General features: G+C 42.4%; 10 protein-coding genes, 2 long non-coding RNA genes and 1 pseudogene across 16 annotated transcripts; 5 read left to right on the plus strand and 8 right to left on the minus strand.

Annotated features, from left to right (window-relative positions):
- Positions 1 to 4,914: 4,914 nt before the first annotated feature.
- LOC127757967 (exopolygalacturonase-like) lies at positions 4,915 to 6,645 on the minus strand. The gene is made up of 3 exons (XM_052283563.1): positions 6,396 to 6,645; positions 5,985 to 6,272; positions 4,915 to 5,893 (listed from the first exon to the last, which is right to left on the minus strand). Exons 1-3 carry the CDS (start codon positions 6,579 to 6,581, stop codon positions 5,144 to 5,146), a joined length of 1,224 nt encoding a protein of 407 aa, XP_052139523.1. The 5' UTR covers positions 6,582 to 6,645; the 3' UTR covers positions 4,915 to 5,143.
- Positions 6,646 to 17,253: 10,608 nt separating this feature from the next.
- Positions 17,254 to 18,488, minus strand: LOC127760618 (protein RGF1 INDUCIBLE TRANSCRIPTION FACTOR 1-like). Its single transcript, XM_052284908.1, has 3 exons — positions 18,300 to 18,488; positions 17,798 to 18,043; positions 17,254 to 17,529 (listed from the first exon to the last, which is right to left on the minus strand). Exons 1-3 carry the CDS (start codon positions 18,486 to 18,488, stop codon positions 17,254 to 17,256), a joined length of 711 nt encoding a protein of 236 aa, XP_052140868.1.
- Positions 18,489 to 22,098: 3,610 nt separating this feature from the next.
- On the plus strand, positions 22,099 to 24,300 carry LOC127775246 (heat shock 70 kDa protein BIP5-like). The gene is made up of 2 exons (XM_052301561.1): positions 22,099 to 23,377; positions 23,460 to 24,300. The coding sequence occupies exons 1-2, from the start codon at positions 22,099 to 22,101 to the stop codon at positions 24,146 to 24,148; spliced, it is 1,968 nt and encodes a 655-aa protein (XP_052157521.1). The 3' UTR covers positions 24,149 to 24,300.
- A 2,794-nt stretch (positions 24,301 to 27,094) lies between these two features.
- LOC127760855 (protein RGF1 INDUCIBLE TRANSCRIPTION FACTOR 1-like) lies at positions 27,095 to 28,772 on the minus strand. Its single transcript, XM_052285177.1, has 3 exons — positions 28,581 to 28,772; positions 27,635 to 27,874; positions 27,095 to 27,316 (listed from the first exon to the last, which is right to left on the minus strand). Exons 1-3 carry the CDS (start codon positions 28,770 to 28,772, stop codon positions 27,095 to 27,097), a joined length of 654 nt encoding a protein of 217 aa, XP_052141137.1.
- An 8,323-nt stretch (positions 28,773 to 37,095) lies between these two features.
- On the minus strand, positions 37,096 to 38,297 carry LOC127760208 (uncharacterized). Its single transcript, XM_052284428.1, has 2 exons — positions 37,867 to 38,297; positions 37,096 to 37,766 (listed from the first exon to the last, which is right to left on the minus strand). Exons 1-2 carry the CDS (start codon positions 38,038 to 38,040, stop codon positions 37,413 to 37,415), a joined length of 528 nt encoding a protein of 175 aa, XP_052140388.1. The 5' UTR covers positions 38,041 to 38,297; the 3' UTR covers positions 37,096 to 37,412.
- Positions 38,298 to 47,993: 9,696 nt separating this feature from the next.
- On the plus strand, positions 47,994 to 52,144 carry LOC127761031 (zinc finger BED domain-containing protein RICESLEEPER 4). 2 transcript variants are annotated; one of them, XM_052285244.1, is made up of 2 exons: positions 47,994 to 48,128; positions 49,721 to 52,144. In XM_052285244.1, exon 2 carries the CDS (start codon positions 49,754 to 49,756, stop codon positions 51,806 to 51,808), a length of 2,055 nt encoding a protein of 684 aa, XP_052141204.1. In that variant the 5' UTR covers positions 47,994 to 48,128; positions 49,721 to 49,753; the 3' UTR covers positions 51,809 to 52,144. The 2 variants fall into 2 exon arrangements, with proteins under 2 accessions (XP_052141204.1, XP_052141199.1); XM_052285239.1 differs by lacking the exon at positions 47,994 to 48,128 and adding an exon at positions 48,383 to 49,161.
- A 193-nt stretch (positions 52,145 to 52,337) lies between these two features.
- Positions 52,338 to 59,504, minus strand: LOC127752495 (uncharacterized). Its single transcript, XM_052277897.1, has 14 exons — positions 59,297 to 59,504; positions 58,304 to 58,451; positions 57,951 to 58,208; positions 56,840 to 57,014; positions 56,623 to 56,684; positions 56,384 to 56,547; positions 56,126 to 56,223; positions 55,314 to 55,372; positions 55,100 to 55,234; positions 54,770 to 55,023; positions 54,539 to 54,698; positions 54,051 to 54,132; positions 53,912 to 53,962; positions 52,338 to 52,851 (listed from the first exon to the last, which is right to left on the minus strand). The coding sequence occupies exons 1-14, from the start codon at positions 59,380 to 59,382 to the stop codon at positions 52,634 to 52,636; spliced, it is 1,950 nt and encodes a 649-aa protein (XP_052133857.1). The 5' UTR covers positions 59,383 to 59,504; the 3' UTR covers positions 52,338 to 52,633.
- Positions 59,505 to 63,043: 3,539 nt separating this feature from the next.
- Positions 63,044 to 77,866, minus strand: LOC127779513 (uncharacterized). Of its 2 annotated transcripts, XM_052306319.1 has the most exons (5): positions 77,665 to 77,866; positions 77,510 to 77,587; positions 77,231 to 77,334; positions 64,028 to 67,116; positions 63,044 to 63,567 (listed from the first exon to the last, which is right to left on the minus strand). In XM_052306319.1, the coding sequence occupies exons 3-5, from the start codon at positions 77,240 to 77,242 to the stop codon at positions 63,564 to 63,566; spliced, it is 3,105 nt and encodes a 1,034-aa protein (XP_052162279.1). In that variant the 5' UTR covers positions 77,243 to 77,334; positions 77,510 to 77,587; positions 77,665 to 77,866; the 3' UTR covers positions 63,044 to 63,563. The 2 variants fall into 2 exon arrangements, with proteins under 2 accessions (XP_052162279.1, XP_052162286.1); XM_052306326.1 differs by lacking the exon at positions 77,510 to 77,587.
- LOC127779531 (uncharacterized) lies at positions 67,946 to 73,670 on the plus strand. 2 transcript variants are annotated; one of them, XR_008018670.1, is made up of 6 exons: positions 67,946 to 68,310; positions 68,878 to 68,949; positions 69,059 to 69,331; positions 69,439 to 69,487; positions 69,759 to 69,827; positions 69,966 to 73,670. It is a non-coding gene; the product is annotated as an uncharacterized LOC127779531 (long non-coding RNA). The 2 variants fall into 2 exon arrangements; XR_008018669.1 differs by lacking the exon at positions 68,878 to 68,949 and having other exon boundaries at positions 67,948 to 68,310.
- Positions 77,867 to 79,973: 2,107 nt separating the features above from the next.
- LOC127775382 (probable 3-hydroxyisobutyrate dehydrogenase-like 1, mitochondrial) lies at positions 79,974 to 87,926 on the plus strand (annotated as a pseudogene).
- Positions 84,491 to 85,862, minus strand: LOC127760845 (F-box/kelch-repeat protein At5g43190-like). Its single transcript, XM_052285166.1, has one exon. It carries the CDS (start codon positions 85,746 to 85,748, stop codon positions 84,738 to 84,740), a length of 1,011 nt encoding a protein of 336 aa, XP_052141126.1. The 5' UTR covers positions 85,749 to 85,862; the 3' UTR covers positions 84,491 to 84,737.
- A 5,299-nt stretch (positions 87,927 to 93,225) lies between the features above and the next one.
- LOC127763397 (uncharacterized) lies at positions 93,226 to 95,222 on the plus strand. The gene is made up of 3 exons (XR_008015692.1): positions 93,226 to 93,679; positions 93,771 to 93,967; positions 94,800 to 95,222. It is a non-coding gene; the product is annotated as an uncharacterized LOC127763397 (long non-coding RNA).
- A 9,111-nt stretch (positions 95,223 to 104,333) lies between these two features.
- Positions 104,334 to 109,054, minus strand: LOC127759886 (protein FAR1-RELATED SEQUENCE 5-like). Of its 2 annotated transcripts, none has more exons than XM_052284104.1 (3): positions 108,646 to 109,054; positions 105,462 to 107,573; positions 104,334 to 104,988 (listed from the first exon to the last, which is right to left on the minus strand). In XM_052284104.1, exon 2 carries the CDS (start codon positions 107,562 to 107,564, stop codon positions 105,786 to 105,788), a length of 1,779 nt encoding a protein of 592 aa, XP_052140064.1. In that variant the 5' UTR covers positions 107,565 to 107,573; positions 108,646 to 109,054; the 3' UTR covers positions 104,334 to 104,988; positions 105,462 to 105,785. The 2 variants fall into 2 exon arrangements, with proteins under 2 accessions (XP_052140064.1, XP_052140063.1); XM_052284103.1 differs by having other exon boundaries at positions 108,624 to 109,054.
- Between the last annotated feature and the right edge of the window lie 29,777 nt (positions 109,055 to 138,831).

Genomic DNA, 138,831 nt, shown 5'->3' on the forward strand with positions numbered 1-138,831 from the left:
ATGCTTCTTGCTAATCTGGTATAGGAAGTGCATAGGCAAGTGAACTGATAATCACTTGAAGGTGTGTCAATCCATAGCGTGAGCGAGCTTGATAAGACCAGATAGTGATGTTCCCTTCGATTTGCTGTAAACATTGAGAAAACATATATTGACTAAATTTATAAGATGAAACCAAGTTTATATATCAGCTAGCTCATGCAAGACGAAGGCCTTAGTCTGAAGGGACTGGATTTGAATCATGTCTTCCATCCAATGGTCTGGTGCTGGACTGAAACAATTCAAGTTCTAGCTGAATAAACAACAGTGCACATATATAGTAATGAAAAACGGATTCAATACAAAAAAAAAAAGAGTTAACCATCAAAGATGGATAAGGTAGTTTTTACAAAATCTCTGTATATCTGAATATATAATAAAATAATGATGGTAAGCTTGGCAAATTGCAATTTCATACCTACATGATACATATATCGATGGAACCCAAAGTACTGAATTTCCTGATTGATTGCTCTGCAACAGGAGATGGAAGTCATGGAACCCCCAAATGAATTGCTCGATCGACTGATCCAGAACAGGACAATATATATGCCTTTCAGCGTGATGCTTCTTCCACCTGCCGTAAATTTGGGGATCGTAATCAGAATTTACACACAGAATCCAACAAATAAAATGTCAAGTAAATTTTCACAGGTGCATTACATTCCGAAGCAAACCAACAACAGAAAAGGCAAGAGAAAATTCTGATAAAACGAAGGAGCACACGTAAAGTAGATACACAAATAAGAAATGGTATGCGAGGAAAGGAGGGTGAGAGGAATAAAAATGGCACCTGCCAGGTCGCCAATGAAACGGAAGAGGATTGATGATGATGCAGGTATATGCCCATGGAAGATGTAATACAAACAGAAACAGATATAGGAGAGGATATAAAGCAATCCATTTTAATGACACACGTTATCAACTCATCAAATGAGGAGGCGAGAAGACCAGGAAGCAACGGGATAGGAAGCTGGGAGACGGCGGGAGAGGAAGTGGCGCTATACATTGGTGGGCGTCGACGGTTTCCTGGGAAGCGGGGCCGACCCAATGTAGAGGAAGCGGAGTGGTGGGGGAGGAAAAGACGCTGCGTGGGGGGTGCAAGGCTGGGAGCGGCGCGAGAGGAGCGCAAGCGGCCCCATGTTCCACGCGTGCTTTTGTGGGGAGGGTAGCAAACAGTCAATGGTCTTGGTGGGGAAGAGACGGGAGGTCAACCGATGGGCTTTTGGGCTTTCACGTGTGGGCTATGCTAAGCAGGATCCATGTTGTTAGGATTGGACTGTGCTGACCAAGATCCAGACCATTGGTACTTGATCCAACGGTTACTGTTTATTTGGATGAACCGCAGAACAGCAAAATAGGTAATAACTACATTAAGTGGGATCACTTGTATAGTATTATAGGATAATTGGCTATTAAGTAATTAATGCAGCACCAATATAACTGCTCGATCGTCAGTTTATCCTGCTGGCTCTCTATGGCCAAAAAAAAAGAATCAACTAATTAATTAGCCTCCATATATCTCTTATACCGATTGCAGGGTGCAAACCCTAGCAGCACATTGGGCCACGTGGCCAAACCTAGAAGCAAAGTTTATATGTCTTAGACACGCGCCACGTGGCCGCGTGCTATTGCAAGGTTCGGTTCGCACTCGCATCTATTGGATTATGAATCAACGGTAGAGATGGTCAAAGGACGTAACTGTAAAATTTGATCTTTCAAGGGTGTTTAGCGCAAAAGCTGGCATCCATTCTAGAGAAATTCTCCCCTCTTCTCGCCGGAAGAAAATTATATAGGACTGAAGTCCTACACTCATCTGAAGGACTTCGTCCCCTTACGTGACACGTGTCCATTCCGACGATTCGCGAACCGCCTCCGACGTTGGCCACCGTCGCACCTCACCGATTCCCATCTCTAAAAACCCTAGCCCACAGAGCCTCCCTCTTCACTGCACCTGTGAACGCGCCTGCGCCGGGGAAGGAGCATGGATGCTGCGAGCGCGGTTATGCGGCGCGGCGCGCATTTGCAGCAGGCACGACGAGGGCATGGGTCGGGTGGTTGACCCCTTGGCTCGATGAGCGGCCCAAGGGCTACCTCTTCAAGCGGTCGTCGCCGCTAGCAGGGGAGTTCCGTAAGTGGGTGGATTGGGAGCTTCCATGCTACCTCACCGTCATCATTCTCGGCATCAGGCTCAACACGAAGCCCAACCTCACCCTGCAGACCTGGCCGCACCAGAAAGGGTGCAAACAGGCAACAGCAACAGGAGCTGCTGGTGTCCGTGGAGGCCCAGGGCGAGCGATCTGCACACCTCAGGTCACCTCAAAACCTACACTGCGTTTGTTTTGCTTCCAATTAGATGGTCGAGACTTGAGATGTGCGGGCTAAACACTGTGTTGTTGTTTTTGTTTGATGGATTTTAATTTTATCCGATGATGGCGAATGCCCTGAATATTCTGAAATGCTTTTCAATTGTATCATTTCCCCCTCTTTAGATGTGCCGCACTGCAATTTTTTTTGTGAGCACAATTAGAATTTAACTTGTCTCTCCCATTCCCAAATAACTTGCTTGCACTTGCAGATTTCGTATTCGGGTTAGGTAGAGCATAAATCAATTGTCGTGATGAATCCTGAAGCCAATCTCTGAACAAAAATAGCTATCCCTCTTGCCGAATATGATGGCATTGTTAGGATCTCTAAAAATAACTTAGAAACATGCCACAATGGATAATTATGTACTGTAGCACCGGTGGCTATTATATATAAACTTACCTCTTCTTTATGGTGCTTAAATTTCTCTCCAGTTCATTACTTCATTTCATGCCAAGTTGCCAATTATCCTATCAATTTATTTTACCCATCCGTTCAAGAAACTATCACTTAACATGAGACATGCATTGTATTGTCATTAGTTTTAAAGGACATACTTTTACCATCACCTGGCAAACCATAGAGCATATTAAGGTCAGATAGCATGATATCCAGGGTTCTTAGCTGCTACCATAGATCATGACCATAGTGCTTTGTTTTTTGTTTTCCATTTTCTCGGTGTCTTGCTAATCATATAGCTAAGATTTTTTTTCCCAAATACCAGTTCCGAGAAACCTAACAGCTCTTTATATTCGTCCACACTCTACAACAATTAAACACACATGCAGAGAAATATAAAGGCTCCTTTGAGTAGGAATATTTATGTTTTCAATTCCATTTGCCTAAAACTAACGATCAGGTTAGGGAAGACAAGAAAATAGATTATTTTGTCAATTTTGAATATTTTAGCTGATCAGGTTTTGTTATCACGATGAATAATGTCCGTGAATATAATGTCTTGTCTTCCCTGCAAGGCTTCTGAATATAATTTTCTATTGGTAAACTTCCTTGATATATGTTCTGATGGTTTGTCATGACAACCTGTACGATGAACGATTCCTGTTCTTCCAGCAACTCCTTCTTGCATTCAAGAACGCGAATTTGGTTCTGAAAAAGAAGTATATGTACTTTATCTCTGTATGACTACGCTTGCATGCCACTGACACACTCACTGTGGGCTGGCCGCTCATCGATGACCAGAAGCCGGTCTTGGAGTGCGGCAAGTTCACACTCAGATTCTTCCAGCCTCAAGGTAATTAAAATTGATCGTCCTCTTCTCCGATCCACGCACAATTTTAGTTGTTCATTACCTTAATTAAATCAGTGTCCCTTAGGGTTGTTTGATTGAGTAAAATTAATTTTGCATGGTACATAACAACTGCAACTTGAGAAACATATCCCTTATAATATGCTAGCATGAACCATGCTGGTCTAGATGAAAACATGTTTATTTAGCAACTCGGAAAAAAAAGAGAGAATCTCATCGGTACATAAAATCAGCACTACAATTCTGCACAACTGCCTGCAGAAAATATTCCTTACTACTAGTAAGGCAGTAACAAAGATTTCTCTTGCCTTCATTTCTCTCTTTCTTATTACCAGGAATGGAAGGCCAAATCACTTTTGATGTTCATGAAAATTGTAAGGTTATAACTTAGATACCTTTTTATACTCAGGGTATCATGAAATTTAGATGGTGATGTTCTTTGTTTAGGACCGCCTGTGACTTTGGAGATTAAAAAAGCATATTTCAATTTGTTATCCCCTTTTCCACTTTGCAGCCATTTCGTTGGTCTATTTTTTTTATCCCTTTTGATGCTACTATATGGTGTGCTTGATAATAGTTGATAAACAAAGGGATTCTTTTCAGGCTGCAAAAGGCTAAAGGCATATGCTTGATGATTTGTTCATCAATTTTTTCTTTCAGTTTTGTTATAGCTATTAATTGATACCATTTTTTATTGCAACACATTATTAGCATATGGTATTATCACTTACTGATGTGTAATATTAACTTTGACATTTCTTACTTAGTGCAGAAAATTCATCGAAAATAATCATGCCATTACTTGGCATCGGTCCCCATCATCTGTGTCCTCATCTTACATGGGGTGAGCTCGAATAGTTTATCATGGACATATAAGAGTGATACTAAAAGCTATGTATTCGATGACTATGTATGGATAATAAGGATATCACACTTCTCCCTAGTTGGCTTGGTGATATAATCGCTCCTTTCAGTCCTATCACACGGTGGCTTGCTGAGTTATTACCTACTCTGGCTTGTTAAGGCTCACGAGCTAGCTCGCTATCTCTAATGAGTTTTAAAGCCAGCTCGGCTCGTATAAAAATGTAACAAGTCGAGTCGAGCCGAGCTTGTCACGAGCTAAACGAGCTAACGAGCCATGAGCTTTTTGTCCACCCCTAATAGTAATCAATACTTTTATGGTAATGATCATGTATAGTAACATGTATTTTGTTTCTAATTTGCCTCGCTGCACTGGCAACATTGCACCTAGAGTTGATAATGATTTTTAATTTTTTGCCATTCACTCCTGTTCATATAAATGTAACAGGTAATACCTCTATTTGGCCCAATTGGGCTGGCGCATGTACACTTTCGCGCGGCTTTGCCGCGTTGCATTTATAGTACATACTATATATAAGCGAATTATACATATATCAGACGACAATAGATAGAGAGATGATATAACGCCGATCGACGATGGATGGATCGAGATCAGAGGCAATCGAGGGCCTGGAGCGAGCCCTTGGAGATGCCCTTGGCGTTGGTGCAGACGGCCATGGTCTTGTTGTCCTTGCCGTTGTACTTCAGGTTGACGTCGAGCAGCTCCATGCCGCTGCAGGGCAGCTGGTCGGAGCAGAGCAGGCTGACGGCCTCCGGCGTGTTGGAGGTGCCGGTGATGTTGCGGAACGTCACGTTCTTGATGGTCACCGTCTTGCTCCCCTTCTTCTCGGGGCAGTCCTTCTCGGGGCAGTACTTCTGGTCCACGATCACCGGGTTGGCCACCCCGTCCATCTGAATGTTCTCGAACGTCAGCCTGGACACCGTGATCGGGGACAGCACGTCCTCGTACGACTTGATCCGGACGCCGTTGGAGGTGTTGCGGAGCACGCAGTCGCGGACCGTCACGTCCGTCACGTCCTTCTCGTCCTTGAACCTGCCCAGGCACCCCACGCTGATCCCCTGCCCGGGCCCGCAGGTGATCCCCTGGATGCTGATCCACGAGCTCCCCGGCCCCACGGAGATGCAGTCGTCCCCCGTCGCGATGGTCAAGTCCGACACGCTGATCTCCGACGAGTCGCCGATGTGGACACCGTCCGTGTTCGGGCTGTTCGCCACCGCGGTGATGGTCACGTTCTTGATCGTCACACCCTTGGACATGTACACGTTGATGTGGAAGAACTTGGCGTTCACCAGCTTGAGCCCCGACACGGTCCCATTCTTCACGTAGTCCAGCACCAACGTCTATGTACATATGCATGCATGCATATTACTAATGACTCTTACGTTGTCGATCGATCGATCTGTTTTATTATATATACTCTTAATTACGTACGTTGGGCAAGATCTTGCATTCGTCTTTCCAGACGGCGGCGCCCTGGCCGTCGAGGGTGCCGGAGCCGTTGACGAGGACGTTGTCGATGTGGAGGATCTCGATCCAGTTGCCCTTGTTGTACTTGGGGATGTCATTGGAGCCAAACATGGTGCCATCGATCTGGACGGTGACGTAGCCCTTGCACGGCCCGCTGAAGTTGAGGGACCCGGTCATGAATTCTCCCTTGGGGATCACCACCTTCTGTGACCCAGCCAACCCGCACGCCGCGTCCCACGCATCCTGGACCGCCTGCACACATCATATCGATCGACCACCGAAGCCAACCCGTATGAATCTCGACGAAAACCACCTGATCTGTACATACATGGAGGTGCTGGGAAAAGAGACCGTTTCTTGTGCATGTGACCTCACCTTGGTGCTATCTGTCTTGCCGTCAGCGACGGCGCCGAGCTCGGTGATGTCGAAGACTGTGTTGGCCGCAGCCACTAGGCTAGGAGCACTAGCGACCTTGGCCTCAGACTTTTTGGCATAGGCGGCGCCGTAGACGACGCTAAGGATGAACATGAACCTGATGGCGTTGTCCATCGTCACAGCCATTTTCTGTCGCTACTGCTCGGGAAACACTCGATCGGATTCCTTCTCTCCTCGGCGACGCAGAGAAGCTCGGGAAGATAAGCTGACACCGAGAGGAGGCCCATTTCCTATGTTTAAGGCATGGTGGTCTTGGCCTCTGCTATTTTTAGGCAATCCTTGAACTGGCGCCCTTGTATCCTCTAGTTTTGACAGGTTGGTTTTTGTTGTTCATATCTCTCGGACCACAGCTAGCTCAGTTTGCGCCAAAGCTAGTTGGCGCGTGCGTGTTGGCGGCGCGCGATTTTTCGCGAGGAGGTAGTTTAATTGACCCCCTCAAGGAGGCCACCAACCATGGGCTGGGCCTTCCTGGCCCATTTTCATCAGGCGGCCTCCTCTCTTGCTTACATATGTAGACTTGTGAATTTTGGGATGGTTTGATCGTGTGAAATTAGTGTTCTCAGCCCACTTGTCCGCAAGTCTGATTCTCGACAACGTCCGATTGATTGATCATCCATTTCGCTGTCGATTCTCCTCCATTTATGCTTATTCTCTGCAAGATGTTAGTAGTCCTAGTGCTAGTGGAATATATCTTATTCTAACATGAATATGCATTGCAAGGATAACTAGTTCTCTTTTATTTCAGTAATATTGACGGGTGAAACTGATCGATAACGACCGTCAACAATTACACGGATTGGAGGGACCATATGCCAATCAAAGCCATCTAGAATTGAGCCCAATCAAAATACATCATGTTGGGGGCCCACCAAGCAGCCACCCAGCTGAAGGAGTGGCCGGCAGGTGGGCCAGAAGTTCGGCCGAACCAACTCTGGCACCCCTCGCGGCTAGCTTCCACATGGAAACCGTTATCTCCCTCCTGAAGGCATTAGCGTAGGTCCCAAGGAAAGAAACTGCCATCTAATGAGGGTTGGAGGACATGTAGAGGCTTGAGAGGAGTCGGAGGGGAATATTCCCTTAAGAATCTCAACTCACTCAAGTCATCTCACACTATAAATAGCTCCTCCACTCCTATCTTCCATATTATACCAACAAGTGGAGCACAACTCTCTGTTAAGCTTTTTATCATTCTGGCATCGACGCATTTATTCGTTTACTTTTTCGTATCACTAATTCAGGTTATACACTCAGGCATTACTCTAGTAGAGTAGGAAGAGAGTGAGGGGAAGCTCCGAAATGAGTGCCCCAAATGTCGGAGTTTTGTCCGGGAGTTCCGGAGAAGTGCCGGAGATGTCAGCATTCTTCCAATGGAGTTCCGAAGGAGTGCCAAAGATATCGGCACTCTCTCCAATCTTGTATCTTGACAGATGCTTCTTTTATAAGTAAGTATTCGTAATCTCCTTTGGTATTTTCTTTTCTTATTTAAGTAAGATATATTCTCATCGTTGTGGGTTCAACACTCTACTTAGGTAGAGTACCTTAGTCTTTAGATGGTACCGAGATTAAGGTAGTAATCAATAGCATAGACGTGGTGTATAGGCTGGAGGTTACCTTTGTTTGTTGTGTACTCCACGGGTCGCAGAGGTAGACGGCAAGTGGTGACAACCTGTTCATCCTTCGTAATTCTCCATGTTCAGATACATCATAGAGCTGTAGGCTAGAGTCTCCTTGGTAGACCAGGGGTAAGCTAGCGCCCGAAGCATTTGATAGAGTTTTACCTTAACTTAATTAAGATAATTAACCCATAGGAATACTCTATATCCGTAGCCTACCATTTAGTTGTTGTCCTTGTAAGAATCATGTTCTTAGATTATACACACATATTTCCTGTGGATACGATACCTTGGAATTGTCTTGGGTGAACGCTACAATGGTATCTATGTGCTTGTAGATTATTCTGTGATCGTAATAAATACCAACAAGCTTTCTGGCACAGTTGCCGGGGAACGGTTGTTGTATCATCTTTGAACTTGGTTCATCCTCGTATCTTTTCTTTTGTGCTTTCTTCCTTCCTTTCTCTTCTCTTCTACCATGGAGCAACATATTTATTCAAAATCATTCCGCTCCAAAGGGCGAATTCTTTGAGCCACTACCTTTTCAAAACCCATATGGCTTTGAACTCCGTCCTTGCCTTGTAGCCATGGTTCGGCAGTACTCCTTCTTGCACTGTTAGGAAGACACATGGTGAATGGGGATAACTCAAAAGTAGGCGTTGTCTTGCTTTCTTCTTGTTAACCCGTGATGTATTCCTATAGATGGAAATTCTTGGCTTTTAGCAGAGTGAGAAGAAGTCTGCCTCGTATCTTCTTTTTTCCGACTTGAGGCTCATTCGCATGGTAGAAGGTCGGGATTGTATCCTAGACAACACCTCCCTTCGTCTATTGTGAAATCCTCTAGGAAGTCAAGTATACCCATGAGGAGCTTCAACCGTTGAAACTAAGCCTATACCTTCTACATCCCAAAATTCAACCTTTGAGCCCTCACCCGAGCCTCAGGAACCAAAGAAAGAAGAAATTATGCCTTTGGAAATCCCTTTCTAGTTCGAGGATGATCTCTTCGAAGATTATGGAAGCACCTCGAACTATTCCTCTCAAAAGAGACCACCTGTCCTGTGTAGTGCCTCTGAGCCGTTCGAGAAAATTTTTTTCTCAAAAAGACGGTGAGAAATTTTTTTTCTCAAATAATCAATAGTTATCTTTACCCGACGGAAGATTGAGAATTCAGTTGCCATCATTACTGCAGAAAGGAGCCGTGTTACTACACATTGACCGTTGTGTTACTGCGCTGTTCCTGCGAGATGAGAACTGAAAAGAAGTGGACGTGGAGGGGAGGCAATAGGTGGGTTTGACCGACCGGAGGGCACTTGGGGCACTCCTTTCAGAGTTTCCCCTCACTCTCTTCCTATATTCTTACTCTACTAAAGAGTAGCATAAATATGAAAGTGAGTTATACTCCACTTGAGTTGTGTGTGCTTGAAAGTGAGGAGGGAACACCCTTTTATAGGCAGCTATGACGGTTCTTATGGCAGCAACCACCCACAACTATTACTAGGAGTGTATCCTGGTCCTCCACGTGGCGGCAGATGGCGAGAGGAGTTGATGTTGATTCAGCCGAACTCCTAGATGGGTTGTCTTCAGCCGGGCAGGCTTAGATGGACTCCTAGGGTCAGTGGGAACCTCCCTAGCAAAGTTGGGCATGGGAGGCCATAATAGTTGTTCGGCGGAAACATTTTTGGCTCATTTTATCCTCCCCTTTGGCTTGGTCACTATCCAATTGGCCCTTATGATAGTGCACGGTGGTTAGCCTTAAATATATAGGTTTTGCTGTGGTTCCTGGGCTTTCTAATCTGTGTACTCGTGTTTGATTGGTCAAAGGTGTGTTTCTTCGCGTGACAGGTGGTTTTTGTCCATAATTCACCTGAAACAAATATTCACCAAGACTTGTAGAAATGGTTAGTAATTTCCACTACCTCTAAATTTGGTATTTTATTTTGTATTCTTTCATTTGAGTTTATGCTGGTTATGTTGTCAAATTATCATACAATAGTGGGTCCTATATGCCAATTAGCTAACCATGTCTCTTACTTTATGAGGGACAGCATTGGCCCCCACCACTGTGCCCCAACCCCACCATAGTAGGTGTGAGATGAAACAATATGGATGGCTTGATTGTATATCTTGGTTAGGCATTGTGATTCCTTACGATTATGCATTATTTTTCCCATAGGCGGTTAACCCTATGCAAACAAGCATTTATTAGTGCTCTATCACAGACACAAATTAATAATGACAACATGTATAATGGCAAGTATGGCTAGCAATGATCTGTTGGAATAAATGGGCTAGGCCCAATTTAATTCAATTAAAATCTCAAAAGCCCACAAGTAAAGGTTAGAGATAATAATACTGCCTTGAAAAATTAGGTGGAAAAACCTCAACTTAAATAGGGTGATATTGGATATTCCCTGTTGACTAGTTGAGGTGATGGTTGGACGGCCACACGCATGCACGCGCGCCGAGTCGGCCTCGGCCGTGGGCGTAGCAAGGCGAGGCGGCCGACCGAGCCGAGCCTGCCTGCTGCTCTTCCGTTTTGTAACAGACAAGAATAAAGTCACCATTAACAAATGAATTTCACTGTGTTGTAACCCCCACAACAAATGAGAGATTCATTGTGTTGTAACATCCACAACAAATGAGAGATTTATTTGTTGTAACATTCACAATAAATGAAAGATTCATTATGTGGTAACCTTCACAACAAATGAGATTTATTTTGTGGTAACCTTCACAACAAATGAGATTTATTTGTGTGGTAATGGAGATCTCTCTCTCTCTCTATATATAACGCAAGGCAGAGGCTCTCAAAGAGTGTGTCTTCCTGCTGCTATTGTTCCTTGGCGATACTCTCCTTCTGTTCCTGCGCTGTCTCTCTGTTTCCCCGGTTCTGTTCATCCCGCGCGCACGGGTGATCGGAACGAGCAGGTGCCTCCGAAACTCCATCCGCTTGAGAACCTGCATGGGTAGGCGGGCGATCAAGTTTTTGGGTAGCGCTTCAAGCGCGACTGCTCTGCATCATCTTCACCAACATGTCGACAACCGGCGACAACAACAACACTGGAGACAAGGAGAAGGAGCCTCCCGTCAACACCAACGGAGGCAATACCGCCTCAAACTCCAGCGGAGGGCCATTCTCAGGGTATAACGTTTCACTCTTACCGTTCGTTCTTCGTTTCCTACAACCGTCGGTCGCAATATTATTGCGTTCTCTTGTCTATGTTGATGCTTATTCTATATTAAGCATGCTCATATTGTACACATCTAGCAATGTCACTAGATCTACTCAAATTACAAATATCATGTTTATTGTCTTAATATTTTGGATTAAAATATCCGAATTATGACCAAATTTCCAACAATCCAAAAACTTGATAGGTCTTTTTCGGTAGTTAGCTTTGCTGCATCACTAAAACCACAAGCTTTTGATGGTTAAAATTATAAAAGATGGAAAGCACGTACACTTTTGTGGTTGACGGCGATGCATTGTTTCTTTGTCTCACGGGGCAAACCGAGTGAACCGCCTCTCTCTCTTGAAGAGGAGGCTAAGTTCGAGGCTTCGGATTGCCTGTTCCGTGGAGCATTGATCAGTGTACTTGCTGACAATATAGTGGATGTGTACATGCACATGCCTTCGGGGAAGGACATGTGGGATGCACTTGAGGCCAAGTTTGGAGTTTTCGACGCCGGCAGCGAGCTTTATGTCATGGAGCAATTATATGACTACAAGATGGTCGATGACCATTCTGTAGTGGAACAGGCTCATGAGATTCAGATGTTGGCAAAGGAACTTGAGAACAACAATTGTGAGTTGCCGGACAAGTTTGTGGCGATTGGCATTATTGCCAAATTGCCACCTTCTTGGTCGGACTTTGCTACTTCTCTAAAACACAAGAGGCAAGAGTTCGGTGTTACTGATCTCATTGGTTCTTTGGGTGTTGAGGAGAAGGCGAGGGCAAATGACAACCGGGGCAAAAAGATCGAGGGAGGTTCTTGCGCCAATTTGGTGCAGAAGAAGAACCCTCACGCATCCCACAACAACAACAAGAAAGTCAAACCTGACATCAAACCCAAGGCTACAACCAATTTTAAGAAGAAAGGCAAGGGAAAGGCAAAAGGAGATTGCTTTGTGTATGGCAAGTATGGGCATTGGGCCAAGGATTGTCCTGAGCGCAAGGACAAGAAGTCTGCAAACATGGTTATTGGTGAGGGCAGAGGAACATCGAGGTATGGTAAATTTTTACCTACAGTTCTCTCTGTTTGTCACTCACCTGATTGGTGGGTTGATACTGGTGCTAATATTCATGTGTGTGCTGACATTTCCCTGTTTTCTTCCTATCAGGTCGGGAGATGTTCCTCCTTGTTGATGGGAAACGGATCGCTTGCAGCTGTTCATGGTGTTGGTACGATCGATTTGAAGTTTACTTCGGGAAATATCATGCAGCTGAAGAACATGCATCATATCCTTTCAATAAAGAAGAATCTAGTTAGCGGCTCTCTACTGTGTAGAGATGGTTTTAGACTTGTGTTTGAATCCAATAAATGTGTCGTATCTAATATGGAACGTTTATTGGAAAAGGTTATGACAGCGGAGGCTTGTTCCGCTTTTCCTTGGATGATATGTGTAATAAAGTTGTGAACCATGCAAGCGATAATGATGATGAGTCCAATTTGTGGCATTCACGACTTTGTCATGTGAATTTTGGTTGTATGACACGCTTAGCCAACATGAGTTTAATTCCAAAATTCACTTTAGTCAAAGGCTCTAAGTGCCATACTTGTGTTCAATCGAAACAACCTCGCAAGCCTCACAAGGCATCTGAGGCGAGGAATTTGGCACCACTAGAAATTGTTCATTCCTGTGCGAAATGAACGGCGTGTTGACTAAAGGGGGAAAGAAATATTTCATGACACTGATAGATGATTGCAATAGATTCTGCTATGTGTACCTATTGAAAACAAAGGATGAAGCATTACATTACTTTAAGATCTATAAGGCTGAGGTAGAAAACCAACTGGAAAGGAAAATCAAACGGTTGAGGTCTGATAGGGGTGGAGAGTATTTTTCCAATGAGTTTACTTCTTTCTGCGAAGAGTATGGAATTATTCATGAGAGGACGCCTCCCTATTCACCCCAGTCAAACGGGGTAGCCGAAAGAAAGAATCGCACTCTAACTGAGATGGTGAATGCCATGTTAGACACTGCAGGACTTTCCAAGGAATGGTGGGGTGAGGCAATATTGACTGCGTGTCATGTCTTGAATAGAATTCCTACTAAATATAAGGAAGTAACACAATTCGAGAAATGGGAAAGGAAGAAATTAAATCTCTCTCACCTGCGCACATGGGGCTGTTTGGCCAAGGTAAATGTACCTATAGCCAAAAAGCGTAAACTTGGACCAAAGACCATAGATTGTGTGTTCCTTGGTTATGCTATCCACAGTGTGGGATATAGGTTCTTAATAGTAAATTCTAGAGTACCCGACATGCGTGTTGGTACAATTACTGAGTCCAGAGATGCCACATTTTTTGAGAATGAATTTCCTATGAAAAATGCACCTAGCACTTCTAGTCAAGAACCTATTTTATCCCCTGAGCACTTTGCGCCGATAGAATACATTGATCAAACACTTGAGGAAAATCCTGAGGAGGATAACATTGTAGCAACTTGAAAGAGTAAGAGACAAAGGACTACAATGTCTTTTGGAGATGACTACATTGTATATCTTGTGGATGATACTCCAAGAACCATTGAAGAGGCATATTCATCTCTTGACGCTGACTACTAGAAGAAAGCGGTACGCAGTGAGATGGACTCAATTATGCCTAATGGTACTTGGGAAGTCGTCGAGCGTCCATATGGGTGCAAGCCTGTAGGATGCAAATGGGTTTTCAAGAAAAAGCTTACACCTGATGGTACAATTGAAAAGTACAAGGCAAGGCTTGTGGCCAAGGGTTATACCCAAAAAGAAGGCGAGGACTTTTTCGACACTTATTCACCGGTTGCTCGCTTGACCACGATTCGAGTACTACTCGCTCTGGCAGCCTCTCATGGTCTACTCGTCCATTAGATGGATGTTAAGACAGCTTTCCTCAATGGAGAGTTGGAGGAGGAGATCTATATGGATCAACCAGATGGGTATGTACTAGAAGGTCAAGAGGGAATGGTGTGTAAATGTTGAAGTCCTTGTATGGTCTCAAACAAGCGCCTAAGCAATGGCATGAGAAGTTTGACAATACACTTGCGTCTGCTGGCTTTGTTGTGAACGAAGCTGACAAATGTGTGTACTATCGCTATGGTGGGGGAGAGCGAGTGATCTTGTGTTTATATGTCGATGACATATTAATCTTTGGGACCAGCCTCAATATGATTGGGGAGGTCATGGACTTCCTGTCCAAAAGCTTTGAAATGAAGGATTTGGGAGTGGCTGATGTTATTCTTAACATTAAACTACTGAGAGGAGATGAGGGTGGGATTACACTTGTGCAATCTCACTATGTGGACAAGGTCCTGAGTCGCTTTGGTTACAGTGACTGCAAGGCAGCTCCTACTCCTTATGATCCTAGTGTGCTATTAAGGAAAAACCGAAGAATAGCAAGGGATCAATTGAGATACTCCCAGATTATTGGTTTATTGATGTACTTAGCTAATGCAATGAGGCCTAACATCTCATTTGCTGTGAGCAAGTTGAGCCGATTTGTTTCAAATCTGGGAGATGATCATTGGCATTCTCTTGAAAGAGTAATGCGCTATCTAAAAGGGACAATGAGCTTTGGAATTCACTACACTGGGTACCCAAAAGTACTGGAGGGCTATAGTGATTCAAACTGGATATCTGATGCTGATGAGATAAAGGCCACAAGTGGGTATGTGTTCACACTTGGAGGGGGCTCTGTTTCCTGGAAGTCTTGCAAGCAGACCATCTTAACGAGGTCAACAATGGAAGCAGAACTCACAGCTTTAGATACTGCCACAGTTAAGGCCGAATGGCTTCGTGAGCTCCTGATGGACTTGCCGGTAGTTGAAAAACCAGTACCAGCAATCCTGATGAACTGTCATAATCAAACAGCGATTATTAAAGTGAACAGTTCGAAGGACAACATGAAGTCATCCAGGCATGTTAAAAGAAGACTGAAGTCTGTCAGAAAGCAGAAAAACTCCGGAGTGATAGCATTGGACAATGTCCAGACGGCTAAAAATCTGGCAGATCAATTTACCAAGGGGCTAGCACATAATGTGATAGACTGTGCATCGAGGGAGATGGGCTTGAGACCCACTTAGAGTTGCACAATGGTGGAAACCTGTCCATTGTGATCGGAGATCCCGTGAATTTGGATGGCGAAACAAACTATTGGGTAACTGAGAGAAGAGACCCTAAAATGAGCTTATCTTCATGATGCACTTCTCTTCTAATCTGTATGGTAGGATGGTATACACCTTAATGTGATCCGAGTGGCTTTTCATAAAGCAGAGATGTTGGCCTACAGAACATCTTAGAAGGAACACATCTATATGAGTCCGACTGCTAGTGACAGTCTATGAGATCTGGGTGATCTCTAGATACTCATGAAAAGGCCAGGAGTATAACTTATACGCTCCAAACAGAGGGGATCCAAACGACAGGCCAGTACCAGTTAAGGGTTTGAGTGAAACCTGAATCACACAAGACTGAAAATTCAAGGCATAGTCCATTGTGCAGTTGTGATCTGGTGTAGCTCTTTTCCTAGGTGGAAGTTCAACTTAACAGTCTCCATCGAAACACTGGTATAACTAACAGGTTCAGTTTTGAGAACATTTCATGTGAGCCATGAAATTTGGTGGGGATTGTTGGAATAAATGGGCTAGGCCCAATTTAATTCAATTAAAATCTCAAGAGCCCACAATTAATGTTAGAGAGAATAATACTGCCTTGAAAAATTAGGTGGAAGAACCTCAACTTAAATAGGGTGATATTGGATATTCCCTATTGACCGGTTGAGGTGATGGTTGGACGGCCACACGCATGCACGCGCGCCGAGTCGGCCTCGGCCGTGGGCGTAGCAAGGCGAGGCGGCCGACCGAGCTAAGCCTGCCTGCTGCTCTTCCGTTTTGTAACAGACAAGAATAAAGTCACCATTAACAAATGAAATTCACTGTGTTGTAACCCCCACAACAAATGAGAGATTCATTGTGTTGTAACATCCATAACAAATGAGAGATTTATTTGTTGTAACATTCACAACAAATGAAAGATTCATTATGTGGTAAGCTTCACAACAAATGAGATTTATTTTGTGGTAACCTTCACAACAAATGAGATTTATTTGTGTGGTAATGGATATCTCTCTCTCTCTATATATATATAACGCAAGGCAGAGGCTCTCAAAGAGTGTGTCTTCCTGCTGCTATTGTTCCTTGGCGATACTCTCCTTCTGTTCCTGCGCTGTCTCTCTATTTCCCCGGTTATGTTCATCCCGCGCGCACGGGTGATCGGAACGAGCAGGTGCCTCCGAAACTCCATCCGCTTGAGAACCTGCACGGGTAGGCGGGCGATCAAGTTTTTGGGTAGCGCTTCAAGCGCGACTGCTCTGCATCATCTTCACCAACATGTCGACAACCGGCGACAACAACAACACTGGAGACAAGGAGAAGGAGCCTCCCGTCAACACCAACGGAGGCAATACCGCCTCAAACTCCAGCGGAGGGCCATTCTCAGGGTGTAACGTTTCACTCTTACCGTTCGTTCTTCGTTTCCTACAACCGTCGGTCGCAATATTATTGCGTTCTCTTGTCTATGTTGATGCTTATTCTATATTAAGCATGCTCATATTGTACACATCTAGCAATGTCACTAGCTCTACTCAAATTACAAATATCATGTTTATTGTCTTAATATTTTGGATTAAAATATGCCGAATTATGACCAAATTTCCAACGAGATCCATATTTTTGGTTGATGCTATGAAAGAAGCAACCAAGAAGCTTGAGGCACAAATTATTATTGTATTACTACCAAATCATTTTTAATCATACCAAAATTATAATTTATGGAATATTGCCATAACTCAACAATAGCAAAAATTGTGATAGAACTAATATGAGCTCCATAGATCTGTAATAGAACTAACAAAAGATCTATGGAGGACATAATAACACAAAGGGTCCATTTATTTTTTTATTCAGTAACATCGAAAGAAGTTTTCATTCAGAAAAATGGTGCACGACGAGGAATTCCCTTCCGTCGGTGACGAACAACCCTTGTTGATGATAGTATTTCCTTATTGTTGCTAGCATCACTACATATTTCATCCTCATTTCCAATATTTGCAATAGTACCGTTGTTGCCACAAATCTCTATGCCCTTTCCAGTACCATTGGTGTTTGCAGTACCATTGCTGCCATCAATCTCTATGTCTTTATCATTGTGGGCAATACCATCGTTAGCTACAACTGTCTCCACATCATTTTTTATGCCTATGAGCTGTGGAAAATTTTAGCGTCATAACATGTGGAATAACACATAAGGTAAAAGGTTCTAATTTAAAATGTGAAAGTAAATAATAATTGAACAAAGCACAACCTACAACAAGCATTCAATCTAAGTGTGAAATCACATTTTTTTTTATTGCTTTCTTAAAAGTGGACAATGTTTGCACTCACAAATTTCATTATCCAAGTATTGGACTACATATTAAATTGCATAACAATATTAGTTTGAATAGTACTTGTTGAAGAGGTTTATAACTTACATTGCAACCAAGTGAGCAGAAGCGGAATGCATCAAGAAGAACACGGCTACAAGTCTCACAATTATAAGAGGACAATGAGGATGGCGATGATTTTATTGCCAAAACACCACAACCACGTAGCTGAGGTCGCTCATTCAAAAACACCACCCTTGCACTGTTGATTACATAGGTTTGTACATTGCTGATATCAAGGATATCCTCTAACTCAGATACTTTTACCACGTCGTGGTATGATGATCGCCTAATCTGAAAGATTAAATAGTAAATCTACTCAGATCTGCTTAACCAATGGTGAAATTCATCTTTGATGGAACATGATATGTGTGACATACTCACAATATTCATAACTATGCTAGAAAGTTAATGTGTGTATGATAGTTGTAAGATATAATTTATCGAATTTCTTTTGATGTATAAAAAAGATTGTAAAAATATTTATCATTTGTGAATGATGATACCTAATTACTTTTGTGCCCAATGATACCAAATAACTATTTCATACCTGGATTACACGATGAGAAGAATGATGACATGAACGACAGTAATAGCAAAAGGCAGCTTCTGGTGCTTGGCAATCGATGCAAAACAGATTGCATTCATTGCGAGGGGAGTTGTGATGGCTAGTGCAGGTGTTAAAAAACTGTGTGGAAAGCAAGAGCTCTAACCATGGAGGCACAAATTCTCCCTTCATGGTGAACACAAGAGGATTCTTAGGCCTATCTGGTTAGTAAGTGAAAGGATGGTGTGCATTTATAGCAATAAATCAATGAGCAATACTTGTTTTATTAAGAAAATCCACTGGCGCCAAAAGATGCTTTGCATAATCTGTGGGCCAGAAAAGTCTGGGACCACATATTTTTTTGTACTTGAAAAAGCTAGAGCAAGCACATAGTTGGCATTGTCCATTCGAACAAAAGAAACTGCAAATTTTTGGTTTATAGTGCTTGGGCGATGATAGGTCATGCTTGGCATGCCTTATGCCATCAATACCATGTGTTGCGTGAGTTGCATGCAACATCATTGATCTACAACACTACCTTTTATGGATGTTGTGTTCTTATTTTAAGTGTAGTAAGTATCACGAAAACAAGCAAACTTTTGTAACAACAATTTGCAAAAGTACTTGTTGTAACATTCGAACGACACTATATGTGACATTTAGAAAAAATCCAATGCAACACAAAAACTTTAAATATGCAATATGGTCAAATTCGAATTGAAACATTGACTTCTCATGTATGAAATATTAAATTTTAATGGTTGGTACACATATTTTCTTTCACTTGAATATAACCAACTGAGATCTTGTTATCAAGATTTAGTTGCAACGAAAACAATGGTATAATCAGATCATAATTGGGATAAATTGTTCATGAAAAAAAATATATTTTGAAGTGAGAAAAATGATGGCATGAGAAGCTAGCTAACTACAACAACGTTATGCTTCCCTGCATATGACCAGTAATTTATGTTCACCATACCACTCACAACGCTTGCTGGGATCACTTATCGTCCAATTTTTTCAGTGGCATCGGGTGCCTTGAGGGAAGTACTTTCATAATTACTAGCACATTATATTGCGCATCCACGTGACTTTAACATCTCTTTTTAAATGTGTTTACGTGTTGTTGATAGTAATTAGCTGAAATTTGTGATCACAATGTAAATGATGAATTACGGTTAATGAAAGTCAAAAAAGTCATTGGTAGAGTGAAATTAACATGTGAGAATACACACATATTTTTTTTATTACAATTACGTAAATGAAAAACGCAGACACACATATCACTATTTTTTTTCAAAACTCACACATCATTACTCATACTCGTACCCCTCCTAACACACGCTCATCGTCGCTGCTACCTTCCCATCGTACTCACCACTGCATAGCTCCCTTCACGCCCCCTTATATTCTGTTGGCGTTCTGGCCATATAGCCCGTCCATATACATCTACATGTGAAATGTATGTTAATAAGTTTATCTTGACTATCCAGTTAAAACGGAAAATTAATATATGTTATATCATTTTGCAATTTGTGTTAATATACATTTGTTTTTTTTTTTGAATGACGTAAATTTAGAGTTAGACCGTTGGCTTTTTGACCTTTTTAACGTGCGTGGTGGCGCTAAGGTGTAGTGTTTTGGACTCCAGTCCATCATCCTCTAGTGGATGATTCTAATACGAATTAATTTATATGTCAAGCGAAATTTAGAAGATGTGTCTAACGCTTAGGATAAAAAAAATGTTTAAGTTACTTAAATTATAAAGTTTGCAGAATTAGATTTTTTTTAATTTCAAGTGTAGTTCAGTACAATTTTGGGTAATTCAAAGGTATGATATTTAAATTTGGAAGGTGTGTGGCATCATATACTTTTTTTGCGCCAAACCAAAACAGAGATTCACTGTGCTGAATTGGCCACTGGAGTAATACTTTCCCCAATATATTTTATTTACTGGGAGGATAGGTTAAGAAGTATTTATTGTTGGAGATGAAGATGCTATCTCTTGTTTCTCTCGCCCTCTTTTTCAGCCATCTCATAGAAGTCTCTCGAAGAATCTTGACATTTCATCATTTTTTTACTGAGACTTTTCTACGATCCAACAGTAGGTATTGTAACGATTGTTACATCCGATGGCTCATACTTTTACAATGACGTGGATCAATGCCATGGCACTTTGGGTTTTAACTTTCACTTATAGAGATTTTTCACCGTTCCACCCACAACCCTTGCTTGGGGTCAGGGAGCATCCGATTTTTACTGTGACATCAAGCCCCCGGAGGGAAGTATGTTATCCGTTCTATTATTAAAGTTTCACTTTGGACTACCCAAAATCTTTTCTCAAGTACGTAAATGACCTCAAGTACATTGCCACCTGTATGCCGGTAATATTATGACTTACAAGTAGGCTATTCTTTGCCATATGAGAGGGTAAATGCATCTAGAAAAGAGACTTAGGGTAGTCCAAGTGCAACAAAGATAATTTTTCTCTAACATGAAAAGATGGGCTAAAGGTTGATCCAAACTCCAAAGTAAAACCTTGATAATGAAAGTTTGATAAAAGAAAAAAATGGTGGACCAAAGTGCAATTCACTCCTAAAAAGTTAAAAAGATTAGCATGGTACATCAATCCATTTAGAGTAAATTTTACTTTGGGCTACATTTTATTACCAGTGTTTCACTTTCGACTACCCTTTAACTAATGTTTTCACTTTGGACCACCCACTATATTCTCAAGCATATGAACAATCTCGAATACTTCGGCTCCTACTCGCCAATGAACTCTCACAAGTATATGTAAGACCATTTCTTTGGCATATGATAAGTTGGATGTAGATGTATAAAAGAGTTAGGGTGATCAAAGTGAGTTTTCAAAAAAAAAACGAGGGTGATTAAAGTGCCACAAAGATAAAAATATTTGATCCAAAGTAAAAACATTTTTTAAATGGTGATCGAAAGCGAAACATCACTAATAAAAGTAAATTTACTCATGTAAAAACATGCATATTGAAATATTCAAATTGGACTGTGAATAGTGTACATGTGGAAGGGTTATACCTGACAACGGTATTTGTAACATATGGGGATTATTGATACTAAAGTATACGTGAGATTGTAGTAAAAAGAAGTGGAAAATGATTTTTGCACATGTAATGGCCCCCTACTTACAGGTAATAGCTCTACATTTATTCGCCGAAGCTGATGTTGCTATTATATATCTATATCTCACGAGTACAATAGAGAGCACAACCTAATATAGTCTTTGTCAGCCTAGCGGATGTAAAGCTCTCACCTGTGATCGATGGTTAGTAGTAGTTGACTTTCTCAAATATGAGCTCAGGGAGATTAAAGACAGCTATAGATCCTTGGCGGCATGTTGTTACGAAACAATTGATTTATCTTTTAATTTATGTTCAATTTTTCATAGCTTTTTGGATGCCAGTTAAGAAACCCATTAACATCCCTTAAGGAGAAAAAGAATTTCTACGTTTATCGTACGAGAAAGTTCTTCGTACCTAAATGGAAACAGAACCTGAACTTTTTGGTAGGCCAGCACTGTAGCACGTCACCGCCACTCGCGAGTCCCATCCTGACCGTCAGATCAGACCACCTACGGCTCAGATACACAGTGCCACGCGTCTCACACGTATTGACCCAAACACCGACACTTGCCCCCCAGTACGTTGACTCCTCCGCGGCGGCCACGTCGCGCACAACGACGGCTGAGTATATATAGACTGGGCGCGTCGACGAGGTCTCTCCGTCAACGACGAAAAAGAATCCGATTCCAATGGCGCGTATGGCGACGGCGGCGGCGACGGCGGCGACATTGCTGCTCGCCGTCTCCGGGTTGGCGTCGGGTCTGGTCGTCCCGGCCGACGAGCGGTGTCACTCAACGGACAACGCCGTGCTCGGCATCGACATCGGCGCGACCTACTCCTGCGTCGCCGTGTACTGCAAGGGCCGCGTCGAGATCATCCCCAACGACCAGGGCAACCGCTTGACCCCATCCTGGGTCGCCGAAGGCGGCGGGCGGCTCGTCGTCGGCGAGGCCGCGAAGGAGCAGGCGGCGGGTAGCCCTGGGCGCGCCGTAGTCCATGACTTCATGAGGCTCCTCGGAAAGAAGTTCGGCGACGACGACGTGCAGCGGGAGATGACGCGGCTGCCGTACGCCGTCGTGGACATGGAGGGGAAGCCGCATGTCCGGGTTGAGGCGGCCGACGGCGACGTGCGGGTGCTCAGCCCCGAGGAGATCGCCGCCGCCGTGCTCGCGAAGATGAAGGAGACGGCGGAGGCGCACCTCGGGAGAACGGTCTCGTCTGCTGTGGTCGCCGTCCCGGTCTACTTCAACGACGCGCAGCGCCGGGCTATCAGCGACGCCGGCGGCATCGCCGGGCTCGACGTAATGCGCATTGTCAGTGAGCCGATCGCCGCCGCCGTGGCGTACGGTCTGGACAACGCGAAGAGCGATGGCAAGCGCGTCGTGGTGTTCGACCTCGGCGGCGAGACGTTGGACGTCACCGCGCTCGTCGCCGACAACGGCTTCTTCGACGTCCTCGCCACCAACGGCGACGGGCACCTCGGCGGCGAGGGCTTCGACCAGCGCGTCGTGAACCACTTCGTCGACCTCATCAAGCGGAAGCACGGCCGGGACATCAGCGGCGACGGCCGCGCGATGCACAGGCTGCGACGGGAGTGCGAGCGCGCCAAGCACGCGCTGAGCGCCCAGCACCAGGTGCGCGTCGAGATCGAGGCGCTGCTCGACGGCGGCGTCGACCTCTCGGAGACGCTCACGAGGGCGCAGTTCGAGGAGCTCAACGACGACCTGTTCGCGAGGACGATGGCGCCGTTGAGGAAGACCATGGCGGACGCCGGGCTGGAGAAGGGCGACATCGACGAGATCATCCCCGTCGGCGGCAGCACCAGGATCCCCAAGGTGCAGCAGCTCATCAGGGACTACTTCGACGGGAAGAAGGAGATCGTCAAGGTGAACAACCCCGACGAGACCGTCGCCTACGGCGCCGCCGTGATAGGAAGACACGTCGCCGGAGACGACGACGACAAACCAACTATGTTGGGTAATTTACTAATTTCTCTTTGTTTCGTTCAACGATGCAATGCAAGAACTGAATCTTTTTCTTTGATCCACAGGTCCATTAGATCTCCCCTCATTCTTGTCAGACACAATCAGCATCGAGACGGCCGGCGGCGCAGTGACGCCGATGATCCCGAGGCGGAGCCGCTTGCCAGCGGAGAGGACGCACGTCTTCACCACGTACCTGGGCAGGCAGACGGCCGTGGCCATCAACGTGTTCCAGGGCGAGGGCAGCACGGCGAAGGACAACACGCTCCTCGGCCGGCTCGAGCTCACCGGAATCCCGCCGGCGAGCGTATGGAACTGGGGGTGGCGGTGGCGGCCGATCCAGGTGACCGTCAAGGTGGACGAGCTCGGCGACATCCACGTGGAGGCGGCGGACGAGGGCTCCGGCAAGTCGGAGAGGCTCTCCATCGTCTCCGGTGAAGGCCACGAGCACGGCCGCCTGAGCAAGGAGGAGATCGACCGGATGATCCGCGAGGTGGCGGAGGATCTCGTCGAGGAGGAGAGGATCGTGAAGGAGAGAGTCGACGCCCTGAACATGCTGGAGACTTACATAGTCAAGAACACGGCGGTGACCGGTGGCGAGACGGATTGCGAGGCGAAGGCGAGGGCGGCGAGCGAGTGGCTCGACGGCAATCCGGCCGCCGAGAAAGAGGACTACGAGGAGAAGCTCAAGGAGTTGGAGGACGCGTGTGGCCCATTCATGGCGGCCGTGCACGAGACATCTGGACTTGGCCATGATGAACTTTAGGATTATTATGTCACTAGCCTAATTTTCTTAGGACATTGCATTTTGATGCAGCTAATTAGTCTTGTAGTTATTCGTATAAGATATATAATCTTGCTAGTCTCAATCGATCAGGCTGATACTATGAGTTCTTATGATTTACTCAGAAGTCAGAAACTAAGATGAGGTATGACCAGAAAGACGCACTCGATTCTGTTTCTTTTGTAGATGATCAATCGAATCTGGTACAGATATACTCCCTCTGTTTTAAAATATTTGACACCGTTGAGTTTTTAAATATGTTTAACCGTTTGTCTTATTCAAAAAAATTTAAGTAATTATTAATTATTTTCCTATCATTTGATTCATTGTTAAATATACTTATATGTATACATATAGTTTTACATATTTCACAAAAGTTTTTGAATAATACGAACGGTCAAATATGTGCTAAAAAGTCAACAATATCAACTATTTAGAAGCGGAGAGAGTACCTTTTTAATTGAAATATCAGCCATTCTGTTATCCTGTATATCTACAAAGTTCATTCGCACAAATATATTTAATGTTATTTATCATCTAGTTTCCTATAAAAATGTGACTTTTATTTTATATCATTGTAGAGAATACTTTGGTGAATCTACTGAAATTTGGTTCACCCTAAAATGTGGTAATATGAATTTTCTATGGATCTTGCAAATTTGCACAATTTTTAGTTGAACAAAAATTACTTTAACTAAGTTATATTTCTCAGATTTCAAATCAAAGGGCCCACAGATCATTGGATGCACCTTTGCAGCAAAGCCCCTGCGGTTATGGAAATACAACTCGTAATTAATCCCCTACTTGTTCGAAGCAATATCCTAGGCCCACATGTCATGCATAGAGAAAGTTACAACTTCATACCTCATGCAATGAGAAAATTACAACTTCGTACCTCGGGTTCTATCTATTCCTCTAACAAGGTCCTCCGGAACTGGTTGTGGTGGTTGGCGAGGTTGGTGACGGTGCAGCCGGCAAACGGAGGTTCGGCCGGGGTTGGGGGTTCAAAAGTTAATTGTAGAGGACTTCTTTGCGCACCCAACAGTGGCAGCAGCGCAGCGGGAGGTGGCCGGAACGGTGGCTCCAAGCGGTTGAGCTCGCTGGCCTACATATGCGTGTGGCATTAGAGAGTGTTCCCATGTAAAATAGTGCATTGTAGTCTCATAGGGACTTCCACGGTGCTATCACCGAACTGCAGGCTGGGGACGACGAGATACAAACGGTGAGGAAATGTGGCAAAGACAGCCCGGCGGTGGTGACGACCCCGGGCGAGTGGCAATGACAGCCTCCGGCCCACAAACTAGCAAGTGAACACATGCAGGTGTTTAGTGGGGTACTAGGGAAGCTTGAAGTGCAAGGAATTGAGCTATAACTCATCGGTTGTAGAGGAATCGACAGGGATAGCTTGGGATTAGAGCCGAGGAAGACGGAGCACCTCATCTTTACGCTTCTGTTTATGCTTATCAGCCAAAATTTGAATTTTCAACCTTAAATTTGAAGACGATTTTGAGATTTTTTTTCATCGAAGTTTATTTCTCAGCCTTTGCTTCTAGATCGTTAAGAACACGTATATAAAAATTTTATTCATAAATTAGTTTTTGTTTGGAAATATGCCGTTTCGCTTATTCATCGAACCGGAAGGCCGTTCTCCTCGCTCGCAGCATAACCGAGGGGTATTTTTTGAGGGCTTCTCCTTTACCTTTCACCACTAGCTCCACCCTGGCACCATACTGGAAGCTAGCTGAGCCTGTGGAGTGTGAACTCACTCCAAACTAAGTACTCTCCCACAAGCCTACATGCACACGGCTCTATCTATTTTGTTCGCATCATCCTCCTCTTCATTTTCCCTGAAGTCTCGTCCACTCCCTGCTACCATGTTGCCAAAAACACCACCCATTTGCGACAACGCCAGTGAGCCGAGCCGACGCCATCAATGCCGTGCGTTCCACCTCTACTAGAATCCACTTTGCCAGTTCATGGTAAAGCCCGGGCATCAGACCCATTGCTGCCCTGGCATGAAACAATGGCATGTCTCCTCATTTTAGCAAGACCTGATCTAGAACGGTGGTTCACTCCCTCTATTTATTCCAATTTACTCTGCACTTCGATTGGCACTAATGAACGTTCGCTGCTATAGTTGTATTGACTCTGGCCTCCACCATCAAATTTAACAAAATTATTTTTGAAAACAACTAATAGAAATACTAGAAAGATACCACGGAATACCACCACAGTAACCTTCAACTTCAACTTAAAAGTACCAAGGTTTTGATAACAAAAGCCACATCTCTATCTCTACTATTATAAAAATTGAAGATGTTTTTGCAGGTATTTGAGTCAGTTTTTAAGTACGTTCGCTTTTGAAAATACAGATCCGTGTTTGAGTCGGATTTTAAATCCATTTGTTTTTAGAAATACAAAAGAAGTCATTTAAGAAATTTCTATCAAAAAACTAGCATGCTTAACTTGAGATTAAAGTTGTACTCCTAATTGTAACTCATGATTTTCTAAAAAAAATCCAAGTGAATTCCCAGAGTGAATTTCATCCAAGCTAAACCGTATAACAACAATAAGATTAAAATAGCATTCATCTGTTGCAACACACGAATATTTTTTCTAGTGAATATAAATTTAGAAATATATGTCAAAATCTGTTCTTTTCTTAGTGCTCACATACTAACAAATGCTTCAAGAACCATTGAAACACAGCCTGTCATCATACCCTACATGAACTGAAATCCTTTTACTCATGCCACAATGTTTATTCCCACAACAAAAGCAACAACTGTTGAAAGCATTAAAATTCACACAAAAAAGCACAACAGATATGGAATACGACAAAAAAAAATGGAAGACACACAATGACAACCACCCTTGCTACATGTCCATTTATTGATTTCTTCGGCAACGTCAACTGAGGCCTTTTCTTCAGAAAAATGGTGCACGGCGAGGAATTCCCTTCCGACGGTGACGAATAACTCTTGTTGATGAAGGTATTTCATTGTGGTAGTTATTAGCATCACTAGATATCTCATTGGCACTTCCAGCATTTGTGCTGCCATTGTTGGTGCCAATCTCAACGTCCTTTGCATTGGAGGCAATACCATTTTGAGCCACATTCTTCTCATTGTCTCTTTTTATGGCTGTGAACTATGGGAAATGATTCATATGGGAAATGATTCATATCAATACATTTGGAGCGGAATACAAGGCCAAATAATATATGCATAACATATGCACTAAACGAAAACTAACCACATACTAAAACAATATTCCAACTATATGAAATCATATTTTTGTATTGTTTAATTGGAAATTTATGATGTGCGAAAAACTTTAATCCTACAAATACTTGACAGCTTGTAAAATTATGCACGAGCAGTTTAATCTTGCAAATACTTGACAACTTGTAACATAATACTCAGATTTAGATTTTTAAAGCACCTATGTAAGAGTTTCATAACTTACATTGCATCCAAGAGAGCAGAACCGGAAATCATCAAGAAGAGTACGGCTGCAAATCTCACATTTATAAGTTTGTGATGATGATAACTTTGCATTTGAAACACCACAACTCCGTAGTTGAGGACGCTCAGTCAAATACACAACCCTTGAGCTGTTGATCACATAAGTTTGTACATCACTTATGTCAAGGATATCCTCCAACTCAGAAACTTTCACCACATCATGGTATGACGACCGTCTGATCTGAAATATTGATTGAATAATTAGTGCATATATCATTTAGTAGTAGCACCATCCATCTTTGATGAGATATTATTTGCATACCTCCATAATTACAATTCCTATAACACTCACACAAAACAATTATGTGTAGACCAACTACATTCTATGGTGAAGTTCTATTCGAAGTATGAGGTATTCTCCCATCCTTGAAAAGGTATATACCTCCCTACTGCCTATTGTTTTAGTGATAAAAAAATAAATTGATTAAACTGATTAGAAAATAAATTTATGATTGGTAATGATGAAGCTTTTCTGTTTCTTGGGAAGTACATAGAGGTATATATACAATGTATTGTTAGTTATGAGGTATTTACCTCCACCCTGGAGGCATATACCTCCCGACTAACACACGTACTTATACCTAAAAATAAAACAAAAATTCAATAATATTTTCAAAGATGAGTTTTCAACCTTATTCCAATCTTTAGCATTAGTTTTGGTAACTCCATTTATGAAAACGTATATTTCAAATATGAGGAGGTATATACCTCTCCAAGGATGGGAAAACACCTCTTGAAGTACATAAAAGCATTGTGCAAAAACAAAAGGTGGATTTCTTTGTTGTAACATTTTCAGGTAAGCTATTTGTGTATCATTTGTAAAACGATGATATCTAAATACTTTTTGTACTCCATATTACGAAATAATAACTTGATATACTTCATACCTGGATTACATGATGAGAGGAATGATGACTTAAACGACAATAATAGCAAAAGGATGCTTGTGGTGTCTGGCAATCGATGCAAAAGAAATTGCATTCATTGCGAGCAGAGATGAGATGGCTACTGCAAGTAGTAAAAAACTGCGTCGAGAGCAGTAGTTCTACCCATGAAGGCACCGACTTTCCTCCTTTCATCGCAAATTATAATAGGAAGCTTTGATCTTAGGCTAAGTTCTAGTGTCATTAGCAAGTGAAAAGACGGGGTGTATTTATAGCAAAAAAATCAGTGAGCAGTGCGTTTTTGTTTCACATAAAACCACTGGCATAGAAAGGTGGTTTGCATAATTTGCGGTGTTGAGAGCTGACACGTAAGTATGAAAAGGTTGGGACCACATATCATCACATTCAAAAGGCTGGAGCAAGCACAAATTTGGCATTCTTCATTCGAATCGGAAACTGTAAATTCTTGGTGGATGGTGCAGAGCTCTTGACAGGTCACTCATAGCACACCGTGTGTGCCTCACAGCAATACCATGTCTCATGTGAGTTGCATGTTGTATCTTTGCAAACTAATGTTTGTGGAAATTACCTAGTTTTTGAAATGTAGCGTGTGGCATGAAACCAAGAAGCTTTAGTAACAACAAATTTGAATTACCTATTCAAATGTATGGCTCTCAGCCCTTGATGCGTCGTGGCATGCCATAACTGATGCATAGTTTCTATAAGTAGTATGTTGTTCTTCATGTTTATGCAATGGTTATGGTGTAGGTGCACACCTTTTTTAGTTGTGTAGAAGTTTTGATATACTACCTTCTGCTCTTTCTAACTTGTCATTTTGTATATTGATACATTCTCCAATAAGCGTGTTTCATAACTACTTATTATAGCTATATGTTTATAAAAGCTATTAAAAATATAATTATATGAAATTTATTTTTATGACAAATCTACCAATATCATTTGCTTATGTCAAATAATAATGTGTTTGCAATTATTAATCATTTGTGGTTTTGAGGTTTGACTACATGGACTCAATGACGACATCTATTTAAGAACGGAGGTAGTAACTTTTACTGTAGATATTCTCATGCTGTCATACCCAGAAGTTCACTAACCAGAATTCCCAAACAGAATGTGTATTAAATCCCTGTCCATGGCCAGCTAGCATACACAAACGACAAAGTTGACATATATATCCACGCCTTACAAAACATAATAAAAGTCTTACAAACACAACGGAAAGGTAATGCTAGCTAAACTTAAGATAACTTATGCTAGTAGTGTGGCAACTCCACTCCATAAGCATCCCTAACGACATCGACCAAGCCTACTCCTCCGAGTTACCTCCATCTGAGTAGTAATCCATCTCTGAGGTGGGGGGAAAATAGAGCATGACTGAGTACTACCCACGGTACTCAACAAGTCATTTCAAGAGGAGGTATGATGACAGGATTTCCAAGGAGGCTAGGGGTTCTTTTGCATAAAACAATTATAGAGCAAGTAGTTGAAAGTAGTAAAATTGTTGAAGTAAATTAAGAAATATTAAAAATCATTGTCCAACGCTAAACCACATTGCGACAAGCCCAACCAAACACCTGAACTATGCTGGTTTCATTAAGTCAAATTATTATAAATGATGGGATTAATCACGGTGAAGCTAGTTGATCGCCCATAACCGCGAGCACGTCATAAACCCTGAGTTCCACTCGAGACTCACGGCTATGATTGGCCCGATCTTTCGGTGAGTTGATGATAACGACGATTTGGGAGAAACATTGACGATCCGACTACAACCGTACAAGAATATGCCGGTGCAGATCAACCTTATTCCTGCAAGAAAATCGAAGAAACAAGCAAGAAAAAGATAAAAGCAATATGAATTGCAAATAGGATTTGAATACAAATGATAAGTTGGGGTTCCGAAGACAAATAGACGGGCGGTTGTTGACGGTCGTTATCAATCAGTTTTGCCCGTCAATACTACCTAAATAAAGGAGAACTAGTTATGCTTGCAATGCGTATTTGTGTTTAATTAATAAATATTCCACTAGCACTAGGATTACTAACCTCATTGCAGAGAATGAACATAAAATGGAGGAGAATCGACATCAAAATAGGCGATCAATCAATTGGACGATGTCGAGAATCAGACTTATCAATGAATGGGCCAAGAACGCAGAAATAACACGACCAGTTGGGCCAAAATTCACAAGTCTGCATATTGGAACAAAAGAGGAGGTCACCTGCCAAAATTGGGCCAGGCCATGGTTCGGCCGAACCCACCGCGGCTCTGTTCGATGCAGGGTTTTGATGGACGGCTGGATTGATCCCCAATGATGGTTGGAGGGTATTACCGACCTTTCCAACCGTCATAACCATCATTACCAGCCTATATAAACCCCTCACTCTCTCCATTTCAAGACACACCTCAAGCAAGAAGCTTCATTCATCTCTCAAGTTTAGTATAGTCTATAGAGTATAGTGGAATAGAAATAGAATAGAATAGAATCTTTTTCCCCGGTTGTACAAATGAAATCCCATTGCCTAACGCGGGATATCATTTATACAACTATCATGAGCTAACCATTCCCCTGCAGACCATAGAAGAATCTCGAGCAGGTGGAACATACAAGGAAACACGCAATACGGCAAGAAATGAACGCGAAGGTTCAAAATCCTCAACACCCGTACTGATGTATGAGGCCGGTTGGGAGCCAACTGGGGATGCGCCCGGATGGACCCAAGCTCCACGCCATAGCATTGGAGGCTCGGGCTGGGAAAGTGCTGGTGAGAGCCGATGGCGAGCGCCTTATGACATACAATGGGAAGGCTTTGAACACTCAGTCCCCCAGATCAAGCAGTATGCCTCCATCTCCCGGTGAATGGCGCTCAAGTTCCTCTCGTTGGGACTTGGGTGAAATCACCAAGAGAATGGATACTCTTGAAATGCTAATGGGAGAGATCCAATACAACCTCAAGGAACACTTAGCACAGACGCAAGAATGGCAATAAAATGTTGATGCTCAGTTCACCAACATCATTAACCTGATGCAGCAACAACACGATAACCTTCAAGCGTATTCCCCCCACCAATGTAATTGTATCACATTGCATATTTCCCTTTCCAATTGCATGTTTGTTTTTCCACTTGCATCTTATAAACTAAAAAAAATAAAAATTTGCAAAATAGAAAATACCTAAAGGATAGGTTAGATTTTATTATGCTAGGTAAGACAACCTAGTTCTCTTTATTGAAATGATGAATAGTTGCTCTGTTTTATATCTCTCATATATGGGTTCATGGTTAAGTACTCTCTCAAAAATTGAATAAGAGTAGCCAACAATTGTCTGGGAACCTGAGGTAACTGAGCTGCACTTTGCTAATCTGTGTCTAAGTTGTTGCAAGATATGAGATAGTAAATAAGGGTTGCTATAATCCTAGTCTGAGTTTGACTTAAATTCTGGATGTTTTATTTTTCAAAATGATAAACTCATGAAGTTCCTCAATTGATGTAAATTCCCACCACAGCCAAAAATATTCATATCGATTAAGCCATATACATTTTGGTTACTTGCAATTCCATTGAAATTTGTAAAATTCTTGTGATTTGTGTAGATACTTTTCATGCTCTATGATCAAGATCATACACCCACATATAGGCATACGCTAAACTTCTACAATGGAAGCTAGCATATATCCATTCCATTCCCATACCACCATCAAAATAAATTCTCCATGCTTTTATGTGCTTTCTTCTCCTAAAAAGAAAATCCTTCTGAAAAAAAAAGAAAAGAAAAGAGGGATGGAAGGCATGGTTATGAAATAATAAGGTTATGCTCTCTCAATTATGAGCATGATGATGGAAAAAAAATAGATAAAATAGTGTAGCCATGCCCTCTCCTTATTTATAAAAGAAGGATTTTGGAGAAGAAAGTGCGCACAAAGGAGAAGCATTTTCTTTATTTTGCACATTTCATTTCCACCATATATCACACACACTTTGCATGATTTTGATCTTGAGTATGTTTAGCCATCTATTTTAGTCTAAGTTTTTGACTTAGTAATAAATATGAATCCAAGTATGCCATGTTTGATCCTTACCAAACTCCACATATCAACCTTAGAGTAGGAATAAAAAAGACAAATTGGTGAGGAATTCATATTGATACACTTGGAGAGATCGAGTGAATCATTTGAGGAACTTGGATTTCTTTTGCAAAATCATTTGAAAACTTCCAGAATAAAAGTTAAATAAAGATTGGGTGATTAGCGCTCTAATTGCTGTTATGTCTCTCAACCGCTCAAGACAAGGAAAGGCAGTGTCTCGTCAGAATCATGGGTAAGGGTAAGCCAGCGTGCCAAAAATTATTTAATTCAAGAGAGAGTACACATACCTTGCACCTGTACATTTGAGATATACAACATAGTAGCAACTCCTGATCAACAACCAAGTCTTTGTTTCCTTTCGTCCTTTACTCGAGACGAGCAAAGGTTCAAGCTTGGGGGGTTTTGTTGATGGTCGTTATCAATCAGTTTCGCCCTTCAATACTACCTACATAAAGGAGAACTAGTTATGCTTGCAATGCGTATTTGTGTTTAATTAATAAATATTCCACTAGCACTAGGATTACTAACTGACCTCTTGCGGAGAATGAACATAAAATGGAGGAGAATCGACATCAAAACAGGTGATCAATCAATCGGACGATGTCGAGAAATAGACTTATCAATGAATGGGACAAGAAAGGAGAAATAACACGATCAACTGGGCCAAAATTCACAAGTCTGCATATGGGAACAAAAGAGGAGGCCACCTACGAAAATTGGGCCAAGCCGGCCCAGCCCATAGTTCGGCCGAACCCACCGCGGCTTTGTTCGATGCAGGGTTTTGATGGACGGCTAGGATTGATCCCCAATGACGGTTGGAGGGTATTATCGACCTTTCCAACCGTCATAACTGTCATTACCAGTTTATATAAACCCGTCACTCTCTCCATTTCAAGACACACCTCAAGCAAGAAGCTTCATTCATCTCTCAAGTTTAGTATAGTCTCTAGAATATAGTGGAATAGAAATAGAATGGAATCTTCAGTCCTCGGAGTCTTCGGAAGAATTCGGGTATGGCTCTAGTAGATTTTCCTTCTGTTGTAAGACTTGTACTTTATTTAGAATATTCTTCTTTATACTACTTTGGTATTGCACTACTTTCCGAGTATATGAATACCAACTTTATTATATTTTCGAGTCATATTCATTATGATGCTAGCTTATCTGGGAGATGCAATGGTGTGGGTATAATGATCGTATTTACGATGACTCTATGTCATGACGATGATATTAGAGTAGTATTTGGTAATTTAAGCGTGGTGTTTAGATTGTTGGATATCATTATTTGGGGTTATATGCTGTGGAATTGAGGTGGGCCGCTGATGGTGACAGCTCAGTACGGGTATTCCTCCGCACGTGTATATAGTCCTAAGTTAATTTCCTGGGGAGGGTACTCCTCCGTATTTATCCCCGGTTGGATGGTCATGACGGATTGTCGTAAGGAAGTCGGCAATCAGGGATGGCTTCTCGAAGCATCAGGAGAGCATCGGAAAGAGGGTATTAGCTAAGTAATTATATAACTAGGATGTATGTATAATATGTATACTAGAAGTATAGGAGTAGGATCTTTCTATATTCTTTCCACTTAGCTTAGATAATCATGAATGAGAGTATAAATGCTTCTGCTTAGTGTCACTCTGCCCTTGAAATTATGTTAACCCCTGCTTAGACTTTGGTTATTACAAGTAATATATAAATTATTAGTACGGTTCTCTCTATTATAATCTTTCCACGGGATTAAACAAAAACGATACCCTTGGAATACTGGGTGAAATGCTACAATGGTATATCCGTGTGCTTGCGGATGAACTCTGTAATTATAATATACCAGAAGTATTTCTGCACCATTGCCGGGAATTATATTTCTACTAATGTCGTTAAGAAATACCAACAGCGGTCTAGCCGACAATCGCGCTGTAAACAAGTAGTAATGGCTAAACTTTAATCTAAAGAGAACCCAAGAAACCCTGAAGGAGTACAGCTATTTAAGGAGGTGGGGGGACGACCAAGAGGATCCCCTAGGACGTGCTCCACCAGGTTGGGGCGCACCCCACATGGGCCCCACATAGGCCGGGGTCCCAGATGAAATTTCAAGGCCATAGGCCCATCATAGGTGATACAGCACCTTGTTTCTGTGATTGTGGACCATTGAGATGGAATATGGAGATGAGGCTAGATCTGTTGGAAAGGGGTCTCCAAGAGCTTTCCATCAACTAATCACGGGCCAAAAGCAGAGCTCGTATGTATATTTGGCGGCCATTTGAAGTCAGCAATGTAGCAGGTGGCCAAATTGGTTTCCAGCACATGGAGGACTTGATCTCGATGTCTTCTTGTTGATATATGATGTGAGCAGCGGTTGTAGCCATAGTAGTCATGGTCATATCAGCACACTTATTTGAATAGTTTTACTCTGGTCAGAGGTGTTTAACTGTACCCGCATGACACAGCCCCACGATGCGTTTCCGTGCACCGGCGTGCCACCACAACTTACCGGTAAGGAACTATGACGGGGTCCTTCTCATGACTGTCCCCTAACCATTCACACCACACAGAGGTTCCGCCCCCACCCTTAAGCCAAGGTGGACAATCCCCTGTGCACCGAGGTGAATCCGGTAGCTGATCAACCCTTAAGCTAGGGCTCAACCAACTCCATCATGTCCACCCTCGCCTCGGTGCCTAGGAAAGGGTCGAGCTATATTGCAAGCCCAGTCGTTAGCCATGCTGGCTTGTGGTACGCATGGTAAGTCTTCCAGGGATTTCCCGCAAACCGGTCTTTAATTGCCATGGGTGCGTCTATCAAAACCATGCACCCACAACTCACCTTTAGGTATATTTTAGTTGAATTAATATCATGGTGATCCATGTCCAAAGTTATCATCATTAATCCAAGATATAAGATATATGCGAGATTCACATAGTGAACTAGTTCATCTAAGCATGCCTAAGCATTTCCTAAACCCACATAGGAAATGTAAGCAGGACCATTTTTTGTCATTTTAGTTAGTTCACGAGATTCACATAGCATTTTTTGTTAGACCAAGTGTAAGCAGGACCATTATAACCAAGATCAATAAGACCAAGATTCTTAATATGATGGCGAAATTGAGATATTCTAAAAGTATTAGCAGGAGTAGTACTAAGCTTCTCATTATCATACATAATATCATTAAGATCACCTATACAACAAGGTCGGTCTATGGCTACTTTGAACAATAAAATTTGTAGCCTCTCTCCAGATAGTAGTACTAGCTTGGTGAGTAGGATCTCCATAGATACAAAGGAGATTAAACATCATATTAGTTGGGTTATGTACACCAAAAGCAAGCATATAATTAGGACTAGACATAGCTATGGTAAGATCCATCTCATTCGTCCACATTAACCAAAGGCCACCAGAATTGCGATCAGCTGGGACAACAAAACTATGATCAACAGCAAAAGCATTAGTGAGATCATCAGAAGAAATGACAGAGATCTTTGTTTCTAATACAAATATCACCCGTGCCTGTGTGGAATGAATCAGATTTTGGAGGTGCTGCATCTTTTTACTTCCGAGGTGTCCTCCCATCCCACGGCGGTTCCAGCTCAGCATCATGGCTTGGGTAGCGCCTTTGGGCACAGCGCCAAAGCCCTATCAGCATCAGTTCCAGACCTCTGTCGACCATCTCTTGGAATGGCAATGCCAACAACCATTTGGAAAGAGTTTCTCCCCCCAGACATAGAACCCAGAGCAGTAGACACAGCCCCATGAACATTTCCCCCCACAACAGACATTGGAGAGGAAGGGCAAAGCGCACCAATAGAGCCTGAATGCTCCATACCTGCAGCCTGCTGTCTTGCTGGGCGCCACCTAGCCACTGCTCGCCCATGATGGCCAGGCGATCTAGCCATCCTTGAAGCAGGCGAGTACCCTGCATTCTCCAGACTACTCACAGAGCACCTCCAAGACAAAGAAGTAGCACTCCCTGAACTGGCTTGCTGGGAATGACCTTGTGGAGGGGGGGGGGGGGGGGGGGGTGGAGGGTAAATTAGAAGAAGACCCCCTAACAATAGTACCCTGATGTGCAAAGATTGCCAATTTCCTGCTATCCCATCTGCTGGCTCGTGGGAGTGACATTGTGTATTAGCTGTTCTTGGCGTGCAGGACGAGCAGCTGAATCCAATGAAGCTGTTGATTGGGAGGGAAAGCATATCCTTTTATCAAGGCGAGAAGCTCCCTATGCTGAAGAAAACGCGTCTAAATCTCCATGTGCTGAAGAATAGAGTATCCTTGAGATAGCTTTAGCCTACATAGCTCGTGCTCTCTATCTCCCGAAACTACTTCGAGTATATATGCTTTCACTTTTTTTCCGAGGAAATTTTGAGTTATGATTTAGATCATTTGTATATGAACTCATAGCTTTGCAGTTGACCAATATTTATTTAGTTGAAACAAGTGTATATTTTCTCCAGCCAGCTAATTTGGCATATGCAACATATATAGTCATCGCGTAACACAATTTCTAAGATGTTTTCCCCATATAAAAAGTGAAAAGAAAATAACAAACAACAGGCAAATCCGTAAAATGTTCTTTGAACAAGAAAGTGCAACTAAGTTAACCAAAGCTCCTTTTCTGTTCATCTTGTATTTGTTTTCATGTACCCAAAATTGTCTACCAAAAAGTTAAAGAGGGGCCTAAACGAAGATATATATATATATCCATGTGCAACTGTGCAAATGAAACAGATCATGCGGCGCAGATGATCTCCGCCTTGATCGTCTCCAGGACCCGTGGCGCCACCGCCGCCGTGGTGACCGTGACCGCCGTCTCCTCGCCGTCGCGCGCCACGGTGGCCGCGAGGACGGCCACGCCGTGGCGCTGGAACACCTCGAGCACGCGCGTCAGCGCCCCCGGCCGGGCGCGGGCCGCCCGCAGCCAGACGGCGAAGCACGACGTCTTCCCGGACGCGACCACCTCGGCTGCTCCGTCGCGCGCGGCCCGCCCGGCCGCCACCGCGCTGTACGCCTCGAGCTCCGCCGTCTTCGCCCGCAGCTCCCCCACGCACGCGATGGCCTCCTCCACGATCCGCGTCGTCGACGCCTGCACACCACACATCGGTTAATTTCCCCCCGGCGAGGAGGTCACGCGGCGTGATCAGCCCGATCGGAAGAACCTTAGCCAACGAGCAGGGCGAACTCACCCGCGGGGGGAGGTTGGGGAGCAGCGCGCCCAGCTCGGCGTAGAGCCTGGACACGGTCTGCCGGCGCGCGCGCTCGCTCCCGGCCTTCGGCGGCCGGCCGGACGCCGCCTCCACGGCCGTCCCCGGCGAGCGCTCGCAGACGACAGAGAGCGCCAGGTTGTCCTCCTCGGCCATGGGGACGCGCCCAGCCTAGGAACAGAGCACCGAACGCCAAGTCTAATCCCGCTGGGTGTGCCGTGATTTTGTCCTCGCGAGAGGGGACAAAGCTCTGCTCTTTGTGCTGTGGTTGGAGTACGGACGGCGCGATGGTGTCAGCCTTTCTGTTGTGGACTTGTGGGCAGTTGTTCGTGGCAGAGCACCGTAAACTGATAAACAAATTGGAAGAAAAAAAAACTAAAATCGAGGAAAAGGATTATAAGAAAATCAGGAAAAAAAAAGAAGATCTGAAAAATGTGCATGCCCAACTTGAGACCGCTCAAGGCCTGGACGACAGTTGCTGGTGTCCATTGCGCACAAGTTGCAGTGCAGTCTTGAAATTGAAAAGTGTAATGAACGTGCTCGCATCGCTTCAGCCTTAGCCCCCCCCCCCCCCCCCCCACCACCTCGCCGCGGCCTGAGCGGCCCGCCAAAAAGCCGGCTGGTTGCAAAGATGGTGATGGCGGGGATTCTTCTCTTCTTAAACGGTGTTATTGTTGGGGCACCCATAAGCTCAAGGTAGAGGCGGTCCAGATATGAGCCACCATGGCTGGATTCAGCGAGGGGATGTCAGGGGTGTTGTGTCAGCTAACGTCAGGCAACAGAAGTTGTAGAGGCGGCGGCTGGACGGTAGACAGTGACAGAGAGACCGTGGTCAGGCTGTAGTCGGCTGAGTTGCTGAGGACGGATCCCTCCAGATCCACTCGGTGGGTGACAGGCGGTGGCGGGGACGACAACGGCCACGGTGACGGCGCGGTCGGGCACACTCGTGCCTGGATGGCGGTAGGGGCGGCGACAGAGACAACGATCAAGGCATTGACCGAGGCGGCCGAGTCTTGAGAGGCAGCGGTGGATGGCGTTGGGGCAGTGCGACTACCAACAACGGCGTGTGGCAAGGGAGCGACACGGTGGTGTTAATGTCAAAATTTGGTAAGCCCCAAAATCATCATCGGCCTAGAGTCAGTATCGGCTTTAGTCTTGGAATTGGCCGATGGGAATTATCAAGTTGCCAATAGTTAGATTCTTACTATATTCGGTTAAGAGAATTAATCAATTAAAGAAAGTTTATCTAGAGGAAATTAATCAATTAAAGGAAGTTTATTTAGAATAGACCGAGTTCAAGAAGAATGCGACATGACAGATTATACCATTAGGCCTAGCAGCATGTGAGTTCTAAACGACTAAACTGTTAGGAAACTTTCCATATGAGCAATATGGAAACATTCCATGTATACGCTAATTGGGCCCACACCGAAACCTTCCATATATGAAGTATGGCTATATAAGAGGGAGGTGGGCTGCTCATTGTTACACTTGTGCTTGAGGATGATAGAATGATAAATGAGAAGAGAGTCTCACCCCTACATCTTGTGTCTCCAATTCTTGTAGACATTACGAGACCCTCTTGGACTACTTCGTGTAGCAGGAGGGTTGCGTAATACGTTATCAGCACGACGTTCTACCGGAGACCAAGGAAGAAGGGTGAGAACTCGCATGTCCGTTTTGCATCTCGTTGATCTAATCGCGAAAATGGATCCTTTCTCTTCATCCTTGTTCCGTTTTTGCAACTCCCGACGACTACCACCACTGCCGACTTGGAGTCACCGGCGATAGCCGATTGGGGTTTTTCGCTATGGCAGAGGAGGACTCGCTGTTGAATGCATGAAGAGAAGACGGAACAAACACTGCACATGGCCGCACTCGCGCCACAACACCATCCCGCGCTATGGCAGGCTGCGAGCACACACGACGCCGCCGAACGACAGCCGCACCAAGCGGCGTCGGCCGTGCCCACGGTAACCAGCGTCATCAAGCAAGGACGAAGAAGAAGAAAGAAAAAGAAAAGGGGAAGCGCAACCTGTCGAAACATGAATTCGGCAATAATAAAAGAGGGTAGCGCACGAGACCTAAAAGTAGATGGATGCAGAGACAAAGGATTTAGACAGGTTCAGGCCCTCTCAATGAGAGGTAATACCCTACTCCTGTTTGGGGATTTGAATCCGCCGGATATAGTATAGATCTGACGATCAGGTTGTCTCATGCCCCTAGAGGGCCTCCTGCCCACCTTATATAGGATGGGGGGTAGGATTACAAGATAGAAACCTTAACCAATACGGTATCGGTTTCCTAAATCTACTTTACAATATTATCAAACTAGGACTTTAGGCCGTTCCGTAATATAAAGGAAACGTAATACCCAAGTCATGATCTGTTATATACGCCGTGTGGGTATGGGGTACCCATAATCTCCACAGCGCAACCGCTGCACGGCCGTACACCCGCCGGCCGTCGGCTTCTTCCGCCGCGCTCCACCCCGCCCTCGTGTGACTGCACCTCGCCGCCGCACGGCCTCGTCGTTGCCGGCCCGCGTTGGGTGCCGCCGCTCGGCCAAGCATCACCGCCGTATGGGCGCGCGCCGTGCAACGCCGCCGCACGGCCTCGCCGGACTACACTCATGCCATTCTTTAGAAAAAAAAAACAGGGAAACTGGGGGAGGCAACGCTGGCCACCGCAGCTGCACCTGCGTCCACCGGCCGGCCACGCCGCGCTTTGCTCGTAGCACCGGGCGCCGGCAGCCGTGCATGTACCAAAGAAGAAAATGAAGAAAAGAAAAAAAAGGAAACGGGGAGGTGAAAGCGCCGATGGCGGCTGCCATCTACCTTCGCCGCGCCGCCCAGACCGCTCCCGCGCCGCCCCGCACGGCGTCACGCCGTGAGCCGCCTGGCCGTCCGCCGCGCCCATGAAGGGCAGCACGCCGCGCGCGCCCTTCATCTCGGTTGGCTGCCACGCCGCCGATGTCTGCCGCCGCACGGCCACACGCCGCCGAGGCCACTGAGTGGCCGGCTAGTACTCCGCTCCACACGCCGTCGAGTCAGCCGCCCGGCCGTGCGCCCTCAACGTCGCACCTGCGCCGCCCGGCCGCACGCCTCCGTAGCCGCCGCTCTACCTGCACTGCCCGGCCGCACGCTGCCGTGGCCGGCGCGCCTGCCGCCTCACGGCCGCGGCCGCTTGGCCGCCTCGCCGCCGTGCCGGCGCCGCCCGCGCCCTCCCCGGTCGCGCCTGCCGCCTCACGGCCACGCCGCTTGGCCGCCTCGCCGCCGGCCGCCGGTCCGCCGTGCCGGCGCCGCCCGGCAACCGCATATGGCAGGCGGTGCCATCGGCGGAGGAAGGGGGAAAGGAAGGAAAGAGGAGGAGAAAAGGAAAGGCTCCCATCGGTTGCCATTTTACCCAAAATGGCTTATTTGGCTTATTGGAAAATTAAAATTAATTTATAAGTAAAACTTTTGTAGATTTGTTCGTAGCGACTTAAAAGCCAACATTAACAAAAATTACGTTAAAAGCATTCCAAAATCAACTTCAAAATCAAGTTCAAAAATTCAAATTTTGGCTTATTCTTTGGCTGTTTAGGTCAAACGATGGGGCTGTGATTTTGCAAAAATGCCCTTGCTGTTTTTGGAAATTAAGTGCTTGTTCCTCTGCATTGGAATTTTTGCATTTTAAACCGTGAATTTCCCAGAAAACACACAAATAACCCTCTGTATTTGGGATATTTGTTTGAATGGCATTCGGAATTTGCAAATATCACCAAAATCATATTATCGCATAAAAGAGCCACGGGACATTGAATTTCGACCCCGACTTTGCATTTCAGGTACCTTTATTGCCGATGTTTATGATTATGAAATTTAATTATCGCATTTACGATTATTGATTATTTGTGATGCTTTTATTACTTTTAATTAATATCGTTGCGGTAAAATGTATAGAATTGCATAGTATATATTGGAATTATTTGCGGAAATTTTGTGTACCATTATATTGCAACACTTTTGCATTTTACCGGCATTTAATTTGCGCATATTTTTGAGTAACGAAAGATGACTGGCATCGCAAATTAGAAATTTGCTAAATCTAGAATATTTCTGACATATTATTTATTCAATGTCGAAATTACGATAGAGCAAGAAGCTCTACGGTACCATTAATTCAATCGCGCTATGTGCATTGACTCGATGAGTTTGATCTAGCATTTCAATCTCTCGTCAGTGCCTCCAAGCTACCATCATGAATGAGTATGAATGAGCGCGTTAGAAGATTATGGACCCTATCTCTCGTAGAGCAAGTGCTATGAACAAGAGTGGGGTATTTTTCGACAATAGTTCACTGAGTAAATGACCCAGAGAATATGGTAATACGGTGTACCGAATTTGCACCGAATACTGTAGAAACTCTTGATGTTTTACCCGAACGCGACGAAAGTCGCACGCAAACATCACTAGTAGACATACAAAGAAGTATGCCTAACTAGTCGATAATAGAATTGCGTAATGTTCAGGATAGTGTTTAGTAGAAAAGCATTATCTTCTAAAACCAACTAGCACAGTTGATAACGAATTCAACATCAGCAGCTAGCCTGGTACACTTACCTCAACTGAAGAAGAGGAAAAGGGGAAGTAGAACAATGGTCAAGGTGAACAATCTAGAACTATGAACATAAAGAAAAGGATTATCCTAATAGCACACTCGTCATGAATTGAGGGGGAGAACTCCTAGCCTATTTGCATGGCTATGGACGTAGAATCTCCAATGCTAGATCGGATCGGTCCTAAAATTTGTCAGAATAGTAAATTATTGACATAGCTGTTGAGCAAGAAGCTCGCTATGAAGTTAGTTGAATCCGATGTACTGGAATACTTCGTTGAATCAATATAATTCGTCATTACTTGTTGCAATTTTGAAATAGAATATTGGATTGAATAAATGGTCTTTGCCCAAGTAGAGCACACATTTTTCTCTCAATAAAGAATTATTTCTAGTAGCATATTTAAGGCATTTACTATTTTGTTGCTCCTTTCTAGCACATAGTTATAATGCTTTAAATTTTGTGTAGCGCCCAAACATAAAAGAAAAAATGAATTGTGGTCCGCATAACCACAAATAACACTTTAAGAGAAAGAGGTATTTCCAGACCCATAGAACTGGAAATATTATGATCGTTGCAAGCAGCAGCAACTGAATTTGTCGGCCTAGAAAGTGCCACGGTCATATTACCTATGGAACAAATGATGCACTTTATAGAAGTATCTATTGTCCGTCAACCCCACTGAACTCTCTAAAAGTGTGACGATTTGGGCTACACCTTTTAGTAACAGATTTTCAGCCATTTTGGTCTTAGAATTATAAATTACAACTCGTATGATCATAGCACATATATGCATAATTTTCCTAAATCATGAAGATTTGTGTGCTGTGCACCGACAGGAGATCAGTGCATAAACCGCATATAGTTCTAGCATCCCTAAACTGGATTGCGAAGAATATCTGTGGCTCCCATTTGGTACTATATGGATAAATGCGCTTCCAATGCAGCAAACATCCAGTGTCTCTTAGACACCGTGTCTTTGCCAAGACTGATCCAGCAAGATCACACGAACTCCAATAGAACTCACCAAATCATCTTTAGAAGTCCGCGAGGACAATGCTAGCATAAATTTGATGATTGGTAAATTGGCAGCACGAAGTACCAAATACCGGCATAAGCAGACTAAGCATAAGCTATGAATTGGAATATATGCTATATCATTGTTGTAATACCCGCAGTAGAAAAGGACATGTAGTCCTGAAAGCAGCGGACTCTAGAAGCGAATTCAGACCATCGGCATGAACATCTATCCTGCAACTAGTGCTATTGCATCTGTTTGGTTTATGTGCATATCCCACTATCATAATGCGTTGCAAAAGGTTCTCTCCAAAAGTCGGAAACCTTTTACAGAGATAGTTATGAAGCCTAAATTCCTTGACAAATAAGAATTATTTCCAGTCATTTAGGGGGAGAGAATGAACCCCTAGATAGGAAATGTCAGGAAATGTGATAGTCCGGGACTAATGCATGTTACACCGCACTAGTGAATGCAGTTTGCATAAAGAATTAAAACTGTCAAATCACTTTGTAAATACTTTTGTGATTTCGAAGAGTTTGACTAAGTTGCATGAATGAAATGCACCGGAGGAGGGTGATACTGAAGAAAGTAAAGGTACCTCTCGTCTTGTCCAGAGGCCTCGAACAAAAAGAATTGGACAAGAAACTTCGGCTCCTCACACCCCTAAAGTAACCGGAGACGTCTGGTGAAAATAGGGCAAGAGGGACTATCATACTCAAAGTCACAAAAAGTACCCCACCGAATAGAAGGGGAGCCAGTTGAGATCTGGCAAGTGGTACGGAACCTCAGAACAGGCGTATCGCACCTTCCTATCAAGGAAGAAACCTAGCTGTTGGAGTGCACACTAACGCTGGTACACGCCCATATCGAGAAGCATTAAGCAAGAAGAAGAAGAAGCATGAAAAATGCATCTCCTCGTATATCCATGGATACTCGTATAAAGTCTCATGCAACCAATAGAAATTGGCAATGAGACCTATCATGGGCAATGTCTCTTTTAGACAACAAAACTCATTGGCAGTCAACCAGGAGTTGAATGGAATTAATGAACTAGAAATTGAAAAGAAGAACTCAACCTGAATATTGATAAGCATTGAAGATAGAATCAATGAATGCATTTTAGGAGCTTGGATCGGACACTTGCATAATAGTACATGAAGAAGTACTAGGTCCCGAACCAACATAAAAGGAATAGAATAAACCAGAAAAGAACTGAAGAGAACAAACTCGTTCGTTTTGAATTTGAGTTTGATTTGAAATATTTGGCCGAATCTAAATCGTGCCTACGCTTGCAGCTAAAGGCATGCGACAGATGGAAGTCTAGTACATCAGTCCAACCGCACTCAGAAATGTTCATGGTGTATGGCTTTGGAATAGTTAATTATCGCCAAATGGGACGGAACTCCCAAACACAAGTGTGTCATAGCAGCACATGAATATTTGGCTAATTGAACTAAACCGAACTAAGCATCGTTGAACTATTCAGAACCTTGGCATGGTTTTGAGAGATGGTTACCCGCGACAGCAATCGCAATTTGAAAACTGTCTCGACCCCCACCATTTATGAAATTAAAGTAGCATATGTCGCACATATGCAAATGAGTTACGTGAGAAGCAAACTCACTAAGCACATGAACCCCAAGCTCTTCTATGTGTATGAATTACATAGGAGCAACTAACTAAGTCATGTGGAAGTCTTGCAGATTCATCCACTAACTCATTATTTACATCTTCTCTTGAATAGGTGTGCCCGAGAAATCGGAATAATGAGACTTAGATAAATGCAAAATTCAGGGGGAGAATTTCACTGACACATTCCAGAATCTTGATATAGAAAATCAAGTATCCAAAATCAATCTAGAAAGATTGAACGAAGAATTGGGTGAATTGTACTCCTTTTCCCTTGGATAAGTTTTCCCAACAGTTTCTTATCAAGGTTTTTAACGAGGCAATTCGTGCGACATTGCAAGCGTATGCTATGTACTCTTTCTCCAATTTTTCCCACTGGGTTTTTCTTTAGTTTTGATGAGGCATAGACATCACGCGGTGAGTGCCCAAGGAGGAGTGTTAGGAAACTTTCCATATGAGCAATATGGAAACATTCCATGTATACACTAATTGGGCCCACACCGAAACCTTCCATATATGAAGTATGGCTATATAAGAGGGAGGTGGGCTGCTCATTGTTACACTTGTGCTTGAGGATGATAGAATGATGAATGAGAAGAGAGTCTCACCCCTACATCTTGTGTCTCCAATTATTGTAGACATTACGGGACCCTCTTGGACTACTTCGTGTAGCAGGAGGGTTGCGTAATATAAACTTGGACCAACGGTGGTGACCTTGGCATCCAGGTCACCGCACCGTCACTGTTTTGGAGTTCAATTTACTTAATCACTTAAGTCTTAGTCTAAATATTATCATTCCTGTTTAATATGAAAATTATTCATTTAACCTATACTGACTTTGTTGTAAAGCCATTGAAGCAAAGTTCTTTTATTTCTTCTTCTTCATGTTATTCCCCGTCGTCTTCTTTTCTTCTCCTTTTGATTCTGCGGCAAGGGAAGCAGAGACGCCGGCTTATCTTTGCTTGAGTTCACCGGTGTTCTCTATTGATGTAGCTTAGGCTAGCAACACTAGCCGGAGATAGCCACACGGATCCCTTCCAGTACCAAATCTATCAAATCAATTAGGTGATTGTTTGTAGGGTATTAGAATGGAGACTTCCAGTGTCCCCTCTGCCCCTCCTCTTCATTTTATAGTGATGTTGGTGGGCATGGAGGTTATCTCTAATTTGATTTGAATTCTATTTTGTACCGATAACACAAAACAAATTTTAATCTCTAAATTTCTTTCTTGGTAGGGAATGAAACCAATGGTTTTATCTCCTCCCAATTCGTATTGGTAGTGGACCGATAAATAAACTAACATTCTCCCATTGATTTTGAAACTAACTGACAAGTCTAATGAACAAAATAGCTCCCTAAGGCAATGTGTTTGGATAAAAGTCGAGTGGAGATAGAGATAAAGATATAAGTTTAATCTCTAATCTTTTCCAGATGGGTGAATAGCTAATAGTATAATACTAAACTTAAGCTTCTGTTGCAGTGTCATGTTTTATATTATTTATATAGGTCTTCAAAGTTTATAGTGCAGCTTAATATAATCCAAGACTCCTAAAATGCCACATCGTAATGCCATATCATTCTCGCATACATTGCTAGTAGAATCGAAATGTCCATTGTAACCATATGTTAAAAAGGGAAAAAAAAGATAACATGAAACGGAAGTACTATAGTAAAAACACACAATATGATAATCCTTTATGTTCCTTTTCCTTTCTTGTTTCTTTCTTTTTATTTCTATGGTATAGGTGAGGATAGAATGGATATTTTAATTTAGACTATACATGCGTAGATGTCATGGAATGGCAACGTGGTATTTTTTTATGGGTCCGAGGACATTATTAAACTATATGGTAAATATGATGGCTTGTTTAGACAATATAAATCGTCATAGACTAAATTAATCATGAAGCAAAAGTTCAGAAATCGTATAGGCTAATTCACCCTTCCCGGAGCAAAGCTATTAAGATCGGACCGGACCGGTCCAGGTAAAAGACCGGCATGCAATTGATCCGGCTATGAACCGGTTAGACCGTCCGGTTTTAGGGAAAAACCGCTTTGAACCGAAAATGAGCGAAAATATGAACCGGTTAGACCGTCCGATTTTGGGGAAAAAAACTGCTTTGAACAAAAAAAATGAGCGAAAATATGAACTGGTTAGACCTCTTGGTTTTGGAGAAAAAACCGCTTTGAACCAGAAATGAGCGAGAATATGAATATGGTTAGATGGGATTTGAACCAGGACCACATGAGAGGAAGTAAACTCCTCAACCACTAGGCTACCATATTCATTGTGTTTTGATAGAATGATTAATGCATTTAACAGTTATTGAACCGGATTAGGCCAACTATTTAACAGTTGAACCAGTGAACTAGGGGCGGAGACAGGAGTAGGGCAGCTAGGGCTGCAGCCCTACTCCTGATACTAAATATTCATTGAAATTCTATTTTAAAACTTCAAAAATTAGAAGATAAAGGTAAAATTGTATATATTCAACTAATTAAGCCCTAGGTTTCAAAAAATTCTGGCTCCGCTACTGAGTGAATCGTACCGTTCTCAATAACTATGTCCCGGAGTACTAATCAAACGCGGGTACTGGATTACTCCAGTTATTACTTTCCTTACATACCGTTCGTAATACGTACGCCTTACCAAGAAAAACACGGAAACAAAAAAAACCAGTAGTATTTCGCCTCGTTCTCGCAATGGAAACACATCAAACTCCAGATAGACACGGGGTGTGTGGCCCACCTGCAGCGGCACACGTCCTCGGAGGAGCAGGCCGTGTCGAGAGCCCATTAAAGCCCGCCCGCAGCCGCCGAACCAAACACCAATCCGATCGAAGGTGTCTCTCTCGTCTCTCCTCGGCACCAACAACTGCACAGATCGATCTCGCTCGCTCGCTCGCTCGCTAGGGTTTTGTCTCGATCGGGGCCTGTCTCTTCCTTGTTGGGCCGAGCCCGCGACACCACCTCGACTCCCCCCGACCTCCGCCCAAGGTGAGGTGATCCGCCTCGCCTCGCCACCTCTCTCTCTCTCTCTCTCTCTCTGTCCCTTCCTCCTGCGTGCGCTGCGCTCTCTTCTGCCCTTCGCATGGTCGACGAATTCCAGTGGTTTTACTATTCGAGGGGTTTGGTTTTGTGTTGTTGTTGGGGGGAGGTTTGGGTTTCTGTGTTGGTAGATCGTGTGTGTTGAGGCGTGATGTGGGGGGAGGCGGAGGGGCAGCCAGGGGAGGGGGGGGGGGGGGGGGCCTTCGTTTCTTTCCTAAATTCGTGGGTGCGGCTAGCTGCTTGCGTGTGGTGCTGTTTTTTGTGGATTTCATAGGTTTATTTATCATGTTCATGCTTCTCTCCCGTAGAACCTGTAGAATATTATTATGATTCTTGGTGAGTAAACCATCCGCGCTTGTCACGGCAATATTGTCTTCTGCTAGCTGCGGTTGCCTTGGTTGGATGCTTTCGTATATTTCTTTGGCGGAAATTGCTGAATCTTTTAGTTATGTTGTTTAAATTTGCTGTATCCCACGGCTGATAGACTAGACTTGTGTTTAATTTGCTACTGGTGATCGTCAGATATGTGTTTTGTTTTCTGCAAGATGAGATGGGTTTGTTCCATAGCTCTCCCTTTTTTCTATATCAAAATTACAGGATTCATTGAGTGTCTTTTTCTTTTTCTTTTTTTTTTTGAAATATCTTGACTAACTTCATATATTTGCTTTCCTTGAGCATTGTTCAGTTAATTCCTTCCAAAAGATAATTGAGAGGGATTTTGAGAGGATTTATTTCACACCCCCTCAATCCCCTCCAATCCCTTTGTCTTGGGGATTAAACGAACAATCCCTTATTGATATTGGTTACACGTATCCAATAAACAAGTTGAAGTTGTGACAAGCTCTGATTTTATTGTCTACCACGCGTCAGGGAATTTGCATATATTCTAGAAAACTTCAAAACCTGTGCTTACACTTGATCAGTTCAGGGATAGTTCGTAGCGTATCGCTTAGATTCTGCCGGCGCCGATGCATATGTAACGGTACGTCCATAGTATTGGAAAAGATTTACATGTGCCAGCCATTATTTGTCGGTTGAATTTTCTGCTCTTGTAGTTTTGTGTGCTTTATCTGTTGCAAGTTGCAACAGATCCCTGAGATTTTCCATTTGCAATCTATCGGTGAATTTAACTTTTTGCTGACTATAGCCAAATGCTTGTTCCATGTGATCCCAATGAAGAAGAAGATGCTTGTTCATTGCGAGGCATTATGATTTGTATATGATCTTTTTGACAACCACTTATGACTTTGCAAATTAAACATACAAGTCCAAATTAGTGGTCTAAATCACATTTTAAAAATGAACTGTATGATGATGATCTTGTTTATAACCTGGCACATCACTTAAATTTTGTCTTGATCTTGTTTATAACCTGGCACATCACTTAAATTTTGTCACCCTTTCTGTTATGCTTTTTGTGAAACGCTGACACTCTGACAGATTGTGGCATCATTCCCAAACGTTTTTTTTTTTTTTACAAACTGATTATTGCTATGATCTGACTGACATGGTTTTGTTTGTGCGAACTTCTTAAATGACAGGATTTTAGGTTGTAGCAGTAAAAGCCTCCCCACATGGATGAGATGATACCCAAGCCTTTGATCAGCAATGACAATGAGATGATGCACGGCCATGGCTATACCACTATGGTCCACGGTAACGACGAGATACTCAATGGTAACGAGCTTGCCGTTCATGCCGAGGCGATACCATCAGCCAGCACAAGAGGCCAGAAGAGAAAGTCAGCAATTTGGGAACACTTCACTCTTGTAGATGTCTCTGACGGGTGCAAACGAGCAAGCTGCATACATTGCAACCAGTCCTTAGCATACAGTTCAGGCTCAAAGAATTCAGGTACTAGCCATCTCACCAGGCACATCGCAGAATGGTGCCGTGTGTTAAAAGATCGGCAAAAGAGCAGGCGCTACACTACATATAATAGCAGCAACGAAAATGCTTCATTTGACCAAGAGCGTAGTTGCTTACGACTGGCGAAGATGATCATTCTGAATGACTATCCACTTCACATCGTTCAGCAGCCAGCCTTCCTATCTTTTGTTGATAGTGTACAGCCCAATTTCAAGATGGTTGACATTGGTACAATTGAAACTGAGGTGTATGCTATTTATCTCAAGGAAAAGGATCACCTGCAGCAAGCACTTGCAAATATTCCTGGAAGGATCAGCCTCACTGTAAGGTCATTGGCCACAAACCAAAGTATTAGGTACATCTCACTTGCTGCACAATTCATTGACTCAGAATGGAGGCTGCATAGAAGAGTGCTCAAAGTCATGATGGCACCTTGGCCTCAGTCAGAGAATGCAGTTGGTAGAGCCATCATCAAGTGCCTCTCTGATTGGAACATGCAGGACAAGCTGTTCACCATCACCTTGGAGCACGATTGCTCATCGCACGATATTTATAGCGCAAATCTGAGAAACCATCTCTCAGGTGACAACATTCTCATGCTGAAGGGCCAGACCTTTGCTGTGAGTTGCTATGCCAACATTCTAAATGCAGTTGCACATGGTGTCCTTGCTTCAGTTCACAACGTCATCTACCTCATCCGTGAGAGTATAAAGTTCATAAAAGCCGATGATGCCCATGAGAACAAGTTTGCAGAGATTGCCGTGGAACTGAAGATCACTAGTAACAATAGCCTGTGCTTGGATGTTACATCCGAGTGGAACACCACTTATCTGATGCTGTTGGCTGCCCTGGACTACAGACAGGTGTTCACTCTACTGGAGTCTTACTATGACAACTACGGTACAGCGCCTTCGACGGAGGACTGGAAGAAAGTTGAGGCCGCGTGTGGCTTCTTGAAGCTACTATATGCGTTCACGCTTAACATCATGTCAGCAGAAGGAAACCATCAAACTGCAAACATGTTCTTCCATGACGCATGGGTCCTTCAGCTAGAGCTTCAAAATGGCATGGCTCATGGAGATGACGTTATCCGTGGCATTGTGATCGGCATCCACGAGAAGTTTGACAAGTACTGGGAGGACTGCAACGTCGTCTTGGCCATTGCCGTTGCCATGGATCCACGCTTCAAGATGAAGATGGTCGAGTTCGCCTACTCCAAAATCTACGGCCCAACAGATGCAGCCAAGTATGTCAAGGTGGTAGACGATGCTATCCTTGACCTCTACAAGGAGTACGCTGCACAGCCTGAGCTACTCCCATTGTCACCGATCTATGTCGATCAAGTGCCAGCTGACGGCCTGCCTTTTATCGAGACCGGCGGCGCTCCGGCGACGGCTTCACCGTCGACGGCGGCGGCTGGCGCCGGGCTCGTGGACTTTGACATGTACCTGTCGGAGGTGACCACCATGGGCCAACCGTTCAAGCACGAGCTGGAGCTCTATCTGGAAGAGGCGCTCACCCAGCGCACCCCGGATTTCGACGTCCTGAAATGGTGGCAGGAGAACACGCGCAAGTACCCGACGTTGTCGAGGATGGCACGGGACGTGTTGGCCATCCCGATGTCCACGGTCGGCGTCGGCAGCTCGGTTTTCTTACCTGAGAATGGAAGCAGGAGCCTCGACGACTACCGGAGCTCACTGCGCCCTGAACTCGTGGAGGCTCTTCTCTGCGCCAAGGACTGGCTCCAGTATTCGCCATGAAATCCGTAATGTAATTAGTACTCCCAGTTCCATGAGTTCTACTGAGTATTCGCGTTGAGCATATGGAATTAAACGTGTTGATACTAACTGAGAGCTCCTGGGCTCCTGGTTTTTTGTGCCAATTTTGATTAGGTAGAGTTGCTCGGTGGAAATTTCATTTTTGTCGAAGGCCGCGGGATGATGTTAGTCCGTCGCGGCTGCAATCACTTGTGTCCGCTCTGCTGTCAGTGTTACATAACTTCGCATTTGGTTCCTTGATTAGTGAGTGGTGTTGCCTATATAGCTCCGTACGAAGTCGTTTAGGACAATTAAAACAATGTTTAAGTTAAACCTTAAAAATATAAATCATGAATAACTCTTAAGTTGTTAAGTTTAAAACTGTAAAAAATTATATTCAGACAATGTTTAAGTCAAACATTAGGAATATAAATCATTAATAACTCTCAAGTTGTTAAGTTGTTAAGTTTAAAAATATAAAAATTATATGAATAGATTTGTTTTGAAAAATACTTTCATAAAAGTATACATATATCATTTTTCAATAAATATTTTTATAGAAACAAGAAGTCACAAAGTTGTGTTTTGGAGATCGGGTCACTATCCAAAACGACTTTCTCGGAAGGAGTATTCCGGAATTTATTTTGTTCTTTTAGGCCTCATTTAAAGCCCACAACCCCGAGATTTTAAACTGAAACGACCCCAGCCTTTTAAAGGATGTTCATTTTGGTAGCTTTACCTGATACATGCTCAAGGCTCTTTTCCCTACTTATCTATTCCATCCTGTCATGCTTCTGTACGCGCAATAGGAGAATTATGGGATACACCTCAACATGTAATTTCAAACACCATGGAACCATGTGATTTAACAACCGCTGAAATCTCTTCCTCCACACGACCGAAATTCCTCCCGCTCCAAAGTTCAGTGCAGCTGCACGTGTCTTTTCTTATGAATGTACTCCCGAGAACCTTTTTCAGGTCTAATATTCTCGCGGTTATCTTCCTGCTCATGGAGTCAAGGTTGAAGAACGCCAGGTATATTTCTCCTATATCATGGACCACAGACATTAGCCCTCAGAAAAAAAATCTGTGACATATATTGCCACAGCCCGCCTCTTAGAAGCTGCAGCTAATGTGCATGACAAATAGGACAAACAAATGTCTCACTGCAAACGATTATGTCTAGATTAACATTTGAAGTCTAGTGACATTCAGAAAAGTGGCAGCAATTTATAAAATCTCTACAACTGCTAAATGCTAAGTGAATCGAATAGATCTTAAATCATAATTGTGGACTTAGTGGAGTAGTTTGTGTTTGAAAGTCAAGCCCTCAATTGGCAGATTCATGCTTAGTTTTGAATTATTTTTATGCTTTTGAGCCGCTAGAACATATATGTATCTGCATTTATGAGAAGTGGATAGGAATGTGGTAACAGTGTAACACTAATGATACAATAGAAAAAATTATTGAAATTGCATCTTGCTTGACTACTCTATTCAAAGAGTTTATTACAGCTCAGAAAGCAAGTCATGGCTAGTTATCTAAGGGAATATTTGTACTGTCTAATCAAGATAACTTGAGCAACTGACTGCTAACCAAATAAATAACTGGGGTGACTTATTCATCTGTTTGTTGCTGTTTAGCTTGTGTGGATCAATGCCATGTTTTTCATTAGTGAAACTCTTGTTATATAAAACCTTTCTTTGATGAAAAGAGAGCAACATGATCTCACATTAACAGCATGGATGAAATGTTATGCACAATACTGCGTCAATACACTGTCACAGCTGCTGCCGGCAAAAATACAGGTTCTACTGCAATAATTCCTTACTACATCACTGGGAACTTCTGTTTAGATACTAGTAGTAAACTTTTCTCACAAAGTACAGAAGCAAAAAACCATTCAAATATTAAAAAAGGGTTTTGGGGTCACTTAATGGATTATAAAAAACAATTTCACAGATTTTCCAAACAGACCTTGTTAAAGGAAGTATAAGAATTTCAGGAACAGTCAAGTTTATCATTACTATTCAGTTTTTTATTCCTTGCAATGTTAAAACAAAATTCAGTACGGGATCGTATGTAGGAGATGAAAGATCAGCTACCTTTACTCCCAGTTGCTATCCATGCACGTGCTACTGCTCCTGTAGTTACAACTGCATACAGAATTGTGTTGCTTATATCTAATAATGTTGAAACTAAGTCACCATAATAATTATCTAAATAAAATGTTGTAGTGTGTACCTCCTTTATTGTTGGATTCCACCGTGGCACATAATCTTGAATAACTGCTAATGAGGTTTCCTTTCTCATTCAGCTCCCACATCTAAAGTAATTGTTCATGAGTAATGAAGGCATTAATTCAATCTCCAACTAGCAAAAGTAACCATTTTGCTAGAACTTGCTACAGTACAACTCAGTAGAAGAAATTTTGCCACATAGGTTGTTCAAAGAGATTAAGCAAACATGGGCTTAGCTATTTTATCAAAAATAGAAGGGAACATTACAAATTTGGCCTGGCAGCAAGAAAATGTATTTTGTTTGATAGGACACTCTGATTCTGTAGCATGAGCTTCTTAGAATCCAAGAGGAAATTAAGCAATTAAATAGAGGACAGTATAAATACAGATATTTTATAATCAAAATACACAGTAGGAATTTTCAAATTCAAATCCAAATTCAGGTTGCAGTAACTCTAATATTCTGTATGAGGAATGTTTTTCGTCATTTACCTGCATAGCATGCCACCTGCACCTTGAAAACATGGGAAACTTGCTATCTGAGGATGTCCTCCGTTGACTGCCAGATGCATCCAGACAAGCATCGTCACTGTCCATAATTGCCAGGTGAAACTTTGTTTGGTATTCTTCACTATGTACGATTATATCATCCCTGAAATGGAGAAAATATAATCACAAAAACTATTTAAGTTACTCCAAATTTATAAATTGGGTGGTGCTTACGATGTCAGGAGAGGAATTGTTTTGCCCAGGCAAAATGAGATATTTTTGTCATCCTGCATCCCATAGTTCCTGCATATATGATCTGATTTACCATGTTGTGAAAACATATACCATCCATTTGCTTTGTCATCACTGCAGGCAGTGAGACCAAGAGATACACCATCAATCTTTGGTAGGTGTACAAGATCTTCGGATATGAAACGACTGGAATGCTTGTCTTCTTTGGAAGTCCTTTCACTGTACACATGATGGAACTGGAAATTTGTACAAGCTTAGTGTTGTATTTACGCCTACAAAATGCTCTATCAGTAGGAATAAAATACAGGGTACCTCCATATTATTTATGCTGTAGTGATTTATTTTCAGTAATGTAGGATTTGTTATTATGCTTAACGTGTCATTGTCGAGATGCCTCAAATCTCCTCCATACATTAGAGGCGATTTAGCCATTGACCAAAGTGCTATCTGCGAGGCCATGTGAGCAAAAAGAGTTTAGTGGATAGAGAATATTGAATATCAGATATAGATTTCCACAAGTGCAAACCTGTGTTCTCTGTTCATCAGATGTAAGTTCACATTGCCTATGTGGACCCTGATTGACACCTATATTAGAGCAAAAATGTTTATTCCTGTTATAATTATATATGCTTCAAGGAACCTAAGATTCTTTCCTTTACAAAGAAGTTACTTAGTAATACATATAAATATGCAGCACTTTCCTAACATTTGAAGAAAAATCTTGATATGGCTCAATTACATGTGAATGGTTCTATAAACCAAGATGATATTGGTTAATATATTTCAATATTATATATAATCGTTCATGTCCTATAATGAGCAAAACCCTTGTTTTATGTTGCCGAGACATGCGTCTAACGAGAAATTGTGGTATGTAGTGGAGGGTTTTGAATTGGAGTGGTTGAGTTAATCTTTGCTCAAGCAAGTATTTTAATCTTCGGTGTGCGGTGATCTGTCTTTAATCGAGATATGTCATCCAGTTGCAGTATTATGAAATTAGGGATACGATTTATGTTTGAGTTTAAATTAATTATATTCTACTGAACAAATCTAATGGCATAAATCCTCTCAAAAAAAAAAAAAGAAGTAATGGCATCAATTTATTTGGTACGGACAAAAGTAACAATATAGCCCATGCATAAATATAAATTAGATGATACTCAGCGTTCTGCAAGATATTGATGTACACACCTAGGTTCCAGGTTCCATAGTATTAAAATGCAGATTCAATAGGGATTTATGATTCTAATTTTTTCATATAAGTGATTTCTCTATGCTGAACAGTTAGAGGGGCATGTCAAGACAAGCACTTGCTAAAGAAAAACTGTAAATCATTACCTGCATTTGTAAGCCAGCCAAATGGGAGCATGTCTAAATCTGGCCAAGATCTTCCTCGTAATCCTATGGCCCCAATTTTATTTACAGCAGCAAAGGAACTGTGTACAATATGTAATGGGGTAAGAAGAAATGATTTATTTACTAGAAAAATAATCAAGTGGTTTTTAGATAATGAGAAAAAAAGCAAGTTAAAGGCTAATTAATGGATTGAAGTCTTGCAGTCAGAAACTGCAGACAGAGCATATTGGCTCAATTTACCTAGACACATCAAAATGTGAACTAACATCCTTCCAGTTGTCCCAATCATCCCCTGTTATCCTGTACATGTTAACATGTTGACTGATGTTTTTGGCTAATGCTGGAGTCACTTCAGTTCCTGGTGAGATGGACAGGATGATGGGGCGGTCAAGCTCTGCCAGGAGCTGCAATTTAGAAATTAGCTTATTCGAATAGTGCAATAATTTGAAAGGACATCAACAGGATATGGGGCTACTAACCTCTGAAATAGTTATGATTTCTTTTGGGCTGTAATCCGTACCGAAGATACAATCAACCTTCACTGTGAACAGAACAGAATGGTACAAATGAAACCATCAGAATAAATTTCTGTTTCGGTATGACATGAAAATGATCATCTACTGCCTAATATATGAGCTTTCTACACAGTCCTCACAATTGTAATAACTAAACTGAAGAATTATGCTATAAGAATACCAAAATCAACACCCCAATCAGTGTACTGTTCATAAAGAGATCTCAGGAAGGCCTTTCCAGCTCCAATATCAGTATTTACACTCATAAATCCATGTGGCATCCATGCACATGTTCTATGTGTAAGACCTATATCACGAGCTGTCCATTGCCGGCCATCCTCTACGTAGGGTTTTCCCTGAAAAGGGCCAACAGAACACACTTTGAACAACAAACAGCAGTTCAATGACTTATGTTTCTGGTCCTTTTCTTGCTGTAGTATTTCAATCCCCTTTCTTGAAATTAATTTGAAGAATTTTAGAGAAGTTCCTTTTTTTCACAGCGAAGAGAAGTTCCATTTTGCAGGGAAAATAAACAGCTAAATATTTGAATCATCAAATAATAGAATAGCATTATTTGCACCCATAATGCATAATGGAGCAAATTAGTATTTTTTTCTAATGATAATATGTTTGTCTGGAAGACTACGACAGGACATTGAAATCCAAAATGGTTATCCCATAACTACCAGAACACACATGTTTAAGCTATTTTACAGTATGATCTTAAAAACGCATTGGAGGATAAAGATTGGCTGCTGAATAGACATTGTACAATATAATGTTAACATGGATCAATAATAGGATATCTTTGTTTACGCCCATAACGCATAATGGAAAAAAATAATAATTTCCTCCAATGATAAAATATGTCTTAATGGAATGAAGCACAGTTCTCCTGCACTCTCAAGAAAAAAAAAAGAGGATAAAATGTTTGTCTGGATGGCTACAACAGGACATTGAAATTTGCCAATCCAAAATGGTTATATCAGTAACTACGAGAACCCATATGTTTATGCTATTTTATAATTTGATCTTAAAATTGCATTGGAGGTTAAAGATTGACTGTTGTATGTACATTATATAACATATTATCTCCATCCCAAAATATAAAGGATTTTGACAGTACAAATGCATAGCCAAAATCCCTTATATTTTGGAACAGAGGTACAGTAGTAACTTCAACAAAGGATCAATAAGAAAATAAAGGCAGTCTCAAAAAGTGGAAGAAAAGCATAACTGCCAAAGAGGCTGTAGTTGTTATCCAACTCCATTTGAAGGAAGGAAAACATTACCGTTTTAATGTCCAATATGGGTGTGTTTCCATTCACAGCCTGTAAACTTATCCCTTTCATTAAATGGATTCCGAATTTCAAGCCCATTCCATGCACCTTGTTTGCAAGTTGACTGAACCCTTTATCAATTCTGGATGATGGAAATCTTTGAAGATCAGGAAATGGCCGACCCCACTCATCAATGTTATCAAATCCATATGAATCTGTGTATGCCCCATCAACATACTTTCGGTACCAGAGGTAATCAATAACTGCATACTACCCACCAATATGATGCAAAATAGTTAAAATGATGATAAAGTTTATATTTTTTATATTCATTTTGCTATCAAATAAGCAATTTGAATGGTTACCTCATATCCATGTGGGAGCAATTTTTCTGCCAAGATCTCCGCATTTTGCATGTATGTGTTTTCATCAACTATCCATGAAAAGGAATCATAGGAATTCCAGCCTCTTGGTGGAAACTCAGCAAGTTGTTCATTAGCCTCGGAAGTGCCCCTGAAATGTAAAAGCATTAGTAAACGTAAGCCTTTCCTTCTTTTGCTTCGAATGAGCTCGGTTGTCAAAGGATGGAACAGCGACAGTCAAGATGGAGTTGTCCCCTTGTCAGAGCACACAGTTGCACATTTTATGTACGCAGGTGCAATTATACTTTGTAATGAACCTATAACCAAACTAATCATCAAGGACAAGGAAGCACTGGATACAAAATACATGTTCCAGAAAAAAAAAACACACGCACAACACATTGATAAATCATAGGTGCGCCCAACTAGTTGTCTTCAACTGTATCAATAAATGGAAACAGAAGAAGTATGTCCAAATCTCCAATTACAATCCCTTGATAGGTACTCCAGTGCAAGAGTATTTAATAAACAAACAATGATGGTGTTTGTGCTGTTGATTCACAAAGTTTTAATTGGGGTTCGAAAAGCATGTAGAAGCCCGGCGAAAAAAAAAAAGCATGTAAAAAATCTGGAGCCGCAGTGGTTGAGAAATTTTCTTCCAGATTTATTTATCCTAAACAACTTCTGCCAAATGAATTCATACTATCCTCACATAAAGAATTGACAGAAGCATTTATTACTGCTACAACAGCTCGATCATCTGGATGGTCACACGCAAGAGCATCGCAAACAGAACCAATCAATGCTAATCGCCGGGGGAACCAGCTGAAACCAAACGCGCTGAATCCACTCCAAACCGCCAACCAACATACGGGCACCGGTATTTCAAATTTCACCAAAAAGTACGTAATCCCCTAAACAGCGAACAGCAAAGGCGCCCCGTCTCATCCGTGGAGATTCGAGATGAGCGGGGCGAGGGGAGAGCCGGGCACTGACCAGGGGAGGAGGGCGCAGAGGAAGGCGTAGCGGAGGAGGAGGCGGCGCCATGGCGGCGGATGGGAGGATGGGGCTCCCCTTCCCATCCCGTCGGGCCGAGGCGAGGCGACTGGGGGAGTGAAGCCGCGGCTCCTGAGTGCGCGAGCTGAGGGCTCAACTGACGATGATTGATGGAGTACCAGGAGCGAGGAAGAGAGAGGTGTCGTGGGGAATGTCGTGTCGCGTACTCGCGTTGCGTGCCGTATAGCGTGTGACGCGTGGGCGCTTGTGTTTGATTTTTGGCACACGAGGCGGACGAAACCCATAAGGCCATTCACAAATGCACACATACGTGACATTCAGCCCCAGCCATTCACATCAAATATTCTCAGCCACATCGATCTCTCCCGTACCAAAGTGAGGAACAAAGAGTCTAAGTTGGACGAGCTGCTGTCACCATAGTCTTTGACCTACCACCGCCACGCTATTGAGCTGTTGTCGAGCCATCGCGCTAGATCTGAAGAGCTTAGTAGAGGGAGAAGCGATCGCCGCCACGAGTCGTCGAGCTGGGCTCGAGCAGCAAGCGGCAGTTGAGAGGCGTCGGTGGGGAGGGGGAGCGGCGGAGAGGAGGGAGAGCTACCGCGGTGGTCGGGGAAGGGGAGCTGCCTCGAGCTGGATCCGGCCACCTTGTTGCCGCTCCGCCCAACACTGTCGCTGCTTCGGCCGCCTCTTCGCCCGAGCACTGTTGCCGAGAAAGACGTGTTGAGCCGCCAGAGAAAGACGTGTTGAGCCGCCAACGTTCTAGATCGGGCTGATCAACCCCCGAGCTCCTCGCCATCCACGCATGCATGCGATCCCGAGCTCATCGCCGCTTCGATCCGTTGACATGGATGGTAGGGAGAGCGGCAAAGGGGAAGAGGGGCACCGACGATGGGTGGGAGGGGGAGAGGGGCACCAGCGGCGGGGTAGTCGAAGGAGGAGAGGGAGCGGTTGGTGGGGAAAGGCAAAGAGAGAGGAGATATGAAAAGTGAGGAGAGAGAAAGAAGAAAAGTGGGGTACTACCATGTATTGTGAAGGATAAAATAAACCATATGCACTGTGGATGTTGTTTCTTACTATACCATTTCTAGTCTAGCTGGTGGTTTTGGCTCCTTAAATGTGATAGCTGCACTGTCATCTAGTTGCGAGCGTTCCTCTTGGCGCAACATGCCAAGTGGCATGCGCAGAGAGGGGACGGCAGACGCCGCAAAGAAGAGGTAGGTGCGCCGGTTTTTCCTTCTTTTACCTTATTTTTCGTTTTCTCTCTTTTTTTTTTTTCAAGTATGTTTTCTTAGGGTAGGTGGCGCCGGTTTTTTTTCCTTTTTTATATTTTCAGTTGTCTTTGCTTTTCTTCCGGTTTTTTGGTTTTTAATATATACGTAGCATACAAAGTTTTTATACATACGTATATAAAGCCTGCTCGTATACGTGATGTTTTTTCTTGTTTTTTAAATTATTTTAATATGTACATATACGTGTATATATTTTTTTACATCAAAAGTTTATACACATTAAAAAATATACATATATACTATATATACACGTATGCACATGTATAAAAATAAAAAATATACTCATAGACAAAGTTTGTATACGTGTATGCGCACAAACTTTATATACATACGTATAAAAAAAGAAAAAAGAAATAAAAAACCAGGAAAAAAGGGGAAAACCGAAAAAGAAACGGAGAAAAAAAACGCACCAATGCCTCCCCCCAACCGCATGTCATCCGCCGTTCCCTCTGCGTGCGCGCCACGTGGCTGCGTTGCGTGGAGGGGAAGCACGCGTCTAGGCGTGCATCATTACGGATTTCAGGGGCAGCTTGGGTGGTAAACCGGCTTTGGCTTGGCTCCGAGAGTCCATATTGAATACGTAATAATATAAATTTAAATAATTAATAACAAAGTTTACATATACAATAATAAAAATGTTAATTTTTTACATGAATGCATGATGAACAACTAGTCTCTCTCCCTTTCATATTATAAGTTATTTGATATTTTCTTAGTGAAAGTTCTTTATATTTGATCAAGTTTCTAGAAAGAATTAGCAACATCTACAACCGCATATTAGTTTCATTAAATTTAACTTTCAATATATTTTTGATATTCTTTTATTTAAAATGTTACTATATTTTTCTATAAACTTGATCATAAGTTAGTCAAATAACTTATAATATAAAATGGAGGGAGTATGAGCAAAGTTCTATGCATGATTTTATTTTACCAAAGGTGCATGAAATTAGCAAATTAGCACAAAAGTGCACGACAAGCCTTACACTTACATCGCAGTTACTAATTAGTTAGTGTGTGTCTAGATAGGCACACGCCAGAAAAAAGAACAGGCCATACAAGTAAAATATCTGTTAGGTTTCAGTCATATGCTTTCTGTAGCTACGGAGCTACAAAATGTGACACTCATAGACTGCTTTATAAATAAATTGCATGAGTTAAAAAAAGTAAATATTTCTTTTACATTTTAACTAAGGATGAGCAAATCTAATGTTCCTACAAATAGTAGAGAATAGTGAGAATGTGCACCTCGATATAAGAGATCATATCATATGCACACAAACTTCCCGTGCACATTCCGTGCACACCAACTAATAACTGTCACAAAAAATTCTAGAAAAAAATTGGACACATACTTACAATAGTATTACACCTACGTGTGAAATCTTATATTCAAATTTATTATATTTTAGCTGTAACAAAAATATAAAATGACAAATCTTAACCCTTAAAACTGTCATATTTTTCACTTTTTTGTTACAGCTAAAATATGATGAATTTGAATATGAGACTTTGCAGATATGTGTAATACTATTAGGAATAAATGTCCAATTTTTTCAGTAATTTTTCGTGACAGTTGTTAGTTGGTGTGCACGGGAAGCTTGTGTATGTTCCCCTCGATATAAACCTCAAATGCACGCAGTTCTTTACTATATTCTTGGAATTAATTAGTGAAGTTTTTTTCTCATAAACAATGAAGAAGCTTGATCTTTCATTTAATTTGCCATCAAAGTCAAACATGTATATACCATACTTCTTCTCTCCCATAAAAACATTTTTTGGGAATCAATCTGTTGGAGGTACACCACGAAGGGTCTTCGGCCGAACCTGCTGAAACCAAGGGTTTAGGCGCCAAGCTCAGACCGGAGGCAAGCGACGAAGGTCGAGAAGGGAGCCCTATGGGCGAAAGCCGTGGCTCAGAACTCGCGGGCTTGGCCAGGCAAAGACATCGTCAGAAGGCCGCACGGGCGAAGGCAGTGAGGCAAATTTGCCCTTGGCATGGAAGCGTGGGCTTTGCCAAGTACCGAACCCCACCAAAAGTAGGCCGAGCGGGCCGTGGCGCTTTTAGGGGACTTCGTCAAATGGATGGGCCGAGCTGTTTAGCCCAACAGGGGCCATACATGTAAAGGACATTGTGTGCCTCCAATAGTGTCCCTATCATAAGGGTAACCATGTAAATTCCCCTATAAAATCTAAACCCTAAAGAGGGAACCTATAATAGAGCAATAAATAGCCCCTAGGGCCATGTAATAGGGGATAAAAAAAAATGTTCACTAACTAATACAATTGCTTTTACTTCCTACTATTGTTAAGAGAACGTGACGCAGTTGTCGAATTCGATAACACAATCCGAAATTCAGAATTTTTCCATAGAAGTTAATTTTTTTCTGTAACTATGGAGTATATATAACACATCACACATAATTAATGACTCAAGTTCGATTCAATTAATTCAATCACAACAGTACAGGCAATTGTTCTTTGCAAATCACACACAAACCAGGTCATTCCCTTGCACACAGGCTGACCTTTCTTATTTCAAATACACACCAAACGATCACAACAGTACACGCTTATGTTCTTTGCAAATCATAGACAAACCAGGTCATCGTCCCCTTGCACACAGGCTGAGACCTTTCTTATTCCAAATACACACCAAACGCGAACCAATACCATATCATAAAAGCTGACAAACTGATCACGCAGCCACATCAATGCACGAAATGATGAAGCGGCACAAGGTCGTGCAATCAAGGTGCACTACCGTGGACGGTGGACATGCAAGCAATACTTGTGTCCGATGATGTCTTTATTTTGTCTGACGAAAAGCATGCAAACCACACACAAAATGCGACAGAAGGGTAGTTATAATGGCACCAAACACATCTCTGCAAACATGGATGGCGATCACCACTTCTCCTCAGCAACGCTAGGTAGGCTTCATCATTCGTGGAAAATCACCTGAATATATGGTACAAAAAGTCAGACAGACAGACACCCATACTAGTATTTGATTTAAGGGCCCAACAACATTACAAATAAATATTCGAGATTATGAGAAAGCTAGTACTATTTTACTTATGAGGCCACTAACTAACTAGACTGTTAATTGTGGTTAATTCAAACACGAATGAAAGAAATACTCCCCCATTCCAAATTATAATTATAAGATCTATATTTTTTTACACGGTCTTCAATAACATACTTTAACCAGTATTTTATTCCATTCTATGAACCCAACAAATATGAAATTAACATCACATGAAAGTACTTCAAAATATAAATCTAGTGATATAACATACATAATACTTAGTATAGATACAGTTATTATGATTATTAGTTAAAAGCTCCCGAGTTTGATTTTCCTTAAAAAAAAAAGACGCCCTATAACTTGGGACGGAGGGAAGGGAGTAACACATACCTGAGGACGGATCCCTGGGGCAGGTTCTTCTTATAGTAGCGTGAGTGCCGTGGGCTGAAGAGACTGCGGCTCGCTTCCATGCCGTCGCCATTCCACTCCAGTTTGTCCCATACGTCCTTCTCACAGTCGACCACCGCCGGAGGCTTATCGCGTGGACGGCCGGCGTGGATGGCTGGCAGACGTTTGATACTCCAGCAGCCTCTGAGCTTGATGGTCTCCAGCATGGGTGCTGACATGGCTGTTTCACATATGTCCTGTAGCATGGGGAGATCTTGGAGATGGATTCGTCTCAGGCTTGGGAATTCTATTTTGGTGGCACGTTCTCCCCAGTGATATTTCACCTCTGGGAAGATCTGTGTGAGCTCACCACAATAGGTGATGTGGATGGTTTCCAAGCTTTTCATTGTGGGGAAGGGCCAGGGGAGGACATGTCTTAGCCTGGGGCAGGAGTGCAGGTGTATGCACCGTAGCTTTGAAAAGGCCGCAGGTGTGTTTTGTTTGTTAAAACTTAAGCTTCTACTCCAAATGCAGCGGGCCTCTAGAAGGTGAGATACCCAGAGTGTCTCCAGGCTCCCGAAGGATTTACTAGACCTATAATAAGTATCACAGAGAAATACAGTGTGCATCTTTAGGCACCTTGTGACATGACACCATCTGAGATTTTTGAATTGTTGGTTCTCCTTGTCTCCAAGGTTACCAATACTGATGGACGAGTTGTCATGTATATGCAAGGATTGAGTATTATAGATTAAGGAACACATACCATAAAGGTCCTGTTCGATTTCCAAATTGCTTCCTCCTTCGGCAATTTCTATATGGCAATCGAGAGGCACAAGATGCTTGCAATATGGCACTGAACATCCATCTTCACCATCGTTGTTGAAAACCTTGTCAATGACATCAAGATATGGGAATCCAGGAATTAATCCATCTCTACAACTGGCATCTTTCTCCTTAGCTCTTGGAAGAACTGGTTTGTCGTTGACGGTAGCAGAGATATGCAAATGGAAATGCTGAGATGGAACATTTCTACCAAACGCAATCCTAGGTAGATCTCCATAAGCGACGAAGCCACGAAGGAACCTAGCATCCGTAGCTACAACATGTGCAGATTGATGGGCTTCATGCTCTTGTCGGTTGCAGAGATGAGATCTCTGACAGCCACCATCCATCTCTCTTGTTGCTTTTCCTCTGGTGTCTATGCATAGCAACTTCAGTGGTGGGTTGCTTGGATCACTCCATTTCACTCTGGTAAGGTTCGCACAGCCCAGTAGAAAGAGCCTTTCAAGTTGTTGGACCTGCATAGCTTCGAGGTCGAGTGCTTCGATTCTTGTCTCCGACAGGTTCAGCTCCTTGAGGTTTGGCAATCCACGTAAGAATACACTCTTTAGTTGCCCACATCCCTCTAGAGATATCTTGGAAATTACACAAGTATGCTCTTGATTTATATATGTGTTTGGTCGCGCTTCTTCTTCTGGCAGCCTTGATTTATGTATTTGTTTTGATGCTAGTCCAAATCCATCAAAACTGAATGACTCCAATGACCTAGGAAGGGTATTAGGCTCCACTACTTCCAAGCCAACACAACCATCAAGAATGAGCACCTTTAGTTTACTTGCCCCTGATAAATTTGGCAAGACATGTAGAGTGGTGTTGCCTGATAAGTCAAGGAGCTTCAGGTTCATCATGTGTTGGAATGAGCCATGTACTGCCGCTTTCATGTATGTAGAGGAATCAATCACACTGAACATTTGAAGCTTAGAGAGACAACTTCTTCCTGTGGCCTTGAGAAACAGCTCCCGCAGTTCAACCATCAGCACCACCTTTGATGGGGATAAGATCCAGTACCAGTTTGTATCACGTATGTCCAACACCCATAAACTTTGGAGAAATTCCCATTGTTTTCCTTCCTTCTCGTGATACCTTCCACCAGTTAAATCAGCATCCTTGTTTATGCAGCCATCTGTCAGAATAAATTTGAGGTTCTTGCAGTAGGTAAAAGGAGGGGATGCAAAACTAAATGTACACCAAGAGAGTCTTAGTACACAAAGTTTGCTGCCATAACTAAACAAGTGATTTGGCAGTACCGCTGGAGGATCAGATCTTTGGAACGTCAAAAAATAGGATGTCGCTTCCAGTGGTACTGTATCTATATTTTTCACCTCATCTGAATTCTTGGGCATAACTGAAACCCACCGAGAATGTTTTGTTTCTTGTTGCCTCTCAAGATACTTCCTGAACCAATCGGTACGGTTGTCCCCTCTTGCAGGAAGATATTCCAGTCGCATCCTGCGATAAAGTCTGTTGGCAATCTCCCATGCACTGTCTCCTGCTATGATCCCGTCACACACCCAATAGTTGCAAGCATGGGCATCGATATCATGGGAAATGAAGTTGCAGTGGTTATAATACAGAAGTGACAGGTACAACCAACATTCGGTAATTAGAGCTGGGCTGATCTCACGGCTAACTTGGGCAGCCTCACAGTGCATTAGCTTACTACTTTGGGAAAAATCTCGAACATGCATATAAATGAAAAGATGAGCACTTTTCACTTTGTCTCTGATTGCAGGATCAAGCCGAAACCTCCCCCGGAATGTCCACAAAACCGTGTTTCTCCGCTCATATACAGGAACACCAAGTCTAGATAGATCAATCTCATCATCACTTCCATTGTTAAAAATCAGCAAACATGTACAGCCCCCTATCTTTCGAAAGATGAGCTTCGCAACCTCATCTATCTCAGCTCGGGAGCTCTTTTCTATGCCACTGAAATCGTCTTCCTCGCCCTGCTTGTCAAACAGGGCCATCGTGGAACTGCCGAGGTTTAGCTCCTCTGCAATCCTCCTCTGCAGTGTTCTCCTGCTTTCCCACACAGAGCAGTCTACATGGAGGACTATGTCATAATACATGGATTTCTTACGTCTGGCTGACTCTGCTACTGCTGCAAGGATGACGGAGGTACCGAGCCCATCCCAGCCATCAAAGTAAATGTTTTGCCCGCCCTGATAATAGGGTCTATCGCTGTTACTCAGATACTCCTCGAGTATCAGATCCGCGGTGTGCGTAACGCCATAGAGCCAGATATCCTGCAGAAAATTAATTAACACGGTTCAGTATGCACTTGTATGACTTCAAATATTCAATGTCTTGCACGTACGGTACTAGAATATATATATAATATACTTTCTCCGTTTTACAGTGTGAAACTTTCTAGCATTGCCCATATACATATAGATGTTAATAAATCTAAACACATACATGTGTATAGATTCACTAAAATCTATATGAATGTGGGCAATGCTAGAAAGTCTTACATTGTGAAACGGATGGAGTATGCAGGAGAATGATACTCCCTCCATCTACTTTTGATAGTCATATTTCATTTTGGCACACAGACCAATAATAAGTAATTATACTTATCATCCATTTAAACATACTACTAGTCATTCCTCGTAAACAAGCCATTCATTAATATTTACATTTCTCAATGCCTATGTAGCCAATCATGTGTGAAAAAATGAAGAGTCACGCATTAAAGTCGAGAAAATCATTAAGAGGATAGGTTGTTGGATTGAAATATGCCTATCAAAAATAAAATTTTCAGATTTAGAAATATGACTATCAAAAATAGATGGAGGGAGTAAAACTTAAGCACTTTACTTCCTATATATATTACTGCACAACCAAACTAAATCAAAAAGGACCACACACGTTAGTGTAATTGCCTACCGTGGAAACTAGAACTATATATCTATATCTATATCTATACTAATATAAAAAGGAGGAGTTGCCTCCTCAAATCCTACTGGTGAAATCACCTGGTGCAATCTCTATCGTCCATGCGCATCCGCATCGCCCTGATCTGATCCCTACCGTTCACCGGGATTTCACCCTCTCCATCTCCGTCTCCGTCTCCGTCTCCACCGCGGCGAAGACTACGCCTCCGCGCGAAGACTACGCGCTCCTCAGTCCTCCTCGCGTGTACCGATGCCCCCGCCTCACTCCACCGTTCCCCCACCCCCCGAGCCGAGTTCTTCTCCAGCCACCGCCGCTGCCGTCGAGGTCGTCCCCAGCCACTGCCGCGCTACTCGCTCCTCCTCCTCCTCCTCCCTTCTCCTCGCGTGTACTGCTGCCGCCTGCCCTTGCGGGAGCCGAGGTCTTCCGCAGCCGCCGCCACCGCCGCCGCCGAGGTCGTCCCTGGCCACCGCCGGATCACCGCCGGAGCCGAGGTCTTCCCCAGCCGCCGGTGCCGCCGAACTCCACCGCTGCCATCTGATGTAGTATGTCTCTTTCTGTTTCTGCCCGACCTCTCTCTCTCTGTTGATGACGGATTTGCAGTGGTGGTTGGTTAATGGTTTGGCAGGGTGGTTTAATTTGGTATACGGTCCTAGCCCAGCTTGTTTCCTTTATCGATCCATTGCTTTCGCTGTTAGATGAATGGATTTGGATGGCAAATAGTGTGCTAAAGATGATGTCCATCATATGCTAATTTAAATGCCAAATTGCAACTTGTTACTCAAAGGATCTCGCTGACTGTGCAGCTCTGATTCAAGGAACTCTCTTATTCTTTGGATTATGGGAGATTCAAGGAACTCTCTTATTCTTTGGATTATGGGAGGTTTCTGTTCATCTTTTCAAGCTGATTATTCTGATCACATACTCTAAAGGCTTCATGTACAACAAAGTGTTGCCTTTTTATAATCTCTTCTATTGTTCAGATTTCAGGAATTATGAAAGTATTTTACATTGAGTATAAAAAGACCATAATGTGTTAAGATAACGACTGTGCTGCAACTAAAGGTGTCAATTCAAATTATTCCTGACATGAATGAATTATCTGGAATTAGGTCCACAGTCTTGGAGCATCAGTATCTTCGATCTTTCAGTGGAGGCTTGCTTCTTCACCAGTAATTAAAATGGTGGACAGCATCTTATAAAATTATCACTCTAGGAAGCTAACTTTTTGTATATCAGATTTATCAGATCGTTTTGTCCAGGAAGCTTACTATTTGTATGTTCTTGTTGTAGGAAAACATATGGTGTTGCTAACTTCAAAAAAAATGTTCGGCTGCATCGTTGTTTTTCGCTCTCAAGCAGTGAAGAGAGAGAGAGACTGGTGGAGTAGGTGACGATCTCCATCAAATACCCCCATACACTCTCAGCCAGTCGGCAGCGATGCAACCAACTCGCATATGAGGCGGCTGTCCGCTCCAACCCACCGGTTGAACGCGTAGCTTGCTTGGTTTGATTGATGTATGCCAGTTCGACATAGAGGAACACACCGTCCAAATCAATGTGTTGGTAACCTCGATTTCAAGCGCTCAATTTTTTTCATGCTATTCTATGAATGCTAGGATTGTGGATTTCTATTCATGGAGTCAACAACATTTTTATTTTAATTTTTGTAGGGCATACGGGGAGTGTGAAGTAGCTATCACGCCATTCTTCTAATCCAAGGTACTTTATAAAGATTTTATATATCTATTCTTCATACGTTGGCCCCTGTCCAATTTGTTTGGAAATTGTATCCAATAGCCTATTGCCTGTGCAGAGCTCATTTTTTACTGGTTAGAGGGATGTTTCTTTTGCTCTTTGAGATGTATGTTTACCATGGCTGTTGCAATCTAAATTTCCCCTTCCAACTACACATATTAAGAAATAGCAATTTAATATATATTCACTCAGTTTCCATGATGTGATCTATGGCGATATGTCTCTCTTCCTCCAGCTCTCCAGATGGAATCGAACTCCTCACCTGCTAGCCACAATTCAATGCAGGAGCATGGTTTTCTCCCAGGTATAAAATACACAATATTTTTTTTCTATGCGTTTTGGTTGTTTGTTGACTACCAACTATCATCCCCATTGTGGCTGAGAACCACATCTATTGATTGCATGTATACTTGCAATTCCTCCATGAAAAATGTCTTGTCAGAATTCAGAAGTGATGGATCGAGATGATACTAAGAGTGGAAAGGGCTCCCCAACCAGTGCTACTCGACGCCATGGACGTATTCATGCATAGCATCCAGGTGTCATGGTTTCCTCCTCTCATTCATTTGTTTTATTAGTAAAAGTATACCCTCCATATGTTTGTTAAAACGTTTTGCATGGATGGAAAATTTCTAGCCCGGTGATCATTTGTTTGTTAAATGTTTGTTAAATGCTTCAGACATATTCTTTGCTTCTCTTTTCAGCAACTATGGGCACTTAAAGTGACTTCTGAGGTGATTAAGCAACATGGCTGTCATCATATCTAACTAATTAATTTTCACATATATATCTATTAAACATGAATAGTACAACGTTGTTTGTGAGGTGATTTTTATTTGAGAGGCTACATATTTGAAGAAAATAAACCTAAATAACTCATAAAAATGTTTTGCTTGTGTTCAGATTTTGCATGGTTTTTAGTTGCCAATTAACTTTGTACATCTGAACTTTGCATTTGATGTTATGAGGTCGACAAAGCACAACAGCCTACAGTGAGAGCAGCATCTTTCTAACACACTGTTTATTGATCTTGCCTTCACTTTTTTGTATTGTGTAAAACTCACTTTTATAGCAAAATTGTTAAGCTAACTTTTCTTGGAAGTGAACCTTTCTACTCTATGCTTCTTGGATTTCATGTTTACCTTGCTGCTCTGACTGAAGTTGGGGTACCACACATGCACAACCTCTTTCCCCTGATTCTTAACCATAAGATCTTGTGATAGGGGGATGCTTTTGCGCCTATGAAATTGGGTTTATTGGTGTGGATGCATCTTGTCACCCTGAATTATGTACTACTGGCCATCCGTGGAATTAAATGTGCTGTAGAAACTGGCAAGTGTCAATTCAGAGTGACCATTTAGGATTCCATGGTGTGCACGCTTTCTTGTGGCATACTGGTCTTAGGAGTTCAAATAGAGTTAGTTTTAGTGCATGAATTAAAGTGAGATAAAAGTTTATGCCTGAATATATAATTTGGTCATCTTAATTCATTTTCAGGAATGTTAATATGTATTTATGTTTCCTTTTTTCTCATAAAAGAAAACTCACCTAAGAGAATGTATGGAGTATAAATATGTTCTAACAGAAGTTTTGAGTACTTATTTTTGTGCAGCTTTCTTAAACTAGCTAGCGCTAGAATGCTCCTGTTTGTTGAATTGGCTGTAAAGATGGAGGGCATCTAGGTAAAAGATACACAATTTATCAGATGCATAGTCTACTCTGGTTGTATATTCGTACATTATTGTCCTTTCTAGGGAGTAATTTGGGTAAATTCAACTGAGGGAATAGGAAAATTCTCCATTTCCTTCAAATTATTATGTTTTATGGTGATGAGAAAATAAGAGCAATTGCTATTCTCCTCTAAGAAAATAATTTGTTGTTCTTCTGTAAGAAAAGAATGTTCCGATAGTTATTCCCTTTACTTACTGTATCACTTCTAGCTGACAATCATTCAAATTTAGATCACAAATGTTTGTCTACAAAAGTAGCAACATCGCAATGTATGAATTTTGGTATTATGGCTGGAAATAGAGGATTGATAGGGAAGATCGCCCTCAAGTCGCCAGCTTCTCCGAAAGACTGAGGCTCTGATCTGATTGACTTAGTGGGCAAGGCCCTTTATCTTTATTGCTTAGTCCTTAATACAATAGCAGGCCCCCTTTATATACTAGGTGCCAATCTAATATTTAGGAAATCTAAGACAAACTAGGAATAGGAAACAGAATCCTAAACCAACTAGAATTAGATATATCTACTGATTGTTCCTATTCCTATTCCTATTCCTATGGTATTTGATTCCATAACGCCGGTCTATAACATTTGGTTGGCAATTTTGTACTTTTTGCGAATATTTTTTTACCTTTGTCGTTGGTCAGTAAATTGTAATTGAACACAGGATTTTATAGATATCACTGGCCAAATTGTCATCTTAGCATAACCTATAAATTTATATATTGCCAACATGTGCCTTGCACGTGCACGATAACTAGTTTACAGAAATGGATCATTTGTTTTTTTTCTTTTCATTATTGCTCCAGCTAACGGACATAGGCACATGCTATATATTCTATCCATCCGTAGATAAGCGTAGCCTTAGTCTAAAAATTTGTACCTAAACAAGTGTAGTGTTTGGAGTGGTCCACTAGATCTATTTCTTTTCTTTTCGTTTTCTTTCATCCTTTTCGTAATATACTAATTCAGCCTTTTCTTTTCGTTTCTAGCAATTGAAACAATAGTACGTCCCCCTTCTCCTGAATAAGTATCTGATCCACACCTTCCGTAATGCTCTCAAAGTAAACCATAAGCGGCAAATATTCTAACGCAGTTCAGTGCGGGTCGGTAGAATAATGTTTGCAGGAAAATGGAAACAAAGCAAGCACTTGGCTATAATATACCATCGAACAACTCGTGTTGTCTTGGATAACCTTGTTTCTATACGGTGTTGTCATGGATTTACTTGTTTCTATAATATACCATCGAACAACTCGTAGCTAGTCAATTGTTAATCAAACACTGTTAAGGGAGAGAAAATATCCATTTTACCCTTAGGGTATCATGCGTACTCATGAATTTAACTGGTCATTATCCATTATATTTCTCATTGATACAAAATAGGAATAAGCAGTTTCTATTTTTTTTGTGAATTGAGAAAAAAAGCAAATCATGGCCGATGAAATCCATGAGTACGCATAATACTCTAGGGGTAAAATATATATTTTTTTCTCCTTTTTAAAGGAACTAGTAAGTTAGCCAACACATTCACGCAGGCATGTATCGTACGTTTTGTTTGAGAAACTTATAAGAGTGGAATATCGGCCAGTTGATATTTGCCACATTTGAAAAGCAAATGACACCTCCCTATTGTATGCATGATCTATAGTTTTATTTTTTATTTTATAAACCTAGTCAATATGAGCCATAAAATTTAAAGTTAGTGATAACAAATATAACTTTTGAACCAACCCTGTACTCCTACCTATAATATTTTTCATTATCTAGAAAAAAAACATATCTATAAGATTCTTTTTCTAGTTTTTAAGACATGACCCATGGAGGTTTAAGATTTTTCTAAACTGAGATCTAATTGTTGAATAATGGATTATTCGTTAAGTGGAACCCCACAATTAGATGATTTTTATTCCTCAAAATTTCTAAGTTCTTTTTTTAAAAAAATTAAGACATGATACATGGCGATTAAGAGCGCTATAGTTTTTGTTTTCTGGGTTGCCTTTCAAAAAACTGGGGTATATATTAAAATGACATATTTAATATTTATACAATAAGTAAGGGTAGTTTGGACCTTGAATTATTATAAAATAATTTCTCAAATAAACTGAAAACCTATGAATTATGATCTCTTTCTAGCTATTGACTGGTTTTTATATTATTTTATTAGTTAAAAAAGAGAGGAAGGAATTGAGTGGGAGAGAAGAGGAGGGGAGATTTAAATGGGAGAGAGATCAGAAGGGTACATAATTATGGAGGAGGGGAATATACCTGAGGGCAAGTAGACTTTGTTTTATGTTTTCTTTAACGTAGATCTAATTGGTTTGAGTTATTTATATCTAATGGTATAAAATAATAGGTCTACCGCATTAAGTGAAATTTAGTAAAGAGAAAAATATAATCATATTTTTTATGCTTTACAAATTTAATGTATTTTAATCACTACTACTTTATTAACTAAAAACAGAATAAAAATTAGTTTTATTCACTGATTAAGATATATCATTTTTAATCTTTTTTTCACTTTCATTTTACTTCAATCATTTTAGATGTAATTTAATTATTGTGAAGTTATGCATGACGATAAAATCTATATCAGTTTTTGTTCATAGTATTTTTAGCTGTTTGATTGACATGTAAAAGTTAAAACCAATAGAAACATAATTATACTGCAAATAGAAATATATATTATGAATATGAGTCTTTAAATATAATTTTAGTATAAATAATCTAACGACGTAAGTGGATAAAATTTTTATGTGTGATATATGATTTAGGTGTTATAGTTATTTTTAATTTTTTATTATAAAATGTACTTCTAACTAACGTATAGCATGAAAACGGAGGAAAGAGAGACGGACTACAAGGCGAAAGAGTGAGTACGTACGTACTCACGTGGGCTAGGTGGGATGTGCTTTCTTTTGTTTTTTTATAAGATAGATATAATTTCTAACCAATGTAGAGTGGAAAAAAGAATTTTAGGGAATAGGAGGAAGAGAGCATGCATGGCGTGAATAAGGGCGGGGGACGGGGGTGGATGAAGGGGTAATTGGGTACGTAGAATTCATAGATACAGGTCTGGTTTGGAGTTGGGATGTGTTTTTCTAGATGGATCTGTTAAAAGTAATGGACCCAAATGAAAATAGACGGTTAGATTTTTTTTACAGGTCTGGTTGGGAGTTGGGATGTGTTTTTCTAGATGGATCTGATTATTGAAAATAATGGACCCAAATGAAAATAGACGGTTAGATTTTTTTTCTTAGAATTTATAGTGATTTCTCTAATTTATTAGAGTGCCATGTAGATCTAGGAGTATTGTAGAAAGTTTAATGGATATTTAGTATATGACAGATAGTTAGATAGATAGATTTGACTAATGGTTGACTAGCGGCGATTCCACTATTATGACATATTTAATATTTCTACAGTAATTAAGGACAGTATATATGAACCTTGAATTATTTATTAATTATAAATAAAATGTTAGTTTAAATAAACTGAAAACTTATGGATTATGATATCTTTCTAGCTATTGACTGGTTTTTATATTAATTTGTTAGTTGAAAAAAGAGAGGAAGGAATTGAGTGGGAGAGAAGAGGAGGGGAGATTTAAAGGGGAAAGAGATTAGGAGCGTACATAATTACGGGAGAATATACCGGAGGGTAAGGGGACTTTGTTTTATGTTTTCTTTAACATAGATCTAATTGGCTTGAGTCAAACAAGAACACCTATAGTGGGATCGATTCCTCACTCCCGTGTCGCTCGCCCTGGATGACATGGGAGGCCAACGGCCCGTGCGCGCGGGGGCTCCCAGGCTGCATCCGCTCGCACCGCCGCCGCCGGCACCAGCGGTGGTGTCTCCCTCCCTCTTCCTCTCCCTTTCTTCCTCCTCTCTCTTCTCTTCCTCCCTCCTTTTTTCCAGATCTGGGGCTTCCGGTGGCAACAACTACTCCTCCCCACCAGGCGGCGGCCTCCTCATCCCGAGCCTACGGTAAGAGCTGCACGGGGACGGCCGGATCGGGCCGGTGGTCTTCTCCTCCGGCTGGATCTAGGGCGTCGCCGGTCATCCGGCTCCGGCTGCCTCACCGTGTTCGGCGCTAGCCCTCCCATCCCGGGTTGGTGGTGGCGTTGCGGCGTTGGCCGGCAGTGGTGGTGTGAGGGGGACGGCCAGACCTCCTCTAGGTCTAGAACCGGCACCCTCAGTCGGGATCGGGTGTGGCCGAGCCCCTGGTAGCGGTGGCGACGTCGGTTGCTCGATGGAGCTTGGGCGGCCTGTGTGGCCGTCCGGTGGCGCCGTCAGTCTGGCTCTGCCACTCAATGGAGTTCGGTTGTTGTGTAGGTGATGCGAATACTGCAGGTACCTTCGGTCTGCAGGTGACATTTGGTGGCTTCCACCATGGTTGCTATGGTTGAAGGGGACTCCGAGGTAAAAGCTTTGCTCTCCTTTCCGGTGCTAGCAATGGCGACGCCTTCGGGTGTTGTTTACCTTCTCGAAGCCGTTGCTACTAGAGCCCTCGTTCAACTCCACTTCAAGAAAATTCTCTGGGTGAAACCTTAGATTCATTTGGATCGGACAATGTCGCCATTCTATCGGCGTGACCTTCTTGAAGGCTTTATTTTTCGGAGTTTTTTTACTTGCTGGACTGCTATTCTTAGGTTTAGTATGTCGATGTCAAGGTTCAGTATGCTATTCTTAGGTTCTGTTGCTGCTTCCTTTTCAGTGTGAGGAGTGAGGACTAAGTGCATCTTCGATAAATATTTACACTTTATTTACTTTATTTGTGTTTGAATATCTATATTAATTTATTGTTTTGTATATCCTAGCTTGATTCCTGGATTGGAATTTATACAGAAAATAGTCTAGATTTCTAGGCGTAACAGATTGCCACGCATCGAAATCAGTCATCCTCACCGTTATCGTTCGGCTATCCAAATATGCTCACGTCTTCCGGCTGGGACACCCATACACGGCAACGGCGGTGCCACGGGCTTTCTCCAACGTGGTCCGTCTCCATGACATTCCGAGCTTCATCGTCAGCGATCGTCACCTGGTGTTCACCAGCTCTTTCTGGTAAGAGCTCTTTTGGCTGGCTGGCATTAAACTTAGAGTGGTGTTTGGATCTATGGACTAAATTTTAGTCTCTGTCATATCAGATATTTGGACACTAATTTGGAGTATTAAACATAAACTACTTACAAAACTAATTACATAAATGAGAGCTAATTTGCGAGACAAATTTTTTAAGCCTAATTAATCTATAATTAGCATATATTTACTATAGCATTACATAGGCTAATCATGGATTAATTAGGGTCAATAGATTCATCTCGCGAATTAGTCCAGGGTTATAGAAAAAGTCTTGTCATTAGTCTACGTTTAATACTTCTATTTAGTGTCCCAATATATCCGATGTGACATGGACTAAAATTTAGTCCCTTAATCCAAACACCTTAACCTCAGCTCATGACAAGTGCTATACGTACTAAAAATTTCTTACATGTGTTTTCTAAAAAAAAAAATCTCAAATTAATATTTAATTAGTTTGGACGGTTAGAAATCAAGATTCAACCACAATGTGCCACATCAACATTTTCAAGATTTTATTTTGTACGTCTAACATTTCCTGGATATCCATGAAGCCAGTGTGGGTGTGTGAATTAATCATCAAACGACTGTGTAAGAAGGAGATTATGTGGCCCTAGTATCACAATATGAAGTCTGTAAAAGTAAGAATATATATTTAGTAGTGTTGTTACTTCCTCATGTATCTAGATTCATCTTTAAAATTGAACTTTTTTTTTACGAAGAGTGTTGTACACAATAACACTATGTTTGGGATATCATTAGAACACACGTCGAGACAACTGCAATCTTCGAACCACCAGTCAATTGACGACAAAAAGTAATTCAACTAAAACACAGTACTGTTAAGTAAATTTACTTCTCTCTGAAAGGGTACTGCTAACATACAGAACGGTACCTCGCGTTTCATGATGTATACTTTCAGAGAAGATCGTAGAGCAGGGACGATTCATGCCAAGAGATGTCTAACCCATGATATATACTTGCCGAAGATTCCAGTCCCTAGACAGCACGATATAAATGTTAGTAGTGCACACAACGCAACATTATATGAAAGAAATATTTTAAAAGATTGGCAAGCATTCTAACAATGGACTAAAGAGACTTGACTAATAATTCTTCTTGCTGAACTGGAGATATACAATGGCAGCTAAGACGCGGAACACATGCATGGTACCTTGTCTTTATACAAAACCAAATAACAGCAGAAATAACACCAAGATTAACCCATGACACGCGCAGTTCAGTTCAACTCCTGGACGCCATATATAACATGGATGTAAGTCCTCTAGTATCGTCGATCAAAGAAAATCAAATTAATGTTTGTCATACCTTCGTATAATTAGCAGCACAGATGCAGGGACAATTTCTAGATCACACTATGACAGTTGATGCAGAACGCTGAGCTAACAATATGATGTGCCTCCAAATGAACTTGATCCCTTAGGCATTTGCTTGGTTATGTTACCTTCCTTTTTCTAAAGCGAAATTCAGATTCTTTGCTTATCCCTGGAGGTTATAGGCACGTAGTAGTACTTCCTCCGTTTCACAATGTAAGTCATTCTAGCATTTTCCACATTCATATTGATGTTAATGAATCTAGATCTAGATTCATTAACATCAATATGAATATGGAAAATGCTAGAATGACTTACATTGTCAAACGGAGGGAGTACAATATAAGGCCTTGTTCGGTTACACAAGGATTTGTTCCGGGCCGGGAATGGTAAGTATAACAAGAAATTTATAATAGGTACAACAAGAGATCAGGATTTATTCCGGATCAGAACCAATTTACTCATATTAGGTACAACAAAACATCCGGATTAGTTTCACATCTCTTTGATTAATGGATTGATTCTTGGTCTCTTATTGTCCATATCATGAGTAAATTGGTTCCCGGCCTAGAATAAATCCCGGTTTCTCGTTGTATTTATTATAAATTTTTCTTTACCGATTTCCGAGATAAAGAGATATGCTGGTTGAATCGTAATGAAGGGGCCAATTGCAGAAGACAGGATGATGTATCTGCGCTGCGGCTTTTGTGTGTGAGAAAAAAAAAAGGAAGCAGAGTAGCCTTCTTTAGCAACAGCTTTATATGGTACTATACATGGAGCAATTTCCACAAAGCAATGAACTCTAACTTTGGTAAAGCAGACTTCCACAGCATTTCAATACCAGATAGTTAGAATTAATTGACATTATAGACGGAATAATATGTTGCCACACACAAAATATCAATTCCTACTCTTTTTACGAAGATATTAAATCATAGCTTATGCCATCTGCCCACCCACGTTTCTACAAGATGCTAAACTCTATTTCTGACAATGTAATCTCCATTACATGCATGAAACTTACCACCTCATTTCTAAAATATAAGAAATTTTATTTTATATTTTGCCTTATAATTGGATGGGAAAAATCATTTATATTTTAGGACGGATGTGGTAATTAATTTGATTTCTAATGAAACAGATGAAATTGGAAATGGAATAATCTTAGTATTTGATCCGCATAAATGAATGAATAGAAAGATCAAACAAGAGAACATAAAATGCTCACCGCGCGCAGTTGACACACTATCATTCTGTAGGCTATATGTAGCATATAAATTTAAAGGTATCTATTGGTGTTAACTTCATAAGCATAAGACGTTATGCAAATAATAGAAATTTGAACTGTTTAATACTCAATATCAGTTTTATTATCTACTCAAAGCATTTTTTTTTGAGAGCATGCACGTGGGTATGAACATATGACATGATAACTAGTTTTATAGGATGTGGCAGAATTAACCTTTGTTAGTAATGTGCCCGTGTGTTCCAAACGATTTACAATGAGTAAAATAAACATGATACCTTACGTCAGCTACACATGTAACTGCCGTTGTATCTTGTCTAACATAAATATTCCTTCATCTCTATCATCCTCTCACCTCTCCATCTCCTTCCCTATATTGTTTTTTTTTATGATTCCATTTGGATTGGGATTTAAATTTGTGTTGGATTAGGATTTTTTTTATGATTTTGTGATGATTTCAATTGAATTGGGATTTAGATCTTAGCATGAAGCATTGGCATGATTTGATCCAATGCATCGAGACTTTTTTTTTTTTCATTCATAGAGCCTCAAATGTGTCAGTCTAGGAAATCCTTGATTCTTCACTTTGGTGCCACCTGCAAGGTGATGGTTAGAAAATCCAATACCTATGTTAGGTTCCCAACTACTGCCTCTGTTTCATAACGTAAGTCTTTCTAGATTGCATACATTCCTATAGATATTAATAAATCTAGATATATATGTGTGTCTAGATTCATTAACATCTATATGAATATAAGCAATACTAGAAAGTCTTACATTATGAAATGGAGGGAGTAGCATCTATCCGAGTTTCTGTAGTAGTGTCTCTAGAAAATGTAGATGGATTATTCCTTAAGATCTTATGTAATCTTTATCAACGCCAAAACACTGAGCCTACCACTTTCATAACAAGGCCGCAATCCACAATTTTGATTTCCTTCATCTCTCCCATCAGCAATAGGAACATGAGAGTAGTAGGTAAGTAATAATCCATCCGTAATTCAACATTTTCATCAAGCATCAATTTTATGGATATACGGCACCAGGAAAAATTAAGAATGCCAAACATGGTAAGTCTGTGACCAACTAAACTCACATGTCGCATAATTTTCAAGAACTTCATAAGAAACAGACGCTGAAATAAAACCTTGAAACTTCTCAGTCCGGTTTCCAATAGTGAGATAAATAATGAAATCTTTGTTCGGATATATTACCATCATCAAGATAGGGCCAACTTCTGTATCACAACTATCTCAGCTGGAAGATCGTGTTCTAGGACTCGAGAAAATTACTGAATACTATGGACCAGAGTCCTCAGGACCAATAATCATCAATTATGATGCAAATGCTACAGCGCTGTCAGCCACATCGAGGATCCATCAAATCTAAAAAACGAAAAGCAAGCAAAGGAAATATGAGAGTAGCCAATTGGCCATACTCAATTGAAATTTATCTCAAAACTAGAAATCCAAACTTGAATATCATACAGCAATACTGTTCTATGGGAAACTGCAAATACTGCTAACGTAAATTGACGAGGTCCGCTCTATACCATGCAGAACTTATCCGAGTTTTGTTGCCGCTAAACCCTCCAACTCCTTGACATTATCAACAAAACTAAGAAATGGACACTGGGACCAAATCAAGAGATTGAGTTTGACATTCCTCCATTCAGACTACATACAGCCTTATTGTGACCATCACTATTTGAAAAGTTCCTTTTTCGCTTTAATGAGCCTAATTATTCAGGCAAATGGTTATGACCAAATTTGCAAGTAACAAACACAAATGGAAGCAACTCTAGGAGCAAATGAAACTACATCATGGAAAGCAGAAACTGAGTTTTTCAGCTGGAGGAATATATGTCAATTTAAATAAACTGTAGAAATATATGTACAATACAACTAAGCCGATCAGCAGTACACTATGCTATTACCACCACCGCCACCACACCATCTACCTTCGAAGGATTCAATGAAAAGCATGATTTTATACATGAATTAGGAGCAGGGAACACTTTCCTGGTCGTTTTGCCATGTTAAGCAACTGATGCTCAAACTGCAAATGCATACAAGGACATAGCTAGTATCTGATGATTAAATAAATATTTATATGTGAATCAGCCCTCAATTAACTGCTAAACACAATTTAAAGAACAGAGAGGAGTAATCATGACATGAATCGTAGAATGAAGTGTACAAGAACTAAGTTGCCGAAAGAATTACAACATTGAGCCAAGTTCATTATCCTGAAAGCTTAACCTTGTTGCTGGTAAAAAGAAGCTAGTTGCAGAGAAGAGAGAAGGGGGCTACATATGGTCAAATCCATTGTGTAGGATCACATGCAGGCTGGGTAAGACACCACCATCTTCTCATACAGCATTCATTGAGCCCAACAAAAGGCCTTTATCCTTAAAGGATGAAGACAGCAATGGCACACTGGAAGCCCTTGTGTTTGTCTGCTTGGCCTTGAGGAACAATGGTGGGTACATCTCTGAACTCAATGTGGCTTGGGTAGCTGCAGACAAGCCCTAATCATGTGTTTGGTTTCGAGACTAGGTGGGATGGGATGAAACCATCCTTGATTTTGGGGTTGGAATGATCCCACTCACATGCTTGGTTTGTAGGATGGGACGATCCCAATTTTTTGTTTGGTTGAAGGGATGAGGGAGAGATGGGATGGACGCTGTTTGCAACCACCATCAACGAGCGGGTGGGCGGGCAAGCAAGCCGGTGGTGTTCGCAAGCAGGCGCGGTGTGCGAGATGGGACAGCGGGCGGGCAAGCAAGCCGGCGGCGAGCAAGATGAAGAGCGGCGAGGGTGGGCTCACAAGATGGACGACGGCGGGCGGAGATGCATGACGACGGCCTAGCGAGCGGAGGAGCTCAAGCTCGACGACAGCCGAGCGGGCGGAGGAGCGCGACGATGGCCGCACGCCGCCGCCAACGACCATCGTCGTCGCCGCCCCCACCACCGGAGCACTCACCCTCGCCCTCTGTCATCGTCGCCACGGCCAGAGCCCGCACGGCGGATCCGAAGATCGCCTGCGCCAGATCCGCCGCTGCCAAGTCCCCCGCCTCTGGATCTACCGCCGCCGCCCTCCCTACAGCCAAGCTTCGCCGCCGCAGCCCTCCCCATCGCCGGATCCGCCGCCGCCGTCTTTCCCACGACCGGATCCGCCGTCACCGAGTCCCCTGCCGCCACCGGCCCAAGCCGCCTGCCACCGCTCGAGCCCGCCGTCGTCACCACCACAGGGGCTCCCAAGGGCGGTGGATCTGGCTCTCCCGAGGGCGGCGTCACAGGGCGAGCAGCGCGAGCAAGCGTGGATAGACAACGGCGCACGTGAGCGCGGACGATGTGAGCGAGCGGGGCGAAGTGGCGCGGCTCACGCCGTGCGCTCGTCCCAGGTGGGACGAGCTCGTCCGGCTGATTTTGCCGGATCGGTTGGTTCCGGATCTAAGAGGAATATTCCTCTCCAGGGACCAACCCAACCCACTCACCCCTAAAAGTGGGTTCGCCCCATCCCATCCCATCCTTGCAACCAAACACTACCTGAGTCCCAAGAGGAAGTGTTGGTATAGACACCAATCCCCTTGTGAGTCGATAGTGATCCATAATAGGAGGAAGAGAGATGGCAAGGTTAGCAGTTAGCATTTACAAAGAGGTGGTCTGGTGGCAGCATGTAGGCGTGGCCATGTGACCAAGGGAAGCGGAGGCCAGAGTGGAGCGGATTGGGTGGTAATTTAAAGCTTGGTTCAATTCAGGCTCACAGAACAGTGTGGTTGAAGAGGCAGGCAAAGGAAGAAGAGTAGGGTTAACGAAACTCTCCTTTTAAAGTAATAGAGATAATGATCTAAAATAACAGCTAGACTGCAAAGATTAGGATAGGCCACTATGCTTAATGTGTCAAATGCAATGCACAACAATATCAACCATACCAAAATATCCTAAACTGGTCATATAACACAGATTCACAAGATCTAAAAAATTTTGGATTACCCAGAGTGAATTGACCAATTCAAAGAACAAAAGACATCCAGGGTGAGATGACGTCACAGCGATAAGAATAGCACAATTTAGAGTTTAGGATTTAATGAAGAGAGTAAAAGGGTTTAATGGAAGGTACATCAGGAAAAAAAATTAAGATGTAACCAGGCAGGACTTCAGTATAACTCACAAAGTTTTCAACAGGCAAACCAATTGGATATAACTTGTAAGCTATGAAAGTCATTAAATCTACTCCCACCCTCAATCAACTGATCCATCTGATAAGAGCATCAACAACACCATTGAAAAATTAAAATCTTGATTTCAACCATTCCAACTTATTATTAAGGAATGTAATGAAACACACCTTTTTCTCAGTACTGAGATATTCCAGCATCCCAAGGTAGACTGTTAATTAAATAATTCTTATTATCAGTTTTGACTTTTAGCAACTTCACACGTGAAATTAATCTTAATGTGTTCCAGTGTATTGGAAACAAGTTATAACACTAATGACTAAACAGAACAGATGTGGTTTGTTTAAGAAATAAAATATGAAATGATTTGATCTAAAATAAAACAGAAGTACAAAATATGACCTGGAATAGGGGGGAACCTGAAACATGAATGTATCACCAATGCAACATTTCCAACATCTCCACATCAGGCCCAAGATACATTGCCAAAAAGAGTATCCACAGTGTCTGCAAGTACAGATAAGCCTCCACTCTACAATCAGCCAGGAACTATATATGCGTACTATTACTATGTATGATGCCATAAAAATACTCGTCTAAGAGTTATATTGAAAATTAAGTAGGGAATTGAAATATGAAAGCAAGTATCAAAGCATTTCGTGAACCCCCCCCCCCCCACCACCACCACATACCACGAATTTGCATAGCTCAACAAACATGATCTTTAATACATAAAAGAACAAGCGCACTCCAAGAAAACGTCATATGTACATCATTAAGACAGAAAAGAATGAATTCTACTTTTATTTATTTTAGTTCTTAGCCGTTGAAACCTCAACATTAGTAAACAAAGGAAATCTTACCGTATTATCAACATTGTTAATATTTTCTTCAGTGCTCACTGTTTGTAAATATTCAGTGGAAACAAATCACATGACATACTCCCACTACATGTAGTATATGGTTGCAAATGAAAATCCATGTACTTGTTGCATTACATCCAATAAGCAGATGGAGGATTTTGTAAAGAATAACTCATATTCTGACAAATAGAAGCTTGCATACACAACAAATACATAATAGTATTTAGTTGAAATAACTAGCCTGGAAATACAAGAAAGTGAGCTTCATCATGATTTTGTTAATATCTGCTCCTATTCTGCCAAAAACCAAGAGATGACAGTAATAGCACTGGTTAGATCCATGTAGCAGTGTTGTAGTAAACCATATAACAATCTGGACTGAAAAAAACACCGTGATGAACATGAAAGATGTTTGCAATTTACTGAAGTGTACAAGACCACATAATCCAGGGACAGAACATGATCAGAAAACTGTCAGTGTGTCTTAAGAATTAATTATACCATGCACAATCATGAGCCCACACCAGAATTTGTATTTATTTTTAATCATTGATAGACGTTATAAATGTTACAACCTGGGATGACTTGAACTGAAGCATCATGCAGTTATACTACATAAATATTGCTTTCTTTTATATGACAAACAACTAGAGGAACTAGTTATGCCTATTTTTACACAGTCATTTGGATCAAGATTAGAGCAAAGATGGAGAAGTCGTTTGGTATCTCACAGAAACATACAAGTCAAGAATACAACCTCGTCAGCCTCAGCAGCACTATCCCAGCAGGAGTTCCACGCGCGGCTCCACGACATGCCCAAACCACCGGCGGCTCTCCTCCACGTCCAAACCAGACACTCGTGACAGCTTAGTCCACTCACCATCCGCCGCATCAAACATCACCAGCCTCCCATCTACAGCATTGTAGAGGCAAACGATCCCCATTCTGTCTGCAGCCTGAAAATGCCAGAAGCTGCCATGCCGACCAGCCACAAGCTCATTGAACACCTCCTCCGGCATTGCTCCCACCTCCGTCCACTCCGCGGCCGCCTCGGAGTCCTCCAGCCGCCACACCAGCACACGTTCCACCACCCCAAACCTCTCCACCCCGCCTACCAAGAACAGCCGCCCACCGAAGACGAACAGGTGTGCCGTCGTGAGGCCGAGTGGCATCGCAACGGGCATCACCGTCCACTGCCCCGTCGCGAGATCAAAGACGAGAAGCGCGTCGGGGCCGCGGCCGAGAACGAAGAGCTGGAGGCGGTCGCCAGCCACCGCGGCGTTGCCGAGGAGCGCGAACGGGAGAGGGAGATCCCCTCGAGGGTCCCACCGCGGGTAGGGATCGGCGGAGTCGAGGGTGTAGGAGCGGACACGGGCGCCCGCGGTGACCGCGACGAGGGTAAACTCGCGGGAGCATGAGGAGGAGGAGGAGGCCGGGATGGGGAGGACGACGGCGAGGAGGTAGGAGGTGGCGGGGAGGGGCGGGAGGCGGAGGAGCGAGGCGGCGGTGACGAGGTGGGAGGGGGAGGAGACGACGGGAGGGGAGGCGGCGGGCGGCGCGGGGAGGAGGCGGCGGGAGAGCGGGTGGAAGGCGAGGCGCGGGGAGAGGAGGAAGAAGGCGTCGAGGCGGTGCGGGGTGAGGAGGGCGTGGAAGGCCCGGGAGCGGAGGAGGCGGCGGAGCGCGCGGGAGGCGGCGGCGACGGGGAGCAGCGCGGTGAGCGGGAGGAGGGAGAGGATCCGCTCCTGGAGGTGCTCCGGGAGGGCGTCCCACGCGCAGGCGGCGGCCATGGATGGATGGATCGCCGGTTTGTTTCCTGCTGCGGCGGAGGGAAGGGAACAAAAAAAAAAATGGGGAAGATTTGTGTTCCTGCCGGAGAATACGGAAATGGGCGGTCATGTGGGGTGGGGCTAGGGGTGGACAGGGAGGTAGTGGCTTGTTAGCTCGTACTGCTCGTGATAAATTCGGTTCGGTTTGGCTCGTTTAATTTTTCTAACGACCTGAGCTGTTATTTTAGCTCGTTAAAGATAACGAGTCAGCTCGAGCTGGCTCGTGAGCTGCTCATGAGCTTTAGCAAGCCAGGACTCCAACAGACAACAGCAAAGGCCCAGCCCAAGACAAAACTAAGGCCTAAGACAACAGCAAAACCCTAGATAGCTCATCCAGTCATTCGGCGCACCGCATCTCTCTCTGTCTCTGGCGAATCCTCGATCCCCTTCCGCTGTTCCACAGTGCGCCATTGCCAGCCGCTAGGGCCGCCGCACTTCTACCAGCCGCCGCCAGCCACCGCGCGAGGAAGACGACGTGCGGCGTTCGGGGTCTCTTATCGCGCGAACGAGGCCACGGCACCGTTGAACCAGGCCTTCTCCGTGGCGGACGACGTCGCCTCCAAGGACCTCCACATTGATCCCAACTCCTCCCTCTCCGTTCGCATCTTCCTCCCCACCCCGCCTTCGTACCCGCATAGCGGCACAACCTAAGGCTCCGCCCGCGCCACGGCAGCGAGCCACCGCCCGCCACCACCAATGGTGGAGGCGCGCCATACCTTCCGCACACCGTCTCCTCTCCGCGCACCACGGCATCCACGCGGAGGAGGCTGCCCATCGCCAGCTGCTAGGTCCTCTCCTCTTCTGCCGCCAGCTGGATGGTTTGGATGGGTTGGCTCGCGAGCCTAACGAGCTAGCTCGAGCTTTCAAACGAACCGAGCCGAGCTGGGTTTCTAGCTCGTTACGATAATGAGCCGAGCCGAGCCAGCTCGTTATCCTAACGAGTTTGACCGAGCCGAGCGAAGCCGGCTCGCTATCCACCCCTAGGTGGGGCACATGGCCAAAGAAAGAAAGAGGGGGAACCGAACATCTGTAGCCGTAGCCCGTAGGGAAGGGAAAAAAAGGTTACTTGGATCCATGTCACTGCAAATGTAACAAATCGAAAAAAATGTCACTACTATTCACGTTATTAGATAGATGCCACTGAAAATTTTTAAAATTGAAACCATGCCACTCCGTCACCCTTCCCGTCCTCCCCCATGTCAATCTTTTCGTCCTCCCGTTCTCTCTTCACGCCGCATATCATCGCCGCCGGGAGAAGAGCATGAGCAGTGAGAAGGGCTCCACGAGCTCGGCCCCAGTGGCGCACGCGCGGGGAGGCTCGCCTTGTAGTACTCAACAAACGCCCGGAAGTCGACGAACCGTGCAGTGAAGAGGAAGGCGAGGACATGGGAGGCAGAGAGCGTGCAGAGGACGACGAGGGCATCGGTGAAGTCGAGCGTCAGGACCACAACCACCAGCTAGAACGCGTAGAGCACGGAGCAGGTCCACGCCAAGTGCCGCCACCGAAGCAGGTCCACGCCCTCTACCAACTTACCGTCCACCTCGAACCGCGCCATGCCGGTGCCGCAGATCGGGGCGGGAGAGCGGCGAGGTCATCATGGGGAGGGGGGAGAGCTCAGATCGAGATTCTCTCCCCGTCATCCTCCTCCTCCGCTGCCCCAGCGATGATCCCTCCCAGTCCATCGCTCGCTATCACCAACCCCTTCCACTTGTCACCGTCATCCACCATCGGCGCGAACGTCATGGGCCAGTCCATGGCCGGTCACCTCCTCGCCACCGGGGTGCCACCCTCGCAGAAAGCCCGCGCGCGCCCGCCGTCGCAGCCGATGTCATCTTCCTCATGGTCGGCTTCCCCTCCGACGTCCGCTCCACCTCCCTCACCCCTCCACGGGCGCCCTCGCCGGCCTCGCCCCAAGCGGTGTGCTCGTCAACATGACCACCTCTGACCCCACTCTCGCCACGGAGATTGCCGAGGTCGCGGCCGCCAAAGGCTACGCTGCCGTCGATGCCTCGGTCTCCGGTGGCGACCGTGGGGCCTGCAAGGCGACGCTCTTCATCTTCGCCGGCAGTGACGCGGCCGTGGTCACCCGCCTCACGCCGCTGTTCAAGCTGATGGGGAATGCACTGTACATGGGCTGAGGAGAAGGACGGGAATATGATGCGAGAGGACGGAAAGAATGACGGGGAGGACAGGAAGTGTGACGGAGTGGCATGGTTTTAATTTTAAAAATTTTCAGTGGCATCTATCTAATAACGTGAATAGTAGTGGTATATTTTTGGTTTGCCATATTTGCAGTGGCATGGATCCAATTAACCCAAAAAAAATATAATTGTTGGACGTGACTAGATAGCTATTGGTAGCCGGTTTGTCTTATCCAGCTACCACTCTATCAAGTATAAATGTGTCTTTTTTAACCTCTTAAAAAACTTATATCTTTTAAATTACATATTGTTTTTAAAATCTATTTGCACCATTGTGCTCCACTCAAAATATGTGACAAAATAAGATCCATATTGAACATATTAAAACATTTTATTAATTTAAAAGTAATTTATTACATGTTAGGAAGTAACTTCGATGTTATTAGGATGTAACTTTTACATCTGATACATGATTAATTCTCATTATCATTAGTTACTCCATCAATGTTATTTACAATCCATAAAAAGTTTTATCTTCTTTTCTCATACTACATGAAAAACAAAAGTGAAAGGGAAAAAACAATCAGTATTTAAAACAGATTTATAGAAAGTTACTTCTGAACCATGCAAAAGTTACTTTCAATTAACATCAAAGTTACTTTTAAAAATTGTTAAACTTACTTGTGCTGATCTGTACTGATTAAATTTAATTTCTAGATAGAGTCACATTTTTATCCCTACAACAAATTTACTTCTAATGTCGTGACAAAGTTACTTTTTTTTTGTTTTAAGTTACTTTTATAATTTATGTAAATTACTTTTAGACTTTACTAAATTTACTTTTATATGTCTAAGAAGTAATTTAGTGAAATCTAAAAGTAATTTAAATATATTATAAAAGTAATTTATAATTTTTCATCAAAATATAATCATGTGAGATCCTGTTATAAAGATTTAATTGGTACGAACACAACGGTGTAATCGGATCATAGATCGGATGAGTAGTTTAAGAGAAAAAAATTATTTGAAGCATAGGTGGTTCCTATTTGCTTGATGGACTATTAGTATATATTTTCAGTAGAGTAACACGGAAAGCGCCGTCATCTATGGAGCATCCTCGGCCGATCGGATGGATCTTTGTGCGTCGCTGGATAGGGCGAAATCGAGAGCGCATGCGATTTAGATTTTACGATAATTGTTCGTTCGTACTCCATCCGTTTCAGGTTAAAGTATGTTTTGAGTCAAACTGCTTTAAGTTTAACTAAATATAGTAATGTTACATTACTAAATTAGTTTTATTAAATTAATAATTAAATATATATTTATAATAAATTTATCTTGGATAAAAAATATTACTATTTTTTTCTATAAACTTGGTAAACTTGAAGCAGTTTGACTTTGACTAAAGTCAAAATATCTTATAGCCTGAAACGGAGGGATTATCTTCTTGGACGGGAAACAGGTCTGAAGACATTACTGGCTCAGATATAACTATGTTTATGTAATACTTAAACAAGCTAAAGGTGCTAGAGATTTGTCGCAGAAATACCATCACCATTCGGATTTAGTTCATCTCGCGTCGTTAAATGCATTGTTTATCCTGTAGCATTGAACGGAGTGCTTCAAATGGAACCCTAACGGAGATGGCATATTTGAGACAAAATCGTTTGTACGGTGGCATTTCATGGAACTCACATTTGTCGAGGGCATTTCTTAAAATTGGTGCTTGTCAATGGCATGTCTTGGATTTTCTCTTAGAAAATACAATAATTTTAATGAGTTTTAAGAAAGTATGTTACAATGGAGCCAAGTTGTAAAATTGAGTATGAGAGCCTTTCATGGTCCGAAAGAGAACTTATTTGCTACATGATAAAATATATTCGCATTGAGAGTTAAAAAAGCACATGAATAAGCATAACATCACTATTTACCTATGGCATTAAGAGTCGGGAAGACGTTTAGATAGACCACAGTCCATGTTTAGCAATGTTAGTAAAATATGGATGATAAGATTAGATAAGATTACCCAATATGATTTACATCATTAATTTATAACAAAAATAGGACGATGTTTAGGATAAGTGTTATATTTGGATACTATTAGTCGACGTAATAAATTCGGTGAGGAAAGCAAAGGTAACATTGTGGGTAGTTGATATTGATTCAGTGATAAAAACGGAATGCATGATAAGAAAATTTTGGTGATTTGAGAAATAGATGGCACAGATATTTTTCCAAATAAAAAAATAACTCATGAACTCATGGTCGCGGACATGTTGTGTACCGTGTACGGATAAACAAACTGGTGGCTGAGAAATAGAAAAACTGACAAAAGTCTATCTTAAACTCCTGAACATTTTCTAATGTTAGAAAGTCGTTCATAATTTTTCATACCAGAGACTATATATTGACCATATTTGTTAAACCTCTTGACAAACCGGATTGGACCAATTCTAGTGGTGTTGACCTGTCCAGATGATTTGAATACATGCCAAAATTAAAATTGCAAAACCCATTATGTGAACCTCACATCTCTTCTTTTTCCATCCCTCTTTACCTAGAAAAATCTCCAAGTAGCACTGATAAAATTTAAATTATTAGCTCAAAATTAGCGCAAAATTAGATATAAGAGGAAGACTGGAGGCATATTCCAACTGATAATCTCAGCCCTCGCGTCGCCCTCCCTCTCGGGCGACACGAGGGCGATGTGGAAGGCAACTAGGCCGCCGTCGCCCGCCTCTCCCTCCCTCGTCCTCCGGCCGCCGGCAAAGCCACGTGGCCGCAAGGACGACGGTGGTGGGGCTTCGTTTCTCTCACCACGTAGGGGCACGGGGGATGCTCGGAACCGTCCAGATCTGTGCCGTCTGGCTGGATCTGGTGAGGAGGAAGTCGGTAGTGGGGTAGTGCGGTGGGGCGGCGGCGTTTGATGGGGGTGGCAGCGGTGGAAGTGGCTGGCGATGGGGTCTGTTGCTGGTGACGGAAGGCGATGCCCGGTGGCGTGACGGCGGGCGAGGTCCGACTCCGCGACGGTTGGATCTGGCCGGACAATGACAGGCGGTGGTGGGAGCATCCATGGATGCGGCGGCCGGTGCTGTGGGCGACGGAAGCAGCGGTTGGCGGGGATGGTGCGACAGCGCGGAGGCCAGCGGAGGCACATACGACCGGCGCGGAGGCACATGCGACCGGCGCGAAGGCCTCGGAGACCGCAATGGCGATGGAGGTGATGTCGGTGGAGGCGGAGACGTGCCAGCGAAGGTTTTGATGGTGGTGGAGCAATGGATTTCCGTCGCATGAGGCCTTAGAGACCTTGACGGCGGCGGAGGTAATGTCAGTGGAGGCGGAGCCCGGTGAGGTGGCTACACGCGGAGACTGGCCAGTGGGGGGCGCCGGTGCAGTGTGCCCATGCACCAACGAAGGTTTTGATGGTGGTGGAGCAATGGTGTTTCTATGCTAATTGGCAGGTGGTGGACGGTGGGTGAAAACCCAGCCCGGCCTCTGTCGGACCGACAATCGATGGTACTCAAGTGTCATTCCTCTCCTGAGGGTGTTGTCATGCCGTCTCACCCCTCAAGGGTGGTTGCTGGGCGAAAGCCCAGTCTCGGCTCTCTTGAGACCTTAACGGACGATGGCGGTTGTGTTTCCATCGCTTCTCTCCTTGGAGACGTCGTCTAGGCATCCCCTTGCCAAAACCACCCAAACTTTTGGCACAAGCACGCTCTAGATTTCTTCCTCTTGTAGCGGTGTCTAGTTTATACAAGTTGGCCACGACAGAGGGTACTTTGTGTTGTTTGTAAGGGTCAGGTTTTAGGTGATATCGGTTGTTCTGTTGTTGGCTTAGCGGTGGTCGGTCTAGTGCTAGTCTTCTCCAGGACTTGTGGTTTGGCGCTATCAATGTATGGGTAGCGATATATTTTTTCGTTTTTTCTTGGTTACGAGCTTTTAGAGTTGTAATCTTGTCATTTTTTCCTTCTCTATCAATAGAACTTCGCACCATCTTGTGCGACTCGTTAAAAAAAAGATATAAGAGAAAGATGTAGCCTTGTACTCGATAGGTGCTTTTCCCCCATGCTAGCAAAGAAACACCATCTCCTCTATGATCTCCAAAAATACTAACGAATGGGAGCATATAACTAGCTTGAAGGCCATAAATGTATTGGCAAACCTTCACAATCTAACCGATCCACCACGTCAATAACTGAAGATGATGTCGAGCCCATTCAGCAGGTTCCTAAATCCACTAAATCGACAATTGATATTCAGGATGTTCTCGGACCCACTATGTCGATGATTGTAGAAGATATCAAACCTATTTAGCACGTTCCCTGGTGGATTTGCGATTCATTACATCCTGCCGGCAATCCACCACATCATGCTGGCTATAGCTCATAATCAATGTCGGCATTGACTTCATCATATTGGATGGTCGATAGGCCAATCGGTCAATTGGATAAATGTTCCATAAATAAAGTAAAGTATGGAAATAGAGTCGGCTACATGTGTTTAATGGCGCTACCCCATGCTTGGCCGATGTCCTTCGAGCCATCATTAATGAGGACTCTCTTTGGTGCCTAGCAGAAGCTGCTAGGCTCCATGATCTCTTTACTAGGACTGTGCTGTTAATGCACTAGTTTGTGTTTTTTTTCCTTTGGGTGTGTGGTACTCTGTTGTATCCTTGGTGTACGGGTGTTGGAATCTTTCTCTAACACTGTACACCTTTTTTTCTCTATCTTAATGAAATGATACGTAGATCTCCTGCGTGTTAAAAAAAAGTGGAGCCTATTCAATTTGGTTGGCCTCTAGGATGATTGGCAGGGTGGCGGTTTAGCTTGACACTCCTTTGCCTTCCATAGTGAGTAAGTGGTTGGTTGGCGTGTTTGAGGTGGCTAGCCAGCCACCCTTGACAAGCTGATAAGGCCTCCTGGCCCTTGACATAATTTTCTTCCAAAATTCGTGTATTTCTAACTTTATTTAGATATTACTTGCAAAATAGCTAAGACATGATAAAACTAGTGGAAACCTATTAGTCTAAACCAAATCGATACATTGAACGTTGTTCTACTTGGCTGTCTCATACCTTTTTTTTTATTTCTCTCTTTCTTTGGATTTTTTAGTGTACCTCTAAATGAATAAATGAATATGGATCATTGAATAGATGAGATATAAGGGTGGAAATTCGTTGCTACTACATCTAACATCAAGGTGCAGTAGTGTAGTAGAAGGTTAATTCTGGAAAAAATATTATGGCGTTCTCGTAAATTCAGCATTAAGAGAGGGAGTAATATGTCCTTGCCCAAGGATCGCCCCGTATAGGATCGGCACCCTGATCTGGACGCCAGAGGTGGCCGGCGCCGTCCGTCTCCGCCTACCTCCCGCTCCCTCCTTCCTCCCGTCGCCTCATGCCCCCGCATCCGCACGGCTGAAGTCGCCTACGCAGGGGAGGAGCGAAACCCTAGCTCCGGATTCTTCTCCTCTCCTCCTTTCACCCGAGTGACCGAGTGTGCGGCGGCGATGGTGACGACGACGGTCCGGCGGAGTGGTGCGCACGAGCTGTCGGCTGGGGGCGCAGCGAGGTGTGAACGGCGCGCGTGCGGTGGCACCGGCGCACCCAAGAGGGGGCTTGGAGTGCAAGCCAGAGCACGCAAGGACGGAGCGTGTGCCGGCGCGCGAGGACGGTGTTGCATGCTTCCTGGCGGTGGCTGCACAGCGAGCTTATGCCTTGATGTTCTTCGGTGGTTTAGGGCTCCAATTCGGTATGCAATTTGCCCGATTCGAAAACAGCTTTAGTAAATTTTGGGGCTTTTGATTGTAGTGTTTTCTGAATTTGGGGATTTCTTGAATTAGGGTTATTGGGCTTGACGAATTTTGTGATTTTGGGACTGTGCGTGATCTGCCGGCACCTCCGCCGCTGACGACAGGGGAGGTTGCATGCCATCGACATTGTGCCCCCGTAGTGTCGACTTGAACCGGCTTGGACACAACTCCAGGCTTCGTCTCAAACAGGCATGTGATTTCCTGATGCGTTCTTCGTGGGAAAAAAAGTAAGCAACCCTGTAGGTATTGATACTTTGGTAGAATTGTCATAAGGTAAAAGTGCTCTGTTGTGATAAGTTGAGATTGTAACAATGCGATTGGGATGAAGTATGTAGATTTCAATAATAGCTGGATTCATGATTAATAGCTGGATCGAATCATTAATTGATCCCAGCGTCCACCTTTTGTTGTGCGAGTTAACACATACTCGTAGGGAGGGCTTATCAGTTTTAGTAAGCAATTTTTTCAACTACTACCGGCAATTGTTAGAAACTACTGGCAGGCACTGCTCAAATGGACATCATACGATTCATAACTTACATGTCCTCACCAAAAGAATTTTATATGACAAAAATAACATTAGTTAAGGGTAGGATCACTTGTTTAGATACATAGGTTTGGCCAGTTCAACCTGCTCCATTGTTTCAGCCTGAAAAGCATTTTGCTATTTTTTGACCTTTGATGGCCTTTAGGGGTTGATCTAGTTGATTTGGCCAAATAATAAGGACTTTAAAATGTTGTAGCATGGCATATAGTGGTGCTGAATATTTAAAATTCATGTGGCCGAAGTAGTTTGTTGGTAGGTTTGAAATTTTTGATAATTTTGTTTGTAGGTTTGAAAATCCAGATACTAATGATGTTAGTGATTTGTTATAGATGGCTGTGGCCTGTGAAAGTATGAAAACTTTCAGAAAATAGTAGATAGCTGTTTAATTTGCTTTATTATTTAATTTATTTTTGTGCTCGGTTTTTGTACTTGCATAGCAGATCCTTGATATTTTTGAAATTGTAATGATTTCCTTACATGCCACTATGAGTTAATTGTTGCTAGCTGTTCAGGTTATTTTTCCAAGATGAAGTGACTGCAACGTCATTTGACTGAATTGGAAGGATATCACTCCAACTCCTTGATGGTCAAGAGCTAGTTGCTTGCCTATTGCAGCTGTTCTGGCAATATAGAGTGCAATTACCAGGATGTTTTTGGCAGAAGCTGCATATTTTTGTTGTAGGTGCAATATTCTTCTGAAGATACAAAGCTTCATATTTTGCTGAAGATAGACAAGTTGTACAGATGCATGTGCTGATCCTAGAGAGAAATTGTGTTTGTGTAGCCTACTTTTGATTATTTTCGTTTTCTGCTGGTTACTTGTATGAATACATTATATAGATGACTTTGTATGAATGCATGTTCTGTAATTGATTTCAGACATGATGAGGATCTTGTAAGATATTTTTGGTTGGATTGAAAACGCATATAAATTACATGGCAATGCTCAAATCTGATCCATTGCAGGTTCAGCACATGGCAAATTTGAGAAAATAATATGACAGAAAAATTTCGGTGGTGATTTTGGCGTGTGTTTGACGGCGGCGGCGAGTACTGCCAATAAGATAAGTATCGTTGGCGTGTGATGGGCCTCCCGGAGTTTAGATTCGCATTACCAACTGATCTCTCTAGCGACAATAAATTCAGATATGGCAATATGAACTGGTCATCCGCTGCAGCATAGGAATTAAGTGATGCGGTTAGACTGTGTGATAATTTTAAGAAAATGTTGAATTTAACATCCATGATACATATATGTGCCCAAGTTAAACAACACTGCAGTTGGTCCTAGTTTAAACTAAAACTTCCAGTCACTAGAACTTCAGTATCTGTAGTTTCAATACTAGAGCATAAGGCAAAACTAGACAACTTGAGCCACTTGAATTTCAGTATGTTAAACCTAAATTCAGGAGTTGTTCATTAACTGGGTTATATACTGAATTTAGAGCTTAGCTTCAGGTTTCAGTTTTTTGAAAGAAAATTCAGTACTTGAACTCAGATTTAGAACAAACACCACTACAACATCAGATTTCAGAACTGAGATGGAAATTTCAGAACAAATCATAGGAGGAAATGTGTTACATTTGTCAATATTGCTACATGCAAATGAATTTTCTGGTTGAAACCAATATCCCATAGCAAAGTAAACATTGAACAAAGCTAGTTTACTAAAATCTCAGGTGAAAATATGATTTGCAAGAATTTCTGAAGCCAATCCTGAAGATAGTTTCTATCAAGAAATCTTTACAGACCATGGACTGTACAAAAGATGTTGGCAATGCTTCTAAATTTATCTATCACAAATCACACTATTACAAACATTCCCGAATCCAGACTTTCTCTAATTGATAGCACATAGCAAATCTTTAACCTGGCAATGTAATTAATCGATTAGAAAAATAGAAAATCTTGCTTAAGAAGATGCCTTCCTTAATAATTTCCTAGCCAGATGCAGTTTTTTGTAAATCGGAACACCCTTCTGACCACCTGCCTATTTGTTGTATGTTGGGATGTCGGTGTTATCATTCGATGTGGAGCCAACCAAAATTGCCGCTAGCTTGCGTCTGAAGATGTCTATATCACCCTGTATAGTATGTAGATGTAGTTTTTTAGCCTTAAATTTGAATTGATTGCATTACATACATGCTTTTGTAGTAAACTACATACCTGCTTAAATTTTGTGGTTAACTTTGATCCATTCCAGTGTTCCATGCACTTCAGCATGAAGAGACCACATGAAGACCTATAGAAAGATAATCCTTAACATAACAATTAATTTTGTAACAAAGATAATTGCATTTAATCCAAGAAGAGTAACATACAAATCTTTCTGCCTGGGTATGCTTGTCACACTGAACACAGGCCAAGTCGACAAGTCAAAATCCGGCCAGATAGTTTGGTTAGATCTTTCATTGTATCCAGATATTTCGAAATATCTCTCCATTCCTTTCAGCTTTGATCATGCAGGAGATCGAAATATGAATAAATCGGAAGGGATGTTATTTACTAGTAGAAAGCAGTACGGGATATTATGGGCCCACCACTAATGTCAGTTCCGTGTCTTGTTTACCGGTGCTAGGTGATGAGTCCAGTAGTTGAATCTGGCGTTGCTTAACATGGACGACAGCCAGGTACCATTGATTCTTATTTCTATTTATAGGGATAAAGATCTGCATTTTCAAGCTTTGTTTAGTTCTGTTATGCCGAGCAAATTTTTTTAACTGAAATAAAATAGTTTTACCTGTTCGTTCTGGGCAATTTGGTTAGTAATTCTTGATATATATCCCTTTTCCAACTGCCGCTTGGAGATTTCGTGCACGCAGTCAATCGATATTTTACCTGTGATGAACGTTTTCATCATATATACTCTTCTGCGAGCTTGTGACTCTTCAAGGTATTTATGTTCCAGGTGCATGATGTATGTGTCGATGATCTACATTTTGAATAATTTAGTACACATAACAATTATAATTTAATGATACAATAGAGGGTAAGTACGATGTTACTTCGTCAATAACATATCTAGCTTCACCATCGGGCAAGAACCGATTTGTCAACGGTTGCAATTGTTCCCTTGTAAGGAGCAATCCTTCCATTCTCACCAAAACACGGTCAGGCGGTGAAGTGTTAATGTAGTCGATGAGGAACTCATCCTCTTCGGTGCATGTAAACTCTGCAATCACAACCCAATTAATTTCAATGACAAATATAAAATGTTGTGTTACGAAATTTTTGAAGCATTTGTGCAAGGCATGCCTTCGGAATGTATTGGGGGGGGGGGGGGGGGCTGGAGTTGCCTTCTGTTTGTTCTTGGGGTTCTCTGGGTACACAAAGTCAGTGTTTAATTGTACAGTTGATGTGCGGACCCTTCCTGTTGTTTGCACCCTTTTTGCAATAGGCGAGTTACTTGTATCTTTTTTCTTCTTGGCCTGCTACAGGAAGTTATGATGAACAATTTTCGGTTACAACAAGTTTCTAAATCGTATAGAGTTACTTATCATTATAGAAATTTTTTGATACCTTTTGTTGGGGGGGGGGGGGGGGGCGCGATGCATGTGTCATGCCATGTTTTTTGTTGGACTTCATCCTAACACCAGGTGCGTCGACTTGCGACGAGTCCTTAAGGTTTGTTTTTCTTGCATTCATACGCTGTTGATTTAATAGCATGCACAAATGTTAATACGTAAAATAGTTAGTTCATGATAACTGATAGTTGTACTTCTCAACTCGTACCTGAATTTCTTTTCTTAATATGATTAAATGTTCATTCATTGTTTTAAGCTGCAACTGGACATCCACCATATCTGTTGTCTGTGCCTTAGTATTATCCTGGATGGAAAAATAATTAGAAAACAACTTAAAAAATTTTAGAAAAACAATTCAGTATGTACCATGTTACTTGGTTGGTTGGCATCTGTTCCGGAGTGATCTTTAGCGGTATACTCTTTGGTGGCCTCGATTGGGAGCTTGATATCATTCACAATCTATGTTCGAAACATGTGTACAAATTGTTAATACTAGGCATTGTCCTAATTATGTGTGCAAAAATTACAACGCACGAATTACCTGTCCTACTCCATACAGGATTTTTTCACGCTTTCTGGCCTTCTTCTCATCCCAGTATTGTATCAGTGGTCTGTCTCATCCGGTGTAATCTATAGAAGGATGTATGTGACTCACTCGAAACTTCTAGTACCAAAGCTGAAAGAAATTTTTTAAAAAAATTTTCTATAGTCACACCATACAAGCATAAACCATAATTTGAATTGAAATTACACCTACCAGTAGAAGAATTTGGTTGCCCTTAAGATTGACCTTATCATGCTGGAAACTGACGATTGACCTCTTCAGATGGTTTAGGGTTAAGCTAGCCCAGTTGGTTCTCTTTATATCTGCTATATTTATGAGTAGATTTAGGTAATCTGAATGGACGAATCTCTCAGTTGTAGGACATAGGATCAGACCAATTGTATATAGCACAAACTGCCTTTTAAAGTGATCGTCACAAGATTTATTCAAATTCAATGAATCCCGCAAGGCTGACAGAGTTATCTTAGTCTCCCTTTTGTCTTTATATAATGCAAACAGAGCGGCCTTTGTTGCCTGTAGAGCTTCGTTTTTTTCTTTCTCCTTTGGGTCATCAACGTCAGCTTGGATTGCTTGTGGCACTTCAACCAGTTCAACACCTTCTGATGGCACGCCGAGTATGTGATCTACATCTTCAATGGTTATCTCGTGCATGGTTCCATTTATATTGAAAGCTCCAGTATGCTCATCATACTCCCTAGCAATTTGCTTGCATAAAATCCGGCGAATTTGGACTCCATTCATTTTTGTTAAGCCCCCAAATCCTAGATCATCTATGGCTTGCAGCTGGTCTTTGTCCAGAGTCTGCATGAATTTCCAGTAGGCTACTTGTGAGCATACTTGCGTTCCCTGCGATAATAAACATCACAATTTAGTTCATTATTGCATAGAGAGCGATCGTTAAGTCCTAAGAATAGTTGCTTACCGGTTTGTTGGCTCGAATATTATTCTTTGTCATTCTCGCTAGCGGCTCATAGTTGGGTATCATCGATGACTATATTCTGCGATGCGTTCGGAATAATTAAATCATTTAAAAACATTTACACAGTAATGCATGCGTTAATACATTGTTAATTAAGAGATATTACTTGAGCAACTACAAAAATTCAAAATCTACAATGAGACCAGGGGTTTACTTTCTAACTATGAAAACTGAAAAGCGTAGAACATGGACTGATCTGGAGAATTAATTCGGTCGTATATTAACAATGGGTTAATTTCTAGTTTGTTGTGTACAGCACGCCACGAATCCTATATACTTATATAGTTCAATAGCACTAAGTGTACTTAATGCTATTTCTCTCTTCTCTCAGTAAGCCACATGACCTTAATTATTTCTAGCCTTTCGATGATAGATCTATGGTTCAAATTGTCTCTTCTTTTTTCTCTCATAACACAATACAATCTCAATTATTTTTTAGGCTAAAAATTCATAAGTATCATTTTGTTATAGTTTTAATAATTATATTGCAACGCGGCGTATTCATCCAGTTGTAAATAATTACAGGCACAACAACCATCTACCTCGTGCGCACATGTGTGAATGTCAGGGCGGCTATTTTTGCTTTAACTGATAGACATTTCGTTGTATTGTGCAATGTATTTTTGTGGCCAAAAGTGCAGTTTAACATCAAGATATAATACATGCATGTGCGCACGTTGTACCTCCTATCTGGCTTTCTCTCTTCAACACACACACACATACATGGATACAAATGGAATGCGCCGCTGTTCCATTTGGTAACCAACCATGGATACAGTCAACTGGGCGGTGTAATTAAAAACGAAGAGAAGACTAACCTTGAGTCAGTCTCCTGTTGATTCCGGACGGAGAGGAGGTGTCGCCGGAAGAAAGTCACCTGGCGACGCCGCAACGGCGTTTATCTGGAAGCACTATTAGGGTTAATGACGGCAAAGACTGGCGGCGTAATCATTAGGGTGCCAAATATTGCATGCGTCCGGTGTTGGGCCTCCTGAACTACAGGCCCAATCGTTTCAGATATTTATGATTGATTTACTGTTTTTTTTGTAAAGGTAATACCGATATACTGTGTGTAAAAAAACTGTAGTGGGTCCAACTAAATTACGTTCTGTCACCAATCATGTCCTAAAATAATATAAGTCCAAAAAACTGTTCCGCTATATTTTACGAGCGATCGACCGAAAAACTATGTTTTTAAAAATTGACCCAGTCTGGATGGTCGCGGACTTAATTATTTATTTATCAAAAATATGACCCGGTCCGGATAGACCCGAAATTATTCTTTTCTGATAAAAAATACCATCCGAACTTAATAGTTATTTTGTTTGAAATAAACCGTTCCGCTTTATTCTACGCGCAGTCGACCGAAATCGTTGATTAGTTAAAAATCGATCCGGTCCCGGACTTAATAGTTATTTTGTTCGAAATAAACCGTTCCGCTTTATTATATGCGCGGTCGACCGGAAATCATTGATTAGTTAAAAATCGACGTGCCCCGGACTTACTACTTAATAGTTTTCATCCCTAGTTATTAGCTATTCTAAATCCGTCGCTTAAAAAAAACAGATAATTCAGCATAAAAAATAATCGTACGATCCATCTAACCAAAGAAATTATTGGACTAGTACTACCAGTTAGTTATTAGCTTTATCTTTTGCTAAATCCCCGGCAACAGAAAAAAAACAGAAAGACGCAGCGATACAAAAGGCTTCGGTTCGCATCCGCGGCAACTGGTATAAAACTGAAAGGCGCAGCGATACAAAAAGCATTTCTTTCTCCTATCTTCCGTGCGCCTCCGTTCTTCATTCACCATCATGGATCCCGTGACCGGTCCGTCGCCACCCTCCGCATCGCGGCGTCAATCCCAGGACTTTTCTACGGTTCATACGGGTCAAGATGACAGTCCTGCCATGGACTCTACGGCAAAAACACATCTCAAGGTATTTCTAATTACTTTTTTTACAATTACTATCGATTCACGATACATGACCCCTATTAGATCGAATAACCATGTAGATGTATAGCCATATATACATGCACCAAATAGTTTTTCTACAAATTCAGCTAATATTAAATACATAGAAAAGTTTTTCTAGAATAGTTTTTGTTTCACATTCGATGGGGGCGGCACCGCTGCTACGGCCATCTAGGCGGAGGCCATGGTTTCTGACTTTTGGGCTGGTTTTGCCCCTAATCCGGTGATTAGTTGTCTCCCATTATTATTAGAAGTAATTAATTATCCAAGAAGCAGCCGCAGAACCTCCGTCATGGATTTCTTTATACAGTTTAATTCTAGCAGGGGCTCTAGCAATTTGCAAATTGAACTCGATGGATTTTCTTCTGTATTTCTAGGTCAGATGATAATTTTAACCTAGCTGATTCAATCCATATCTTTTCACTGCTTATGAGTTAAAAAAAAAGCATTACAGTTCAACCATTTGGAATGCAAAAATTTGCTGAAAATTACCGATACGAACTTCTGGATAATTCTGATATTGATACCATGATATGTCTGCACTACCAAAGTACCAATAGTACTTTAATTCCTGATGAGAGTGCTAACTATTGTTGTTGTATATTTTAGGTTTCTGGTTCGCTGAACAACATTCAATTTGACTTGCCTGTGGAGATTGTAGAAAAAGTTAACCATTTTGCAAATGAAGTAACTGAAATGAGGAGAGGGTTTGACAACATATTAATGGTCCAAGAACTCCAAATGCAACAGATTGCGGTATTCTATTTTGCTATTTTCATAATAGTTCAACATTTTTTTATACAACTAAGTACAATGTATTTTTTGCTTCAGGATTTAACTCACGGTGTTTCACGATATCCACGCAAGAAAGAGATCTCCATTGACCCCGCTAACTCCATCGCAAAACGAGTACGTGGACTGGATGGTAGGCCTATCATAGCAAACAAAAAGTTTGATTATGATAGAAGGACATTTGTGGAAAATAAGAAAGATTTCGATTCCGAGGCAACATTTCCAGAGCAATGTACTGTAATAGACATACAATCTTTGGATCGTGAGAACACCATCGTGCACATTGACGATGTTGTGCTTATAGGAGCAAATTTGGAGTGTCTGACCAAACTATATTGTTACGATGATGATAAAAAATCCATTAGCCCAGAGGTGTGTAATTTCCATTATGATAATTATTTCTGTCATGTTTGGTGCTAATTATAAATATTGCACCCTTGTGTAGATCATTGATGCTTTTGTTGAACACTACGGGCATACAAAATCTGTTGTGGATGGAAATGCGTACATAGAGAGGGCGTCAGTCGTGTCTATGCTTATGTTATCAGCTTTCTATGATCGTGTCTATGCTTATGTTATCAGCTTTCTATGATATGATGCACGAATCAGCTGGCCATAGATATTTGCGCCATGATATGGTAATTAATATGTGGTTATCTTGTAAATTTTTTTGGCCATCATGGATCTCTAATCTCTAACTAAAGCAAAAAAATCGATGCAGGTCTTCCTTCCAATATGTACTTCATTAAAGCACTGGTATGTAGCAATCGTTGATGGCACTAAACAATAAGTCCATGTACTAGAATCAATGGAGACCACTGTAAAGGACCATACTGAACTAATGCTTGCTGTAAGTTTTTTTAACATGTTCATTTCACCTCATGTGGAGTTTAGTCTTTCTTGTGCACGATAATATTAAATCTAAATTTGTTATAGTTGCAAGGAGTAGAAAAATGCATCAAGCTTGCCATGGATTCTGATGTTCATTATCCTACGTGGACTGATTTCAATGTCACAAATTGGGATATAAGCATACGATACTTGGCCAGGAAGAAGGATAGGTACGCACAACATTTGGAGTTTCGTGTACATAAATTACTTGCCGAATAACTCATTTGTGTCAAAATTTTATGTAGGACCTCAAGTGGACTATTCATAATAAAGTTCATCGAGTACTGGAATGGGGTCTGTCTGACTAAAACTTTTTTTCAGGTAACACTTGATGTAAAACACGATAACTATTTATTTTATCTCGTGAGATAACATATAGTTGTGATCTATGCAGGAAGACATCGATGAATACAGAAGAAAGCTAGCAGCGATTCTTTACAACTCTCCATCCAACAAAATTCAGAATCATGTACAGGCCATCTCCGAAGAAATCTAAGATGTTCAGCTTTGCATTGGGAGGAGATTTTTTCATTAAATTCTTAGATGTTCATTTATCATTGCGATGTTTTATTTTGGAGATTCTTAGTTTGTCTTGTCGGATGTTCATTTCGAATAAGCTAGGTGTAATTTTTTTAATATTAAACTCTATCTGTTATTTATTAAATGATACTCTATCTGGTTATTCAACGATGTCAGATGCGGGGACTTATTCTTTTTTTTGTTAAAGAAAATAACGTTCTGCAATAATATATGCATGCGGTCGATCGAATAACCATGATTCTCTACTACTTAAAAATAGTAGTACATCTGTGGGATTTTTTTCCAGTATTCTGAATATTTTTAACATGAGACTTCTGATTCTTGAATCTGGGTTAGCACCATAAATGCAAGGGTTAATGGGTTAAATTTTCTACCGTATAATTTGAAGGTTACAAAACTAATTCACTTCTTCATATACTAATAGAATTTCCCTTCTTTTCAAAACATGGTAAATGTGTTAGCTCCTGATGATATAGAAATTGATATAGTTAGTCGATTGTATTATCATAGAAGGTGAAATTATATTTATATATCGTATGTTTGTAGGGAACACAACCTCAGGATTACCCCTGCTCTTTTTTTTTAAATGCGTTGTGACAAATAACTTGAGGTGGAAATTGATTTCCTGAGGGATCATGTGACAGTGTTCGTACCGAGATGCATCAAGTACGTGGCTGGGTGCTGTGTCCACTGAACTTCATCTCTAAACAGTTAAGATGCAATTGATCTCTTGCTCTGGCATTTTTCATTCAGCCTTGTGTTCTGATAGAAGAAACATGGTTTATAGTGCTATTTCACAATGAATGTCTGCTCAATCAAGAGGAAACATTTCTCATCAATTTTCTCCAAAGTACACATCTTGTTTTGGGAGGGGGTCTACATTTTTAGAAGCTGAATTTCAAGTGAGCCAATTTCAGCACCAACAGCAGTACAGTTTCAGCAGCAGCAGCATTACATTACAGTTTCACCAGCAGCAGCAGCCGCCCAGTTTGAGCAGCAGCAGGAGTTCAGTTTCATAGCAGCAGCAGCAGTTCACTTTCATTTCAGCAACAGCAGCAGCAGCACAATTTCCAACAATAGCAGTATCATTCCAGAATCAACGACAGCATCATTCTAGCCAACAGCACCATTAAAGCATCACACAACCATCACAAAATGAAGTCACCATTCTAGTTGCAGATCATTTATTCCTAATATTTAAAAAGGCCACTAAATTTATTTGTTCATTACACTCCTTTAATAATAAATAATCAGCAATGAACTGCAGCCTTGCAACGCAATCAACAAAACTGTGTGCTTCCGCCGGAATCATCTCAGGGCAGCCAGGTGCGCCACAGTTATGCTGCCCAGGGACGTCGCCCCAACGTTGAACTGCAGGAGGAGCTACTGACCACCAGACAGGGTAAACCACAACTCCATGATCTTCATCCAGGGCCTAATTTCAGAAACCAAGCAGCAACCAGTCAAGTTAGGACACAGGAGGCAGCTCAATTCTGTAATTTTCTGAAATTGGAATAAATCAAGCTCAATTCTGTAATGTTTCTGTCAAAGAATTGTTTTATAGTTCTAAAGCATTTCAGCTTATTTGCCTCTGTACACATGTAAAATAAATTAAGTGCCTCAGTAAAGCACCAACTTCTGAATGTTAAGAGTTTGTTTGAGATAAGTTGAAAAAGGAATGGCCTATCTATTGTACCTAAAACATCTATCAGCCACAGTCGTAAATAAACCACCAATCTGTCATAAGCATAAAACTTGAACAACTACATGAACAGATTCAGAGACAATGTTGGAAATACACAGAAGCACAGCCCTCCCCTGTCGTGCAACACATTCTATTCCATAACTGTGTTTCACTAGTTGTGTTCCAGTAATCAACATAATAAAGTGCAAAAATTAAAAAGTCACCTTAATGTTGGAAGAAAAGGTTTAGTGTGAAGCCCTCTTATTTGCGTAGGACTCACGGCACGGCTTCAATCTCTTAGAAGGAATCCTTCCTTTAGGAACAACCTTATGTGGATCGAGGACTCTCTCACCACTGGGTTGGTTCGACGCTGAGAAGTGCACCGGCAAAGGACCAAGTGTTGTCTCATTAACGCTACCCTCGTTCTCGGCACCTTCCCGCATAAAATTTTCAAAGAAATCAATGACTTGCTGTGACCTCTCAAAACTCAAAGAAGCTTTGACTAAAGCCTCATTAGCTATGTTACGGAGAAGGCGGTACTGATCCATCTATTCGGACCACTCATGCACATTTGCAGTTCTAACTGAAGGGAACGCTGCCTTCACTTGCAATGTCCATCTAACCACAACACAGCACTGAGGAATAATGTCAATTCGGAGATACTTCAGAACTGTAAATATATGTGAGCATGGTATCTCTTTGCTATCCATCATCTGACAGTAACACTTCACACCCATCAACAATGCACCATCAAAACTACAACTCACTTCACCATGCACTTTATGGTCATATTTCGAAGCAATACTGTACCTTCGAGCCTCATCCAGTTGCCTCACCTCCAAAATCACCCATTTACAAATCTTCCGAATCTCTGCCCTTACCTCCCTGAAAATGACATGGGTGAAAAAGCGTGCAGCACTCTTCTCCAATGCTTCTGCACTAATTTTAGTGAATGGTACCGATTGTGATGCTCTAGCATCCATCTCAGCCTCATTTCTACGCATACGCGACACACAGCACATGAAATGCTCTATGACATCGATCAGTGACATTTTCCTGTCGAGATGACTATGAATTCTTGAGTTCAAACCCTCACTCCTTCGATTGCTCCTCATCCCTAAGAAATATCTCCCATCGGTATACGCCGTGGCCCACTTTTCCCTTAGCGCATACATCATGGCTAGCCATAACTCCTTCTCCGGCACATTATCCCTGTTCTTAAAGGCACACCATCGTCTCTCAAATTCATCGGCCTTCATTACTTCGTAGACGAGTCTACGAAATTCGGTGAGCGCATCCCCATGGAGATGGCGTTTTGCGTTCTCCTCAATGTGCCATGTACATAACCGATGATCTGCATCAGGACAGACCTTGGCGATGGCGTTTGCCATGGAAAGGTCCCCATCGGTGATAAACGATCTAGGACGCTTGCCACCCATCGCCTTAATGAAGGTCTCCAGCAGCCACACATATGAAGAAACCGTCTCATCTAAGAGCAGACAACACCCAAAGACAACCGTGCTACGGTGATGGTTTACACCAATAAAAGGAACAAAAGGAAGGTTGTACCGGTTGACACGGTAAGTGGCGTCAAAAACCACAACACCTCCAAATGCGTCATAGTCGATCCGAGATTGTGCATCGGCCCAGAACATATTCTTCAGATGACCTCCGGCATCAGTATTGTACTCAAAGAAAAATTCTGCATCTCTTTCCTTCTGTTCGTTCAAAAGGCTCAGTGCAAATTGAGCGTCCATACCCTCAATTCTTTCTTTCTTGTAACGAGCAACGAAGTTGTACAAGTCCCGAGACACAAACCCAACCTGATCATAACCACCATGATTCTTCTCCATGACGTCCATTATATTGCATGTACGAAGGCCACTGACCCCGAGTTCTACAACCTCAGCCTTTTGAGCATCACTTAGATTCCGATGGGATCGTAAGAATGCCACTTGGTCATGCTTTGCAAGTGGGTGCGCATGACCATCGTTGAAATCTTTAACAAACCAAATCCCCGTCTCCTCATTCAACTGCATCTCAAGTTTGGCCTCACATCCGCAACGTGTCAGGGCCCTTGGCTCCCTAATTTGGTCTGTTCTTTCAAAGTATTTCAACAACCTATAGCCTTCATATGAGCAGCACAAACGCCTCCAGACCACCTTACCATCTCCATTGTACCTAACATTGTCCTTTCTGATGCTAAAACCTTTCGACCAAGCATAATCATTATAGAACTTATATCCTTCATCCTCGCTTCTAAACTCCTTGGTTATCACACTCTCATACTCTGTGATCTCCTCCAAACTAATGTGATTGCCAGCCATGCCAAAATTCTGCAATTCAAAATTTCAAAATTCAACAATAAGTCAAACCACATAATTTAATACTACCAAAATGTACTTATATGGAAGTAAAATACTCAGATTTATATTCGTAGAACTTAAAGTTGTATTCTTTTCCTTTGCCTATTCATTTCATGAATAGTATGACGTGCTATCTGAATTCTATAATCTCTATTTACACACCAGTCCAGCACATCAAACCATGCTTCCTACATTGCTACGAGTGATCAGATCGAATTATTCTTATATGCAAAATTTATAGCTTAACTATATGACAAAACCAAATATTTTGCTTCTAACTACTCATCGACAATATATTCTAAAATCAGAATTAGTCTAATATATCCAATCAGTGCAACAAACATCTAAAGGAGGCAGCGGCTAGCTTGCTCCTAGTCACTGAAGATGTGGAGTTCGACGGTGTATCAGCACAATTCACAGGAACTAAAAGCTTAAATAATGTCAAACATGAGTTCAGAGATTACTGAAATAAAAGATCCGAAACATCAGAAAGTTCAGAGAAATAACTTTAATTTAGTCCAAGTTTGAGACCAGATTAGGTTTCATGTATTTAACGATGTTTCAGTGCTATCTGATTTGCTCCTTTATTAGCATTGCTAGAAAAATATACAAATCTTTAGACGATTTACATATTTAACAGGAGAATGTAATATTCCCGGCAACATCACACTCCTATACGACATCTTCCTGGTTGGATTTTACAACTGAGCATATGATCAAAAGGAATATGCTTGAATTGAACAGACTAGGTGCAAACAAGGTACAGTGGTGGTATTCTGAACAAGGTACAGTGCAAATAAGAGTATGGGCTACCAATTGCAGAACAACATATATCCATTTGTATATAAACTAGGTGAATAAACAGTCAACAAAAAAAAATAGTAGTAAGTGAAGTGGATTTGTTACTCAAATATTTAGTACTCCCTGAAACAAATCAATGCATTTCGGTGACATTCTCTTGATCAAATCGTACTTTTAAAATTCAGATATCTTGATGATGTTATTCTAAAGAGGGTTTACCATCAGACAATTGTGCGCTTACTAGGGCCAAGAGAAAAGTAAAGTGAGGGGCGCCGTGGAGCGCGGGGGCGCAGGGGTGGCGCGGCGGCTCGAAAGGGGAGGGTCGCCGCGGGAGTGAGGGTGCAGGCGCGGCGCGGCGCCGCGAAAGGGGAGGGTCAACGCAGGCGCGGCGGCGCCAAAGGGGAGGGGCGCCGCGTCCGCGCGAGGGTGGAGGGGCGGCGTGGCGGCGTGAAAGGTGAGGAACGCCGCCTCCGCGAGAGGGTGGAGAGGCAGTGCGGCGGCGTGAAAGGTGAGGGACGCCGTGGCCGCGCGAGGGTGGCGGGGCGGAGCGGCGGCGTGAAAGGGGAGGAGCGCCACGGGCCGCGCGAGGGTGGCGGGGCGGGGCGGCGTGCAGCGGGGGGACGGAGAAGATGGAGGCCGTAAACCCCCCCGCCCCCCCAACGACGCGATGCGAAGCGCCTGAATCGGCCGGGTCCAGCGAACAGATTTTGGAACGCGAAAATACTGTAATACCCTTCCTCCAAAATTAAGAGAAGGACAAAAATACCCAAAAAAAAATCAACCGTCAGATGTTCTCCTACTACACTACTACAGGTAGTAGTGGGGGTACCGTAAAACCCCCCCTCTCTTTCAGCCATTGCTCACCATATCCGCCCAATTCCATGATCCTTTATGCAGATGGACATCCTAACAAGAGCGGCTGATAGAAGACAGGTCGTATGATATTGGAAACGAAACGGATACTTGTTTTCCTTTTTCAGGACAGGTCTAATGAATGCCTGTGCGGTAAAACAGAATGACCAAATTTAGACTCTTCAGTAACGTACCAGCGAGAGCTTAATTAGCTGTAAAATTAAACACTTTGATCAGGAACGATGAGTATTTGGAAGAATATTACTACCTCCTGGACACCATTAATAGATGATAAACATAGACAATCATCCTTGCTTTATATATCTTAGGGAGCACATGGATCTGTGAGGATATGTACCATGCGTACAGATTGACCCCTTTGAAACTTAACAGAGGTCATAGGTAGAGATTGCGTCATTTGCTATGGCTGGACACAAAGTATTTCTTCTTTTCCTGGCTGTCCTCGGATCCTTGGCCATTCTGTCACAATGTAAGTCAACTTATCTGCAAGAGTTTATATCAAAAGTTATTTTAGTTTAATGATCCTGTTGATTGTTTTTGCACCATGAACGCACAGGGAATAATAGAAAATCTCACTACCGCATCCTTTATTTTCTTACTTGGCAGCTGAAAGCACCAATGACATGGATGGTGGCAAGTCCACGGTGGATCTGTGCTCAGAGTCAAGTGGAGGGCAGTACTGCTGCTTCCCTGGAAATGGTTGCTACCCGGACAGAGCACAGTGTATAAGAGAGTGCTGCAAAGACTGGAAGAACACCAACTGCACCAAGGACATTATTGCACCTCCCTCTCCCTCCCTCTCGCTGTAACCGATGTGTAATATATAACAAGGATATGTCAAGAAATCTGTTATCTTTGTCTTGAAACAATAAGTAGGCATGATCAGGAAATCGCAACTTTCTTGGCGTTTTTGTTCGAATTTATCTTTTCACTTGTGGATTAGTGACATTGTTAATTGGTCCCTAGCTAAAAAACGGAACGTTGTTATAACCAGCCAAACAATACTTTGATAGATGATCAAAACTTCTGAAGAAACATTAATTCTGTCCAAACCATTCTGTCTTGACATTTCCTCGCATGGCGCCCTAATAATTCCAGCGTAGAAACCTGTTATATACAGCAAAAGAGAAAATTCTCCTTAACCATAAGTAACGTGACCACAAAATTCGAACAACTCTCACATGCCAAAAGTTATGAGCTTGACCGGACTTGTAATGCATATATTCAACAATAAATTCAATATTTTAGTTATATCCACATTGTGAAAAAAAACACTTTATCGAAGAAATAAAACCTCTATTAAAAATAGTTTCTATTAATTTTTAGTAACATCATTATATATCCGTACTACACGGGCACACCAACACAGCAAGTGTGTCATATTAACATATGCTCACTGGAATAAAAGCCGACACTGAATCTCTAGACACATGTGTGTATGCATGCTTGGGATATTTGTGGGCTCGGTATATAAATTCATATACAATCAAACATATGCATATGTGTGGCCATTAGGATTTAAATCCGAGTGGAATTGTCTTTTTTTTGGCATTTTTATTTTTTATTTAAATAAATAAATCTTGTATGAGAGTACAAACAAGAGAGACAACCATTTGAGCAAAGTGTAAGAACAAAACCTAACAGGAACAGAGGATAAAATAGGCTTATCCATCTACAAATTCTAGATGTTCAATAGACCTTTTGTCAATGAAAATACAATGGTAAGAACAAATAGATAAAAAAACTTAATAAAATAAAGCCTTATGTTGGATTGGCACGACATAAATTCAGTAAAAAATAGCATTAAGAAAGAGGCAAATTATTTATAAATAGGTAGACAATAATATATAGAGATGCACTAAAACACATGTTGTATGCGTAATAACTACGATGCATCCCATATATAGTATTTTGTTTACTACACGCTATATGTTTCTCAAACACCTGATATTAAAAATTTTACTAATAGGTTTAATAGGAGGATTTGTGATGATTTCACTCTCTAAAAGAATTACTAAGATTGGACACGTTTTAGTACTATAACGTGTCACTGGTGTAATGTAGTATGTCTATATATATTTAATAATTTATTAGGTCTAGACTTTGATATTATCCGATAAGAACAAATATAAAGACTCCTTCTAACCGATTGTGATTTTGGCAATTATCAAATAAAACATAATGCAAAATATATGTCAGGATAGTTTATATAGTAGTATTTCACAAAATGTACTAGTTGTGTCGAAGATAAAACCTATATTTAATACCCATTGGTAATCCTTTCGCTGGCTCAACCCATCCATAAATGTTTCCTAGAATATTCTCGTAGGATAACATAATATTTATTATTTATTAGTATCCTACCAGGCAGAGCTATGCAGGTATTTAACTCACCTCCTGAGCCATTACTTAGTGCTAATTATAAGTGCTAATTATAGCTCATTTGCTTTGTTTTGGCCGTGTTTAGTTAACCCCAACTATCTCAAACTTCTAACTTTCCATCACATCACATCCAAAACTTTTCTACACACATAAACTTCCAACTTTTTTTTTCCAAACTTTCAACTTTCCCCAAACTTTCAACTTTTTTCAGGAACTAAACACAGCCTTTATATATCAGATGAATCACAGGGAATATGTAAGCTAGCCGGACATTACATATATAATTAGTAAAATTTGCTACAAAACACTCAAAAAATATATAATTAGCTGTGGGACATAAAAAAAAAGTGAATTGGCCCGAAAACACTTTAAAAGTGTGGTAATTTGCTGCAAGACACTGGACACATTAAATTGAGAAACCATACAAAATTACCGTCTTGCTCTTCTTCTTCTCCCAATCCTCCATCGATTCCCCCAATCCATCCCCGATCGGCTGACCCAAATCCCCGCCACCCCATCGATGGACGGCGGCTGCTGTGGAGCCTAGAGCCGGCGCCGCACGCGGGAGGGCTGGCGGAGGCTAGGAGGGGTGCGGCCGTCGGGTTCCTGGGTGGCGGCACGGTTGGTGGCAAGCTAGTAGGCAATGGCAAGCCGGCCAGGGGTGCATGGCGCAATAGCAGTGCAGGTGCAGCGGCAACTTAGCAAGCAGCAAGCCAAGCAAAAGCAGCCATCACTCCATCAGCAGAAAATGGATAGTTCCTACATGTGAATATTTGCTATTTGCTATTTCTTCTCTCTGTGATGAAGAGAATTAAATTAATATATTTCTAATTCTGATACGATCCTGAACGGTTTTGTTTCGTTAAAACCTGTAATTTGTGTATGGATTCAACAATACTGTTTACATATTAAATCGAATTAATGTGTTGATTTAAATCCAAGGGATGTTTAATGTTTTAGCACGAAATTAACAATATGGATTATATATATGTTTTAATCTGCAGGTGTAAGCGCCAACGCCTTGGATAGCAGCGAAAGATTACGGTGACGCCGTGCGATGTTAATGCTTTGGAACAGTACACTGCTGCAGTCCATTCCATCCAGAAATTGGCTACTTTCCGACAAAGTTGCAATGCATCAAAGAGTGCTGCAGAAAAGCCAAGGGCCTCACGTGTCCTTAGGGCAATAACTATGCAAGGCACGTATAGCATGTGTCTTTAGGATCTGTCTTGTTGCCAACTCCTAATTGGTGTAGCGATCTCGGGCACCTAATTTAAACACGTGTAAAACAAAAGCATCCGTGATTTCATTGAATCGCCGTATATAATCCCTTAAAGATTCATCTGGATTCTGAGTTAATGCGTGGAGGTCGTCCTCGACTGCATGATGTTTGTATGTCCCTTGAAAGCTGGCAACGAAATACTGCCACATATCTCCCTAGGAAGAGATTGAGTTGGTCGGGAGATGAACAAGCCACGAACGAGCGGATCCTTTCAATGCAACTGGTATACAGTTTGTGAGCGCGTTGTTGTCTGCTCCGGTGACATAGAGAACTGTGGAATATACGTGTAAGAACTCCTCTGGGTCAGTGCTTCAATCGTATTTCTCTACGGCCCATGGGCGGAACTTCTCAGGTCACCTTACTTCTCGTAAAGTTGGATTGAGCGCTTTGCATCCCCCTCTAGGTACGAGAGGTGATCGGTGTCCCCGTGATCTTCGAGAACCGCTTGTCGATGATGATGAAGATGACGAGGGATCACTGGGATCTAGAGTACGACCTCTGGAACTGCTCCCCTGATCTCGATTTCTCCAAGGACCTGGGGATCGCGAATCTCGATGTCGTCTATCGTCGTCATGATGTTGTCAACCTCGACCGTTGTCGCCCTGACTCCGCCGACCTCTATTGTTCTCATCTTGGTGGCTTTGACGATCCAACTGGTCTCGGGCTTCGTTTTGGCGGTGTTCTTGATTTCCATCGTTGTTGCGTTGTTCCAAATCCACATCACAAATATTAAAGTTACTTATTCACACAAATCAAATACATCACAAATCCTAAAAAATTACACATAAATCAAATACATCCCAGATCCATACAATGAATCACAAATTTGTACATCTCAGTGAATCACAAATTATATAAAAAAACAAAAACAAAGCCATTGCCGCCGCTCGCCACGGCCACCGCCGGCCTTCGGCCGCCTGCCCGCCTCCGGCCGCGGCCCTGCCGCCTGCCACGGCTGCCGCCGCCCGCCGCATGAGACTGACGGTTGGTCCTCTAGGTTCAACAACTATAAAAGAGTTGGGGAGGCAGGGAGGAAAATTTTAAAAACCGTTTCACAAAGAAATGCTGAAGGGCGAGAGGAGACATTTTGCAAATAGGGTTTTTAGAAAACTTGTCCTTAGGGTTTGACCATTTAGCTCAACCTACAGTCAACCTGGCTATGATACCACTTTGTCATGCCCAGAAATTGAGCCCAAATTTCCAAACTGTTTTATGTATTAAATCCCTGTCTAGGACCAGCCAGGGTACACAAAACGATAAGTAATATACTGTTCCAAATGTAAATAAAGCGTAAATACTTACAGAAGAGGCACTTAGTCCTCACACCGAAAGGAAACGGCAGCAGCGGAAAAAAGGCGATACTAGCAGGGCTTCAGCTCCACTCCACAGGCAAAACTCAACTGGGGTCTGAGCCTTGATCCTCTAACTTTGTCTTCAGCTCAGAAGCACTACACTTCTAAAAAGGGGGAATAATAGTAAGGCTGAGTACAACCACCATACTCAGCAAGCCACACCAATGATGCAGACATGCAAGGGGATACAAGGACGGGTTTGTGGCTATTTGCATAAAGGTAGTTGTAAAACATTTTATTGGGAAAAACAGTAAAACAGTTGAATAATTAAGGTAATATTATATCTCTATTGATCAACGCTACACCACGTTGAACAGGCCCAACCAAACCACCTAAACTACACCAGTTCATTAACCAATTATTGAGTATGGGACTAATTAAGGTGAATCTGGTCGATCACCCATAACCACGGGTACGACTATTCGAATAGTTTTACTCTGGCCAGAGGTGCACAACTGTACCCACAAGACACAATCCACCGGCATGTCACCGCGTCATCATGCGCCCATGATGAACACGTCACCATGTCGAGTGATTGTGACATGACCCTCCATATAACCCCCTCTGACCAATCGCACCGCACCTCAGGTTTCACCCCCGCCACCAGCAGGCAACGGGTAGCCCCCCCTCGTGCCATGGTGAATCCGCAAGCCGATCAACCAAACACCCCGGCCGACCCAACTCCATCATGCTCACCCTAGCCTGGGAACGTCAGCCAGAGGAAAGCTATACTTCAAGTCAAGCAGTTACCCATTCCCGCTTGTGGAAAGTGCTATGTCTTCCAGGGTTTCCTGCGAACCGGTCCTTAATTACCATGGGTGCGACCAGCAAAACCATGCACCCACAGCCCACCATTCAGTCATATTTTAGTTGGATAATTACAACCAATGAACATGGCCGGATGTCTCGAGCACGCAGCTTGTTCTGATACTAAAGTGTCTAATACTGCAATTATCCCATCGACTGAGCTAGTGGTAATTAAGCATGGCTAAGCATATAGTTCTAGCTAGGTCACATAAGTAACACGAGCTAGTCGAATTATCACCCAAGTTTAACAAAGAACGGATATCAAGTAAACATGGCACAAGCGAGCAGATAGGTAATACTCGGATCCCATGTAATTAGCAAAACATGCATATTTATTTGCAAATGTTAAAGCATTTATAAAATAGGCTCAATATGCTCAAGGGGAATGTGTGACTTGCCTTGCTTATTCACTTTGATCTTCCGAACTCTTTTCCTCGCAACCGCGGACTTCCGAACGACAGATTCTACACGCTGGCACGCAAAACGAGGAAAAACCCTAATAAAAACCAAGCAAACAGTACATAAAAAGTAAACAAACATGTATATATCAATTTTAGATGAATTTTGCAAGTTGAATGGCCCAATTTGGAGTTCGAATGAATTAGATATGAATTTTAGAAGTTTTTAGCAATTTAATTTATTTTCTAGAACTATTATTGATTTATTGCGCAATTATTAATTATTTTTCCAAAGGAAAAGGGACACGTTGACGTCAGCAAGGGGCCGGATGGCGCCAACACCCAGGCCCCACACTTCAGCGGGTCAAGGGGAGGGCACACGGTGGACACGGTCCACCGTGACCAGGGTGGCACCATGGACCGAGACCACGGGAGTGATCCACGGGCGGCCACGGGCAGAGCAGCCAGGGCACGGGCGCGGCCGAGACCGGCCCGGTCGAGCGGCGGTGATCGGCGGCGGCGGCCTAGCCGAACGGCCACCAGCGGCGGCGGGGCGGCATAGGGCGGCCGGTGAAGAGGAGATAGAGGGAGAGAGAGAGAGAGAGGTGCGGGGATGGTTTTTATAGGCTCGGGAGGCGAGATAGTGGCCGGGAGGGGCGGATTCGGGGCGGCAACTGGTTGGAAGTAGGGCGTCGACGTGGAGGAAATGGCGGCCGGATTTCGCGAGGAAAGTGGGGGAAACTGAAGCGGGGGGAAGAGGTGGGCGGCGACCGCATCGTGTGCGCGCGCGGGAGTGACATGGGAACGGGAGGAGCAGCGATGTGGAGCGGATTCGGCGGCCATGGCGGTTGGAGCCGAAGGTTAGGGAAGGAACTGACCTGTGGTCCCGACTGTCGGTGGCTTGGGAGAGAGGAGGGAGCCAAGGGGAGGTGAAACGGACTTGTGGGGAAGGGGGAGCGAGCTGGGCCGAGCGGCCCGAGAAAGGAAGGGAAGAGGGCTGCCGTGGGGAGGAGAAAGTAGGAAGGAGGGCGGAATTCAGCCGAGCCCAAAAGGAGGGAGGACTTGGGCCAAAAATGGCCCAAGGCAAAGGAGGAGGATTTTAATTTGTTTTTCTTTTTATTTAATTGATTAAATGAACTTTGTGACTTTAAAATTACTTCTCGAGCTCCAAAAATTCATGGAAAAACCCGGAGAGTATATTAGGGCACAAAGAATATTAAAAATTATTCTTGGCCAATGATTTTTAAAGGAAATTTTTAATTTCCTCAATAATTTCACTTGATTAAATTGCTTTAATTTTTATTTAATTTATGGGAAATGTATTATTTAATGATTTTTAATCCTGACCGAAAATCGGGGCGTTACTTTACCAACCGGGACTAAAGTGGTGATCTTTAGTCCTGATTGGTGACACCAACCGGGACTAAAGATCCTCGGCCCCTGACGTACATCTGACAGGGGATGAATCGGGACTAAAGATCACTAAGATGATATTTAGTCCCGGTTGGTAACAATGATGGTAGGGTTTTCAACCGGGACTTAAAGATCATTTTTAGTTCTGGTTCTTTTTGGAACCGGGACTAATTGTGGTTTTGGGTCGACCCAGCAAATATCATTTCTCCACCAGTGTAAAGTTTAATCATAGGTTTTGCCGGAAGTCTAACACTGTAGATCCGCTCCTGATGGACTTTGTCTGGTCTTAAACATATATTTTTCATAGCGCATGGCATAGTTGATATATTACAACCTTTGCAGGTGGTAAAAACTAATTAGTTAGCGAAGAGAGATAAAAAAAGAAACAAACCGTAAACAGGGCTAATAGATGTGATGCTTCAAAAAAAATAATTAAATACCATTAAAAACTTACTAAATACGGACGAGATAGATTTTTCCCTCGCTTACTATACCTCTAGCACAGAAGCCACGCACCGGTGGAGAAAGCCTTTTTACTTTCAGTTGGTAATCCCTGATAGTCCCGGTTTTTCAACCGAGAGTATGAATCCGGGACTAAAGATCGCTATCTTTAGTCTCGGTTCAAATACCTGGGACTAAATATCGATCTTTACTCCCGGTTGGTGTCACCAACCGGGACTAAAGACCTCTCTTTAGTCCCGGTTGGTGACACCAACCGGTACTAAAGAGAGGTTAGCGGCAATCCAAATGATCCTTTTTTTATTGTTTCTTTTGCCAAAGTTAATTCCTATATTTTCTCCCGAATCTAGTGCCATGTATATCCCCAAATCCCCAATTGAAAGTAACATCCCAAATCTTAAGTTACTTATACACACAAATCAAATACATCACAAATCCTAAAAAGATACAAGCAAATCAAATACATCACAAATCCTAAAAGATACACCGAAATCAAATACATCACAGATTCATCTCATATCCATACAATGAATCACAAAATTATACATCTCAATCAATCACAAATTACCAAAAAAAAGCCGGCCAGTAGACGAGAGGGCACGTCCGCCGCCGCGTGCGACACCTTCGGCCGCCTGCCATGGCTGCAGCCAGGCGCGGCCCCGCCGCCGCCTGCCATGGCCGCCGCTGGGCACGGCCCTCCCGGTCGCCGGCCGGATGGGAGGGGAAGGGAGGAGGAAGGGGAGGAGGAGAGATCTGTGGATTGAGGATAAGTGTGAGGAAGGGGAAGGGATCTGTGTGGATAAGGAAGAGAGATTATATACTACGCATTAAATTTTAATCTCGGTTGGTAATACTAACCGGGACTAAAGATCAATATGATCTTTAGTCCCGGTCCCAGTTGGTAATTGATCTTTAGTCCCGGTTAGTATTAACAACCGGGACTAAAAGTCATCTTTAGTCCCGGTTCTTCCTCTGTCAATAGGATGTGACTAAAGATCATTAAATGGCTGTGAGGTTTTTAACCGGGACTAAAGATGATTTTTAGTCCTGGTTTTTTTTGGAACCGGGGCTAGTGTGGTTTTGGGCCGAATAACCAAAGATAATTTCTCCACATGCAGGAGGAAAAGGAGAGGGACAATATGCACTGGCATACGGTTGGTTCTTTTCATTCTCTCTCCGTCTGTGCTCCTCTGAAAGTAATCTCTCTAGGCCAAGGAAAAAAATTCTATGCGGCAGCGCCGCACCAAGCTTCTCGTGCGGCACCGCGCGAACTGCCGACGCGTGTCCATCTGCCGCCCGCGAGCCATGTCTATCGCAATTTTCGTTGGAGCCGAGCCGATGCCTTTCGCGACGAGTCCAAGCCGCAGGCCCCCACCGCGAAGTCGAATCGTCGCTCTCATCTGCTATGGCGATGACGGTGGCGGCGGCTGCTGCTGCTTCTGAAACGGCGGCGGCGCACTGTAAGGGTTCCCCTTGCTGCTCTCCTCGGACTTGAGTCCCCCCTACAGCGGGCGATGGCGCGTCGGCGCAAGGCCGCGAGGCGGCAGCCGATAGGCAGGTGGACAGCGGAGCGTCAGTGCGGCTGCACGAGCCGCGAGTAGCAGGCCGGCGGCAGCGTGGCACCTCGGGAGCACGTGAGTAGGAGCAGCAGTGCACCAGGAGTTCGGCGGCGGCGCGGGAGCGCGCTGCGCGCGAGCGGGAGCAGCCGAGCAGCAGCAGCAGTAGCAGAAGCAGCAGCGCCGCAGGAGTGAGCAGGTCTGCAGGTTGAAAATATGCAACTCGATTCTGATTGCTTGATTGAAAATTTGGAATGATTCAATGCATTAGCATAGTTTTCTCCCATGTACAGATTTGTCCTCATGAAGTTGTGATGTATTTTGCATAATTCTTAAAATTACAATGTACTGTTGAGGCGATATTGAAGGTTGATTCCTGACTTCTCTTTGCAGTGTGTTTTATTGGAATTGGATGTAAAATTAGTGTTTCTTAATAATCTAGCACAACTGGAAATTGCAGAAGGTTTCTGTCGACATAACCATATTACTCACTATCTGAACCTTCTGCAAATATTTTGTCCACTTGGGAGATGGAGCTATTTCTGAATATTTGTTGTTTCACTAAAGCTCTTCAAAATTGCAGTGCTAATTCACTGAATATTACTGCGAACAGTGACTTACTACACATTTGTTATCTTTCCAGGAAAAGAGAAATGGAAGCTAGCAGCGCCAACTGAGGAGCTGGAGACTCTGTCTGTCCAGTGTCCACTGCAGATAAGGAACCTGAAGTGCATATGGCCAATATAGCTAAATTAGCTTGTACTACTCCTGAAGGGCATTGTTTTGGTTGTCTTTTTCTTCTAAAATCTGGACCAGATGGTCTTGCATGCTGTGAATATATGGTGTTGTAAACAGTTGTCAATAAGCACATTGTAATTTCTACTTAGCAGATTGGGTACAGTGATCTCATATGAATACATATTTTCGGATTGATACTTCACCTTTTAATATGTCTCCAACACATCCATTAGAACTTTGAGAAACCTCATAAGTTTTGGTGTGTATTTTGCTCAGTGAATTATCTGCTTCTAGGTCCAACTTGTCTATAGCTTTTTCCATATCATCAAGAAGTTCTTTTGATACTGAGCACTTCAATGCAACAGATGTCGCCTTCCGAGAGATACGCGCTGCATGTGTTCTCAAAGTTTCATTGTCACTTATTTGTTCCTTCTCGAAATAAAAACCTCTTTTTGCATATTTTGTCCATCTATTTAGTATATACTGAGTTGGCAAGATGAAAACCTCATTGATATTAAAGACTCGGAGAGCATGCTTGCACAACATACCTGTCAAACATGTAGAAATACTTTAAGCAGAATATATTGTGAACTAGAGTGCAAGTGAAAAATGCTTCTACATACCAATGCATTCATACATGTGACAAGAACATGTTATTGTTTTGTCCTCGGAGTTGAAGACAACTATTGCTTCATCCTGAAATTCCATAGGCATCACCTTATAAGTCATGATTGACCCTTCAGATTTCAGGAATTTGCATGAGAAAGAAAACTGCTCTTTAAAGTGTTCCTCAAATTCTGAATAAAGCCTCCTTGTATACAACTCAGCTGCAGTCTTCAACATTGGTAAATCTCGAATATAAGTGACAGGGGTAGAGTGTCGTGATTTGTAGTCTGCATCCAACTCATTATCACGAAGACTCATTGCACACTTGTCGCATTCTTCTAGAAGTTCAGATAGGGAAAGCTTTCTACGAAATCTTTTCTTGAAAACATTGTTCATACCTTCACTCCTTTGAGTAGATGTCATATCAGCAGTAAAAGAATCACGAAAGACAGCAGCCCAATGAACCCACAACTTATATAGGTTCTGCAACCATGAGTTCTCCTCAAGCTTATAACTACTCAACAACTCATTCCATTTCTTGTCGAAGTATGCCTCAGACCTTTCTTCATAAACACAACTCTTAAAATCAGCAAGAAATTGAGGATGGTCAGCAATTACATGACTAAGATGTTTAGCAGCATTCTGATAAATGTGCCATATACAAAGACGGTGCCTTGTGTTTGGAAATACTATCCTTACTGCTGCTGCCATGGCAGCACATTGATCTGTGAAAATTGTGCTAGGATGCTTGCCTGACATTGCTGTTAGAAATGTGTTGAAAAGCCAAACAAATGATTCAATCGTTTCACTATATAACAGTGCAGCCCCAAAAATAATTGTCTGCTTTTGATGATTGGTTCCAAGGAGAGGAGCAAAAGGCATTTCAAACTTGTTAGTCTGAAATGTGGTGTCAAATGACATAGCATCACCAAAGCATGCATAATCCATGATAGCTTGGCCATCTGCCCAAAAGAAATTAGCTATCCGACCATCCTCCTGATCTACTTGTATGGCATAAAAAAAGTAGGATCCTCTAACTGCTTGTTCTACAAATACTCCAGTAGCGTTTGTGCATCATTGGATGGCAAGTACTTCTTCCGCTCACGGCCAATCAAATTATTGCAATCCATCCGTGAGAATGGAACATTCTCAGCTCCTCCATACCATTGCTTGAAAAACTCATACACTTGGGCTGGTTGTATTTCAGCTTCTCGTATTTGACTGATTAGAAGTTTATCCGCCTCTATGATATTCCGTTGGGACCTCAACATGTGTTTCTTATTTGGACTAGCAAGATAGTGATTGTGCTCGAGGACAACCTTTTGCACTGTCCAAATTCCCTCACGACTTATACTGAATTGAACACGAGCATTGCAACACGTCCTTGTAGTAGCATTTTCTTTTGAAGTGACATGTGATGAGTGCTTTCCTCGTTCTCCTTGGTTACTGCAAACTCTATGCTTCTGGTATATAGTCTTGTCTGGTCTCAATCTTGTGGTGCTCTTTCTAATACTAAAACCAATTTTCCCGGCATATGAGTTGTACATATCATACGCATCATTTTCTGATTTGAAAGACATTCCAACTTGAGGTACTATTACAGATTGACCATTCATGTTATCCACCTATAGTATCACAAGAAAATTTTGAACGAATTACATATACCGATAATATATCAGATTGTTGTGAACAAGAAAGTTTGTTTGGAGCTATTTACCTCTGTTGGAGCTATTGTGGTTGCTGAACCTATCGAAGCATCTTCCACTGGCTCTGCTGAACCCATCGAAGCATCTTCCATTGGCTGGATGGTAGGAATTGAGGATGAAGGAAGGACAATTTCATCAGCGGAACACGGCTCCAACATTGAGATTTCGACGATGCCATCTGACTCCGGTGTTAGGGTTGATCGCAGCACGGGATGCGATGAGGTCCCGCCGCCTATGGCCGGCTGCACGGTAGGGTCATCCATACTCTGAGCAGACATGGCTTGATCGTCGGGGCAGCAGGCAAGGAAACACACACTAGATCGATCGATTGTTGTGAACAAGAAAGAAGGAAGATCATAGGTCGCTCTGATGAAATAAGCGATGGGCGCACGAAGCGGCAGATGAGAGCGACGATTCGACTTCGCGGTGTGGGCCTGCGGCTTGGACTCGTCGCGAAAGGCATCGGCTCGGCTCCAACGAAAATTGCGATAAACGTGGCTCGCGGGCGGCAGATGGACACGCGTCGGCAGTTCGCGCGGTGCCGCACGAGAAGCTTGGTGCGGCGCTGCCGCATAGAATTTTTTTCCCTAGGCCAACGTTGTATTCTCCTTGCTAGATCCACTCTCCTATATATTCATCTACAGTGCCCATTGGTTCCAGTGAGGAGAGAGTGTTTAGGGCGCAGTCAAGCTTGTCCTCTGTTCGAGTAAATTCTGTTGCAAATTTTTCCTTTTCTCTTTCATGTGCACATCGAAGAAGATGGTGGCGTTTGCCTCCTTCATCCCCAAGGTGTCTGGCAATGGATAAACACATGTTGGACCTTGCTCGCATCTATTGTCTAGCTGGCGACCATTGGGTTAGTCGCCGACGTCCTACTCTTCTATGTGTTCAGCTTGGAGTCCTGTAGATCCACATGGGCAGAGGTTACACCCGAGCGTTCAACTCTTCCTTAGCGAGGGCTTGTCTAGATTCGTAGCACTATATTATGTTCAACATAATTATAGATTGTATATTTTTTTATTGGTTGGAGAAGTATCTTTAATTTTAGACACCTAGAGTAAGAGGTGCCCATATAGCATGAAGTAGAAACGATTGACAAATTGATGTTATATTATGGATTGAGATAAACTCAATAGGGTAAATATTGAGATTATTAGCTTCTTATCATAGGTCCTGTTTAGATCCCACTCCAAAAATTTTTACCCTGTCACATCGAACGTTTGAACACCTGAATGAAGTATTAAATATAGACTTAAAAATAACTAATTATTGCACAGATTATGATTAATTTGCGAGACAAATATTTTAAGTTTAATTGCTCCATGATTTGACAATGTGGTGCTACAATACACATTAGCTAATCACGGATTAATTAGGCTTAACAAATTTATCTCGCGGTTTACTCACGGATTCTGTAATTCATTTTTTATTAGTGCCCGAACACTCCATGAGACACCCTATATAATATCTGATGTGACACAGTAAAACTTCACACCCTAAATCTAAACACCCCGTAGAAAGCTTAAGCGAGAATTATCGTTTACGTGTCAATCATTGTCATGTGATTTGCCACATTCATTTGTCTGGTTCGTGGGGCAAATCCACAAGTGAACATTGATCTTGTTTAAATATATGTTGTGTGGAGATTAGAATATCAGAACTTCAGACACAGACCAGAATATTAGAACAGCCCAGAATATCAGAACAACCCATATATATAACACATTATTATTAGTAGGGAGGTTTGTCCTAGGATTCCGATTTATTTAGCAGTGTCTCGGCTTAAATTTTACATATATAGTTCATAGACAGCTCATGTCGGTTTTCTAGGCTGATGGGAGGCTGGAGAGCCTGATAAATGGCAGTATAGTTTGCAATCTTTCTCTGTCTGGAAGCATGTGCCATTGCAGCAGTAACACTAGGTTCACATGGTCCTATAAGTTGTCTTCCGCATGGAAGTATGACCGGCCCATGCCCTTGGCCTGTAAAGAAAGAAATTGTCAAATCAGAATGAGACACACAAATGTATATTAAAATTAGCATACACACACAAGTTCAAATAGAGTCTGAACTAGTTAGCAAACAAGTTTATCCTCATACCCAAAATTAAAGTTTCAAAAATAAAGTCACACTCCTTTAAAATTTGTATATACACCTCGAGGCCTGGACACCATGATGCACCAGTTAAATTTTCTATATATCATAGTATGTTACTACCTCCGTTTCACAATGTAAGTCATTCTAGCATTTCTTATATTCATAATAATGTTAATGAATCTAGACATATATATCTATTTAGATTCATTAATCAATATGAATATGAGAGATGATAGAATAACTTACGTTGTGAAACAGAGGAAGTAAGATTATGTGGTTAGGTACGTCACAGTTCAAGGAGCACGCAAAAAAAAAAAAAGATGGGAACTACCTACAAACTAGCTGTGAACAAACAAATGAAGCATGCGTTACCAAATCTACGAATACCCAAAAAATAAAAAGAGAGAGTATATATATTTGCTTACTCTGAGTGAATCCAAGAAGAGCCAGCAGAAGCACTAGTGCAAGGCACGCATGTTTCAGGAAGCTCGCCATTAGGCTCTTTGCAATTGCAATCTTAGAGAAAATACTACTGACTATTTAGTGACTACTCGATGCGGATGCTGATGCTGAGCTGATCCTCTTGTCTATATACTTCCTCCGTATCAGGATGTAAGACTTTACAGTATTATCAATATTCATATAAATGTTAATGAATCTATACATATATATTTGTCTAAATTCATTAACATCTATATGAATATAGATAATGCTAAAAAGTCTTATAATATAAAACGGATATGTATAGGCCGCCCAACATTATATTTGTCAAGGTTTAATTACGGATATATATGTGGAATACATTTGTAGAAGGGGAATTAACTATATGTTGATAAAGGATGACCGATTTTTCAGCAATTCACATATATGGAAAGTAACTATGCGCTGACAAAGATGACCTATTCTTCAGCAATTCACATATATACACGGGATGACGGGAAGTGATTATTTTCAGGCCGGCGTTCTAGTGTGATTTGTATGGTGGATAATTTGATAACTTTTGGATTTTCCTTCTATTTTTCCAAATTTACTATTTAGCCCATTCCAAAAACTTATTTTATAAACATACCTCTGAAAAAAAAATTAAATTTATTGTAACAATGCATCTCTGGCTCGGCTCCAAGGCACCGAGGACCACACGGGCACACTAACACAACGGCACTGTAGTTTGTTTGGTCGAACCGTTTTTCAGGATTTGGGCATTCGGCTAATTGTTTTTTAAAATCTTGTTTTTTTTTGCGAGGGTTTTTCTAAATCTTGTTAGGTGGATATTTTTTTTGACTTTGCAACAAGAATAAAACACATTCAGAAACTTTCTTTTTGACCCACTTAAATATAAGCTTGACCGGACTTGTAATGCATATATTCAACAATAAATTCGATATTTTAGTTATATCCACATTGTGAAAAAAACACTTTATCGAAGAAATAAAACCTCTGTAAAAAATAGTTTCTATTAATTTTTAGTGACATGGTAGTACACAATGCATACCATTATATATCCGTACCATACGGGCACACCAACACAACAAGTGTGTCACCTTAACATATGCTCACTGAAATAAAAGCTCACACCAAATCTCTAACACATATATGTATGCGTGCGTGGATAATTTGTGGGCTTGGTATATAAATTCATATACAATCACACACATGCATATGTGTGGCCATTAGGATTTAAATCGAGTGGAATTGTCCTTTTTTTGGCATTATTCTTATTTTTTATTTGAATAAATAAATCTTTTATGAGATTACAATCAAGAGGGACAACCATTTGAGCAAAGTGTAAGAACAAAACCTAACAGGAACAGAGGATAAATAGGCTTATCCATCTACGAATTCTAGATGTTTAATAAACCTTTGTCAATGAAAATACAATGGTAAGAACAAATAGATAGAAAAATTTAACAAAATAAAGACTTATGTTGGAATATCACGACATAAATTCAGTAAAAAATAGCCTTAAGAAAGAGGCAGATTATTTATAAATAGTTAGACAATAATACACCAATATATAGAGATGCGCTAAAACATATGCTGTATGCGTAATAACTACGACGCAGCCCATACATAGTATTTTTTTACTACATGCTATATGTTTCTCAAACACCTGATATTTAAAATTTTACTAGTAGGCTTAATAGGAGGATTTGTGATGATTTCACTCTCTAAAAGAATTACTAACATTGGACGCGTTTTAACTATTGCGTGTCATGGGCATAATATAGTATGTCTATATATATTTAATTACTTATTAGGTCTAGACTTTGATATTATCCGATAAGAACAAAAATAAAGACTCCTAACCGATTGTGATATTGGCAATTATCAAATAAAACATAATGCAAAATATATGCCAGCAGGATAGTTTATATAGTAGTATTTCACAAAATGTACTAGTTGTATGGAAGATAAAACCTATATTTAATACCCATTGGTAATCCTTTTGCTGGCTCAACCCATTCATAAATGTTTCCTAGAATATTCTCGTAGGATAACATAGTATTTATTAGTATCCTACAAGCAAGTTTAATGGCTCCAAAAATAACACACCAGTATACTAGAGATAGTGCATACAATATGCTATCTGTACACAGTTCTCTATAACTGTGTACCTAGTAATTCTCCACGTTCGGATACATCATAGAGCTATAGCGGAACCACGCTGGCAGACTAGTAGGGGTCGGTGCCCGAAGTAATAGATAGGAAATTACCTTTGCTTAGCGTAGATAATTAAAATAGATAGAAAGTCCTCTCTAGTCTGCCTGCCTACCATCAGCTGTTGTCCTTGGATAGTCTTAGCCTTAGATAGATTACACACGTTCCTTGAGTTCGATATCCTTTTAGGGTCACCCGAAGGTGAAGTGCTACAGCGGTATTCCGTGTGCTTGCGGATTTATCTGTGGTCGTAAGAAATACCAACAAGCATTTCTGGCACCGTAGTCGGGGAACGATTGCTAATTTATCCGAGTCTAGATCATCCTTGTATCTTTATTTTTATGTCTTCTTCTTTTATTCCTTGATGGAGCAACCCACAATTCAAAATCTTTTTGCTCCTCGGGCTGACCTTTGTGAGCCGTCCTATTCTTCAAAACCAAACCTTTCGGATGGCTACGAAATCAGTCCTGGCTTTATAGCCATGTAGCCACGGTTCGAGAGCAAACCTTCTCTGGTGGTATTAGTGAAACCCATACCTCCATCTTCGGGACTTTGAGCTAGTGTGTTCATGCCTATCCATCGTAGGCATGACACATGAAACTCTAAAGTGGAAGTTGTTTCCTTTTTCTCTTAGAGAAGAAGCTCTAAAGTGGAAGTTGTTTCCTTTTTCTCTTAGAGAAGAAGCTTAAGTGCAAGTTCTGCCTTACTTTCTTTCCATTAATCCGTATAATCAATCTTCAATTAAACATCCTTTCTTTCCGATAGAACGAGAAGGAATCTCTCGGTGCAACCTAGGCCAGGTTCTCGCTGTTAATATATGCAATCTGGTCCAGACTTGTCTTTACCCGACCATGTGTTGCTACAACATTTCAGTACGGGTTAGACAAGGAGTCTGCTACAAATCTCGATATTTCCGCGGGAGGATCATTCGCATACAAGACAACCGCCGAAGGAAGAGAACTCTTAGATCTGATATTAGAGAACGATTCTTTCGGCCGAAGCGAAGCCGTCCCAGAGGTCGAGATTATCCATGAGGAACCTCTGCATGTGGAGTCGGAACCCGACTCAACTGCCGAATCCTCATCCCAGTCATAGGAGCCGGAGGAATAAGAAATTCATCCTCCGGAAATTCCATTCGAATTCGAGGAGGATCTTTTCGAAGATTGTGGGAACACCTCGAATTATTCCTGTGAGAAGAGACCACCGACCAATGTCAATTCTAATGAACCTCTCGATAAAGTTATGCTTAAAGAGATGGTGAAGAAGTTGACCACCATCATGAGTAACAAATGGTTGAGGGAAGGAGAGCTCTCATATGAAGCAACTCAGATCCATTGCCCCTCCTCAACCGTTACGTATCTCATTGGATATAATTTGGTTCGTGCTCTCTATAATCCCTCTGTTGGTGCCAATGTTATGTCTGCAACCTTGATTGCTTAGGGGATAGACCGTTGGAACCAACCGTCAAAACCTTCCGAATTTCCACAAACTCTACTACCGAAGGTTTAGGGATTATCTCTAGAGTGCCCATACGGCACAACAGCGTTGAGGTCATCCTAGATTTTCATGTGTTCAATATCTCTGATTTCGACATACTCATAGGCCATCCCATAGAGAAACTCTTAGATGTACCCGAAACCGGTGTCCTCGACCTAAAAGTAGGAAGAAACGGCACCTCTGTCTCTGTGTTGCTATCAACCAATTCTTTGACGGAACCTCTTCCTATTCTCGAGTCAATTGAGGAAGTGATGGCCATTTCTCCATTCGAGCCCCTAGACTCTAATCTCGATGAATCCATCGAAGAATTCAATGAATGGGATGATGAATATGAAGAAACAATTGATCTGCCAAAAATGGATCAGCCTTCACGAGCCCCAATAGAGCTAAAGCCCTTGCCTACAGGCCTACGCTATGCATTTCTGAACGGTGATACGGAGCCCTAGTCATTTTAAGTGACAAACTCTCTAAGAAGGAGACAGCCCGACTTATCACCGTTTTAGAAAAGCATCGTGCTGCCTTTTGCTATTCCCTCCCAGACTTAAAAGGCATCAGTCCGACCCTTTGTACTCGTCGCATTCCCATAGACCCGTCTTGCACACCATCTAGGGAACCTCAGAGGAGGTTAAATAATGCAATGAGGGAGGTCGTTGTTGGTATTTCTTAACGACATTACTAGAAATATAATTCCCAGCAATAGCACAGAAATACTCCTGATATATTGTGGTTACAGAGTTTATCCGCAAGCGCACAGATATACCATTGTAGCATTTCATCCGAGAGTATTCCAAGGGTATCGTATTTGATTAATCCCATGGGAATACTATAGTAGAGAGAACCGTACTAATAATTTATATGTTACTTGTAATAATTATAGTATAAGCAGGGGTTAATATAATTCATAGGGTAGAATGGCACAAAAGCATAAGTCTACTCATTCTCATATTAAAATATTTTTGCACGTGGTCAGAACCTGTCACGCCCGGAATTTCTATCCAAAATTCCAAACGCTTACATGTGTGTTAAATCCTCGTCTAGAAATCAGCCGAGGCACAATAACAAATTGATAATAGAGTACGAATAAACAACTAATTAACATTCACAAATAATAAATTATTACAGAGGTAGATAGTTCCTCTCAAAGAATAAAATTCTACGCAGCGGAAAAAATAAAACAAACTACGGAACAGCTATGGCGAATCCACTCCACAGGCAACTTAACCCGGACTAAGCCTAGTCCTCCAGATCATCACCTTCACTGAAGTATTCCTCCTCTGATGAATGAATATTGCAAGAATGAGCATATGACATACTCAACAAGCCACACAGCAAATATGCAAGTGCACAGGATAACAAAGGACGGCATAATAAAGTTCATTTGCATAAACAACATTTAATAAATATTTAAGAGAATAGTAAAACAGTTGAATAATTAATCAGTATTAGATAAACACTACACAACACACCCGTGTTGCATAGGCCCAACCTCATCTGAACAACCAACCCCGGTTGTACAAACCAAACCTCCATACCAGGAATATACCACTCCAAACCAGGAGTCAAATAAATCATCATTAATGAATAGTGTGAGACTAATCACGAAAAACATTGTTAAACTCACCCATAACCACGGGCACGGCTATTCGAATAGTTTTACTCTGATCAGAGGTGTACCACTGTACCCACAAGACACAACTCCACAACATGTCACCATGCGCCTCAGTACCACCACGGTACCTTGGAAAGGAACTGTGACAATACCCCTCGCACAACACAACTCACCACAGTGCACCGTTCCTGGATCATAATCTCCCCCTCAAAACCAGAGGCAATGGACTCCCCAGCGACCCCCACGGACTTCTCGCCGCTTCACAGTCTGACACACCATAATGAATCATGCTATACAAAAGATAAAGCCGTTGCCCACGCTGGCTTGTGGTTGGCACGGTAAATGTTTCACAATAGTAGCTCGCGAACCGGTCCTTAATTGTCATGAGCACAACCATCAAAACCCTATGCTCACAACTGTCACGCCCAGAAATTCACTAGTAATTTCCGAACTTATTTGTGCATTAAATCCTCGTCCAGGAATCAGCCAAGGTACACAAACTGACAATTTAATATACAGATTCATCATAATAATAACGTTACATACTTACAAAAGAAAAGAAAAACAGCAGTGGAATTACGGTCTAGCGAAGCTCCTGCTCCACTCCCATAGGCAGCTCAACTGGGGTATAAGCCAAACGTCTTCTCCTTCGCAACTTGTCTTCAACTGAGATTTGATTGATTATTGCAAGGTGAGCATATGACATACTCAGCAAGCCACACAGCAAATATGCAAGTGCACAAAGATACCAAAGGATGGCATAACATAGGGCTCATTTGCAAAAGCAGCATTTAGCAAACATTTGAGAATTGTAAAACAGTAGAGTAATTAATCATCAATATTAATCAACACTGAACAGCACATCCATGATGCTCAGGCCCAACCATCCTGAACAACCATACCCGGCTGCACAGATCTATCTCCAAACCAGGAATGTACAATTCCAAACCAGGAGCTAAATTAATTACCATCAATTACCACATTATTATTAATGAGTAGTGTGGGACTAATCACGAAAGACATTGTTCGACCCGCCCATAACCGCGGGCACGGCTATTCGAATAGTTTTACTCTGGCCAGAGGTGTACCACTGTACCCACAAGACACAACCCACCAGCATGTTACCGTGCCCGGCCAGACACGTCACCATGTTGTGTGATTGTGACAAGACCCCTCGCATAACTTAACCCAAAGCAGTGCACCGTTCCTGGATCATAGTCACCCCCTCAAAAACCAGAGGCATGGACTTCCCAGCGACCCCCATGGGCTTATCTCCGCCACTTCTCAGTCTGGTGCTCCGCAATGAGCCTTGTTATACAAAGTGTCCAGCCGTTGCCCATTCTGGCTTGTGGCTGGCACGATTAATGTTTCACAACCGAAACTCGTGAACCGGTCCTTAATTGTCATGAGCACGACCATCAAAACCATATGCTCACAACCCACCATTATCAAGTTTTAGTTGGCACATTAATTAATTAACCAATCACGATTGACCATCGTGAGCTATCATTAAGCCATCATTAAATAATAGTGAATCATACGTTATCCCATTTATATGAGCTAATGTCTCTAAGCATGGCTAAGCAATTATGTATAACATCTAGCTGAACCAATATATAAAGCTCAACTAGTCAAATTATCATAACCCAAGGTATCAAGGAATAGAGTAATCAATGCAAACAGGCCATAACAAAGGAATAAGTTCACACCACCCGGTGACATTTGAAAATAAATGCACAGTTGAAATAAATAGAGAATTTAAATATAGGATCAACATGCTCAAAGGAATTGTGTTTAGGATCTGTGTGACTTGCCTTGTAATAATGGGTCTTCAATTAATCTTCTTGAACACTTCCGGCGCACTCGCGAACCTTCGAAACGACGGAAACGACAAGCTAACACGCAAAACAAGGAAAAAGACTAATAAAAACCAAATAAACAATATATATATATATAAAGTAAACAAACACGTAGATCATAATTTTAGATGAATTATGAGACTTGAACGGCCTCATTCTGACTTCATATGAATTTATTACGAATTTTACAAGATTAAATCTAATTAAAGCCTATTTAAAAAGGATTAAATAAATTTAATTCAATTTATGGATAATTTTAATATGTAGATCTTTATTTTATACAACTTTTGCAACTGGAACCACATTAAACCGAGTTACAATGAATTAGTTATGAATTTTCAAAGATTAAATCGGATTAAATCCTTTATATAGATTTTAATTGAATTATGACGCAATAATGAATTATTTTTGAAAAGGAAAAGAGGATTATTGCGTCAGCGGCTGGGGTTCACGATGGACCGGGTGCACAGAGACGGTCTACGAAACCAACGGCCGAGATCTAATCTAAACCGATTGGACGGCCGAGATCGATCCAGTCCACCACGGGTCTACGGCTCACGAAGCGCTGACGTCGACGATGACGTCATCGCCGGCGGCGGCTCGGCACCTCAAGCTCAACGGCGAACGGCGGCGAGGTGGCGCAAATGGAAGGCACCAACGGGTAGAGGGCGACGCGGCGAACTCACCGAGCACTAGGACGATGACAAACGACGACGGATGACGACGGCGGCGAGGTTGAAGCGGCGGTGGTCTTCGGGTCGGCAGTGACGGCGGTGCTCCGGCAGGAAACAGCGGCAATGGAGGGGTGGACGAGGTTCTCCTCCTCGTCGCGATCCCGATGGTGGCGATGGCGACCGAAGACGGCGGCTGCAACGGCGGCGCGGCGCGGCTGGACCGACGACAACGACGGCGGCGGCTAGGGCTATGCAGAGGCGGCGCTAGAGAAGGCGGCAAGCTAGGGTGAAGGTAGCGGCGAATAGAGGAGGTCCCGGGGATCCTTTTATAGGGGCTAGGAGGCAGCAACGGAGGCCCACGGCGGCCGGCGGCGAGAAGGAAAGATTAGGGTTCGGGAGAGAGAGAGGAATCCGATTCGAGATCGAATCCGGCACTTTCCAAGCGATTTTAGCCGATGATTCCAAAAGAGAAAAGATAGAGGGGATCCCGGAGATTATTTCCCCTCAATCAATTCGGCCGGAGAAGGAAAGAGGCGACGGAATTGGAAGGGCGGCGGCGACGCGGCTCGGCTAGGGTTCGGCCGGGCGACGGCGCGAGGTAGACGACGGGCCTGACAGGTGGGCCCCACCTGTCAGCAGCTGAGAGAGAGGACGAAGGGCGCGGCGAACTAGGCCGGCTTGGGCCGGGCGCAAGCAGGCCGAGTAGAGGGAGAGAGAGAGACTTGGGCCGACTTTCGGCCCAAAGCCAAAAAGAGAGATTTAAAATCTTTTTCTATTTAAATTATTCATGAAATGATATTCCATTGATTAAAAATACTTCCTTGGCTCAAATAAATCCCAGAAAAATCTAGGAATTATAGAATCAAGAGAAGTATTTAACAAACTTTTATCTAGCCCACTTTTATATTGAGATTTAACAAATTAAAAAAATAGATCTTCTCTTTTAGGTTTTTAAGATTATTTCTAATAATTCCTTTTAAACAACAATTTATAACTTAAGGATTTTTAAGCAAGCAAAACATTTAACATAATTATAATTAGATCATTAATTGATTAATTCATTGATTAACTAATTACTGAAATATTCTTTGTATCATTTAAGAATTGAGCTCAGAAAAATCCGAGAAAATTTCAGAGAGTATACTTAATCATGGAGAATTTAATAAAAATTAAATCCAGCCATGCTTTATATTTAGGAAATTTTATTTCCCACATTTAACTTCACTTGTAAACTAATGAACATTTAATATAAATTCTATTAATAAATTATTAAACATTTTATAAATCCTGAAACGGAAAATCAGGCTGTGACAACAACCCACCTTAAACAGGTTTTAATTATTAATTAATTAACATAACACAATTAACCATCGTGAGCTACCATTAAATATAACCATAATTAATAATGTAATATGATTTATAATTTATCCCATTAATTAGCTAATGTTTCTAAGCATGGCTAAGCAAATATATATATAGCATCTAGCTGAACCAATTCAATATATAAGGTCCAAGATAATCAAATTATAACCCATAGGAAAATAAAGTCAAATTATAAGGTCCAAGATAATCATGATGTCATCACCGCCGGCATGACACGGGCGACGACCTCGCCGGCGATAGAGAGGTCGGCCGGGCTAACTAAGGCCATCTACGCGTAGAGGGCGACGACGCGAACTCACCGGTACTAGCAAACACGACGGACGACGACGAACGGCGGCCGGCGGCGAGCTCTAACAGCGGCGCAGCTCGGGTCGGCGGCAGCGACGGCGTTCCGGCGACCGGCGACGGCGGCGAAGGGGCGGCCGGGTTAGCTCTCCTCCGTGTTGCATAGCTCTTCTGACACGACTGGGCAACTCGCAACCTTTCTTTGATAATCTTCACTTTTTCTTCTGCCTCTCGCAATATGTCTGTCCCGAAAACTTGACGCTCACCGGTTTGATCCCAAAGGAGCGGCGTGCGACATTTCCGGCCATACAATGCTTCATATGGAGCCATTTGAAGACTAGCTTGATAACTGTTGTTATAAGAGAATTCAGCGTACGGCAGATTCTTATCCCAACTTCCACCAAAATCTAGAACACAGGCTCTCAACATGTCTTCTAAAATTTGGTTCACTCTTTCTGTCTGACCATCAGTTTGAGGGTGATACGCCGTACTGAAATTCAAACGAGTACCCATCTCTACTTGTAGTTTCTGCCAAAACTTCGAAGTAAACTGACTACCTCTGTCTGACACTATTTTCTTGGGAACACCATGTAAACATACCACTCTTGCCATATATAACTCTGCAAGCTTATTTCCCGTGTAGGTTGTTTTGACAGGTATGAAATGAACAACTTTAGTCAGCCTGTCGACCACTACCCAAATAGAATCATGTCCTACCGACGTTCTGGGTAGACCGGTGATAAAATCTATTCCTATTTCCTCCCATTTCCACTCTGGAATCTTCAACGGTTGCAACAGACCGGCTGGCTTCTGATGTTCCGCCTTGACTCGCTGACATACATCACATAGAGCCACATATTCTGCTATCTCTCGTCGCATGCTGGCCCACCAGAACTGTTGCTTAAGGTCTTGATACATTTTAGTGCTCCCGGGGTGAATGGAATACAAAGTTTCATGAGCTTCTTTCATGATAGTATCCTTCAACTCCTTATTATTAGGCACGCAAATTCTTTCTCCTAGCCACACAGTTCCTTGCTCATCTTCTATATAACCGATGGCTTTTCCTCTTCTCATGTTCTTTTTAATTTCTTGGATATCAGGATCATTCACTTGAGCTTCTCTGACTCGATCAAACAGAGTAGGTTGAGCTTCTAAAGTGGCAACAAAACCTTTGTTGACTATTCCCAAGTTCAACTTTTCAAATTCCTGGCATAACTCCTAAGGTAGATGTCGTCCTTCTGACATATTACAGTAGCTTTTCCTGCTGAGGGCATCTGCTACAACATTTGCTTTACCTGGGTGATAATGGATCTCCATATCATAATCCTTGATCAACTCTAACCATCTTCGCTGACGCATGTTCAAATCAGGTTGAGTGAAAATGTACTTCAAACTTTTATGATCTATATACATCTCCGTACGGTTACCAAAAAGATAATGACACCAAATCTTCAATGCATGAACCACAGCTGCCAACTCTAGGTCATGCGTTGGGTAGTTATTCTCATGAGGGCGTAACTGCCTAGATGCAAAGGCAACCACCTTCCCATCTTGCATCAAAACACAACCCAAACCAAATCAGGATGCATCACAGTACACTTGAAAACCTTTCCTTGGATCAGGCAAGACTAACATAGGCGCAGTCACTAGCCTTTTCTTCAGTTCTTGAAAACTTTGCTCACATTCTTCCGTCCACTTATACTTCACTTCCTTCTGAAGCAGACGAGTCATTGGTCTGGCGATCTTTGAGAAGTTCTCAATAAACCTGCGGTAGTACCCCGCAAGACCGAGGAAACTACGAATCTCTGAAACCGTCTTGGGTTGCTTCCAATTAGTACTGACTCCACATTACTTGGATCTACGGCCACTCCTCCAGCTGAGATGACATGACCAAGAAACTTCACTTCTGACAACCAAAATTCACATTTACTAAATTTGGCATAGAGCTAATGCTCACGTAGTTTCTCTAAAGCAAGACGAAGATGCTCTTCATGCTCTTCTTTTGTCTTGGAGTAAATAAGGATGTCGTCAATAAACACCATGACAAACTTATCCAGATATTCCATAAACACTTTGTTCATCAAGTTCATGAAAAAGGCCGGGGCATTAGTGAGTCCAAACGACATAACGGTACATTCGAACAAACCATACCGAGTTGTAAAGGCGGTCTTTGGTATATCCTCCTCACGGATTCGAAGTTGGTGATATCTGGAACGGAGATCTATCTTGGAGAAAATTGTGGCACCTTCCAGTTGATCAAACAAGTCATCAATTCTAGGTAGAGGATACTTATTCTTGATAGTGACCTCATTCAATGCTCGATAATCCACACACATTCTCTGAGTATGATCTTTCTTTTCCACGAAGATGACTGGTGCTCCCCACGGCGAAGTACTGGGTCTGATGTATCCTTTCTGTAGCAAATCATCCACCTGTCTCTTTACCTCTGCTAACTCATTAGCTGCCATTCTGTATGGTCTCTTATGGATAGGATTGGTTCTAGGTACTAAGTCTATCCGGAACTCTATGTCTCTCTTAGGTGGCATGCCTGGCAAATCCTCAGGGAACACATCTGGATAGTCTCGTACTATTGGGATCTCTTGCAAAGCAACTTGATTTAATGTCAAACCATGAGATTTAGGCGATGACACAAAGAAAGACACTGTTTCCCCATCGCTACTGGTTAAAGTCACCTTACGGTTGGCACAATCTATAACTCCTCTGTGACGGGATAACCAATCCATCCCTAAGATAACATCTAGATCTTTGGATTCTAGCAAGATAAGTGAGGATGGAAAAGGAATTTCTTCTATTTCTATAGTAACGAAAGGACAGTACTGCGTTGAGGATACTTGATTGCCTGGGGTATTAACTAGTAAAGGCCTCCCAAGACTAATAACTTCCATCCCATGATTGCTTGCAAAACTTTTAGACAAAAAGGAATGTGTAGCACCGGAATCAAAAAGCACAGATGCGGGTATAGAGTTAACAGGAAACGTACCCAAAACCACATCAGGTGCATTCTGGGCTTCTGCAGCTGCAACATGATTAACACGAGCCTTCGGTGCTGGAGCATTGGAGTTATTCTGGACCGGAGCATTCTTCACACGTCGAGGCTTTGGACACTTATAAGCATAATGTCCTGGATCACCACAATTGAAGCACACCCCTGGCTTGCTTCCCTTTTCCTTCCTGATGGGTTGATTCTGAGTTGGAGCTGCTACAGGACGAACGACCACATTTCGATTGTCGTTGCTGCGATTACCAGTGTTGTTGTTGTAGAACTGGCGTTGAGGGCAAGCAACTGACGAGGATCCTCCCAGTGGGTACGGTGCAGCTTGAGGTCCCAAAACAATACGCGGCCTCTGGCTACTACCCTGTTGAGCCTTGAATTGAGCAGCCCTACGCTTCTTCTGTTCCATCCTATTATACTTGTCTTCTTGGCGAATCGCCTTGTTCACCAACTGCTGGAAATCCTGGTAATCCGTAGACATCAATGCATAAGACAACTCATCATTCAGTCCCTCTAAAAACTTCTCCTGACGTTCTTCATCAGTGCGAACATCTTCTAGGGCATAACGAGCTAAACGATTAAAGTCATGGAGATACTCTGTGACAGAACGGGATCCCTGGTTGAGCGCTCTGAACTCTCTCTTCTTCAGGGCCACAACACCTGATGGTATATGTGTCTTCTTGAAAGCAGCAGTAACTCCCACCAAGTGATAGGCTCTCCCTCAGCTCTGTTTTGGCGAAAATGATCCCACCACTCAGCAGCAGGACCATGCAACTGATGCGAAGCAAAAGAAACCTTCTTCTGCTCGGTGCACTAAATCAAATCTAACTTCTTTTCAACAGCATGCAGCCAATCACCTGCCTCTACTGGGTTAGTGGTACTTGAGAAGGTAGGTGGTCTCACACGTAGAAAATCTGCCAACTTGTTCTGTGGAGGTGGTGGTTGATTGTGGTTGTTTGCCTGCTGGTTCTGCGCTTGCTGCACTAACAGATTAATCAACTGAGTTTGTTGGGCCAAAACTTGGGCAAGTGTGGGATCTCCTTCATTGTGACCACCTCCGCTTCCACTTCCACTTCCGGTGCGGGTGTTCACCATCTGAAGAAAAGCACGGGCAAGAGGAAAGAACGACAGAGAGATACCCTTAGAACGGAGAACTTTAATTAATTTAAATTCTATATTGCTCTTAACTGTGTATGATTACATTTAAATTGCATTAACACTATCTCACCAACTAACTTACTCTCTGACAAGCAAAAGACCTAAACTCATGTAGTTACATCCTACCAATGATGTAAGCAACATGCTAAAACCCACACACACACAAGCAAACTAAAGCAAACAAGCTAACACAGCAAACTACGGCCACGGTCTAACTAGGCAACTAATCCCGTCTTGCGTCAGAATGAAGAGATGGATCTTCTTCCTCTGGAGTAGCTGGCTCTCTTTCTTCTGGGTCTTCCTCTTCTTCCTCATCACTTAAGACATGCATGACAGGTTCAGCATGATCAGGCACAGCATCTCCCACCACACGAGTCTTCGAAGCTAACTGGAGACGAGGTGGTGGACAGGCTCTCTTCCTTGCAGTGAGGCGAAGCTTGGGTGCTGGCGGCGGTGCTTCTCCCTTGAGCTCAGCTAATTCCTTCTATAGATGGTACACCTTGCTCTCCAACTTGCAAATTCTACCTCGATTCCAGTTTTCCCTATCATGAGCTGCTTTCTCCCGCTCCACACCTACTGCATCCATGGCGCTAAGCATATGCACAGCATGCGTCAGAGTGGC

This window comes from Oryza glaberrima, chromosome 1 (assembly GCF_000147395.1).
Source record: "Oryza glaberrima chromosome 1, OglaRS2, whole genome shotgun sequence".
Classification (NCBI taxonomy): Eukaryota; Viridiplantae; Streptophyta; class Magnoliopsida; order Poales; family Poaceae; genus Oryza; species Oryza glaberrima.

What these genes read in the sequence shown, in the direction of transcription:
- LOC127757967 (XM_052283563.1), bottom strand. Translation starts at nt 6,581, where the DNA reads ATGGCTGTGACGATGGACAACGCCATCAGGTTCATGTTCATCCTTAGC. An exon ending in GCAAGACAGATAGCACCAAG is followed by an intron (nt 6,273 to 6,395) that starts GTGAGGTCACAT and finishes TGATGTGTGCAG; the next exon opens with GCGGTCCAGGATGCGTGGGA. An exon ending in AATGCAAGATCTTGCCCAAC is followed by an intron (nt 5,894 to 5,984) that starts GTACGTAATTAA and finishes ATATGTACATAG; the next exon opens with ACGTTGGTGCTGGACTACGT.
- LOC127760845 (XM_052285166.1), bottom strand. Translation starts at nt 85,748, where the DNA reads ATGGCCGCCGCCTGCGCGTGGGACGCCCTCCCGGAGCACCTCCAGGAG.
- LOC127760618 (XM_052284908.1), bottom strand. Translation starts at nt 18,488, where the DNA reads ATGAAGGGAGAATTTGTGCCTCCATGGTTAGAGCTCTTGCTTTCCACA. An exon ending in CTTCTCATCGTGTAATCCAG is followed by an intron (nt 18,044 to 18,299) that starts GTATGAAATAGT and finishes TTAATCTTTCAG; the next exon opens with ATTAGGCGATCATCATACCA. An exon ending in TCTGCTCACTTGGTTGCAAT is followed by an intron (nt 17,530 to 17,797) that starts GTAAGTTATAAA and finishes AATTTTCCACAG; the next exon opens with CTCATAGGCATAAAAAATGA.
- LOC127752495 (XM_052277897.1), bottom strand. Translation starts at nt 59,382, where the DNA reads ATGGGAAGGGGAGCCCCATCCTCCCATCCGCCGCCATGGCGCCGCCTC. An exon ending in TGGCTGGCTTACAAATGCAG is followed by an intron (nt 55,373 to 56,125) that starts GTAATGATTTAC and finishes GCTCTAATATAG; the next exon opens with GTGTCAATCAGGGTCCACAT. An exon ending in GGAATCCAACAATAAAGGAG is followed by an intron (nt 53,963 to 54,050) that starts GTACACACTACA and finishes TTCTGTATGCAG; the next exon opens with TTGTAACTACAGGAGCAGTA.
- LOC127760208 (XM_052284428.1), bottom strand. Translation starts at nt 38,040, where the DNA reads ATGGCCGAGGAGGACAACCTGGCGCTCTCTGTCGTCTGCGAGCGCTCG. An exon ending in TCCCCAACCTCCCCCCGCGG is followed by an intron (nt 37,767 to 37,866) that starts GTGAGTTCGCCC and finishes TGTGGTGTGCAG; the next exon opens with GCGTCGACGACGCGGATCGT.
- LOC127775246 (XM_052301561.1), top strand. Translation starts at nt 22,099, where the DNA reads ATGGCGACGGCGGCGGCGACGGCGGCGACATTGCTGCTCGCCGTCTCC. An exon ending in CGACAAACCAACTATGTTGG is followed by an intron (nt 23,378 to 23,459) that starts GTAATTTACTAA and finishes CAGGTCCATTAG; the next exon opens with ATCTCCCCTCATTCTTGTCA.
- LOC127760855 (XM_052285177.1), bottom strand. Translation starts at nt 28,772, where the DNA reads ATGAAAGGAGGAAAGTCGGTGCCTTCATGGGTAGAACTACTGCTCTCG. An exon ending in CCTCTCATCATGTAATCCAG is followed by an intron (nt 27,875 to 28,580) that starts GTATGAAGTATA and finishes TCAATATTTCAG; the next exon opens with ATCAGACGGTCGTCATACCA. An exon ending in TCTGCTCTCTTGGATGCAAT is followed by an intron (nt 27,317 to 27,634) that starts GTAAGTTATGAA and finishes CATTTCCCATAG; the next exon opens with TTCACAGCCATAAAAAGAGA.
- LOC127761031 (XM_052285244.1), top strand. Translation starts at nt 49,754, where the DNA reads ATGGATGAGATGATACCCAAGCCTTTGATCAGCAATGACAATGAGATG.